Source organism: Pinus tabuliformis, chromosome X (assembly GCF_031772625.1).
Source record: "Pinus tabuliformis cultivar Carrire ecotype Pingquan chromosome X, CPIR1, whole genome shotgun sequence".
NCBI classification, from domain to species: domain Eukaryota; kingdom Viridiplantae; phylum Streptophyta; class Pinopsida; order Pinales; family Pinaceae; genus Pinus; species Pinus tabuliformis.
Window position 1 is genome coordinate 1,309,991,196 of NC_142308.1, and position 144,179 is coordinate 1,310,135,374.

Genomic DNA, 144,179 nt, shown 5'->3' on the forward strand with positions numbered 1-144,179 from the left:
CCCCCCCCCCCCCCCCCTCTGCTAGTAAATAATGTGATTACTCTCTTGGAACTGCAGAGGACTGGGGAATCCCTTAAAAGTTGAAGTAGTCAAGAACCTATTGAAATCATAATTTCCTGAGATCCTCATTCTCCAAGAGACTAAAATAGAAGGGGATTCCCTTCTAGACCTCGGCAAAGTAAAATGGAAAACAAAAGTTGGAAAAGCATCAAGTGCAAGGGGTACATGCAGTGGGTTTGCCACCCTTTGGGAGGAAGACAAATTTCAACTTGAGAGCTCCTTCCAAACGTAGCATTGGATTTACACTGAACTTCGACACCTTGCTAGTAAGATTACCTTTGCTCTCTTTAATATTTACGTCCCTGTCCTCTATACAAAAAAGAAATACTGCTGGCAAACCCTGTTTGATATCGTTGACGCTTACTCCCCAAGAATATAATTTTAGCAGTAGATTTCAATCTAATCTTTGACCCAAAGGAAAAAAGAGGAGGAATCAGCAGCAGAGACCACTTCCTGTCCTTCGTGGAAGACCTGATTCAACAATGGGATTTACTGGACTTTACGCAAAAAACAGGGCTTTACACATGGACAAACAACAGAGTTGGGGCGGAGCACATTTCAACCCGGTTGGATAGATTCTTACTTCAGAGCACCTTCCTCTCCGAAAATAAGACTTCCTCACTCATGTTCCAATAATGGTTAATGAGGAGGATAACTCAAGACTCCTGAAGGCCTTCACTGAAGACGAAATCAACAATGTAATATGGAATATGGAACCAGACAAAACTTCAGGACCCGATGGGTTCTCCATTCATTTCTATAGAATCTGTTGGGACATCGTCAAGGCTGATTTGTTTTGAATGATCAAAGGCTTTCTCTAAAAATCCAAAGTGGGAGGAAGCACAAACTCCACTTTCCTAGCGCTAATCCCAAAAGAAGTGAACTCAGTGGTATTTGATCGCTTCAAGCCAATCTCGCTATGTAATGTGTCCTACAAAATTCTCACCAAGTTACTTGCAAATAGAATAAAGGCGCTACTGGAAAAACTCATCTCTCCCAATCAAGGCGGGTTTGTTAAAGGTAGGCATATCTTGGACAACATGATTCTAGTGCAGGAAATCATTCATTCCAGCCACTAATGCCAAGAGAAAGGCATGAACATTAAGCTGGACATGGCGAATGCCTTTGATCGAGTAAGGCATTCTTTCCTCCTCCAAGTTCTTTCTGCTTTTGGTTTCAGTTCCGATTTTATAAAATTGATTAAAGCATGTATAGGAGAGCCTTGGATAACCCCTTTAGTAAATGGCGGGTTGGCTAACTACTTCAAAGCTTCGAGGGGCATTGGGCAAGGCTGCCCACTGTCCCCCTTCCTATACATTCTGATGGCAGATTACATAAGAAGAAAACTTATAGCAGAGAAGCTAAATGGGACATTTCCAGGCATCAGGGCGATAAAAGTAATAATACCAGTCAATCATGCCTTTTTCGCCGATGACTCTATCCTTATGGGAGGAGCCTCCATTAAAATTGTAAGGGCTTTCAATGAAGTTATCCAAAGTTTCTGCAGCTATGGTCAACAGGAGGAAAAGTGTTGTGTATGGCTGGGCGGTAGACCAACAAACTATTCTTAGGATTTCTCAAGCCCTGGGCTTCACAGGCTACGCCTCTTGGGACAAATTCAAGTACCTAGGCCTGCCTTTATCATTGGGAACCAGCAAGGCCCCTCATTGGATGGAAATTATCAGCAAAATCAAGGCAAAAATGACTGTGTGGGGTGGCCAGTGGCTTACCTCAGCTGGGAAGCTCATTCTTGTAAAATTTGTTCTCTCCTCCCTTCCAATCTATCAGGCTTCATTTCTTTTAGCTCCAAAAATGATCACCGAACAACTATCTAAGCTGATTCGAAATTTCCTGTGGCAAGGAGGAAAGGGGAATAAAAAAAAAATTCACCTAGTAAGTTGGGACATAGTGAAAAGGCCACTATCTAAAGGCAGACTTCAGGTAAGAGACCCCGGGTTGGCCAATCTGGCTTTGGGAGGAAAGATTCTCTGGAAAATCTTCTCAAATCAACGACATCCTGTAAGTCAAGTTCTAATTAAAAAGTATCTGCATGGGCTCTCAATAAATAATATGGATGAAGGAGCTTCCTGCAAAGGAACCACTCTATGGAAGCTATGAAGCCGAGGTTGGGAGTTCTTTAAATACCATCTCTACAAAATCCCTGGAAATGGAAAAAGAATTGGGTTGTGGGAAGACAAGATCATGGGCCTCCAACCCCTAAAATTTGCCCCTAAAATTGCAGATTTACGTGATTGGCTCATTCAGAATGGCATCCACAAGTTGGCTGATATATGATCTTGGGACTCCGGAGGGAATTGGAGTGAATGGGATTTCCATCACCTCCCTGACTGGTTGCTTCCTCAACTACACCTCTTCCTAGCTGAGATCTCAGGTTTGGCTCCTGTGCATCTCCATTCAAGGGACAAGTGGGGCTGGGGGAAGACCAGATCTTACTCAGCATTGTAGAGCTTTGCAGCTCTTCAAGAACACCAACCCTAGATCCACTCTACTTCGCTTTGGCAACATGTTTGGGACCCCTTTGGCCTCCCAAAGATTAACTTCTTCTGTTAGATTCTCATGCATAGAAGGGTCCTCATTGGAGATAATTTAGTGAAACGTGGAATTATCGGACCCCATAGATGCCCTCTCTACTGTTCGGATCAAGAAACGATTGAACATTTGTTCATTGACTGCCCCTTCACTCAAGAAGTATGGTTGCAAGCAATGTTCGGGCTCAATGCTCAAATTCTAGCGCAGCTCTTAGTAGTTAGTCTTTTCGTCTCTTAGAAAGAGCGCTCCCCTCACACATTGAAGAGAAATTCAACATGGGCCAAAATCTAGAGTGCAATTCCAAAATACATCTACTGGGAACTGTGGTTAGCTAGGAATGAAGCCATCTTCAATAACAGATTACAATCTCCCAATGTAGTGGCTGCCAAAGCCAAAGCACTGCTGTTGGAAACTTACGAAAATCAACCTCATAAGCTAGACAATGCGCTCCTCCCTGAAGAGATTAGTTGGCTAGGCGAGTCATTGAGGTGGGTAAGTAATAAAAATAACCCCTCTCAACCTTGCCCCAACCCAGAGTGGCGGCTTTGAATCTCCGAGTTGGAGTTTCAAAAGTGGTGGAAAAAATAGGGCAAAGTTACGATATTCTTTGATGGAGCCTCCAAAGGAAACCCGAGGATATCAGGAGCAAGGGGTGTAATCTACTCCTCAGACGGGCATAAAAAGAATAGCTTCAATTGGAGCCTAGGTCAAAGCACTAACAATCAGACAGAGATTCTAGGATTGCTCAAAGCATGCCAGCTTGCTCAGGGAAACAGAGGGAAAAACCTTCAAGTCTTCGGGGATTCAGAAATCCTGATAAAAATCCTAAACACAGGTGATCATCTCAATAGCTCAGCGCTCAACAAGACCCTCGAGAGATTGAGGAAACTGTTGTAGAATTTCACTACCAGCTCTTTCTACCACATCCTCCGAACTCTAAACAAGGAAGCCGACACAAGCGAAAACATGGGATGGCTCTTAGCCCAAGGTGCTATGTCAAAAAATGATGAAGCATCAGAATAACATCCTATTCCTTAACAGAGAAGACCGAGTAGTGCAAGATCAGGGCATCCCTTGTTACGCCCTCCATATGCAAATATTCAGTCTCCATGATTGTCCAAAATCCGGCATAGGTAACATACAATCGAGCTACACTTGAACGCAGATGATCACACTGCCTTGATACAATTCTGCTCCAGCATCACAGATAGAACCTCATATCGAGTCTGTCACAGTTAACGTGACCAATACTCAAGCACTCAATATTCAAGCAATGAGATTAAGAAGTGGCTCAACAAATTTTCCATACACAGAGGACTCAGATCAGACGTGCTGTAGGATTCATTTTTGGTACTGTTAGGCTCGCCTTATCCTATAATAGGAAATCAGAATAGGAATATAAGTTGTCTCCCATATTTTTTTATTCTTCTATGCATTGACCAAGGATCTTTATGTAATCACATCAGAAACAATTGTACAAGCTGGTTCTCTGCGAATGCCCAATGGATCAAGTCGGATTCTATTGATGTTGAACTGTCTGAAAGCATATCGTTGAAGCACAATGTAATAGTGGTTGTTTGGCTTAGGCCCAACCTTTCTTCTCCAAATAATAATCAACTATTCTTGTTTAAAAAATATATATTCCATGAATCTAAAAAGGAAGGAGCTAAGAGCCATCCCCGCCAAAAAAAAAGAAGTGGGGTTGAGATCCAACACTGGACATTCTAAAGGTTGCACCTACTACTTCTTGGGAACATGAGTAGATTCTTACAAATTACATGCATAGGATGATGCAAGAACAAAACATTTCTGATAATTGAGAGAAATCGACCCACCACTAGACCCATAGGAGGCGAGAGAATTCTTGGAACCATATTTTGGGATTTTCTTGCTTTGATATTTTCTACTTCTTATTAAAGGAGGGGAAGAAACATGAAGGAATTTTTAGCACATTTGAATATAAAGGATAAGAAGAGGGCGGGTTGATCTCCTCCTCATCCTCTGTTCCAACTTCTTTTTCCTTATTTTTTGTAAGATCGATTTTGTCAGTATCCTTCGACAAAGACTTTTCCTCAACAAATGGATTAATATTCTTTTGAGACACTTGATCTGGGATTGACTGATCAAATTGGGCCTCATCATCCATAACTTTTTCCTCTGGGGAATTCAAAACTTCATATCTATTACCAGAGGAAGGAAGCTAATGAGATTTGGGTTTGCTAACATGTGGTGTCTTAGTCAAATGTTTATTGTGCTTCCTTGTAATTAGTTTGAATGCTCCTTTCTTATCATTACTATGAGAAGATGGTGGAGGATTAGAATAAAGCTAAAAAGTTGGAGGCATAGGAATTTTTTTGTGAATTTCTCATGCTCATAACAAAAAATACATTTAAAAGGAACCTCTTCATAATCCATGGCCCAAAGATGGGACTAATCATCCAAGTTAAGTTGAATCTCCTTGTGAAGGCCTTTTGAAAAATCCATTTCAATGCAAATTACGACACAAGAGAAGTTATTCTCCTTGTCCATATAAATAGAAATAAATCGGCCCAATTTATCACCTATAGCCTTGAAAATACCTTCACTCTAGCAAAGAGCGGGAATATATGGCAATTTGATCTAGACTAGTGCAAAAGAAATTTCCATCATGGGATTGAAATGCATAGACTAGCGGGTGAGAAATATTCCTCTAGTCCCCATGAAATAAGGTCCAGATGTATAGATATGATCCCTATCCTCCTTGTTTTCAAAAAGAAAAGCATAATAATTGTTTCCACAATAGAAAATACCAACAGGATCATGATTTACCCAATTAAAAAAGGTCCATTCTAAAACATAATTATAGCTAGGCTAAAGGCCAATGAGATTACCAATCAACCCTCTTTACTTCAATGAAGTTACACTCTTCTTCACGAAGGAAGAAAACTCTAAATAAAGTGAGGGAATTGACTCTGCTTTTTTAAAAAATCTACTTGGGAGAACCATGAACAAGTAATGACCTCAACCACTCAAGAACTAGAGAAATGCCACTATATCTAGTCTAATAATAGGAAAAACCCTAGTGAGTTGTGAACACATGAAACAAGAAAAGAACATATGAACTAATAACAAACCAAGCCAATTGAAAACTAATACAAACCCTTATTCAACGATAAAAACTCCAGATCTATCATGAAGATTGAAAAAATATGCAGTTAGACACAAGTGAAACCCCTAGTCGCTCGCTCTCGCGATATCTACAACTCCATTCTCTTCATGAGTTATCATATAGACAATTGAGAAGGTGCATCAAAGTAATATAAATATTCATCTTAATACCAAATTTATCAAGCATTGGGTGAGAATAACAATTTCCGTGTTATTCAAAACAATGTTAATAATAATTACAAATCCCATCATGGTTTATCACGTCATATCATATTACATCAAAGAGTTAAAGAAGATTCCATCAAACAAGCCATGAAAATAGATTTCCAAGATCTATGAATTACTACATAATAAGGTGACATAGTGTTTAACATTACATTGAGTCATTATTTTACCCATTTTCCCTCAATTAAATTCCTTCATTGTTTGTTGTTGTGGTTGTGCTTAATTTAGTTGAGCATACTCTTTGTCCTAATTGAAGTGATTTTTTAATCAATTTCTCTATTCACAACTTGTTAATTTGCTAGAAATTGTACCTAGAGGTGCAAAGGAACATCGATAGGAGGAGTGGGGAAAATGTGGAAGGCAACAATCAAGCAAAATATATGGATAATGAAATACAAACGAAATTTGAGTTTCTATATATCTTCTAAAGAATCTAGCGAGAGGTCAAAGTTAAGAAGAATGTTACACTAACATGAATGTCCCGAAAAAATAGAAATCCTTGTAGGCACAAGGTACATATCTGATGCAGGAGCATCCAGCACCAAAGCAAGCGAACGTGGGCCACGGAAGCAGAACAGAGGAAAGTCTGTTTTAAAGCAGAAAAACAGATTTAAAGTGGATTTAAAGCAGTTGTTAACATCCATGCACGCTTTTTGGAGAGCTTTCATTGGAGGAAAATAAAGAGAAGATCTCATCGATCCTTCCTAATGCATCTTATATAAATATAATGTGATAGGGTGTGAGATATATCTGTGCTGTGAGGAAAATTGTGAGTGAAAAATGTAGCCGAGCGTGAGCTCGTTTCTAAGGCTGGAAGGCCTTAGTATGTAACTGTTTTGCATAATAAATAAAAGCATGCTTTAGTGTATGTTGCATACGTTTATATGTGTTTTATAATCGAGCAGATTTTGTGTTGCGAGATTGATCGGTCATCGATCACCACCAGGAAATGATGGCGATCTAACTAACGCGTATATGTGATTGTTTGTTGAAGTAACGTGTATATTGATTGTTTGTTGAAGGCGGGTTGTTGAAGACGGCATGCAGTGCGAAGGAAGATCAAGTGATCGGTCGAAATAAAGAAGGCATTCTATACAACGATGGATCCGAATGAGAAATGTTCAGCTCTTCATGGCGGGCAAGGGTGGCACGGGCCAGGCATGTGTTGCATGCAAGTTTCAGAGGAGAAAATGTTATGCGGAGTGCCCATTGGCTCCATACTTTCCATCGGATCAGTCGAAGCAATTCCTCAATGCTCACAAGCTGTTCGGCGTGAGCAACATTCTGAGGATCTTAAAACAAGTAGACGACAGCAAGAAGAGCGACGCAATGAAGTCCATCATCTACCAGGCCAATGTCAGAGAAAAGGACCCTGTGCATGGTATAATAATCATGCTGCAAACCCGGATCGAAAGACTGAGAGAAGAGCTGGAGCTTCTGAGAAGCAAATGCGTTGAAATCGAATCTGCGTTAAGAAGTGACCAGCGGAATAGTTAGTAAAAGGCGGTGGCATATATTTAAAATCCACATATTGTTGTGTATTGTATTATGGTTGAGCGTGGGGTTCTAAGGCAGCGACTAACCAGCCTGCCATAGGGCATTAAATGCCTGGGGAGATGCAGTCTGGATAGCTCGATAACACGCGAAGTCCCATTTCTTATTTAATGCCCAGTCTCCCCGCTCGCGTGTGATCGGGTTATCTAGCCTGCATCTCCCCGGGCATTTAATGCCCTATGGCAGGCTGGTTAGCCGCTGCCTGGTTTTAATACTTAGCACGTATGCATGGATGGCACGATATTTAAAGAGATCCACGTCATTAAGTTAAAGGGTTTTCAGTTTAAACCGCTTCCGAAAAAAACCAAGTGGGCCAGAAACCACAGGCCCAGGATCGAGATTTATATATGAAAGGGGATTTTGGCTTACCCCAAGATCTCATTTTCATCAATAACAAACGAGTTCAAATTCTTTGGGTTTTTTAAAATGGCAATGAGATGGCGCTCCTTCCTTCCACTCTCAGTACCTTGGAGTCATGAAGAGAAATAGATGTCATAAATTTGTACACTTGAAGAGCTAACAAAGGTTATATTGAATTCCAATGTTTCTGTAAGGTTCAATTGCTACAAGTTGAGAATTTGAATTCATTTCTTGTGTAATTTATCTCTTCATAGATAATCAATAACTTTTATTGAATTGTTATTTAGTTAAGTCTTCCTTACCACATTCTGTTGATTTTTTTTCTTGGCACAACTTTTTTTCATAGCATATCATTGAGAAAATGTTTTATGAGTTTGAAGGCCACAATTGTGTAATCTCAAGCCATTTTCCATCCACCTCCAAGGGAGCCTTTTAATAAAAGTTAAAGGGCTTTTACTTAGCTAAAATATCAAAGGATTTTAACTTATCTTTTATACACTTGTACGTTTAAAGAGACCACATCTCCTCAATATTATCCAATATTTTCTAGACCATTAGCATCCTAAATTAGGTGCAAATATAATTTAACATCTAAGGCCTACATTTTGTTCAACCTTGCCAGTCCTTAATATCCTTTCTAGACCTTGAAGGGAGACTGTTATAATCCGCTAGATTAATACATTACAAAATGGCTATATGAAACCATCAGTTGAAAGATATCTATAAAAATAAAAATATCTTATGTTATTCACCAATCCTCATAAAAAATTGATGCAGAAAAATATACATGCAAAGAAAGAAAAGCTTAATTCCTTGTTTTTCGGCCACTTCCACAAGAAGTTTCCTTTGAAACTGGCCATGCTTCCTGTTTCTTTATATCGAATTCAACATACACCAACAGAGATAAGAGTGCGAGAAATATTTTGGCATCAATCACGACATGCAATGAAAATGGAGTGCATTTAAACAAAAGGCTCAAGTAATATTAGACACAAAATGTGACACTAGTAGCGAGTAACAATAGAAATCAAAAGCCCATTCCACTTGTACATGCTCTTTGGTTCCTGTAGTAATATTATATATTTCCCAACATGCTTCTTAAACTATGGTTTGGAATCCAAGAGGACTTTCTGCTATCGATATTTGGGGCCATGTTATTCACATGTTCTATGTAGTTTTACCCAAATTTTAAGGATTCATAGGCCTGTAGATGGGTTTTATGTAAGCTCTATTAAAGAATTCAAACAATAGAGATTATGCTTGATACCTCATGTATAAGAGATAGGGCTAATACATTGAATTGGGGATGAGTTCGGGGTCCATTGTGCTTGAAATCAGTTTAGGGGAGGGAGCAGGAGAAGCAACAAATTTTGAAGTTGGGTGGTCCCTAAAACCTTGAATTTGACTATTCCTTTTGCAAAAACCAAAAAGAAAACCTTGCATGGAAAAAGAGAAAGAATTTAAGAGTTATATTGTGGGGAGGATCTAAAAACCCTAGACAAAATGGTAATAGTGAAGCATCCCCATGCCACATTAAAAGACGTGCAACCACCCTATAGCACCTGTAGCAAAAACCTAGTGTCACGATAATCTTCGTACTTGGGGAAAAAGTCTCATTATATGGTTGAAGAGAATTTGGAATGGGTTTGGAGCACAACTCTAAAATGAAGAGAATCTTTATTAGAACCTTAGTTAATCACTTGGGTGATAAAACTTTGCTCTCCAAATTCATTATATTAATGCAAGTTCATAGAAACTTTTATAATACATGAACATCACACATATTCGAGTAGCATTATCTATGATAACTTCTAAGAATATATTATTTTAGAAAAATAATCATATCATCTTTACAAGAAATGAATGGACAAGATACCATATTTAAATATAAAATACAAGGTTCCTATAACCCCAGATGTTGGCAAGAAAAGTTCCCTAAGGCAAGGATTGAAAGCCTCAACGGAGCAGGGTAAGATAACCAAAAAGAGCATTCAAACAAGCATGCCAAACATACGAATTATCAAACTTGGATTTGGAGACATACCCAGGGGTCCTACCTTTGAAGATGTTCCTGTAGGGTCCAAACCCTATGCTTCCTCGACGTTGTGCAAACCTACAAAGAAATCACAAAAGCATATACATAATAGATAATTCAATGTGCATACATAGTAATATGTTATATCATCATATCTAAACATATAAACTATCAGTCATAAGATGAAAACATATACCAGGAGCAAGACATGAGCTTCTTTATTGATTAGCAACAGTAAGTATTGATCTAGGCCAAAGGCACCAACGAAGCCTTCCTTTGGATCCGTACAACCTGAGACATGAAGACAACCTCTCTAATAGGTGCAAATAGATGCTAGATAAGGATGCTAAGCATCTATGCAAAGGCAACTAGGGCTTCCTAGAGATTGGGAGTGCAGGAGGCACAGGAAAAGCAGACTTGATCTGGGAGAAATCGAGTATATTGTCGATATCCTTCTTCTTGTATAAATTTGGCATAGCCAAGTGGTGTATGTATATCACCTCAAATTGGTTATTTCAGTTAGGCCTTGGGCTCTTGTAGGTGGGTTCTTAGTAAAACCCATAAACCTCGCCTGAAAAAATAGCATTTTATTTTATTTTTCATATTTTAAAAGGTATATGCGGGTATAGTGTTATGGGGCCCGTGTATGTATGCAATTTAGTATGGGAAGAGTCACGTATGGATTTTGAGATATTTTTTTTTTATTATAAAGTCAAGTCTGCATAGGAAAAGGGACTGCCCAGGGCCATAAAAGAGCATCATGTCTACAGGAGTATTGAATGATGCTATAAAATATGCCCCATAATGTATGAGGTCAGAAGGGGAACATGATGGCTGAAATATATTAAGTATAGAGAGAGGAGTCATCTGAAAACCCGGGAGGAGATCACCATATTCCAGCCCATCGAATACCTGTGGAAGGATTCAGAAAGAAAACTCATGTCTGAGGTGGGCATACCCATGCTTAGAAGTAATAAAGCATGTCCACTGATAAAGTATAAAGCAGATCTAGAATTTATACATAAGTGTACAAAAGGAGCTGAAGAATACATAGTGGATCATTAGATCATAGCCATGAAAGAACATAATGGAGCTATGTCTCAATATCACATATAGAAGAATGTCTGATCAATGATGTTGCATAATTGATCCTCATAAAAGTACCAAGTCATATAGGTGGAATAGTGGTACTGCATAAACTCAGGTGCCAACATATAAGATGTTGCTGTGAAAAATTGCAACATATAAAGGTGAGAGGTGTCACTGGTAGAAAACTAAAGGAGTTGTCAAGTGAACCAAGATGCTGACACAACCTGAGGTCTTCACTGACCACAAATGGTACATTTATACACTATGAGAATAGATGAGCTGAAGTCGACCATGTGAGAAATCGTTTGATTACCGGTCATTGATTTATACGTTAACAAACGTGGGACAACTCATCAATAATGATAATGGGTGTCAAGGTACCCCAGTACAATCTAACAAGTGTGAATAGATGTGTTGAAGTCGAACACTTGAAATAATATATCAATCAAGAGACATTGATGTATTCTCATTGTCGATAATGAAGGAGTCTACCACTGATGATTGCAAACCCTAAGGTACTGAAAAAAAGGACTATAGATCTTGTTCATGAGGAAATATATCCATGTATTTCTTAATAAGTCATCTATAAAGGATACATAGTACACAAACTTACCCAGTGATGGAACCGACATAGGTCCAAACACATCACTGTGCACAAGCTCTAATATCCCTTTCGCCCTCTTAGCATCAGGGGAGAAACTCACCCAATTCTGCTTCCCATATACACAACTTTCACAAAAATTGAAATCCAAAGAGAAATTAGACATGCCTTCTACCATACCATTACCATGAAGTATTTGAAAGCCCTTCTCTTCAATATGTCCAAGCCTTTGATGCCATAACATGGTCTTTTCTCTAGAGACCACTAGATTTTCTGCTCCACTTTCAGGAAGCATAGAAATGTTTCACCCATAAATAAAAAATACTACGCAGAAGCTTGTACAGTGTTCCAATCCGAACTCCCTGCATCAATACCAGTGCTCCCCAAACCATCTTGCAGGTATCTTTCTCAAACACTGTTTTTACACCTGCATCATCCATCTTGCTTACAAAAATCATATTTATGGCCAATGCAAGAATTTGCAGAACACTCAGAAGTGCTCTAATACTTCCACCTTGCAACTTCAACTTAAATTTTCCGCGTCCAATGATTCTAGCCTTCCTAGCATCCCCTAAGAAGACATCACCACCATCATATTTACCATACTCGCAGAACCACTCCCTATGGGGAGTGAAGTGAAATGATTCACCTAAGTCAATCAACCATGCCTCATGATCTACATGTGTACTTGAAGAAGAAGCCAAGTACACATCCCAACCTTCATCTGAGGTGGTTTTTGCCTCTATAGAATGAGCAGCATCGCATCCCTTTCTTTTCTTAGGAGCTTTAGATCTACAATCCTTTTTGAAGTGCCCTTCCTTTCCACATTTCTAGCACACCTTTACAAGTTTTCCTGGAGATTTAGATCTCCCACTTGAGGACTTATTTTTTTTTATTTTATTTTTTATTTTTTATTTTTTGTTCTGGGATCGTCCTCGTACAGACAAGGCATCTCCATTCTGGCTCTCCATATTTTTGTGTCTCATCTCCTTTGACAATAAGGATGAGCCTATTTCATCAAACTTCAAGGTAGTTGTATTGCTATCTATAGCAATAACCAAACTATCCCATGAATCTGGTAGATAACACATCAAACTGATGCACTTATCTTCATTTGAAATTTTTATATCAATAGATAACAACTGGCTTACAATAGTATTAAAGGCGTTCAGATGTTTTGTCACCGAATCTCCATCCTTCATCCTCAGGTTATACAACTTTTTTTGCAGGAACAAGTTGTTCACCAGAGACTTAGATTGGTACAAAGTCCCTAACTTGACCCACAAATCCTTCATCGCAACTTCCCCTGATACATTCAACAATACTGAATCTAAGACACACAACTGTATTGTGCTCTTTGCCTTCTGATCCAACTTCGCCCAATCTTCTGCTAGCATTGTCGTTGGTTTAGTACCCAGATCTATTGTTATCCACTAGCAGAGCCTCTGGCTTGAGATTCCACAACTCAAAGCTCTGACCATTAGATTTATCGATCTCTATCTTTCCATTGATTGCCATCTTCTTTCACAGCAAGAATCGATCCCGCAGATCTCCCACTGAACATGGTCTACCACAGGCCCGAGCAAAACCCCTCAGTAGCAAATGCATCCCCTTGAAGCCGAAACAACTTTGATACCAAATGTAGGTTTTAAACCTGTACAGAAATTACTTGCAGATGAATTCTAAAAACAAAAAATAAACAACGACGAGAATATAAAACAAATACAGAAAGATGGATCCCAAAACTGGACTACCATATTGACTTTCGTTATATTCCTTTCAATGTTACAATTAATATATATACATGTTGAAGCATTCATAAACCCCAGTCCATTAACCCTGGATTAGAACATAACCGTAGTTCCCTTGACAGGATCTATAAAATACCATGGGCAGAAAAAACATCATGCCCAAAACCATATGCAAAACCCTTGCACAAAACCATAGGTAGGTCCGCCCACTGAATATAGGGTCAATTTTTTTCTTTCTTTCTCGGGGCGCTTCCCCGAACCTCATACAAAGTGTCTGCCACCCCTGTTGTTCCCAACGCAACGAATAATGGGGTCTATCACGGCCCGTTCCTGGACTAGTCGTGGAAAGAATATAACACACATCCAACATGCATACTAACTTTGTTTGATGTGTATGACACCTCATTAGAAAGATCTCTTTGAGGACTATAAATTTCAACTACAAACCCTTGCCATAGGCGAAAAAAAAAAAAAAAAAAAAAAAAAAAAAAAAAAAAAAAAAAAAAAAAAAAAAAAAAAACCATCGTTTAGGGCCTCAAAGCGACTCCATAAGTTCAAAACCCGAAAACTACCAAAAATAATAAATTGTGCTACAATTAAGGATATTGAAAGAATCAGTGCTTGGGGTCCATGTGGAATAGGTGGGTGGCCACCAATATCCACCTAGATCATATTTGGTATATAATATTGGGTGTTTTCGGTTATGTGATACAACCTCACTGAAACTGTCGATACTTGACACCCGATAGGATGATAGTCAATATGATGAGAAACCTAAAAGCAATGGGCCATGGTGATGATGTGGTGGCGGAAATGATGGAGGCTAGGATGTTGGGGGAATAACATCTTTGATCTCGACATACACTCCTAATGTTAATAGACCCTAAAAAAACAACAACTGACACATAAAGGTTTCCTATCTAATGATGCTGACATGCCACCATATTGGGTATAAGGTTTTCTTAGCTCTATGATTAGACCTCATAGAAACTGCCTAAATCCATAGGTTGTGGGCCCTGGTGATGATGTGGTAGTGGAAACTAAGGAGGCCAGGGAGTCGAGGGAATGACCTATTGGGTATCCGGTATCGAGTGTATTCAACCTTGTGATCAAACCTCACTGAAACCATCCAAACTTGAAATCAATGTGCCATAGTGATGACATGGTAGTGGAAACCTATTTGGCCATGTGCATTTGCTCGCCCATGACTAAATCGGTAAATTGTTCACTTTTCAATCAACTTGTGATTTTGCGAGTTAATATATCAATTTACTTTGTGACTTGTTAGCCACATTCTTGTCATGCACTCCATCTTGCATCCACATTGCACAGGATTCTAAGCTAATTCAACTCACTTTCATCTCCTATTGCTGGACCTGTGTTCCTGTCACAAACAACAATACCAACAGTCAATCGTTCCATTCTCCTCCATATCACCATTACTTGTAAAAACTAGTTATTTTGCTCATGGATCCACCATTTGCAAACGTTTCTAAATGCAGAGGCTTAAATACAACATAAAATAGATTGCATTAGGTGCATAAAGAGGCGAACTATTGTGAGATTTTGAGCTACATTTTCCTATATTTTGTAGTTGCGTAAAAGAAGAAACTGTCCTCTTTTATCTTTGTAGATTTCTTTTCCTGTGCGTTTCACATCATGGAGTTGTATTCCACAGATTTGAAAGTTCAATATTGTGATTGCTTCGATCCTATTTTTGTTCTTTTAAATTTGATGAATTTTGGAGCATGAAATGTACAAAGTAGTAGATGCTAAAATCAAATAGTCCCTTTGCCAGAAATGACTAGATAACAACATGATGAACATTATTGTAACAATGTAATGAGTTTTTCTAAAGGAAATAAATAGGAAGTTGTCTCCCTTCAACCAACATCCTAATGCCCAACAACAAAGACAAAAGTGAGAGCAACTACGATAATAACATCACAACCACAATCTCATTCAATTCCAAGAAAGATAGGGGAGGCATATGGTTGATGAGATATCAATTTCTGAATAGAACATTTGCAAGTCCCCTTAGTTGCTAGGTATTTGAAATATCAAGATTAGTTTCCTAAATTTTGCTACATACAAAAATGACTATCTTGTTTTTTAAATCAATTGAGTAAATTTCAACTTAAAATTAAATTTGTTCATTGCCACAGAAAATCGGACCTTGTTATAAACCTTTGAAAGGCTTTAAGAACAACAATGTGATTAGGATATGTGGAATTCTCTCGAACATTTGCATCCTTTTCCATTATATTTTTTAGGCAAGGCGAAAGGAATTGTTACACAAGTTTGAATCCAAGACCTTCATCTCATAGTTTACTGTATTTTTGCCCCGTAAAAGTCATAGACTGTCCTATGCTCTAAGCGAATAGCTACTGGAATCAACTCAATGAAGCCAAAGACTACTATATTCCATAAGCAAATAGCTACTAAATCCAACTTCCAAGTAGATTTGTGATATGGTGTACTATACAACTACTTACATACAAAAATTTATCGCTGAATTACTAAATCACTGATACATGAACGAAAAGATAACAAATCTTATAATGAACTGAAGTGCAAGCTTATCAACCACATAATTCTTTGGACTTTCCACATTCACAAATTTTGATTTGCAAAATTATGTATCAAGCGACCAAGTGAACATAATGTAAAATAACAATGATGAAAAACCAATGGTTGTAGCAGGGCTACACAACCATGAATCATGGTGGACAATACTATAAAAAAAATGATGACAACATTCAATCCAATATTCACAACAACATTAAAGTGAAAGATTTTACATTCAAAGAACTAGCCCATACGTTAAAGGTTATTATACAACACACACAATAGAATTAAATGCCATGTTACATTTCTAAATCAAATGTCTTCGTGTAGTTGTCGTTTGGCAATACTACCACAATCAAGAATGGAGGCATTTGCTAGCTCATATTATTAGTCCAAAAATATTTGTAAGAAATCTTGATTGCATAATAAATATGACTAAAAAGTTTTATTATATTTGTAAGAAGTCTTAATTGCATACTTATAGCCTATCACATTTAAAAAAAAAAATATTTTTTATTTATTTTAAATTTAATAAAAATATTATTTTAATTCTCCTTAGGTTTAATATTGTAAATCAACATTTTTTTAAAAACAAAGGAAATAGTAATATGCTATCGACAACTAATTCATCTCTATAATTTTAGAGTTTTTAATAAAAACTAATAATGGAAAATAGTAATTTCACTACTAATCACATAACTAAATTAAATGGAATAGAGTAATTTCACTTCTAATCAAATAACCAAATTAAAGCATAAATAACACGATTGTTTTTTTAAACATAGAAATAAAAACAAATTTAAATGAAAGAAAACAATAATATGTTATTTAACATTCCTGACGATGAACCACACTGGTTGGTTCAAAACGCGTTGACAAATGATATTTCATGTGATTTTCGCCGAAAAATCTCTCGTAAACTTGATATAGATCACAGAAGCCTCAATTCTATAAGTAACTCATTGTTATAATCCCAACCCGAAGGGATAGTTCACTTGGTCGAGTTTATGTTGTTAAGTACCTTGTCTATCGGGAGGTCACGATGTCAAATCTCCTCGACCCCTTTCGGGTTAGGTCTATCTCCTCGACACCCTTGAGGTTAGGCCAGCCTTGCTAGTTTGACCGACAAGTAAATCGCTTCTAGTTTGACCGACAACGACAAGTAAATCGCTTCGATGGATCTACTTGGATTTTCCAGTAGATGTAAAAACCATGTGAGCCACTAAAAAACTCATTGTTATAATCCCAAAACCTTCAACAAAAATTTAATAATACAAAATGATGATTACACCAACAATCACAACCAAATTAAAAAAATTATAACACATAAAAATGATGATTACACTAACCATCACAATCAAATTGAAAAATTTATAAAACATAAAAATTAAACTGTCTAGACTATTGTATAGATAAAAACGAGGCTATTCATCAATTTTTTTTAATAAATAAAAAAATAAAATAAAATTGAGAAAATATTAAATAGAGCAAGGTGGATATGTGGTTGAAATTGGGGAATTTCAAAGTTAAAACTCACGCTCCAATTTTCATATGCATGAGCGTGGCATTGAAATTGGGAAAATATTAAAATTTGCCCACTTTCACCAATATCGGGTAAATTGGGATTACCAGAGTGTTGAGCTTCGACACAGGGAAACAACTTTCGGATGTTGTGTCAAAGCCTTCGACAGTTGCGTTGGGCAAACTTTGTTAATGCACTGACTATTTGAACGGAACATATTGTGTCAATTCCCTGAAAAAATTGAGACACAATTGTAATTGTAAGCAAAAGAATTTAAAAGCCTCTCGGCCCCTTGATGAATAACGTCACCATTAAAGTTGGAGCCCGAGAGTTCAATCTCTTGTTTCTAAGGTTGATCTTGCAGTAATGCAACTGATTTCTGGGAGGTCGGTAGCTTCTTCTTCTCTCCATGACCGGGAAAAAGAAGGAACTGTAGGTCATTTCCAAGTACTTCCCCAGTCGAGAGTGTACAGGATTCGTGACCGTAGCTTTTGAATCTTGATCGGGTTCAGCAGTGCTTGCATACTCCGCAGCCAATGAGAAGACACAACCTCCGCATGTGACGTCCGCAAGAAACCACTACATTACATGCATCTCTCCGAAAGACTTTGACGAATGAGAACTTTCAAATCTTCGTTGGGTACTTCGTGTGAGGAGGATTGGTGGGAAGTGGAGACAAATTTGCACTGCGTTGCCTCCATATCAGCGCGCTTAGAGAGGGGGTTTCGCATTTAGGAAGCCGTTGAATCAGATTTTCTAGACATCATTTGCATTTTTCATCTGCACCCACTTCAAGGGCTGCAATGGCTTTTTCCACATTTAGGCCACAGACCTCTTTTAATCCCCAGGGCATCGGTTCGACTTCCGCTCCGTCCTTTCTGCAACCCCAACCCCAACAGCAGCAACAGCAACATCAGCAGAACATGATGATGATGGGCTCGGCAGGCCAGAATCAGCAGCAGCAGCAGCAACAGCAGGAGCAAATTCACCTCTTCACGACAGAGAAAACTCCGGTTACTTACCAGACGAAGTGGGCTGACATCCATCCAGATTCACAGAAACTCCTCTTGCAAATCGAGTAAGTTTTCCAGGCATTTCTTCCATGGAAGATATAGTTGGCCTTGTTGAGTTTTCAAGCTGTCAAAGTCACTGGCACAGATGTAACTTCATGTTATTAGGCGCCCCTTCTCTCACTGTGGTTTGATAAGTCCGCGTTGTTTTCATTATTCAGGGTTGGATAGGACATTGAATAACTATAGCGTATGCAAGTGAATACTGATCAGTCATTCATTGCGCACTCTTTTGCTGGGGACCTGTTTCTGACTTAAAGTGTAACCCTTGTATGCAGGGAGAGAATTTTGGAGTACAGGAATGAAAGCGAGAGGCTTGATCAATGTGTTCGACTTTACGATACTTCAGCCCTAAATGAAGGTTTTGAGCTTGATGCTGCTCGTATATTGCAGGTTTTTTGTCCTGTCCTGAGTATCTGTCCATCTCTTTGCTTAAAATTTTAGGTTGTGCAAGGGAAGCATTTTTGTGCCTCTGAGTTATTGCAACCGGCCTTCACTTGCTGTTGATTTTTTAGTATTTTTATGCTTAGAACTTTCTTTGCGTCCATGCACTAGTGTTTTTGAATTTGGAACTCTAGTTTGTGATTTCTATTGCAATTTGAGAACGCCAGCTCATAATGTTGGTCACTGGCGTGGGGTGAAAACTATGTGCTTTTGTGAAAACCCAAGTTTCACCGGTCCATATTTGTGTTTTTCTGATTCCGGGGCTGATATCTGGTGGCCATTCGCGTGGTTTTTTAATGGTTTCTGTTACTTGCACGTAATGATTCTAATACTTGACTGAATGTTTATTGTGTGTGCAAGTGGCCTTATGAGGTGTGAATGGTACAACAGTTTATCCTATCCAGTTTTTAGTTGCCCTCCTTCGGCAAATTGACAAATCGTACTTCTAGAAACAAATCTCTTGAGATCTCATCTTAATTTTAGCGAAAAGACCTTCTCACTTACCAAGCAACGTCTTGTCTCTTCCAAAATGTCCTCTCAAGTCACTTGAATGCGACTCTTGGATTAACTTCTTCCTCATAAATCAGCTTGAATGTACAACTAATTGGCGACTGCTTTTAAACAAAAACCCATCAACTAACAAATAGTCATCATGCAAGCCATTATCTGTGTAGTATGGATTAACAAGAGATTCGAAATTTTTGCCAAAAAAAGCATCGGCTGCATGTTTTTTCTTCATCAGTTCGAATCCAACAACCTCGGTCCACATTGTCACAAGGAGATGGTGCCTTATACGCAGAGCATATGATAGCATGCTCGATTTCATATTCCTTTTGTGTACTACAAAACTGTAACTCTCTACAAAAGCAATCCACATGGCATGTTTATGGGGTAATCTAGCTTGGGAATTGATGAATTTCAAAGCTTGATGGTTTGTCAGTAAGATAAACAAGATAAACTCCTTGTCAAAAGATAATGTTGCTGATGTTTTAGAGCCTTGACAATATCATACAATTCTTAGCCATATGTGTGGTACTTGCTTTTAGCCTCATTTAATTTCTCATTGAAACATGCAATTGGTTTGCCTTCTTCTCAGCTCAATAGTCCACCAGTGGCTACAACTAAAGCATCATACTCAATGGTCAAATGCTTCCCAAAAGTCTAGGAGCATGAGGATAGGTGCTTTGGTCACCTTTCCATGAGTAATTCAAAGCTCCACTCAATTGCCTTAGTCCGAGTGTATGTTCTACCTTTTGTACAATTTGTTAGGGGGCAATAGATGCCACTAAAGTTTCTTTTGATTTTGTTTGTAAAAATTCACTAGCTTGTGAAAACTCCTCACTTCCATTAAAATTTGAGGAGTCAACCACTTGAGTATGGCCGTTTTATTGTTCCCATACTTAGTTCATTGGTTGAAATCACAGTTCCAAGGAACACAAGTTTGTTGTTAAGAAATTCACTCTTCTTAACACTAATTTACAACCTCGTAGCTCTAATGTTAATTTTAGGTAACAATGGTATGTTCTATGCTTAAGAACAATTCACTTCAATTTCTATATTAGTCCAATATTAATATCCAGTTTAGCAATCACATCAGCATGATAGTAAAATGCAGATACAACATAACCATAAACAGTAGAAGACAAGTCAAGACAAGAGGACACCTGATGTGGTACCAGCCAGGGACAAACCCCAATGTGGGGAAACCTTTGATCAATTCTTCTTATATTCTTCAATAATTCAACAAAGAGAGAGATAGTACAAATTACAAATCTGATAATTTATAACAGCAGCAGATAAGCCCTGACCAGAAAAGTCAACACTGGTCAAACAAGGCAGAATTCTTCCTCTAAGCAACTCGGTCAAACCCAGTCAACTTCGGCCTCCAATAGCAAGCTCAATCAGCCCAAAACATTGCTCATAATTCTGTTTGCATTTCGCTGTTGGTTGTTGTTCTGGTTAGGGCACTTGCTGCAGCCCTAAACTCCCTTGACAGTCTCCAAACAGTCCCTTAGAGAGTTGCGGCACACCCTTGAGGAGCTCCTCCCTTGCTACGATGCTGCCTTAGGGCATATGCCAGCCCTTGACTGCCCTACGCAACCCTTGCTGTGGTGCTATGGCTTGCGGCCTAGCACACAGCAACCCCTGTAGCAAACGGTCCCCAAAACAATGCCCAAACACCATCAAATCAGCAGCATTTTAGCCTTCAAGAACTTGGCCTAGCTGTCTGCACCTTCAAGCACCCAACCGCATACACATCAAGCCCTACGCTGATCTGTCCTTAGCCTAAAACGAATCTGAGAGTTACGCTGTACCTACAGGACACTCCACGCTGTTTATGGCAGATCTCTTCAACACATAACTTCTCCTTATAGATGGGGCTTCCCTGCCTTGCAAACACACCTAAAACAATCCTTAACTCATGCCCTAGAACAACCTCATTCTGTTAATTTTTGGTATGTTCTATGCTTATGAGCAATTTCAATTTCTTTATTAGCCCAATATCAATATCCAGTTTAGCAACCACATCAACATGATAGTAAAATGCAGATAGAACATAAACATAAACAGTAGAAGACAAGCCAAGACAAGGGACACAATATGTGGCACCAGCGAAAGACAAACCCCAATGTGGGGAAATCCTTTATCAATTCTTTTTATATTCTTCAATAGTTCAACAAAGAGAGATAGTACAAATTTACAAATATGATATTTTATGACAGCAACAGTAAAGCCTTAACCAGAAAAGTCAACACTAGTCAAACAGGGCAGAATTCTTCCTCTAAGCAGCTCGGTCAAACCCAGTCAACATCGGCCTCCAGCAACAAACCCCAACAGTCCAAAAACAGTGCGAAAAACTCAGTCAAAGTCTGGTCAACTGAAGTCAAACTGCAGCCAGCAACTAGGGTAGTCAACGCTGGTCTAACCAGAGCTCAGATCACCTTGGTCTCCGTGCCCAGATCTGCGGCCTGTCAAGGAGATGTCACACCCAAAAAACAGTCAAAGAGAGGTCAACGTTGGTCAACGCAGTCAAACAGCCAAACATAAAGTGTCCTTCCTTCGCATGTTTGAGAGATTGCTGCCCAGATTAGCGTACCCAATCAAGTGAGGAGAGAGATGTTATGAGATGAGATGATGAAATAATGCCTTGAGGTCTACTCCTTTTATATGCAACGTTGATGATGAACTGGGGGGTGAAAATGTCTGTTTTGATTGCTGGTCGACCTTGACAATTGTCAATAATACAAATAAATTCATATTTTCATTTTTACATGTTGGAATTGGATGATCTTTAGATCAATCACACACCTCTCAGAGAGAGGAATCCAAGAAAAATATCAGCTGTCATAAATAAGGTGACCCATATGGAGTTTGGCCCTAGTTGCCAATTTTAACACATTCACCACGCTGTCACCTACAACAAACAAAAACTCTCACGCTGTCCTTCCAAGCTCCTTCATGCTGTCTTTAGGCTCCTTCTTTGCTGCGGCTAGGGCTTGAGATCCTCCTTTCCACCAAGTCCTTCTCTAGAGGAGACATACCCAATCACAAGAGGAGAGAGAGAGAGATCATCATAAAATGACTTGAGGTCTCCTCCTTTTATATGCAACATTGAGGATGAGCTGGGGGTTTGAATGCCTGTTTTGATTGTTGGCCGACCTTGACAATTTGTCCATAATATAAATAGATTCATATCTTCCTTTTTACATGTCGGAATTGAATGATCTTTAGATCAATCCTACACCTCTCTGAGAGAGGAATCCAAGAAAAATATCAATTGTCATAAATAAGATGACCCATGTGGAGTTTGGCCCTAGTTGCCAATTTTAACAGAGCTCCATCTACTAATCCATCAACCAGTCGCTACTATCTATGCCATCAATGCACTGATATGCTCTGCTGAACTATGAAGAAGAAGAAGTGATCGAGAATGTATCATATCATTCTCTACTGACCCGAAGTCAGTCCTAGAAAGAGAGTGTCTCATACCACTCTTAGTGACCCGAAGTTAGTTCCAATCAAAAGAGAGTGTGTGATACCACTCTTACTAACCCGAAGTCAGTTCCAATTGATCCTAGATCAATATCATCCTAGCATAGGGAGTACGGTAGTACACGATGCATCCATCGATAGTACTATGGTCCCTATCCTCATTTCCCTACTCATTGGTCAGATGAGAGTTACTTCCCATGAGTCCCAAACTGCATGGGTAGGATGTCTTAGTAGGAGAAGGATGAACCACTCATCCTGCCTACATGTCGCCATAAGGAATCACATGGGAAGGCTGAACCACTCACCCTGTACACAACAAACCACTAGGGGAACGCTGAACCACTCACCCTGTACATGCTCATCGCTCCAAGAAGTACCCCAAGCCTTCCAGAGCTCAATGTTCATATCATACAGGACCCTCATAAGAGGGTCTCTCCACGACTCCTAATCGTTCTCGAAAATTCAAGAATTTGACCTTTCCTAGGGGCTTTGTCAAAATGTCGGCGACTTGCTCATCAGTTCCAATGTGATGGAGCCTTATTGCTCCTCGTTGTACCATACCCTGGATAAAGTGGTACCTGATATCTATGTGCTTGGAGCGATCATGAAATATAGGATTCTCTGATAATCGGATCCCACTTTGGTTGTCACAGAGGATCACGGTGGTATCCAGCACATGTCCAAACAGCGCACTGAAGAGCTTCCTCAAACATACAGCTTCATAGGAGGCCATACTTGCAACTATGTATTCGGTCTCAGCGGTGCTCAAGGCAACCGACTTTTGCTTCCTGCTCATCCAGGATATCGAAGCAAAAACCCAAAGAGAAACAACACCCAGAAGTGCTCTTGCGATCCACCACACTGCGGACCCAATCAGCATCAGAATAACCATGCAACCTCACATCTTCGACAGTGTATCTCAGTCCATGAGTGATAGTGCCCCGAAGATATCTCAGAAGATTCTTGGCACCAATCCAATGTATGTGATGAGGCTCAAACATATATTGGCTCAACATGTTAACTGCAAAACATATGTTCGGACGGGAGTTCACCAAGAACATCAACACTCCTATGAGTTGATGATACTCAGAAGCATTTCCCAATTCAGGTCCGGCAACACTACCATATAACTTCTTGAAGTTAAGTTCCATCGGGGTAGTCATAGGCTTGCAGTCTACCATCCCAAATCTTTCCAATCTCTTCACAACATATTTTCCTTGAGAGGAAAATTTCTCCCGGCTTTTGCCAGACCTCCAACCATAGGAAATAGTGCATCAGTCCCAGGTCCTTCATCTCAAATTTAGAAGCCAACTCCCTCTTACATTTGTGAATGAGCGGGTCTGCACCTGTTAGAAAGATGTTGTCCACATAAAGTACCAGTATGAGAGGTTTATCATCTTCAACCTTAAAGTAAAGGTTCAGATCGACTTCGTTTCTAGTGAATCTCAGCTTTATCAGATAGCTACCAATGCTCTCATACCCTTGGGTTGTTCCACATAGACTTCCTCTTTGATCAAACCATGCAAGAAAGCGGTCTTGACATCCATTTGATGTAGGTTCCATCCTTGCGAGGCAGCAAGGGCTATGATTGAGCGGATGGTGGTGTATTGGGAAATAGGTGAAAATATCTCATTGTAATCTACACCTTCCTTTTGAGAGAAACCTCCAGCAACAAAGGGAGCCTTCAAATTTTCTGCACTTCCATCAGCTCCATGCTTGATTTTGTAGAGCCACTTACAGGTGACAACCGATTTGTCCTGGGGTCTAGGGACCACATCCCATACATCATTCTTCGTAATAGACTCGTATTCCTCATTCATTGCATCCTTCCATACTTGTTGCTTCATGGCTTCTTCAAATGATGAAGGTTCATTTTGAATGATAGTGCTCATGGCGATCAAGTATCCTTGATACCTGTTTGGCTTCTTGCTCTCACGGAAAGTCCCCCTTGGTGCAATATGTCTCTCGGCATCTTCGAGAGTCTCCCTAAGCCATGAGGGTCTCCTCTTGGAGGAGGAGGGCTCTTGGGGAGGAGGATCAATAGGATCCATAGGTTCATCAACATCAGGCATCGTCTCTTCCTCTTTTTCACCCTGTCTTCCTGTGTCAACTTCTTTCTCCTTCCTTAGGATAGGAAGGTTGTTGATCTTGCTGAGGGCCATATCTTCGTCAAAGGTGACATCATGACTTATCTCAACTTCCCTTTGACCAGCCACATAGATTCTACAACCCTTAGAATTTTCGCTATAGCACACAAAGATTCCTTTTTTCCTAGATGCACCCAATTTGCTTCTTTTCTCTTTCGGCACATGAAAATATACGGGGCTTCCAAAAATTCTAAAATGAGAGACATCGGGTTTCTTACTAGTGAACATTTCTTCGGGAGTCTTGGAGTCCAATGCTTGATGAGGGCATCGGTTTTGAACATACATGACGGTATTCGCAGCTTCGGCCCATAGAAACTTCAGAAGCCCTTGATCATGAAGCATGGCACGAACAACTTCTACAATAGTATGATTCTTCCTTTCAGCCACACCATTTTGCTCGGGAGTGTATGGTGTTGTGGTCTCCCTCTTAATGCCAACTTCTCTGCAATAATCATGGAATTCATTTGATTCGTACTCAGTCCCATTATCAGTCCTCAATATCTTGATTCTCTTCTTGGATTGGTTTTCGATCATGGCTTTGAAGTGACGGAACCAGGTGAACACTTCATCCTTCTTTTTCAAGAAGTAGATCCAAGTCTTGCGAGAATAATCATCTGTAAAGGTGAGATAATATAAGTATCCTCCCAAAGAGTTTACGGGCATCATACTAGATACGTCGGAGTGGATTAACTGCAATATATCTGTGGTCTTGCTATTACTTGAGGGGAATGGTCCCCTTGTAAGTTTTTCTTCAGCACATCCTGGACATACACTTTCATGCTCTACTTTGAACTCGGGCATACCTGTCACCATCTGTCTCACATTGGGTAGAGCCTTATAATGAAGATGGGCAAATGTCTGGTGCCATAGTTCGGATTGTAGAGATGTGTCGCAAGACATGGCTCCCAGTGGACTTCCTCCAACTTGATACAAAGTATCAACCTGGAACCCAAGAGTAAAAGCATCTTTAAAATTCCTTTTCCAAACACGTACCTTTCCATCGATGAATGCCACCTTGTATCCTTTGTCTTCCATTGCCGAAATGGACAACAAGTTCTTCTTAAGATTAGGTACATATAGAACTTCTTGTAAATGAATCGTGTTACCTTGATTCAATTGAAGGGTAACATTTCGTACTCCCTTCACAAGATAGGTGGCATTGTCTCCAAGAATAATCTTCAAGTTTGTCTCTTTCTCTATCAGATTAGAGAGAGCTTGCTTGGTTTTGGTGAAGTGCCTTGAGGCACCACTATCAATTAGCCAATTCCCCAAAGTGTCCGGAGGAGAGGTAGTGGAGAGGGCCGATTCTTCATACCTGGAGTTCCTTGCTTTCTTGGAGGGTTGACCATTTCCGTGATGTACCGCATTTTTTTTTCCTTTGCCATTGAACTTACCATTCCTTTGATTATTGTTGTTGAAGTTGCCCCTGGAGTGATTGTGATCATCATCATGTGATGTGTCCCTTCTATTTGGACACTCCCTTGCATAGTGGCCAAACTTATTGCAAACAAGGTACCTGCCCTTCCTTCCACCCTTAGATCTAGGCTTTCCATTGAAATGACCTTTAGACCCTGCATTATTTCTCCTTTTGGTATGAGTGGAGAAAGCAATGGGGTTGCTTTTATTAGAAGGCATTTCTTGCTCCACCATTCTTGTTTCTTCTTGAATGCATCTCGACATCAATTCTTCAAACCCTGGAATTCGATCATTATTGAGAATAGTGGTTCTAAATATATACCACTCGGGTGGGAGACCTGCAAGGGTTGTGATGGTGAGTTCCCTGTCAGGAATGACCTCTTCAATTGACTGAAGATTATTCTTGATCTCAGTGATCCTTAAGAAGTAGGATTGAATATCTTCGTCCTTGCCTTCTTAATATCCTTCAACTTATTTTTGAGAAATAAAATTTGATTTGCATCCCTAACCTTGAACATGCTTACCAACTTGTCGTAGATCTCCTTGGAGGTGTAGTCCACCAGACGCTTGTCAATGGAATCTCTGATAATCTTTTTCGCTTTGACTTCAACTTTATTGTTTCTTCTTGAATGTATCTCGATATCAATTCTTCAAACCCTGGAATTCGATCATTATTGAGAATAGTGGTTCTAAATATATACCACTTGGGTGGGAGACCTGCAAGGGTAGTGATGGTGAGTTCCCTGTCAAGAATGACCTCTTCAATTGACAGAAGATTATTCTTGATCTCAGTGATCCTTAAGAAGTAGGATTGAATATCCTCGTCCTTGCCCTTCTTAATATCCTCCAACTTATTTTTGAGAAATAAAATTTGACTTGCATCACTAACCTTGAACATGTTGACCAACATGTTGTAGATCTCCTTGGATGTGTTCAAATCAGAGATGTAGGCCACCAGACGCTTGTCAATGGAATCGCTGATAATCTTCTTCGCTTCGACTTCAGTTTTATTGTACTTGGTCTTCGTAGCAGTCAGTGCATTTGAAGGAGGCTCAGGGATTTTACCTTCACATAATCCAACACTTCTTGTTCTTTTAAGGTAATCGAGAGACATCTTCCATCCATGATAGTCAGACTTTTCATGGAGCTTGTCTTCAGAATTTTCATTGAGCCTTTTGTCCTTGTCCAATTGTCTTCAGTGATTGCTCTTTAGCTCTTGCTTGGGCTTTGTCTTCTCCTCAGCTCCGATACCATGTTAATTTTTGGTATGTTCTATGCTTAAGAACAATTTACTTCAATTTCTTTATTAGCTCAATATCAATATCCATTTTAGCAATCACATTAGCATGAGTAAAATGCAGATAGAACATAAACATAAACAGTAGAAGACTAACGAAGACAAGAGGACACAAGATGTGGCACCAGCCAGGGACAAACCCCAATGTGGGTGTTAGTGTCAGTCTTTGTAGGCTTCCACCAGTGATCAAACATGCTCTTACAAAGTGGTCTTGCGGTGTCATAGTCAAATTTTTGTCATTTCAGTGAGTCTTCGAGTAAAAATTTGGTCACTGGGTATTAGGTCTAGGATTTGTTTTCACTCCTTCCAAAGTCTTCTGAGTATTGGTTCGTGTCATTATTCGGTTGAGTGTACCATTACTCAAAGAGTTGTCATCATTTTTTCAGGTTCCAATGGGTCATTTTACACCTTGTTTTTGCTTCGGTGGTGCTTAGGTAAGGCTCATTTCCCTCTCCTAGGGTTTTGAAGGTAATTTTTCTTGAATGGTCAAATCATCAACAAAATTTGTATCCTGATGCTCATACACCTTTCCCTACCCTTAATATACCTTCTTAAACGCTTCCCATCACTGATATCCTCATTCACCATTTTCCCACAAACCCTAGCCTACTGCTACAATTTGACACTTTTCTAGGTTAGGCCTGTGTTTTTCCCTTTTGGACCCCTTCCCCTCACTCGATCCTTGAAATTCCACTTTCCCCTGTTTCCTAACATCCCTCCCTACTTCCCAAAATTTTCTCAAGAAATTAGAAGCCCCTCATCCTCTTCATTTCTACAAATCCCCTGTTCCACACATCGGGATAGGTTTTATTCAAATGATGTTTCTGAGCAAGAAAAGATGAATTTGACAAAAGTGAGAGAGGTTTTTGTCCATAATAGACCCAAGAAGAAAAACCTCCTTCAGTTTTACATAGGTCTCATGGTTTGGGAGAAATGTCCAAACAATAATTTGCCACAGGAGAGTTGTTGCACTTCTGGAGTGACCTTGGGAAAATAACTTTTTTCTCCTAGATGGAATGACCAAATGACTTTCTTGATGAGTCAAATGATAACTAGACACAGAGAGCTTTCCAATGAGCTATCATGAGCTCAATTTGGAGTTGAGGAAGACCTCCTAAAGTTGACTGAAACAACACTCTGCATTTTGGTAGCCTCATTCTTCACATTTTGACCAGTCTTGGGAGATTGAGCTTTTGACAGGGCAAATGAGCTCCAAATTGAAAAATTCAAGATGTTCTAGAAAGTAGACTTGACAAGCTTTCCAACGAGCTATCCCACGCCCAATTTGGACACCAGGAAGGCCTCCAAAAGTGGCGTGCAAAAAGCGCTACGCGTTCAGGAGGTGGCGTTGCTCGTTGAGGCCAGCGCTGCGCGTCTGTGCACCGGCGCTGTGCATTGAGGAGAAGGGTCTTAAAGCCCTCAAAACTTCAAGAAACCTCCAAATTTCTCTCTCTTACCCTCATTGCAAGTAAGTTGACCTCCTTTGCCTCATTTTTGGTTTGCATATCAACATCATAAGCATCATTCTCAATACTAAAAATCAAACCCTAGTTTCACTCCATATCATCCTAAAAACCCTAAACCCCTCTGTTTGTCCCCATCACCTATCATTAAAACTTAAAACTTTTCTCTACATCACTACATATCCCCTCATTCATATCCTCTCATCTTAAAACCCCTCTCCCTCACTTCACATCTTACCCTTCATTTTCTAGTCTACCCTGACACATCCTAAGGTCATCTCCCATTCCTTCACTCCTAAAACACTCCTGCTCATTCCCCTTATCCCTTTTCTAGGAGTGTACAACCTTAGACCTTGCAAACATGGACAGGAGGAAGACCTTGATGATGAGGAGGAAAGAGACTTTGATCTGGCAGAGTATGATGAGCTTGAGCAGCATGACACTCAAACCATTGATTTAGAGGCTCAGGATGAAGAAACAATCAAAGACATCATCATTCGGGAAAAGGAGGCCCAAGTACAGGCTCTGATGGACAATTTGGAGAGGGCCAAGTATGTCATCACATACTTAGAGCAAGAAAACAAATAGTTGAGTGACAAACAAGTCCTCATGGAGCTAGAAATGCTCAAGGTGAAATGACAAAGTGGCAAAGAGACACAAGTCACTTTGACCCCTATTGAGCAGGAAATTGAAAATGATAGAGAGACTTGGCTTGAGAAAGTCAACTTGCACCTTGGGAAGCTGCTACGTAAGGTCAACAGAGACAATCAGATGATCAGATACATGGCCTATCATTACAAGACCCGAAACAAAATTTGCAACATGAGGGTCAAGAAAATGAAATCTAGGCTAAGGCGGGCCCTAAAAGGGCAAAAAAGAGGAGGATATGCTTAGGTTGCTCGCTGAAGCTTCTTTGGCTCATCAAGATGCTTGATGGTGGTTTTGCTCACCAATTTTGGACAGGTTTGGAGAAATTTTTGTCATTTGCAAATTTGGAAATTGCACACAGAAAAATGGCCTAGACGTTTTCCTAGGGGCACCCAATGGACAAATGGCTTGCGTTTTTGGATTCAGGGTAGTGAGGACATGCACCCTAGCAAGTTTCAAAATTTTTGGAGCAGAACTGGGCCACCAAAAGGTCAAAAAACACCCTAAAAATGACCTTTCTGCCACTTTTTGGACACACAGAAGCAGTCTTGGGAGAATCAAGTTTTGAGGGGTCAAATGAGCTCCAAATGCAGAAATTCCAGGTGTTCTGGAAAGTAGACTTGAAGACCTTTCCAATGAGCTATCATGGGCTCAATTTGGATGTCAGGAAGGCCTTCAAAAGGGACCTGAAAGTGGCGCTGCGCGTAGAGCAAATTTTGCTCAGGATGCCTATTTTTCTAGTTTTTGACTATGATCATGGATTCTCTCTCATGGTGGATGATTTACTATTGTAAATGATGTCATGGCTTGTAAATATGATGGTTAAAAATTTGTAGAGGGTAGATTCATTGCTTTAGGAGTTAGTTTGAAGTCAAATGAATCAGTTTTTCACTTTTAGAGGCAAGTTGTTGATGATGTTTATATTTCTGTTCCTTGTTTAGTATCAGTTAGATCAGCTCCTCATCTTAGGGATTCGACCCCTGAAGATGGGAGGAGGTTGAATGCTTGTCTATATCTTCTTCTTCTTTCTCTTTGTGAGAGGTTGGACTCAGCTGGATGCTCAGACCTTGATTGTACACCTTTTGTAAGCAGTTTGGCAGGAGATTAATAAGAATTGCAACTATTTTTATGGGATCCCTGTGGTATGGAGTTTTAGTACAGTTTCTTCTTCTGTGATTATATGTTAATATGTTTTATGTATGCCATTAATCATTTCATTGCTTCTAGTTGAATGTTTTCAAGTTTGATAGGCAAAATTCATTGCATCAGTGCTCTGCCTTGGGAAACCATTCACCATTTCATGTTTTCTGCAGTCCAGGAAGGATCCATGGTTTTCACATGCTCTTCTTAGCTTCTCACCAGTCTTAAACATCTCATCTCATCAAGCCCTAGAGTGCTAAAGCCTATGCCTACCTTGCCCCATTGAACACCCTGCAATTCTGACCTAATTCCCTTGACCTAAACTGTCCAACTCCTCTTGATCTAGCAAAAACCCCTTCAAATCCAATAAAAACTTCGTGCTACTATACCTAGCCTAATATCCTTTACTCGATCTAGTCATCTTGGCTGAAATCCTTATGGAGAGAGCCCTCTCCCGGCCTAGTAGGGCTAGCTACTTGGCTAAGCGTGGTTTGTGGTTACCCTGGCATTGCCTTCCTTCAGCCTGAGGTTCAATCCAGGTGATAACAGCGGGGAACCCTTGATCAATTCTTCTTATATTCTTCAATAGTTCAGCAAAGAGAGATAGTACAAATTTACAAATTTGATAATTTATGACAGCAGCAATAAATCCCTAACCAAAAAAGTCAACGCTGGTCAAACAGGGCAAAATTCTTCCTCTAAGCAGCTCGGTCAAACCCAATCAACTTCGGCCTACAACAACAAACCCAAACAGTCCAAAAACAATTCGAAAAACTCAGTGAAAGTCTGCTCAAATGAAGTCAAATTGCAGCCAACAACTGGGGCAATAAATGCTGGTCAAACCAGAGGTCAGATCACCTTGATTTCCGTGCCCAGATCTGCAGCTTGTCAAGGAGAAGATGTCACACCCAAAAAATAGTCAAAGGGAGGTCAACGCAGCAAAAAAAACAGCCTTCTGAAATTCGGTCAAGGTAGGTCAATGCAGTCAAACAACCAAATAGAAAGTGTCGTTCCTTCGCATGTGTGAGAGATTGCTGCCCATATTAGTTTTCCCAATCAAGTGAGGAGAGAGAGATGTGATGAGATGAGATGATGAAGTAATGCCTTGAGGTCTCCTCCTTTTATATGCAACGTTGAGGATGACTGGGGGGTAAAAATACCTGTTTTGATTGTTGATCAACCTTGACAATTTGTCAATAATACAAATAGATTCATATCTTCATTTTTACATGTCAAAATCGGATGATCTTTAGATTAATCCTACACCTCTTGGAGAGAGGAATCCAGGAAAAATATCAACTGTCATAAATAAGGTGACCCATATGGACTTTGGCCCTAGTTGCCAATTTTAACACATTCACCACGCTATCACCTACAACAAACAGAAACTCTCACGCTGTCCTTCCAGGCTCCTTCACGCTGTCTTTAGGCTCTTTCTTTGTTGCGGCTAGGGCTTGAGATCCTCCTTTCCACCAAGTCCTTCTCAAGTGGAGAGAGAGAGAGAGATCATGAGATGAGATTATCACCTACAACAAACAGAAACTCTCACGCTGTCCTTCCAGGCTCCTTCACGCTGTCTTTAGGCTCTTTCTTTATTGTGGCTAGGGCTTGAGATCCTCCTTTCCACCAAGTCCTTCTCAAGTGGAGAGAGAGAGATCATGAGATGAGATCATCATAAAATGACTTGAGGTCTCCTTTTATATGCAACGTTGAGGATGAGCTGGGGGTTTGAATGTCTATTTTGCTTGCTGGTTGACCTTGACAATTTGTCCATAATATAAATAAATTCATATCTTCATTTTTACATGTCGGAATTGAATGATCTTTAGATCAATCCTACACCTCTCGGAGAGAGGAATCCAAGAAAAATATCTGCGGTCATAAATAAGATGACCCACTTGGAGTTTGGCCCTAGTTGCCAATTTTAACACTCCCTCTCAACTAGGGAGAACTCCATTTGGTAATCCATCTGCTAGTAGGTACTATCTCTGCCATCAATGCACTGCTTTGTTGAACTATGAAGAAGAAGAAGTGATCGGGAATGTATCATACCATTCTCTACTGACTTGAAGTTAGTCCTAGACAAAAGAGAGTGTCTCATACCACTCTTACTGACCCGAAGTCAGTTCCAAACAAAAGAGAGTGTGTCATACCACTCTTACTGACTTGTAGTCAGTTCTAATCAAAAGAGAGTGTGTCATACCACTCTTACTGACCCGAAGTCAGTTCCACTCAAAAGATAGTGTGTCATACCACTCTTACTAACCCGAAGCTAGTTCCACTCAAAAGAGAGTGTGTCATACCACTTTTACTGACCCGAAGTCAGTCCCAATTGATCCCAGATCAATATTGGTCATCCTAGCATAGGGAGTACGGTAGTACAAGATGCGTCCATCGGTAGTACTATGGTCCCCATCCTCATTTCCCTACTCATTGGCCAGAGGAGAGGTACTTCTCATGAGTCCCAGACTGCATGGGTAGGATGTCTCAGCAGGAGAAGGATGAACCACTCATCCTGCCTACATGTCACCACGAGGTATCACAGGGGAAGGCTGAACCACTCACCCTGTACACAACAAACCACTAAGGGAAGGCTGAACCACTCACCCTATGGTTGCTCATCGCTCCAAGAAGTACCCCAAGCCCCTCAGAGCTGTTCAATGTCTATATCATACAGGACCCTCAGAAGAGGGTCTCTCCACGACTCCAAGTTGTTCTCGGAAGTTTAAGAACTTGACCATCCCCAGGGGCTTTGTCAGAATATCGATGACCTGCTCATCAGTCCCAATGTGATGGAGCCTTATCGCTCCTCGTTGTACCATATCCCGGATAAAGTGGTACCTAATATCTATGTGCTTGGAGCATTCATGACATACGAGATTCTCTAATAATCGGATCCCACTCTGGTTGTCATAGAGGATCATGGTGGTATCCAACACATGTCCAAACAGCTCACTGAAGAGCTTCTTCAACCAAACAAATTCACAGGAGGCCATACTCGCAGCTATGTATTCAGCCTTAGCGGTGCTCAAGGCAACCGATTTCTCCTTCCTGCTTATTCAAGATATTGAAGCAGAACCCAAAGCAAAACAACACTCAGAAGTGCTCTTGCGATCCACCACACTGCCGACCCAATCAGCATCAGAATAACCATGTAGCCTCACATCTCTGGCAGTGTATCTCAGTCCATGAGTGATTGTGCCCCGAAGATATCTTAGAAGATTCTTGGCACCAATCCAATGTATATGATGAGGCTCAACCATATATTGGCTCAACGTATGTACTGCAAAACATATGTTCGGACGGGAGTTTACCAAGAACATCAACGCTCTTATGAGTTGACGATACTCAGAAGCATTTCCCAATTCAGGTCCGACAACACTACCGCATAACTTCTTGAAGTTAAGTTCCATCGAGGTAGTCACAAGCTTGCAGTCCACCATCCCAAATCTTTCCAATATCTTCACAACATACTTTTCTTGAGATAGGAAAATTTCTCCTGGCTTTTGCCAGACCTCCAACCCTAGGAAGTAGTGCATCAGTCCTAGGTCCTTCATTTTAAATTCAAAAGCCAACTCCCTCTTACATTTGTGAATGAGAGGGTCTGCACCTGTCAGAAAGAGGTCATCCACATAAAGTACTAGTATGAGAGGTTTATCATTTTCAACCTTAAAGTAAAGGTTCGGATCGACTTCACTTCTAGTGAATCTTAGCTTCATCAGATAGTTATCAATCCTCTCATACCAAGCCCGGGGTGCTTGCTTCAAGCCATAGAGAGCTTTCTTCAACCTGCATACATGAGATTCCCTGTCATGAACCTCAAACCCCTCGGGTTATTCCACATAGACTTCCTCTTTGATCGAGCCATGCAAGAAAGTGGTCTTGATATCCATCTGATGTAGGTTCCATCCTTGCAAGGCAACAAGGGCTATGATCGAGCGGATGGTGGTGTATCGGGCAACAGGTGCAAATATCTCATTGTAATCTACACCTTCCTTTTGAGAGAGGCCTCGAGCAAGAAAGCGAGCCTTGAACTTTTTTGCACTTCTTTTCTTCTCAGATTGGTTTTCGATCATGGCTTTGAAGGGACGGAACCAGGTGAACACTTCATCCTTCTTTTTCAAGAAGTAGATCCAAGTCTTGTGGGAATAGTCATCCGTAAAGGTTAGATAATATAAGTATCCTCCCAAAGATTTTAAGGGCATTATACCAGATATGTTAGAGTGGATCAACTGCAATATATTTGTGGTCTTGCTATTACTTGAGGGGAATGGCCCCCTTGTAAGTTTTCCTTCGGCACATCCCGAACATACACCTTCATGCTCTACTTTGAACTCGGGCATACCTGTCACCATTTGTCTCACATCGGGAAGAGCCTTATAATGAAGATGGGCAAACCACTGGTGCCAAAGTTTAGATTGTAGAGATTTGTCACAAGACATGGCTCCTAATGGACTTCCTCCAACTTGATACAAAGTGTCAACCCTAAACTTAAGAGTAAAAGCATCTATAATTTTTTTTTTCCAAACACGTACCTTTCCATCGATGAATGCCACCTTGTATCCTTTGTCTTCCATTGTCGATATGGACATCAATTTCTTCTTAATATCAGGTACATATAGAACTTCTTGTAAATGAATCGTGTTACCTTGATTCAATTGAAGGGGAACATTCCCTACTCCCTTCACGGGATAGGTGGCATCGTCCCCAAGATTAATCTCCAAGTTTGTCTCTTTCTCTATCAGATTAGAGAGAGCTTCCTTGTATCCGGTGAAGTGCTTTGAGGCACCACTATCAATTAGCCAATTCCCCAAAGTGTCCGGTGGAGAGGTAGCAGAGAGGGCTGATATAAGATAATATCCCTTTTACTTATTGTTAACAACATTTGATTCTTCATACCTGGAGTTCCTTGCTTTCTTGGAGGGTTGACCATTTCCTTGATGTTCTGCATTCCTTTTTCCTTTGCCATTGAATCTGCCATTCCTTTGATTGTTGTTGTCGAAGTTTCCTCTGGAATGATTGTGATCATCATCATGTGATGTGTCCCTTCTATGTGGACACTCCCTTGCATAGTGGCCAAACTTATTGCAAACAAAGTACCTGACCTTCCTTCCACCCTTAGATCCAGGCTTTCCATTGAAATGACCTTTAGACCCTGCATTATTTCTCCTTTTGGCATGAGCGGAGAAAGCAGTGGGGTTGCTTCTTTTAGAAGGCATTTCTTGCTCCACCATTCTTGTATCTTCTTGAATGCATCTCGACATCAATTCTTCAAACCTTGGAATTCGATCGTTATTGAGAATAGTGATTCTAAATATATACCACTCGAGTGGGAGTCCTCCAAGGGTAGTGATAGTATGTTCCTTGTCAGGAATGACCTCTCTAATCGAAAGTAGATCATTCTTGATCTCAGTGATCCTTAAGAAGTAGGATTGAATATTCTCGTCCTTGCCCTTCTTAATATCCTTCAACTTATTTTTAAGAAATAAAATTTGATTTGCATCTCTAACCTTGAACATGCTGACCAACCTGTCGTACATCTCCTTGGATGTGTTCAAATCAGAGATGTAGGCCACCAGAAGCTTGTCAATGGAATCGCCGATAATCTTCTTCGCTTTGACTTCAGTTTTATTGTACTTGGTCTTCGTAGCAGCCGGTGCATTTGAAGGAAGCTCATGGATTTTACCCTTCACATAATCCAACACTTCTTGTTCTTCCAAGGTCAGATCAAGAAACATCTTCCATCCATGTTAGTCAGACTTTTCACGGAGCTTGTCTTCAGCTAGGAAGTGGGATGCAGAACCATTGTGCCTTTTGTCTTTGTCCAATTGTGTTCGGTGATTTCTCGTTCACTCTTGCTTGGGCTTTGTCTTCACCTCAGCTCTGATACCATGTTAATCTTAGGTAACAATGGTATGTTCTATGCTTAAGAGCAATTTAATTCAATTTCTATATTAGCCCAATATCAATATCCAGTTTAGCAATCACATCAGCATGATAGTAAAATGCAGATAGAACATAAACCTAAGTTGCACGAAACGGGGAAATGCGGAAGCGAAACGAAACGGGGAAGCGAAACGAAACGCGACCTCCCCAAATTTTGGAAACGGGGAAACGCGAATATATATAATAATATATATATATATATATTAAAAATATTTAAAAATTATTATTATATATATGTGCAATCATAAAGCATGAATGATACATTTACTTACATAAACATTTAAACATTAAGATTAAATTTACATCACATTTACTACCTGGAAACCCTAAAAAAAATTAAAAACAAATTAAAAAAAAAAAATAAATTAAAAAAAAGTGTTTTTTTGGGGGAACGTGGCACAGACAGCCTGGAAACGCGTTTCCGGCCGTACGGCCAAGTTTCCGTTTCGGGAAACGTGGCCGTACGGCCGGAAACGCGTTTCCAGGCCGTACGGTACGCGGAAACGCGTTTCCGTTTCGTTTCCGTACGGAAACGGACCCTGTACCTGCGTTTCCTGCAACTTAGACATAAACATAAACAGTAGAAGACAAGCCAAGACAAGAGGACACAAGATGTGGCACCAGCTAGGGACAAACCCCAATGTTGGGAAACCCTTGATCAATTCTTCTTATATTCTTCAATAGTTCAGTAGAAAGATAGTACAAATTACAAATCTGATAATCTATGGCAGCAGCAGATAAGCCTTGACCAGAAAAGTCAACGCTGGTCAAACAGGGCAGAATTCTTCCTCTAAGCAGCTTGGTCAAACCTAGTCAACTTCGGCCTCCAACAGCAAGCTCAATCAGCCCAAAACACTGCTCATAATTCTGTTTGCATTTCGCTGTTGGTTGCTGTTCTTGTTAGGGCACTTGCTGCAGCCCTAAACTCCCTTGACAGTCTTCAAACAGTCCCTTAGAGAGCTGCGGCACACCCTTGAGGAGCTCCTCTCTTTCTACGATGCTGCCTTAGGGCATATTCCAGGCCTTGACTGCCCTATGCAGCCCTTGCTGTGGTGCTATGGCCTGCGGCCTAGCACACAACAACCCCTGTAGCAAACGGTCCCCAAAACAGTGCCCAAACACCATGAAATCAGCAGCATTTTAGCCTTCAAGAACTCGGCCTAGCTGTCTGCACCTTCAAGCACCCAACTGCATACACATGAAGCCCTACGCTGATCTGTCCTTAGCCTAAAAGGGATCTGAGAGTTACGCTGTACCTACAGCACACTCCACACTGTTTAGGGCAGACCTCTTCAATGCATAACTTCTCCTTATAGCTGCGGCTTCCCTGCCTTGCAAACACACCTAAAACAGTCCTTAACTCATGCCCTAGAACAGCCTCATTCACCATGCTGTCACCTACAGCAAACAGAAACTCCCACGCTGTCCTTCCAGGCTCCTTCACACTGTCTTTAGGCTCCTTCTTTGTTGTGGCTAGGGCTTGAGATCCTCCTTTCCACCAAGTTCTTCTCTAGAGGAGACATACCCAATCACAAGAGGAGAGAGAGAGATCATGAGATGAGATCATCATAAAATGACTTGAGGTCTCGTCTTTTTATATGCAATGTTGAGGATGAGCTGGGGGTTTGAATGCCTGTTTTGCTTGCTGGCTGACCTAGACAATTTGTCCATAATATAAATAAATTCATATTTTCATTTTTACATGTCAGAATCAGATGATCTTTAAATCAATCCTACACTTCTTGGAGAGAGGAATCCAAGAAAATTATAAGCGGTCACAAATAAGATGACCCATGTGGAGTTTGGCCCTAGTTGTCAATTTTAACACCTAAGCATAACAACTTACCATATACAATTTCAAATATGGATGTTGATTGGAATGGATTTGAAAAAAATTGTACTGGAAAAATCCAACTTGAGAAAAAGTAGGGAAATATACATCTTACTAATATGAAAATCACAGATATTAATAATGATAGATGGTGTTCCATTCCTGAAATATCATATGTATGTTTCTCAAAAACTAAATCTGTTACATATATATATTTCCATCGGAAAAAAATGTACTTTTTATTTCATTTGCAAAAATGATTCCAAATTACATTTTGTATATACACACCCTTTGCGTATTCCATATTGTTCTAGATGTGTCTTTGGTGTGCTTTGATAGCTGCACATTTCCCAGCATTTGCTCAATAACAGCCATATACATAGATTTGTAAATATTACATGAAAAAATTGCTGAAAAAAATAGTTGTTTTCACCTTGTAGTGTTACACTGTTTAGTAGACTAGTATCTTAGAAATCAAACTATTAAAAGAAAACTGTTCAGCTGAAAATTAATGATCTTCTTCTTGGACATTTTGATCTATATATGGTCTGATAAAAAATATAAGTGCTGCCTTCCTTCTGTTCCTCTATTCGCCATAAGCCTTGAGCCATTTCCAAACCAGCTTTTGACAGTCGATTGTCTAGCTGGTTCCTCTCCCTGTATATGTGAGAACATGAGAACCGTTAAAAGAGTCTTTTGTGTTTTGTTTAACTAGCTAATTACTAACATCAAGTCCCCAAAAACTTGTAGATGGTCACAACCTTTGTCTTTTGAATAAAGTAACACATTCTTGCAAATCAAAAGTTCTGCCTGGTTTTTTAATTCTGGGCCAAAGCCCAATTGTGCTTGGGAAAAATGTAAATCAGACAGATAGAGAACAAAGCCTCCCCCACTCCTCTGTCCGTTGTCTTTGGAAGCCCCATCAAAGAAGGCCCATGGTCTTGAGTGATCAGGATTTTCGTTTACAATTATTCTAGGTGGGGCTGCCCCTTTGTCCTGAGGGAAGTGTGCTAAAATCGCTAGTGATTCAGCTGCCACCCGCCCTGGAGCAGATTGTTTGTCTTGGTATATGGCTATGTTTCGAGCTAGCCAAATCCCCCAGACTATGAGCAGTGAAAGATATTTGAACAAACAAGTGGTCAGGTTGGAGTGCCATGCTCTCCAAGCTTCCTCCAGGTCTGCTTCACCCAATTGCAATTTAGGCCTATGGTCCATATACACACTTCCCAGGCTTGTTTTAAGAAAGGGCATTGGATAAACACGTGTCCTGCTGATTCGACGTTTTCCTTACATAATGCGGACCATCTTGGACCGGGCATAAACCACTTTTGGAGCACGTCCTAGGTGGGTACCTTCTTCTCCATTAAGCACCACATGAAGATTTTTGTCTTTGTTGGGCATTTTGACTTCCATGCCGCCCTCCACCACCACTTCAACTCATCGAGTGCTCTGTTAGCATTCATGAAAACATAGCCATGCTTTGGAGTATAATTTCCGAATGGAGATATGCTACATATTAGTTCATCCTCACGGTTTGTCAATTTGACAAGCCCAACTGTCAGCGCATTTATATAAGCGTTCCATATTTTGTTGATTTGGGGTAGCATCGGATGTGCTCTAGCCATGAAAATTGGTGGAGAGGCTAAAGCACATGAGGTCTCCAAGACCTAGAAATGGTTTGGGTAGATTCTAACCAGTTTGGAAGATATTAAAATAATTAATATTTTTAATGGAGTTCCTAAGTCTAAACTAAAGAAATAAAATATTAATGGGTATTAATATAAAACTGGGTTAGAAGGGTCCAAAAGTCACGAATCAAGCCAAATTTAATCTTAGCCGTTGATTAGAGATTTAATCTCGGCCGTCGATTGACCAACGAGAAAAGTATAAGAGGAGAGGCTTGAGGGACAGTGGGAGGACACATTAAGAGAGATCAAGAACTCGATTTTCTGGGGCAGGGTTTGCTGAGGAAATTGAGTGAGTGATCTGAGTTGCAGCTGAGGGGTAGTGAATACATAGCAGAGAGGCAGAGTTAGTACCAAGAGGATCAGCGCAGAGTCGGGAGAGGTTGATGCAAAGCCAGCCAGTGGCCACGCAGAGGCAATCAGTGGCCACGCAGAGGCAGCCAGGAGCTGCGCAGAGCCAGAGAGGGCCAGCATGTGAGATGCAGAGGGTTCAAGAGTTGATGCAGAGGCTCCAGAAGTTGACGTAGAGCCCAGAGACGCTGACGCAGGGCCAGAGAGGCTGACACAGGGCCTAGAGGCAGCGTTGGGAGAATTTTGTGAGACAGATTGGGAGCTGGAGAGCCGGATAGGGTGACACAATCCCTATCAGAGTGACATAGAGCAGCAGAAGCTGCATTGTTGCTGTGGGATCATTCATCCGATGATTTAGTTGAAATATCTGTCTTTGACTGAGAGGTACTACTGCTGAGGGCATTCTCTGTTGGGTGAGCCATTTCTGGCGCCTAGGTTGTATTATGAAACTGCATAATAATAAAACCTTCTGAATCGCTGCACATATTTTCTTGCATTGGGTTTTTCCGGGGACATTAGTCCAAAAACAACGGTGTCACTTGTGTGCTTGTTTACTTCCAGTTGATGATCTGTTTGTGTTGATACTGTACTTGTATTTATTTTCAGTATTTACATGGTAAATAACTTGTTAAGTAATTAAACAAGTAGGAAGAAATAAATCAGATAGTACAGGAAGAATTTCTAACGGGTAAAGCTTAAATTTCAACATGGTATCAGATGGTGGTTGCAGATCACAGGATAACTGAAGGCATCAACCGAGCAGAGTAGTAGCAGCAGAAATAGCGGTCCCGAGTGACAAAAGCTATTCCTAGCAGAAAGCAGCAAGGAAGGGTGACGCAGAGGGCCTGTGTCATCAATTCGAGCTAGGGGGAGGATTAGCGCAGAGGCAGAGAGGAGCAGACTTGACCTACGCAGTGCCCGGTCATCTTTCTCAGTGAGGAAGGATTGACGCTGTGGCCAGGAGGTGCCGATGCCGGGATTGCTCAGAGCCTAGAGGCTCAGACCTTCGGTTGCTGGGGCATAGGAGGCTGTGGGAAAATTGCGGAGCGAATTTGGTGGGGTACTGTGGTCAACATAGTACCTAACAGGGCAAGACCAAGTTTGAGGGAGTTGCTGCCGAGGCGGATTTCTAGCCAAGGAATCCGGGTCAGTGGTGCAGTTGCACAGGCGATCGGAGTGGGGCAACTGGACATTGGCAGAGGGATTTCCAGAGGGGAAATCGAGACTCAGAGGGAGCCAAACCGAGAACTTCCAGACAGGAAGTTGAGAGACTCAACAGGAGTCGATCAAAGGACTTCCAGAAGGGAAGTAGAGAGACTTGGAGGAGTCGAAAGAAGAGCAGCGAGATGTCAGTGAATGCGCTGAGAGATCAGGATAAACTGGACGAAGCTTCCAACTTCGTAGTCTAGAAGGCCAGGGTCTTGTCCATTCTAAACAAATATTGCATCAAGGACTTCGCCTTGAAAATCATAGCGATCCTAGTTGACCTAGCTGAAAATGAGAAGTATGAGGATGCAATGGCTAAGGCAAAGTGCATCATCCTTGATGGGTCAAGGATCACGTGGTACCGCATTTTGCCGAGAAGAATACAACAAATGAGATGTGGGAGGCCGTGAAGAAGTTGTATCAGCATACTTTTGTGCAGAGGAAGATGTTACTTGAAAATCAACTGCGGTCATACCAGATGCAGAAGGGAGAGAAGATAGATATCTTCCTCGGGCGATTGATAGAGATTTGGGATCAACTGACTTCTATAGGGGCCACACCGGATGATGAGATGTTGGTGAGGACTGCACTGAATGCAGTCTCAAAGGATTGAGAGGTATTTGTCCAGAGCATACTGGGCAGGACGAGCCTTCCGGATTGGGAGGAACTGTGGGCGACTCTTCGTCAAGAAGAGATCAGACGACAAACCAAGGCAGGGAGTAGCTGTAAAGCGGTTAGAATCAAGGAGGAGGAAGAAGAGGATGTGGCTCTAGCATCTGCAGTAAAGCAGAAGAAAAGGAAAAAGAAGTACCTCTCCAAGGTTAAGTGCTTCCATTGTGGGGAGACGGGTCATTTTGTGAATCAATGTTCTAGGAAGAAGAGCAAGGGAGAGGCGTCTGAGACCAAGGCAGCACCGATAAGGGCAAAGAAAGAAGTCGATACTGATGACGATTGTGCCATGAGTGCTCATGTGCCACTTGAGAAAAATTGGGGAGACATCGAGTTGTAGTCAGACGGACTACATGCGATGAGGGGCAGGATCCTTGAGGTACCCAACCTCTTGGATTATACCTTGCTACAGGAGCCTCGAAGAGGAGTAGCAGGACTGGCATATGTCGATAAAGACGGATGTGGATGGAGTGACAGAGGGTGCTAGAGTGCAGGAGGCCCGGGACAATGTGAGGCAACAGTGCAAGATGCATGGAGTTGTTGCAGCAGCGCAGAGGTTAGTAGAGGGAGCACTTCTCAGCGACAGAGGGAGCTTCAACATCGAGAGTGTTTCTAGCTTGACAGAGATGTCAGAGTTGGGAGGATCAGTTACTTACTTCTCAGTAACTGAGTTGCAGTGTAGCAGTTAGCAGTGGCAGTGCTATGGGTAGCACGATGCAACATGATGAGAGGGAGCTGTCGTACAAATGCAGCAGTGGCAGGGCCATGGGCAGCAGTACAGGATGCATCAGTGCAGAGGATGTTGGGCGGGGAGGCCTAGCATCAACACAGGGACCGATGCTGGATGATCAGGGTGATACTTAGTGAGGAGTATTACTAGAGCACAATCCTCGCTAAGAGGGAGTGTTGATTTGGGGTAGCATCGGATGTGCTCTAGCCATGAAATTTGGTGGAGAGGCTAAAGCACACGAGATCTCCAAGACCCAGAAATGGTCTGGGCACATTATAACCGATTTGGGAGATATTAAAATATTTAATATTTTTAATGCAGTTCCTAAGTCTAAACTTAGGAAAAATAAAATATTAATGGGTATTAATATAAAACTGGGTTAGAAGGGTCCAAAAGTCATGGATCAAGCCAAATCTAATTTTAGCTGTTGATTAGAGATTTAATCTCGGCCGTTGATGGATTAACGAGAAAAATATGAGAGGAGGCTTGAGGGTCAGTTGGAGGACACACCAAGAGAGATCAAGAACTCGATTTTTTGGGACAAGATTTGCAGAGGAAATTGAGTGAGTGATCTGAGTTGCAGCTGAGGGGCAGTGAATACATAGCAGAGAGGCAGATTTAGTACAGGGAGGATTAGCGCAGAGCCGGGAGAGGTTGACGCAGAGTCAACTAGAGGCTATGCAGAGGCAGCCAGGAGCTGTGCAGAGCCAGAGAGGGCCAGCGTGTGAGACACAGAGGGTTCAAGAGCTGACGCAGAGGCTCCACAAGTTGACACAGAGCCCAGAGAGGCTGACGCAGGGCCAGAGAGGCTGACGCAGGGCCTAGAGGCAGCACTGGGAGAATTTCGTGAGACAGACTGGGAGCTGGAGAGCCGGATAGGGTAACGCAGTCCCTATCAGAGTGACGCAGAGCAACAAAAGCTACACTGTTGCTGTGGGATTGTTCATCCGGTGATTTAGTCATAATATCTGTCTCCGACTGAGAGGTACTACTGCCGGGGGCATTCTCTGTTGGGTGAGCCATTTCTAGCACCCAGGTTGTATTCTAAAACTGCATAATAATAAAAACCTCTGAATAGCTGCACTGGTTTTCCTGCATTGGATTTTTTCGTGGACATTAGTCCAAAAACAACGGTGTCACTTGTGTGCTTGTTTATTTTCAGACTTCAGTTGATGATCTGTATGTGTTGATACTATAATTTATTTTTAGTATTTACATGGTAAATAACTTGTTAAGTAATTGAACAAGAAGAAATAAATCAGATAGTACATGAAGAATTTCTAACGGGTAAAACTTAGAAATTCTAACATATTTCGTGATATTTCATCTCCAACCCTAGTTAAAATGTTGTTCTCCATCCTTGTTGCCAAATGGAAGAGGCTCCTAGATTGGCGATATGAGCTAGTTTGGAGATTCCTCTATCTCGAAGAGAATTTATGAGAGGAAGTGGGAGGATAGTCCTTCTTCACTATGCGGCCATAGATCCATTCCGATTCTAACTTTATCGCTGCTCCCAACTCTCCAAGCCAACCCGTTGTTGACGAGGTCAAAAGGATCAATATCGTTTTCTAGATCACAAAGATGTTTGTCTGTGGTTTGTCCATCCTTCTCACCTAGTCCTCTAAAGAACTTGGTGCAATATATTTTTGAGTAACCATTGTAGTCCATAGACTTTGCGTTGTGAGTAATCACCATCCGCTCTTTGCAGCGAAGGCCTTTGAGAACATAAAGATGTTTTTTAAGCCCCAGCCTCCCAAGAGTTTTGGCGCTGCTAGCTTGTCCCATTTGACCCATGGGAGAACTCTGTGATCCTACTTTCCTGACCAAAAAAAATTTAGACAAAATTTTCAAATTTTATCCAATATGCATTTGGGGATCTAGGCTCGAGACATCCAATATATTGGAATGGCTTCTAAGACTGATTTTATTTGAACTAATCTTTCTACCTTGGAAAACCAGCGAAAGCTCCAACTTTTAACTCTTTTCTCGATTTTGGTGATGAGCCAGAATCAGTTCTCCTTGTTATGGAAATTTGGCTTCAATTGGAAACCAAAGAACTTTAGCCCTTCTTCTAATTGTTTTATTGTAAAGGGAAAAAACTGGATGACTTGATAGGTCTCCTCTTCTTCCAGATTATGAAGGGTGATCCTAGATTTTCTGCTGTTTATTACCATTCCCGTGGCTTTTTCTAAGAGGGATAGGGTATTTGATAATTTTCCGAGGTCTCTTGTGGATGCATTACAAAAATTGAGAATATTGTCTACAAACAATAAATGAGTAAGAGCCAATGTCCGAGCAATGAGAGAGTTCCTTGAAATTCCCCTCGTCTTTTAGCGGTTGCCACCAGTCGGCTCAATCCTTTAGCTACCAGATAAATAGTAGTGGTGATAGAAAGCATCCTTGGCGCAATCCTCTTTGGGCATGGAAAAAGGGGGAGGCCTAACCATTAATAAGGACAACAAATTAGATTGTTTGAAGACAACTCATCACCCATGAGATGAAATCTTGGCAGAATCCCACATGGGTTAGAAGCAATGTTCCACCAAGTTTCTAGGACGAGGAGGCAAGTGAGCGGGGATACGCAAGAGCGGCCTATGCAAAAGTTCCCCACCAATTTTTAGGAAACGTGAGGGGACGTTGGGGTCTTAAAAAGTTATAAAGTTAAAATATAAATCAATGAACCATATAACTGAAACAAATTTAAAACGAAAAGCATGAGCATTGGTATCATTATCATATAAATTATAATCATACATCATACATGTAAGTTTGTAACTGTACAATGTAACTACTAGTCTACTAACTTACTAACAATGCACAATGAAAATAAATTATAAAATTATAAATGTTTAAAGTTTTAAACTTTAAACTTTAAACCTTATTGATGTTCCGCTTCCAACTATGAACATTGAATATTGAATAATATAAAAGTCAAGTCTAATACATCAGCGACAACGTTCCGTTCAAAGAAGGAGCAGATAGAAGGCTGCTTGGCGATGGCAACAATGTTCCGTTTAGTGAAGGAGCAAAGAAATGTGAAATGCACATAACGTAAACCCTTCCCGGTCAGTCAACAAATATTAAAAATTACGATTTTTTGTTTCATAAAAAAATTGTGAAATTTTTCTAGGGAAAGGACCCCTCAAGACCCCTTAAGACCCCTTTCGCCTAGGAAACGATCCCAGTTGGAGGAAACGACCCCAAAAACGGAGGAAACGACCCAAAAAATGGAGGAAATGACCCCTTTCAAGTTTCCTCGCATACCCTGTTTTTTGGGAGCGTGGGGAAACTTCCTCCTTTCTTCCCCAAGTCCCCAGAGCGCGAGGGAGCTAGGAACTCGACCCCTAGGTGGGGGGATGCGACCTTGTGGAACACTGGTTAGGAGTAGTCTGATATAAATCCAACTTGTCTGATCATAGGATTTAGAAAGATGAATTTTGAATACGACCCCTTTTTGGTCCTAGATTTTTATGTTATGAAGACCTTCCTGAGGTACCCTTATCGCTTTGTGAATTTGTCTCCCTTCCAAGAAACCAAATTTCTCTTTTGAGATTGATTTTGAGAGGATGCGTTTGAGCTCGAGAGCTATCACTTTTGCTATTACCTTGTAAATAACGTTGCAAAGTGAGATGGGGCAAAAATCCTCAAAGGATGTTGGGGAGTTTGTTTTTTGGATGAGGGCTATAAAGGTCGAGTTGAAAGCTGGGAGAATTTTCCTTTCCCTCCTGGACAGTGGATCGAGTCCAATAGTATCATATAGTCCCAGGAGAAATTCAACAACCCAGCCGTCTGGGCTTGGACTTTTGTCCTTTTGGAAGTTGTGCAATATTGATTTTAACTCTTCTTCTGAGACCTCCTCCATTATGGCCTTGTTTCCCTCAACATCAACAAAACTTGGGAAGAGTTGTGCTGTTCTGATTACTTCTGCTATAGTGGCCCATTCTGGATCTTGAAAGAGGTTATGAAAATGGCTCTTTCCTAAAGCAACTAGTCCTTCAAAGTTTGATATCTCCCTTCCTTTTGGATCATGTAGGCTCCAAATAGTGTTGCATAAATTTTGTCCCTTTTCGTATGCTTGAAATTTTTTGATGTTTTCATCACCACATTCCAACCAAATTTCCTTGCTTTTCAGGCCACAGTTCGCCTCCTTTTTCGCTAAAATCCCTCTTTTCATTGATTCCAACTTGAAAAGGGTCTCTGGATTCATTAGAATGAAAACCACCTTCCCCTTCTTGATAAGTGAAAGCCTGGAGCCAATTTTCAATCTCCACCAGTTGTTGTTCTGAAGCCAACTTTCTTTTCTTTGCCCAAACTTTTGTCTTCTGTTTGATAAGTTTTAGATTGGCTTCAAATTGTGCTGTTGTTGAAGATCCCTCTTGTGGATTTAATGCTTTCTAGTTTGAGGAAAAACTAAGGCTAGGAAATTCTCTTCTCTTAGCTAGGAGGAGTTCATCTTAAAAGGACTGGCTGGCTTTTGTGACCCTCCCTTGAATTCCAAAAAGATTGGGGAATGGTCAGAGTCTCCACCATTCCCTACCCATTGCTTGATTAGATTGAAACTATCCCTTAGGGCTTTTGGAATTAGAAAGCAGTCTATTTTCTTTGCTACCCTATTTGCCCCAGTGTGATAGTTCCTTTAAGTGGGGGCAAGTTTAACCAAAACTATGCCCACCAGCTTGTGCCTCTTTAATTTATTTTGAAAATAATCTGCTAGTGGATCCTGTCTTGCCCTTGGGCCCCAGGATTTTGAGGCACCCAGAGAAAAATTCAAATCTCCTCAGATTATTAGGGAGGCTGAATTTAATAGGATTTGTTGAAAAAATTGTCCCATAATTCCTTTCTTTTGAGAGAGGGCTCATACAAGTTCAAAACTATGAGTGGGGTTCCTAATTCTTTCGAAAAAAGTTTGATGCCTAATCTTGATTTCATGCTCCAAGAATTCGTGGGGTGTATTGTCTTGATTTTCCATTGAATAGTTAGATCCCTTGATCTTCCTCTTATGTTTAAACCTAGAAAACTCTAGCCACCGAGGAGGGATTCTAAGTAGCTAACAATCAATTCCCCTTCCCTAGAGTTTCTCGAAGAAAGATTATGTCAGGATTGCTTTGTTCTATAATATCTTCAAGGCACGTTTTGAAGGGACATGCTAAATCCCGGTAGTTGAAAGTGAGCACTTTCATTTGGGAGCCCCTCCTAGGGCTGACATTGCTCTAAGCACCTCTTGGATTGATTGGTGTTTACCGGTTGCGAGGTCTTCCTTAGCCTTTTCTTTTGCTTTTGTTAGATGGGATTTCCTTCCCCTACTCTTTCCTTCCATGAAGGTGCTGGGTAGTTTCTCCAACCCCTTACTCTTCCTTCACTACAAGGTAGAATCCAACGAGAGCGAAGGTTGTACACTATATCTCCCTCTGCTGGGTTTTTTGTATTGAAATTTGGGGCAGCTATGGGACAAATTTCCCATGAGAAACCTTACTACCCCAAAGAAAACCCATCTTGCCTCGAGGAAGAATTTGAATTGGTTGAACGACAATATTGTTATTTGATGTGTTGGGGCACTCTTCTTATTATTAATGTGGCACAAAATGTGGGCAAGCAATCATTAAGAAAAATATATTGAGCAAATTCGAACTTGTGGTTTTCCTTCCAAATATTTTAAGTCGGCTCCAATAAAGGTCATATCCTTTCAGTTAAAGGAGAATTTATATAAAGGTGGCTTAATGTGGATTATCCCAAGTTGCTCGCACCATACTTCTGTGATTCATATATACTATGGCATTGCTACATTTTGTGGCTTGTATATCTTCTCTGTGATTCGTTCTATGGTTTGCAAATCTTCCCTATAGATCACACATTGAAGACTTGCTCATGAACTGGGGCTCACATTTCTCATACTCTGAGGCTCACATTTGTTTGGCTCGTTTATCTCCAAGGATCACATTTGTTCGTGTCTTACATTCTACAATGGCTCTCATCTATATGTGTCATCATCACTATACTCCATGGCATCATTGCCTCTATGTGGCATCACAATATAATAATCTGTGTGGCACACAAGAGTGGCATTGCAATATAGTAATCTCTGTGGCATTGCAATACAATAATCTCTGTGGCATCATACAATGATCTCAATGGCACATTATAGTGGTTCGTATGTAGCACGTTATAACAGTGGCTCATATGTGGCTTCTATCTCATATCTTATTGCAATGGTCTCACACCTCTTTGCTTTGTGGCTCAGTTATTACAGGAGTCTCGCATACTCATGTTCTATGTGGTTTGCTTTGTCTCGCAATGTATCTACATTGACTCACACTCTTTGTCTTGCAATGTATCTACAGTGGCATCATCTCTACATTGAATGATATGCTTTGTGGTGGCATTTTTCTCTATAGTGGCATCGTTATCTTTACAGTGACTCACTATACATTATATATGCTGGCAAGTGATACTTATGATAGTAGGGCATTAATAATACTATATGGTAGAGTACCCTTTAGTGATGAGACCTTGATGTGTATGTGTATGGCAGTGATCCTTAATATGGCAATAACCTTGTATGACAATAACCCTTGATATGACATTTTTATACAGTGTTCTTGATGACAATGATGTTTATGGCAGTAACCCTATATCAGTGACATAGATCTATATGATAGTGATCTTGACAATAACCTTGATGCAATGACCTTAGCATGATAGTACTCTTTGGTGTATGACAGTGTGTTTATAATTGTAATGGCAACTATGTATGGCAATATTATGACAATGATGTATGATATGAAAGTGATGGCAAAATCTCTATGACAACATCAGTGAAGTATGTAAGTGACAATGATGTATATCATGCTTTTATGATATGGTTTGCTGTTGGATTGGCCCTAGTTGGCTTAATGTAATTGATGGTGATGTCTCATGATATTTGTTCTTTGTATCTCAGCTGAACATTTGATGAATATCTAATAGAAGAAGAATTTGGTTGGGATTCCCCCCTTCTGGGGTTTTGCCCCGGTCTTTGACCTAAATCCCGGTGTCTCTAGTGTGTGTCCTCTTCTTCTCTTGTTCCTTACTATTCCGCTGCATTGTTGATCCTATTGTTCTATCTACATAATTGTTAATGATGAAATGATGTCATGGGGTGAATGTAATGTTGAAAAGTTCAAAAATGTAATTATCTACAACAAAGAACAATCTAGCCCTAAAAATTAACATGATATCAGAGGTGGGCAGAAGAAAAGTCATTGATATCACCCCCGTGAAGACGCCTATAATGAAGTTCATGATCAAAATAGAGTGAAAGGAATGAAGATGGCAGGGACCTAAAAGAATGACAGGGTTTGAAGGAAACCGTACTGAGACCTTTTGCTTTTGCAATAGAAATTAGGGTTTGGGAGAAACTCTAGGAGTGGCCTTAGATTAGATATGGTAAAGGCCCGAGTTCTACAATATTGGAACCCTAGTGTGCTTATGATCAAGTGAAAATATATTGTTATTCGAGTACCTGTGACAGATCAAGTGTAACCCTAGATGGGCTAGTCTCCAAATAAGGAGATGGTATAATGTAGATCTAATGATCCTCTTGAACATTGATAGCAGGGTTTTGAAGGATCTAGAATGAGAATACATGTGATGCTCTTCTTCTAAAGATGACATTGACATGGACAGTAGTGACTCATGGATAGCTTCCTACAATCTTCATTAAAGGAAAGTACTTTCAAGACTGTTTTTTTTGCTCTTGTTTAGATTTATCATTTTAGTCTATTGTTTATTCTTCCTACATGAATATTTAAATGATTCTTTTGCTAACTTCTTGAATGAGGATATGACCAAGGAAAACAGATCCCAAGGATCATCTGGATACATAATAGTGCAGGAAGAGTGAACTCCAAGAGCGAGCTGGTGCAGGAAGAGTAAACTCCAAGAGGTAGTTGGTGTAGGAAGAGTAAACTCTAAGAGAGTTGGTGCAGGATAATGAAGAAGTCACTCTCCTATCTAGAAAAAGGACGACGGTCCTGCCTCATCATTAAATACACCTTCATTATCTTTATTTAAAATTGCTATTATTGTTCTTGTTCTTGTTTTGGGGTCAACATGTACATCAGATGGATGGAAGGACCTAGTCCTCAATATTGAGATTGAGGAGGATGTCGAGCCATGCCATGGTTAGAGTAGCAATGGACAAGGGCCCGAACCTCGAAGAAAGGATTTGCAGTCTCCCAGGTTAATAAATATGATTGAAGAGGCTCCCTATTTAGAGGGAGCAAATTGTCATGTAACAATAAGAGATGCTGAGAGAAACATGTCCTTCATGCAAGGACCATTATAAGATGACAAAGATGTAGCAGTGCCAGATGCTTATGCGATATTACAATGATAAGGAATGTGCTCTTAGTAGGAGAGGACTATGATGAGATCCTAGCTCCCGTGAACTATTATTAAATGTATGTGAAGTTGGCTCCCTCCATGATGTACTTAAGGAAGAAGCATACATGATGTATTTAAGGAAGACGCATACTTGGAGTTACCTTAGTGCTTTGAGGCACATAAGATGAGATTCATGACTACAGTTTGCCGAAAGTCTCATATGGACTTTTGCAAGTCCCATGGGCTTGGCATGCTTGGATTAATGATCATTTAATGCGAACTCCAACCTCCCCTCAAGGTTGAAGTTATGTCTTTGACATTTGATTTTATATGCTAACAATTTATTTCTGACAGAATCAAATCATATTAGTTTTCAGTGCCAGAGGGAGCTCACCCCTGAGCTCAGATGATCAACATCTTGAGATTGGTGATGAGGACTTCCTTGTCAAGGAAAGTATGCTATTAGAGACTTGGTATGATGGATTACACTAAAGTAGTTGAGAGAGAATCCTCTTTAGATTCAAATTTGATGGATCCTATGATGAGCTAGCAGTCAAATGGATACTTGCTTTGCATTATGTACTCTGAGCCAGATAGAGCCTGTACATGTATATTAGATTGTTGCCAAACATGTGATGAGACAATTATCAATCATGGACTGAGATACGCTGCTGGACTTTATGAATACACCTGATGCTGATGAACTGGAAATGTTGTTGACATGAAGAGCACATTTGGGTGGTTGCTTTAGCTTGGGGTTTGCCATAATTTCCTGGATGAGCCGGAAACAAAACTCTGTTGCTTTGAGTACAACAGAAGCAGAGTACATTGCTGCTAGCATGGCTAGTTGCGAGGCAGTGTGGTTGAGAAAGCTCTTTGGATAATTGCTTGAGTATGTGTTGGACACGACTGTGATATATTGCGACAAGAAGAATTGGATCTAACTTTCAGAAAATCTTATGTCCCTTGACAGGTCAAAGCACATTGAGATTAGATATCACTATTTTTGGTTAATGGTGTACAGAGGGAGCAATAAGGCTCTAACACAGAGAGAGCAATGAGGCTCCAATAATGATTTGTTGTGGAATTGAAGCAGTGAAGCTCCAATAGATGAGCAAGTTGCTACCATTTTTGGTCTTCAGAGAGAAGCTTGGAGTTGTGGAGAAGGTATCCTTTCTGGGAAGGGATCTTGATTGATCATGAACACTAAGCTATGCTCTTCCCCCTCTATTTGAGCTTGTAGGGAGGGAATGGAGTTGGAGAGCTCCTGGGGTTGAGGGAACTCTGGAAAATAGGATAGCTGTGATCCTTACCTCTTATGGTAAGTAGTGTTCTGCTTATTGTCACTGTAGGGTGTATGTGATCTTTGTCACTTATGTCAAGTTGGGTATCCTCCCCTACCATCAAGTCTGGGACTTGACAAAGTATACCCAAGTATGCATTGTACCCACAAGCTAGGCTTGTTGGGATTGCCACTCATCTAGCCAATGAGGAGACTTAGGTTTGGAGGATCTTTACCCATAGCAGATGTGTATGGTAAATTGATCTCCCTAAGTCTGGGATGCATGGTCTTCAAACCACTTGATCACTAAGGGTCAAGTTGGGTGACATAGGATTTGGAGGATCTTTGTGACTTGTGGCAAATTGATCTCCCCTCTTGTTGAAGATATAGGGTTTGGAGGATCTTTACCCCAGTGGTAAATTGATCTCCCCTGTTATCTGGATGGATTTTTTCGATTAACTGGTTGGACATAGGGTTTGGAGGATCTTTGTCATTTATGGCAAATCGATCTTCCCTTGTTGTCATTGGCTATAAGGTTGGTGGATCTTTACTCAGAGGTAAATTGATCTTCCCTATGATGATTCTTCTTCTTTAGATCGTGACATTATTGTTCAGCTGAGGTGAAGGTCATGGAACTTGACTTGGAGACCAGTAGGGTTTCGAGCATCTTTACCCTTGTGGTAATCGATTTCTCCTACCATTAGTCATGGATGCTTTTTCTTCTATGATATGAGATGAGATGCGATGAGATGAGATTAGATGAGACTTCCAAGATGTAGATGGAAATTCCTCTCTAGATGAGAGGGAGTGTTGAAATTTGGGGTAGCTATGGAATGGATTTCCCATGAGAAACCTTATTGCCCCAAAGAGAACCCATCTTGCACCTAGGAGGAATCTCAATTAGTTAAGGGACAATATTGTCATTAATGTGTTTGGGGAACTCTTCTTATTATTAATGTGGCACAAAAGTTGGGCAAGCAATTATTAAGAAAAATATATTATGACCAAATTCGAACTTGTGGTTTTCCCTCCAAATATTTTAAGTCGGCTCCAATAAAGGTCATGCTCTTTCGGTCAAAGGAGAATCTATATAAAAGTGGCTTAATGTTCATTATCCCAAGTTGCTCGTGCCATACTTTTGTGATTTGTATATACTATGGCATTGCTACATTCTGTGGCTTGTATTTGTTATATTTGTGGCTCTTATTTATTATATGTGTGGCTCGTATATATTCTCTGTGATTCGTTCTATGGTCCGTAGATCTTCCCTATAGATCACACATTGAAGACTCGCTCATGATCTGTGGCTCTCATTTCTCATACTCTGAGACTCACATTTGTTTGGCTCGTTTACCTTTGAGGATCACATTTGTTTGTGTGTCGCATTCTATAGTGGCTCTCATCTACATGTGTCATCATCGCTGTACTCTGTGTCACCATCACCTTACTCTATATAGCATCACAATACAATAATCTTTGTGGCACAAGATTGGCATCATAGAGTGATCTCTATGGCACATTATAGTGGTTTGTATGTGGCACCTTATAACAGTGGCTCATATTTGGCTCTCATATCTCATAACTTATTACAGTGGTCTCACACCTCTTTGCTCTGTGGCTCAATTATTATAGGGCTCTCACATACTCATGTTCTATGTGGTTCGCTTTGTCTCACAATGTATCTACAATGATGATCCCCAAAAAGATCTTTAATTGAAATGTGATTCATTTACTGTTAGAAAGTGTTAATACATGATTTAAAAAACACCATTAAATACATAAGCATGAAGAACTGTTAAGAAATTTTGCAGCATATTAGAACAACAAACCATGAAAAGAAAAGTGATGCAAGAGATTATCAATGGAGTTCGACTATTTCAAAGCCTACATCTCCGGGCCCAATCTTCAACAGGGAGGCCTTTATATTAGAAATTCAAAGCCAAAAAAATACATCAAAGTTACATCAACAAGATCCCTGGCTGGTCCAATTGTGTTCTGCTTGACCTCAGAAATCCGACGCAACTGACGGCTCAGAAAAAGATCTCTTACTGCTCCCGGAATAAACCTGCAAAGTTTTGCCTCCAAAGTTGCTCTAAAACTCTTCTTTGCTGCACAAAATGTCACAACTCTCATATATCTTTTCCATGGCATAACATTACCATATATATAATGTTTTGGTAACCTATTATGTCCCTCCATAACCATATTACATTAATAATCCTTATCGCTCCAAAACAATGCAACATTAATAACCCTTATCGCTCCATATTAATCTCACCCTATCCTTATTCCATATGCGTATAATCCTTATCACTCCTCTGCATGCAATATATAACATATACATTGGGTTTTAACGTTTCGGTGGCGAATTAACCATATGGCAACCATATACTTTAAACATTATAACAAACATTCGAATATACATGAACCTTGTTATTGCGTGGATAACAAATAAGGTTGGAGGATTAATGTTGTACGGGTCGTAGATAAATATGGAGGAATTTATTTATGGTATGGCGGATAGAATGGAGGTGAAGGTATAGAATAATGGAGCGGAGGTCATGGCATAAACGTGGCACATTTTGCAATCACAAATCCGACGGTTTCGGATTTTGTTAACCATACACTATGTTTAATGCATAGTTTTACATCCTTTTGTAGCGTTAACATACATGGTTTGGTAATATATTTCGTTGTCATGGTTTGAACTTAGGTTTATAACCCATTTCTTATTTGCGCCATTATGTTTAATATATGGTGTGACTTAAATAATTTTATGCTAAGATATGAATTTCATATTATAACATATATTTTAATATATGGTTTTTACACCACAATATATATATGTTCATAAACCATACCTTTGTGCATAAGATTTGATACCTTTAATGTCACCATATATACCCAAATCTCACCATGCAACCAACTGGAGATATTACCACTGTAACGAAGCTGGAGATCTGCCACTGAGCTGAACTTGTACTTTTGCCATGTGTCGAGCAGTAAAACATTGTTTCGTCACAAACTTCCACAAGCAATTCCTCATTCATTCGGAGGTCAAATGCACTCGTTCAAGTTGTGTTGGAGTCGTTTCTGCGAGCTCTACGCAATGACGCTGCTTCCACTTGAATCCAGTAACTTTGAATTTTAGGCTTTTTCTAAATCCTTGATCATGCATTGATCAATTTCGGATCATTTCCTCCCCTCTTAGACCTTTTGGACCACCAAAAGGCTTAAGTTCCATAAAACAAATGTGGGTTCCATTTTCCCACTTGGCCGATACCTGTCCACTCTGTTTTGAACCTGTACACTTTACTCATCCATGCAATTGTCAGCAAAACACACAAACTGCAGAATATATCAAGTCCTTTTTCACCCACATCTACATTCATATTTGCAGCTAATATCCAGGCACCACTAAACAGTGATAAACCCATTAACAACATTGAAAGTATTGACATAGCTGAAACCATACCCTGCTTCCCTTCCATAGCTGAAACAAAACTCATCACACTGCAACTCTTGTGATGTACAATTTTGGATTCCTTAAGCAGAGCTATCTATTTGTAATTAAATTTAATGATCTCTTTCTTAGTTTTTTTAGATTGTATAACGACATCTTTACTGGCATAAGTTGCTTGTTTTAACTGTTCAACTATAAAAAGAGATTTATCTACTTTTGTGTGATGAGAATGTACAACATATTCAATTTCTTTTTTGAAGAAGTGATATTGATTCTGTGTCCTGTAAAAGATTCCTTTTCTATCATATAAATACGGGCTACCCAAGACCATCCCACATGTATCTAGTTTTACCACATCACACATCACCTTATCCTTAAATTAAGAAGTTATTGCAAACGGTAACATGCATTGCTCAGTTGCTCGTAATTTATGATTTCTTTTCATCCAAATTAAAGTATAGGGTTTACGATACTTTATGGTTTTCAATCCCAATTGCTGAACCACTTTTTCTGAAATTAGATTAGCTTGAGATCCACTATCGATCAATGTGTTGATCTTTGTATGTTTCATAACAACCCTTATATGGAATAACTTGCCTCTGGAACTGTTAGAATCATTACATTCATCGGATTTACCAGTCACAATCAATGATGCGATCTACGTCTCATCGCCTGAATCTGACCCTAGGTTCGACGGTTTTGCTGTTGTTGTAACCTTTTGCTTCCTTTTTCTGATCCACTTCGGTTTCATTTCGGGATGCAATTGCCAACAGTGATCCTCGTCATGGCCCTCTTTCTTGCAATGCTTACAAGAGATATTTTCAACCTCCTTCTTGCCGAAGTTTACTTTCTTCACTTTCCCTTTTCCCTTGCTCTCCATTTTGGCTGTCAATTCTGATGAACCCAACTCCCAACTTACCTGCTTGAATGTAAATTGCTTGTATTGCCACTTCATCCAAGTTAGTAGGACTAAACATAAATACAACATTGCAAACATACTTAGGTAATCCTCCTATGTATTTCATTAGAGTTTATTGAGTATATAAAGGAATATCTAACATCAACGCCTTCTTACGAAACTCATCTGTATATTCCTGCACTGATTGACCTTTCTTAACATTTAGTCCTTGCTATTCTATTAAAGCTTTTCTGTTATATCCCAATGGATAAAATTTCTTTCTAAGGGCAGCAATAAAATCAAATTATGATGGAAAAATCTTACCGATATGCTCAGTACCTTTCTGTAACTTACTAAAAAAAACTGCCACCAGATCAATGCTGTGCCCGTTAAACGAAGCGGTGCTAGTCTGATTTTGACTTCATCTTTAGTGATCTGTTGCACGCTACAATATACCTCCATTTGCCTGAGTCAGTTGTCAAGCTTCTCGACATCAACTTCTCCATTGTACATGGGTAACTCGAACTTAACATCGAGTTTCAACAGCGGTTTCGAAGTTTTAGATGGATTCAAGAGAGAAGTGATAGGGTCTTTTTGATCACTTTCATCTTCTTTTCCAGATTGTGATGGCTGCCCTTCTTCGTCTTTAGACTTTGCTGTCTTAAACTCTCGATACATTTCTTCGACCATGGCTCACAAGGTCATGAAAGCATCTATGAAGCCTGCATCAGATCCAAACGGATGATCACCACGTCCTCCTTCAGTCATCTCCTCTCCTCGAGTTGTCCTTCTTCTCGAGCCAACATCTGGATCTCTTGCAACAAGTTCTCCTTCACCAAGCTTTGATTTGCTCCTGGTGATCATGCACACTCCAAATCACAGTTAACAACAACCTGCTCTGATACCAAATGATCCCCAAAAAGATCTTTAATTGAAATGTGATTTATTTAGTGTTAGAAAGTGTTAATGCATGATTTAAAAAAACAACATTAAATACATAAGCATGAAGAACTGTTAAGAAATTTTGCAGCATATTAGATAGCAAACCATGAGAATAAAAGTGATGCAAGAGATTATTAACGGAGTTCGACTATCTCAAAGCCTACATCTCCGGGCCCAGTCTTCAACGGGGAGGCCTTTATATTAGAAATTCAAAGCCAAAAAAATACATCAAAGTTACATCAACAAGATCCCTGGCTGGTCCAGTTGTGTTCTGCTCGACCTTAGAAATCCGATGCAACTGACGGCTCAGAAAAAGACCTCTTACAGACCCCGGAATAAACCTGCAAAATTTTGCCTCCAAAGCTGCTCTAAAACTCTTCTCTGCTGCACAAAATGTCACAACTATCATATATCTTTTCCATGGCATAACATATCATATATATAATGTTTTGGTAACCTATTATATCCCTCCATAACCATATTACCTTAATAATCCTTATCGCTCCAAAACAATATAACATTAATAATCTTTATCGCTCCATATTAATCTCACCCTATCCTTATTCCAACAAACCCAAACCATAACCATATGCGTATAATCCTTATCACTCCACCTCATACAATATATAACATATACATTGGGTTTTAATATTTCAGTGGCGAATTAACCATATGGCAACCTTCATATCCACTCCTCCCAACCATATACTTTAAACATTATAACGAACATTCGAATATACATGATCCTTGTTATCGCGTGGATAACAAATAAGGTTGGAGGATTAATGTTGTACTGGTTGTACATAAATATGGAGGAGTTTATTTATGGTATGTCGGATAGAATGGAGGTGGAGGTATAGAATAATGGAGCGGAGGTCATGGCATAAACGTGGCACATTTTGCAATCACAAATCCGATGGTTTTGGATTTTGTTAACCATACACTATGTTTAATGCATAGTTTTACATCCTTTTGTAGCATTAACATATATGGTTTGGTAACATATTTCGTTGTCATGGTTTGAATTTAGGTTTATAACCCATTTCTTGTTTGCGCCATTATGTTTATTATATAGTTTAATATATGGTGTGACTTAAATAATTTTATGCTAAGGTATGAATTTAATATTATAACATATATTTTAATATATGGTTTTTACACCACAATATATATATATGTTCATAAACCATACATTTGTGCATAAGACTTGGTACCTTTAATGTCACCATATATACCCAAATCTCACCATGCAACCAACTGGAGATATTAACACTGTAACAAAGCTGGAGATCTTCCACTGAGCTGAACCTGTACTTTTGCCATGTGTCGAGCAGTAAAACACTGTTTCGTCACAAACTTCCACAAGCAATTCCTCATTCATTTGGAGGTCAAATATACCGATTCAAGTTGCGTTGGAGTCATTTCTGCGAGCTCTACGCAATGACATTGCTTCCACTTGAATACAAATGATGATGCTTCCCTTTGAATTCAGTAACTTTGAATTTTAGGCTTTTTCTAAATCTTTAATTGAAATGTGATTCATTCACTGTTTAAAAAGTGTTAATTTATGATTTAAAAACACCATTAAAGACATAAACTGCAAAGCATGGAAAATTGAATAATAATGTTGCAGCAAAATAATAGAACAACAAACCATGAGAAGAAAAGTGACGCAAAGCCTACATCTCCAGGCCCAGTCTTCAACAGGGAGGCCTTTATATTATAAATTCAAAGCAAAAAAAATACATCAAAGTTACATCAACAAGATCCCTGGATGGCCCAGTTGTGTTCTGCTCGACCTCATAAATCCGACGCAACTGACGGCTCAGAAAAGGACCCCTTACAGCTCCCGGAATAAACTTGCAAAGTTCTGCCTCCAAATCTCCAAAGCTGCACTAAAACTCTTCTTTGCTGCACAAAATGTCACAACTCTCATATCCTTTCCATGGCATAACATTACCATATATAATATTTTGGTAACCAAAAATATCCCTGTATAACCACTTTACATTTATCACTCCAAAATAATCTCACATTAATCCTCCACCATATCCATTTCTAACAAAACCAAACTAAATATTAAAATGGCATTTGATATTTGGTGTATAGTTTGTTTTTGAAATCATATTTCTCGTAGCTTTTGAATACATTATCCAACCCTTATCACTCCATATCAATGTAACCATATCCTTATTCAAACAAACCCATACCATATCTCAACCATATGCATATAATCCTTCAGATCCGCTCCTCCCAACTAAAATTTATTACAACCATATATACGTGGGTGGAGGTATGGCTAAATAAGGATAAGGTTGGTTATAACGAAGGCAGAATGTATAATTAATATGGCGGATGTATAAAGCGGAGGTATAGAGTAATGGAGTGAAGATCATGGCATAAACGTGGCATGTAACGTTACAACTGTTACTCTGGCGGTTTTGCAACCGTGAAGCCGTAGTCACATGAACCGACCTCCCATAACTTCGACGGTGTTGTCGAGACCGAATGGCTCCAACGTTTAACAATTCCGTGGTGGTGTTGTCATGTGCACATGTTTTAATACTTTAATATTAAAGTCCACCATGTGTTTCACTATTTTATAATGTATCCACCATATGATATACATTCAACCTTTTGTGACATATGTTTGTAATTTTTCCATTCCGCTATTTAGTTTTTACATAGGTTTGTAAAATGCGCCATTTAATATATGTTGTATATAATAAATCAAATGCGCCATATGGATTTTTAATATATGGTTTTTGTTTTAAAAATGACATTTTAATATATCATCACCATGTATAATTACCTTTTAATCCATTCAACCCATTATTTCACCTTGTAACCAAACTGAAGATATTACCACTATAACGAAGCTGGAGATCTACCACTGAGTTGAACCTGTACTTTTGCCATGTGTCGAGCAGTAAAACACTGGTTCATCACAAACTTGAACAAGTAGTTTCTCATTCATCCGGAGTCTAAATGCACCCGTTCAAGTTGCGTTGGAGTCGTTTCTGCGAGCTCTACGCAATGACGCTGCTTCCACTTGAATCCAATAACTTTGAATTTTAGGCTTTTTCTAGATCCTTGATCATGCATTGATCAATTTCGGATCAAGTGACTTGCATTCTTTGTCTTACAATGTATCTACAATAGCATCATCTCTGCTGTGAATGTTATGCTTTGTGGTGGCATTTCTCTCTATAGTGGCATCATTATCTTTATAGTGACTCGCTATACATTATATATGCTGGCAAGTGATGCTTATGACAATAGGGCATTAATAATACTATATGGAAAAGTACCCTTCAGTGATAATGATACCTTGATGTGTATGTGTATGGTAGTGATCCTTAATATGGCAATAACCTTGTATGACAATAACCCTTGATATGACATTGATTACAGTATTCTTGATGACAGTGATGTTAACATCAGTAACCCTATATCAATGACATAGATCTATATGATAGGGATCTTGACAGTAACCTTGATGCAATGACCTTAGCATGATAGTACCCTTTGGTGTATGACAGTGTGTTCATAACTGTAATGGAAACTATGTATGTCAGTTTTATGACAGTGATGTATGATATGAAAGTGATGGCAAAATCTCTATGACATCATCAGTGAAGTATGTCAGTGACAGTGATGTATATCGTGCTTTTATGATATGGTTTGCTGCTGGATTGGCCCTAGGTGGCTTAATGTAATTGATGGTGATGTCTGATGATATTTGTTCTTTGTATCTCAACTGAGCATTTAATGAATATACAATAGAAGAAGAATTTGGTTGGGTTTTCTCGCTTGTGGGGTTTTGCCTTGGTCTCTGACCTAAATCCTGATGTCTCTAGTGTCTATGCTTTTCTTCTATTGTTCCTTACTGTTTCGCTGCATCGCTTATCTTATTGTTCTCTCTACATAATTGTTAATCATGAAATCATGCTATAGGGTGAATGTAATGTTGAAAAGTTGAAAAATGCAATTATCTACCACAAAGAACAATCTAGACCTAAAAATTAACATTTTGACAGGGATTGTGTGGTCGTGGTCGCAAGAGAAAAGTAACCACTTTGCACTTGAGTGCATGAACAAAAGGCTTTTGTGGGAGGGCATGGTAGCAAGGAAGGGAGGGGAGAATGTTGGGAAATTTTTCTTCCCGGAATAGGCTTATGGCTTTGTGGATCTAAACTTGAGAGTGTTTTATTATAAATAGTAGAAACAAAGGAAAAAGTAGTGGGAAGAGAAATTGAAAGTATACCTTCCTTTGTTCTTTCTGCTGAAGTCATGACTGTGTCTGCTACCACATCCTTCTCGTGCAGCCTTAAGGGAGCTTTTTGTGAAATACTGTCAAGTTCTTTCGATGTGCGAGTGCTTGAATCTTCCTTTTCTTGAACTGGATCTTCTGAGTTGGGACTTGTTGCTTTAGGGTCTTTTCCTTTGGGTGGAGTTGTATGCACCGTATTATTCATTGGAAGCTCACAATATTTGATCAGGTGCCTATATTTGTGACTTATTTTGTATCTGAAAGGAACCCCCCCATAGTCCAGAGTCTGAATTCTTTCCTCTCCTACTCCAGTATCAATGTATTTTGCCAGACCATTGCTTAGATCAATATTTACCAAGATGCGGGCGAGTGACATATCTTTGGTTTGCAAATATGAGGAGTTGTGATCCAAGTATGTGCCCAAAGAATTCCCCAAGTCTTTGAAGACTGAAACATCCCAATAGTTTGGGGGAAGTTTGGGGAGTCTCTCATTTTGGGACTACATCCAATCTTTCCCTCTTGACATCAAAATAAGGCATCCAGAAATTGAAAAGGATTGCGGCGGAATCAATCTTCCATACCTTCTGTGAAACCCATTTTGATTTTGAAGTTTCGTTGAGTTTTAAGTGAATACACCCCCTTGCGAGCATAGCTATTTGCAGATTGGACTTAATTACAAGTGCGATATAACTGCCCACCCATGCCTTTAGGGTATTTAGCTTGAATTTCCTTCCTCTAGTTCACCCCACCAATGATTTTTCCGCTAATTCTTCTGCATTCTTCAACATTACATATGCTCCCAAAACTAACGATAGTTTTGACATATTTGCCTTTTGAATGCAACGACTCTTTTTCCATTTTGCACCTTTCTTTTTATCTGCCTTTTTGACTCAAAATTTCTTTAGATGCAAGGAGGGGTTCCTTCCCTAAACCCCTAGCGCCACTATCCTCTAAATTCTGACCCTCTTCTTTGTTGATTTTCTTGAGAGAAATCGATCTTCTGAACTGATAATTACTTTCTAGTGATTTCTTTCACCAAAGTTTACTTATGTCACATACATCATTAAGCAATTATACATAGAAAATATCAACAATAATGCAATAATGATAGCAGGATCATAAAGAAACAACCAAGCACAGAAAAGGACACAAATTTTCACATGAGAAACCCAAACTCAGGAGAAAACCCAATAGTCTTTTTTAGGAGAAATCCTTCAGTTCGATTAATTTACAATCTATTATTCGTAAGACAAATTAGGTCTAACAAACCACAAAATTCCACAGGTCAAACCTTGGTCAACAATTTGGTCAAATTACCCATAATAGAGCTCGCTCAACTACTCAGAAATGCGGTTAAATTGATCTCAAGAAACATGGTCAACGACCTTTGAAATTCAGTCAAATTGACCTCATGAAATTCAGCCTCTAGAATTTGGTCAAATTGACCTCAGGAAACTCAGTGAACAACCTCTTAAATTTGGTCAAACTAACCTTAGGAAACTCGATCAACAACCTTTGAAATTCGGTCAAACGAACCTCAGGAAACTTGGTCAACATAATAAGTCAACGTTGGTCAATAAACTCTCAAATGAGCTCGGTCAAACAAACCTCAGGAAACGCGATCAACAACCTTTGAAATTCGGTCAAACTGACCTTAGGAAACTCGGTCAACATAATAGGTCAATGCTGGTCAACGAACTCTCAAATGAGCTTGGTCAAACTTTGGTCTTCCTCTCCTTCTCCTTCGCATGTGTGAACAAAAACCAGATGTGTATTTGATGATTTGAATTGATGCCAATGGAGGAGGTCGAGTGTCTTTATATAGTGGTCTGGATGTGCCCAAGGGGCATGACTCCTTGTGTTGCGCTGACTTTAATAATTTAAATGAATTTTTAATTTCCCTCCTATTTTTTTTTCATGCGCCGATTTGAATACCAACTACAACTACCAAAAATCAACACTCCCTCTTATCTAGGGAGGTATTCACCTTGACTTCCTTAGATGTCCTCTTTGCTAAACGATTTTCCTATCCCAAGAAAAGATTGAATGAGCTAGCTATGTTAATGTATCCATCCACTTCATGTTCTAATCTAGAACCATGTGGAAAGCATCCTGCATCAGCATCATGCAAAGGATCTAGTCATCTACTAGTCAAATCCCCTTTGCAAATGGATCTAGTCACCCACTAGCCAAAACCCTTTGGTGATATGGTCAGAACCTTCTGACCGGGGTCAAGAAGACTAGTCATAGAGGTTCTAGAGCTATATGGCATTGATGTGCCACATCATTGATTCTGAGTGTTCTAGTTATGGCTTATGAGGAGGCAACATGCCGACAAGTTTGGAAGGATGCCATGATGGAGGAGTATTAGTCCAACATGAAGAATGATGTGTGGGAGATGGTGTTGAGACCTATGGGGAAGTCAATAGTGACTTCCAAGTGGATCTATAAGATAAAGCATGCTGCAAATGGAGACATCAAGGAGTACAAAGCGAGGTTTGTGGCGATAAGGTTCTCTTAGAAAGAGGGAGTGGACTATGAGGAGATGTTTGCTCCAGTCCCTATGTACACTTCTATCAGGGCTATTGTTTCTCTTGCTTTTGTTATGGGTTGAGATTGCATTAGATGGATGTAAAAACTACGTTCCTCAAGCTGTAATTGAGGAGGAAGTGTACATACAACAACCTCAGGGCTTTGTGGTACATGGGAAGGAGTCCCATGTTCGTAGGTTGAAGAAGGCTTTGTACAGACTCAAGCAATCACCCAGGGCATGGTATTCCAGGATTGATGGATACTTGATGAGTTTGGGCTCACCAATAGTGATGCAAATCTTGACCTTTACTTCATGGTTGTTGATGGTGATCCTTTGATCTTTGGTGTTGTATGTTGATGATCTGTTCCTTATTGGGGCAGAGAGGCTCATTGTCGAGTGCAAGAGAGAGTTGGCCTCAGTGTTCGACATGAAGGATCTTGGCTCGATGCATTATTTCTTGGGATTGGAGGTGTGGCAGAGACATGGTGAGATATTTGTCGGACATGGGAAGTACACTGTTCAAATTGTGAGGAGATTCAACACGATGGACTGCGAGTCCATGACTACACCTATGACGACAAATCTGAATAAGGTGAGTGAGTCTGCTTCAGATTTTGATTTGGTGGATCGCACTATGAACATGCAATTGATTGGATACTTGATGTACCTGATTAACACTAGGCCAAATATTTGCTTTGTAGTGAACAACCTGAGCCAGTTTATGGTTGAGTTGAGGCATGTACATTATGTTGCAACAAAGCATGTTTCAAGGTACCTATGTGGTATGGTTGGATATGGTTTGAGATATGCCTTAGGTGGTGAAGTGAGGCTGCAGGGATATACTGGTTCGGATTGGGCCGAGAGCGCAAAGGACGGAGAGAGCACCTAGGGGTGTTGCTTCAACTTGCGATTAGCTATGATATCATGGTTTAACAAGTAGACTTCTGTTGTACTTAGTGCAACAAAAAGAGAGTATATCGTAGTCAATGCCGCAAGTCAAAAACAATGTGGCTTTTGAAAGCTCCTTGCAGGTCTATTTGGTCAGGAGCTAGAGACGACCTTGAAACATTGTGATCATCAAAGTTGTGTTAAGCTTTCGAAGAATCTAGTATTTCATGATAGTTCGAAGCATATTGAGATCAAATATCACTTCATTCGAGACATGGTGCAAAAGGGAGCAATGAAGCTCCAACGCATATCCTCAAACAAGCAGATTAGGGACATTCTCAACAAGCCTCTATTTAGATCAATGTTTGTATACTTCAATGACACGCTTCCTGTTATACAGAATGTCTTCTTGTTATACAGAATGTCTCTCTCAGGGAGTGTTGATGTTTCTGTAGCTTGTAGAATAGGGCAAACATTCTCCCACATGGTTATTTGACTAGGGGAGAATGATACATTCACCCATGGAGCCATGCTGATTTCGCTAGGGGTGAATGGCCTAGGGCAACTACAATATAGGGTGTTAGTTTTAGGATGGTATGGTGTTGAAGTTTCTAAGTCTACCAGTTAGAAATCCTCTATGCACTTTACTGATTTATTCCTACCTACTTGTTCCGTTACTTAACAAGTTATTTACAATGTAAATACTGGAAATAAACACTAGTGCATGCTCAACATATTATAGATCATCAACTGAAGGAAACAAAAACAAGCACACAAAATGACACCGTTATTTTTGGACCAATGTCCCTAGAGAAACCCAATGCGAGAAAATCGGCCTCTCCGAAGCACTGCGTAGCTCCTAACTGCCTCAGCGTGGCCCTGCGTGAGCCCTGACTGCTACTGCGTGACCCTCTCTGCCTCCTGCGCTGATCTCTTGACACTATCTCTGCCTCTCTGTCTCTCTGTACTCACTGCCCCTCAGCTGCAACTTCAATCACTGATTCTATCTCTCTTAGCAAACACTGCTCTAGAGAATAAAATGACTGATTATTTGGTGTACTCTCCAAGTGACCCTCAAGCCTCCTCTTATACTTTTCTTGTTGACATATCAACGACGGAGATTAAGTCCCTAATCGACGACTAAGATTAGATCTGGCTTGATCCATGTCTTTTGGACCATTTTAACACAATTTTATATTAATCCACATTAATATTTTAATTTCCCTAAGTTTAGACTTAGGGACTCCATTAAAAATATTAATTATTTTAATATCTCCTAAACTGTTTAGAATCTGCCCACTTTCTGGCTATTGGAGATCTCATGTGCCCCAACCTCTCCACTAAATTTCATGGCTAGAGCACATCGATGCTACCACAAATCAACACTCCCTCTTACCGAGGACTGTGCTCTAGCAATACTCCTCATTGAGTATTACTCTGATCATCCGACATTGGTCCTTGTGCTGATGCTAGGCCTGCTGCCCACCATCCTCTACACTGTTGCATCCTGTACTGCTACCCATGGCCCTGCCACTGCCATTGCTGCATCCGTACTGCAACTTCCTCTGCATCCGTGCTGCTACTGGTCCTTTCTCCCAACACTGCATCCGCACTGCAACTCCTCTCATCACACTGCCCACTGCTGCACTGCAACTCAGTTACTGAGAAGTAAGTAACTGATCTCCCAACTCTGACCTCTCTGTTGGGCTAGAGACACCTGCTGATGTTGAAGCTCCCTCTGCTGTTGACAAGTGCTCCCTCTCTGACCTCTGCACTGCTGCAACTCCCTGCATCTCGCACCGTTGCATACCTCTCTGTGCCATCCTGCACTGGTGCAACACTCCTGTGCCTCTTGCACTGCTTCAGCCTCCTAGCCTCGCGCTGTCTTGGGAATCTTGCAGTGTAGCTCTCTCTGCTGCTTCATCCGCATCCGTCTCTACCCACATCTACCAGTCCTGCTACTCCTCTTCGAGGCTCTTGTAGCAAAGTCTAATCCAAGAGGCTGGGTACCTCAAGGATCCTTCCCCTCATCCCCTGTAGTCCGCTTGACTACAGCTCGATGTCTCCCCACTTCTGCTCAAGTGGTGCGTGTGCACTCATGGCACAGTCATCATCTGTCTCAACTTCTTTCTCTGCCCTTGCTGGCGCTGCCTTAGTCTCGGAAGATTCTCCCTTACTCTTCTTCCTTGGACATTGGGTCGCATAATGACCCAACGCTCTACAGTGGATGCACTTGATCTTGGAGAGATCCTTCTTCTTCCGCTTTTCTTGCTTTCCTTCAGATGCTAGGGAAACATCTTCCTCCTCCTCCTTTTTAACTATGATCCCCTTACTGCTGCTTCCCGCCTTTGTCTGCTGTCTGATCTCTTCTTGGCGAAGAGCCGCCCACATCTCATCCCAAGGTGGAAGTGTCCCTCTGTCCAATATGTTAGCGCTTGAAATTTCACCTCAGGCTGAGAAAGGCAAACTCCAAGGCAACATCAAACCACTTAGCCTCGTAGCTAGCCCTACGGGGCAGGAGAGGGCTCTCTCCGGTATATCTCAGCAAAGATCTTCAAAGGGCGGAGATAACCAATAAAGAACACTGATTTTAGGCTAGTAAACTGATAAAAGGTTTGATTTGAGATTTTTGGGATTTTGGTGGAAAATCGGGGAAAGGCAATTTTGGGTGCGAGGATTGGACACAGTTTTTGCAGGGGGTTCTTTGGGGCAAGGTAGGACACTGTATTGATGCCTTTGAAAGAGTCAGATGGGCAAGATTGACTAGTGAGGAGCTAAGGAGAGCAAGTAAACACCTTGAGTTCTCCTTAAACAGATGAAAACATTGATATTAAGCAAACTTAAAAGCAGAGCATGGCAATCATGAATTCTACTTTAACACTTCATTTGCCTAATTTGCAGAAGGAAAAGTAAGAAGATGAATCACATAACAAACTTACAAGTACAAAGAGAAACACACCATCAATACATGTAATCACAGGAATCCCAAAAAGGACTGCAAAACCCTGGTCTTTCTTCCTTTGCCAAAATTGCAGAGATACAATGAGTAATACAATAGAAGCTTCTCCCTCAAGAGTCCAACCATGAAAATGACCAAGAAAGTACATAATATAGGCAATCTAACATCTTTCCTTGCCTCTAGGGGTCGAGCTCACTATCCTAGGAGCTGTTTCAACCAATTCTAAACTGAGCACTGAAAACTAGGCAGTCAAAACAACTTGCCTCTATAAGCTAGAAAACCAATTCATTCATTAAATTTTTGCCTATCTCATGAATGAATCTACTAGAAGAGATAAATGAGTGTCAAAATATCATAAAATTACATCATTTACAACAAGGAGGATCAAAATCCACTCCAAAAAGTCAAATCCAGTCAAAACTGCGTTTTGCTGAGCTGTAGGTGCATTTCTGTGAAAATTGCCCAATGCGTAGTGCCCTGATTTTGAACGCGTAGCGCGCCTTTGGAGCAACTTTTGAGGCACTTCCAGGTGTCCAAATGAGGCAAAAGTGGGCTTGTTGGAAAGGTCTGGATGTCTACTTTCCAGCCCAAGTGGAATTTCTGAATTTGGTGTCCATTTGCCCCTCCAAAATTGCAATCTCCCAAGACTGCTTCCTGTGTGTCAAAAAAGTGGCAGAAAGTCATTTTTTTGCTTGTTTTTTGACCTTCTGGAGGCTCAAAACTTGATGAAATCTCTTGGTAATTGCTGAGCAGGTGTATTTTTGCATGACAAATCCAAAAATGCTGAGTTTTCCTGAAATGGAGTTGTCCATTTAAAGGGTCGCGCGCGGCGCGCTACGCGTTGGTAAAGAAAACCTGTTTTTAGCCCAAAAATTCACAAGTGACCAAAAATGCTCAAATTTTTTTGAAATTTGTGCTGGAGTTGAGTCATTTAGCACCATGCTCCTTCAAGGAAGCCTCAGCCAAGATGTGGAGGGGATCGGGCCCTTTTCTTCGTTTTAGTGCCTTGGCCAACTGTCTTTTGAGCACCTTCATTCTCGCCTTGCATATGTGCATTCGGGCCCAATAGTGGTTCTTCATGTTCCGGAGCAGGTCCTTATCTTTGTTGGCCTTGGCCAGCAGCCTCTCCAAATGAGCATTGACCTGGAGGAGCATAGCCTCTCGCTCAACGGGTACCAAATCACCGGGTCTCTTGCGCGCCAAGTTGCGGTCTTCATGGATCCTCCGCAACTCATCAAGAGTGTGCTCATCTTCCAATTGCTTGTTGCGCTGCTCTAAGTAGGTGATTGTCCAATTTGCCATTTCCAACCTTTGTTGCAACGAGTCATTTTCAGCCCTCAGTTGCTGGATGATCTCCTTTGGCTCTAAGCTAGGAGAACTGATATCGAGGTCAACAACATCTATGCCTGGATCACCTGATGGCCCCACATCAATTTTGGGCTGCTTGCCTCTCTCTTGTACCTATGCTGCTGTCGAAAACGAGGCCCCTTCCACCTGGTGTGGAGATAACACTCGCGGTGCTGATGAAGAAGGCGAGACCCCTTCCACCTGATGTGGAGAAAATACTCACCGAGCTGATGCAAATAAGGCCTTGTGGCCTTTCTGATATGTGACCAATGGAGGGGAGCTGACATGTCTGGCCTCGGGGATATCATGCTGTTGTGAAGGTCCTCCCTCCTCATGAACAACTTCAGGAGGTGGTGGTGCTGTGAAAAAATCTCGAGAGATAAAATCCTCCCATGGGATACCCTGCTGAGCCAATTGATGCATGACCACAAGCTTGATCAAACCATAATGAAAGATGCTCCGGTGTTGCTGTGCTGGGCTCTTTCTCTGCACCAAGGGCACCATCCTCTCAATATTCCGGCACATGAAAAATGGTATGTTCATCATCCGTACCCGTGTGAAATGCATCAACAAGCGGATATGGTACGAATACAAACGTGAAAATCTGCCCTCACAGGTGAAATAGCGAATGATGAGCCTCATCAAGGGAGCATACTCATCCCTCAAAAATCTGAAAGGAAATACACCAGCCATGTACCTAATGTACACAGGTTTAATGTAGGGCTCATACTGAAATCTGTCCAATAGTTTGCGCTTGTTCCACTCTTCTCCAACATTGGGTATCCCTGTTGCTTGAGCAACAATCTCAGGTGACAATATAAAATCCACCCCTGCAAGATTTACATGCCCGTCATGCAGATGCAAAACAAACAAGCGGACCAATTCCCTATGGTGCTGAATTTGAGAAATCCTCTCGCAAAATTCATAACATGACTGATGGCGGAAACATGTGACTGCAAGTGGACAAGCCTGCAAATAGGTCAAAGAGGTGGGCTCCTCTCTCACATGGTGACCACCCTTACCACCCCTGTGAGGCCTCCTTTGTACCTCAACCTCTGGTGTTGACTCACGGTCATCACTTTGCTCATAGTCGGTTTCGGTTTCTGACATGGTTTCAAGAGCAAAGTGGCTGAAATGTACTGCTGCTTCTGCTCAAATGACCTGCTGTTTTTACTGTTGAAATGCTGCTTCAAGGGGACAAATAACACAAGGGAGATGTTAGGGAAGGGAGACTTTTAAGGGGAATTAGGGAAAATATATGAAAAAGGGAATTAAGGGAAGGAATCATGACATATACAACATGATACAATTATAATTTGCCAGGGTTTTATGGGAAGTAGGGTTTAGGGTTATGTTATTGAATTTTAGGGATAGGGGTAGGGTTTTGGGCCTTTGATATTTTTGGTAGGGAGATTAGGTAAAAATGATAAGGGAGGTGGCTGGGATGTGGGGAAAAAATGGGAGTGAAAGAGATGACCTTGAGAGCAGCAAAACAAAACCCTAGCTTTACTTGCACTTTGACATTTTTAAGAAAATACACATGAACTTCTCATTTCAAATTGATGGCATTAAAACACATTTCCCATGCTCATTTTTCTTTATCAAGCAAAATCATAGTTTTAAAAACCGTTCCGGTCCAACCGGTTACCGGCCTAACCGGCCGGTTGGGAGGCTCACCGGTCAGAACCGGTGAAAAAACCCGGTTAGAAGCCCCATTTGCCCGGAAAATTGACCTAACCGGTAAAAACCGGCCGGTTTATTGCTAACCGGCCGGTTCCGTCCTAAACCGGCCGGTTTATGGACAGGCCGCCGGTCAAGCAAAAAAGCGCACGGTTTTTTGGAACTGAGGGCGGTTTAGGGGTTTTGGGGGTGAGGGAAAGGGATTTTCCCTCCAAAAACACCCTCACACTTGCTATAAGACACCCCTCTCACTCTCATTTGTCTCACACAACTGATTTGGAGTGTTTGTGAGTGTTTGTGAGTTTGTTTGTGAGCTTGGAGAGTGTGGAGTTTTTGCTGAAGTAGTCATCTTGGAGTTGGAGTTGGAGCTATTTTGGAGATAGTGTGTAGCTGTCAGTGGAGTTGCCATCATCAAGAGGAGGCTAAGGGAGCTACTTTGCATTTCCAGGTAAGGATTTGCACTTGATAATTCCTCATTTGGGTCTGCTGTCCATGAATTATTTTTTTTGTGCTATAAACTTCTCACTTCAATGATCTATCATCTATGCTAAGCCTATGAACTCTCTAGCTCTATGCTATCAAATTTTGTAGCTTGCATGTGCATTTTTTTTCCTACATTTATCATTGGTTTTCCATGTTCCTTAGCTGCAATTTTTTTTTTAAATGGCAGATTTATTTGCAAATTGTTATTATTTCAAGCAAACATGGCTCCAAAAGGAAAGGACAGTGCATGGGCTCATTGTGATGTAGTTGAGGGAAAAATGATATGCAAATTATGCCATAAATCTATTGGAGGTGGGGGTATTCTTAGGTTGAAACAACACTTGGCTGGGGTAAGAGGCCAAGTAAAGCCATGTGATGCACCAAATGCACTGTTAGGTCCTATTAGGGCAGAATACATTGCCAAGCTTGAAAAATTTTATGAGGATAAGGCTAGGGAGAAGGCCATCCAAGATGAAATTGCAAGGAAGAGGGAATTATTAGAAGCCATGAAAGAGAGTGGGTATGATGATTATGAGATTCAAGACTCCACTTCTATCCCTTCCACCAATGACCCCTTTCACTATGTTCATCCTTCTGTTGGAGTTGGCCAACCATCAAAAGGACCAAAGAGACCAAACATCCAAAGTTATTTCTCATCTTCTGCCACCATTGCTTCTTCTAAATCTAATCCCACTTCCTCCCAGCCAAGTTCTCAACCCACTTTGGATCAGCATTGGAAAAAACAATGCAAAGAAACTTCTCACCAATACATTGCTAGATGGTGGTATGATTCAGATATCCCATTTAATGCTGCTCGCTCACCTTATTACCAAGCTATGTGGGACTCTGTTATAGCTGCAGGAAAGGGCTTCAAAGGCCCTAGTATGCATGACTTGAGGGGAGCTCTTTTGCAAAAAGAGATATCTTCCATTGATGAGTATTTGACTGAGTTTAGAGAGTCATGGGTCAAAACAGGTTGTTCCATTATGTCAGATGGATGGACCGATGGAAAGAACCGCACTATCATTAATTTCCTTGTTTCTTGCCCTCAAGGAACCATGTTTTTGAAATCAGTTGATGCATCTGATAGGGTAAAGGATGCAAGCCTTCTATTTGAGCTTTTGGATAACATTATTCAGGAAGTTGGGGAGCAGCATGTTGTGCAGGTCATCACTGATAATGCCTCAAACTATGTTCTTGCTGGAAAGATGCTTGAGGCCAAATATAATACCATATTTTGGACTCCATGTGCTGCACATTGCATAGACCTCATGCTTGAGGATATAGGCAAGGTGGAGTGGGTAAAAAACACTGTAGAGCATGCCAAGTGCATTACAAAATACATTTACAACCACTCATGGGTATTGAGCCTAATGAGGAAACACACTGGAGGCAAAGAGCTTGTTAGGCCTGCAATTACGAGATTTGCAACTCACTTCCTCACGTTGCAATGTCTCAATGGTCAACATAGAAACTTGCAGAAAATGTTTTCCTCTGATGAATGGTCTGAATCTCGGTGGGCTCGTAGACCAGATGGAAAAGACACCAAAAAGAAAGTGTTAGACACTTATTTTTGGAAAAGGTCTGTAGAGCTTGTGAAAATTACCGAGCCCCTTGTTAAGGTGCTAAGGTTGGTGGATGGGGAAAGATTGGCCATGGGCTACATTTATGAAGCTATGGATCAGGCAAAGGAGCAGATACGGGCAGCTTACAATGACAGGTTAGCTAAATATGGCCGTATATGGGAGATCATTGATAACAGATGGAACAATCAACTCCATCGTCCTATACATGCAGCCGGGTATTTTTTGAACCCAAGGTATCACTATAAAAATCGGTTAGGAGATCAGCATGATGGGGAGGTCAGAGCTGGATTGATTGATTGCTTGGAGCGCATGGTCCCTAACCATGTAGACCAGTTGGATATACATAGACAGCTTACTATTTTCAATCAAGCAAGTGGTACTTTTGGCAAAAACTTGGCAAAGATGGCAAGAGATGTGGACCAACCAGGTAAGCAATTCCAATTTCCATTTTGTTTTTCATTTCAAGTTAAAATTGTTTACGTTCTTTACAATTCAAATTATAAACTAAGTTACTAATTATTGTCTTTTTCTTTGCAGCACATTGGTGGGAGTCATTTGGTGGCCAGTGTCCTCAATTGCAAAGGTTTGCAATTAGAGTCCTCAGTCAAACTTGCAGTGCTTCAGGTTGTGAGCGCAATTGGTCTGTTTTTGAGCGCATACACACGAAGAAGAGAAACCGTTTGGAACAAAAACGGTTAAATGATCTTGTTTTTGTGCAATACAACCTTCGACTGAGGAGGAACCAAATGATGAGCAAATCACCTGATCTAGATCCCATTGTGTTGGACGATATTGATCCAACATCAGAATGGGTGGAGGAGACTGAAGATCCTGTGTTTGAGGCTGATTTTGATATCGACATGGCTTTAGCGGAGGATGAGGCAGATTATGTGGCGGCATCAGAACCAGGATCAGTAGCGGCATCAAGGAAAGGCAAGGAACCAATGGAAGGCACTAGTCGTGCAGGTCGACAAACTCGTGCTTCCACTAGGTCCACTTCTATTGTCATTGGTGGCATTGATACTGATGTTGCAGATGAGGCAGAGGCATCCTCAGACTCTGAACCAGATGATGTCTATGTAGCTCCTGATGATGATCCTGTGTCTAGTAGTGGTGATGATCTTGATGATTGATCATGTGTACACTGTAGACTTGTAGTAGGCCAATGGCCTCATAGCTTGCAGCATTGTTTTTGGACTTTATAGGCCATTTAGAGCCTCATTTCTTATGTATTTTGCTATTTTGTCGATGATATGTATTGCACTCGGTGCCATTTTGATATATTCACCTTTGCATGGTATATAAATGAGCAAACTTTGCATATTTTGTCTCTATTGGCTTGGAATCATGGTTTTACATCTTAAAAATAGTTTTGTTTCATTAAAAATTAATTATTTAATGTATTTTTTAAAAACCGGTTCGTTTAGACCAAACCAGTCCCGGTTAGACCGGTTCCGGTCGGTAAACCGGTTAGCTAGGTGGACCGGTTCGGTCACCGGTTCCGGTTTTAAAAACACTGAGCAAAATACTTTGATGATCAGAGGCCTACCTGCAACCTTGAAGAAATTTGGGGTCGTTTGAAGCTTGTAGGCAAATTTTTTGTGTGTTATACCCCAACGCGTAGCGCGCGGGTCCTGACGCGTAGCGTGCGCCCAACGCGTAGCGCCCGTGTCTTTTTCCCACTGTGCTGACTGCCCCGACGCGTAGCGCCTGCCCAACGCGTAGCATGCAGGTCCTGATGCGTAGCGCGCGGGCTCTCACAGCAATTTCGCCCAGTTTTTTCACTAAGTCGCCTTTCACACTTGCTCTTGGAGTCTTGGAGGCAAATAATGATAAAATGAAGGGAGGGGGGCTTTTATAAACTTGATTTGAATTAATTTCCCCTCAAACCCACTTTCTAATGTTTATAACATGACACTTTTCAAAATTTAAATGCTGCTGACTTATGGTTTCCTTTTTGTCCTGAAATTGGTTGAAATGATGCTTTTTCTTGAAAATTTTTGCAGAGGTAGCTTTTGAGGAGTCTTGGCAAAGGGGACCAGGGCCACATGCTGACTTCCGAAGAGTTTGAATTTTTACCAATTTTACAAAAAATGAGAAAATGACCTTGTCTTCAAAAACAGGGTTTTTGAACTCAAGGTAAAAATTAGCTGTACAATATGAAATCTTCTGAAGTGGTGCTTTGCTGGACATCCCTCTGGCCTGCTGGGCACTTATTGACCTTAAAAAGACATGACCTTAAAAGACAAAATTGGACTAAACCCTAGACCTAGTACTTTGACTTCAAGACAAGACCAATGACCCTGTAAAGAATTTATTGACTGAAACAAACTTAATCCAGCAGTGCCAAGAGGGGAATAAAAGACACAAGCTCCTCCATTAGGGTTATGGCATGCCTAATGGAATGCAATAAGATGACACTGATGAGACACCTACTAATGAAATGCAAAGAGTTTTGATCGCTGATGGAGGGCTTCTAGACCGACTCTAACACAATATACTCTAGAAAAATACTCCCAGTCTTCTGAGACTGCATTCAGGGCCGTCCTCACCATCAATTCCTGATCCAGCGTGGCTTCCATGGAAGTCAATTGATCTCAGATCTCATTCAGTCCTCCGAGGAAGGTGTCATTCGGTTCTCCCTTCTTCATCTGATATGACCTCATATGATTTTCTAGTAACATCCTTCTCTACACAAAAGTATGCTGGTACAATTTCTTTAGGGCCTCCCACATCTCATTTGCCGTTTCCTTCTCGGCAATGTGTGGTACTACATGGTCCTTGACTCCGTCAAGGATGATGCTCTTGGCCCTTGCCATTGCCTCCTCGTACTTTTCGTTCTCAGCTGGGTCGACTGGGATAGCTATCGTCCTCAAGGCAAAGTGCTTGACACAATTTCTGTCAAATACGGATAAGATTCTGGCCTTCCAGACTGCGAAGTTTGAGGCTCGATCCAGTCTATCTTGGTCTCTTACTCCGTGTAGTGCCATGCTGCTCTTCTACTTCCCTCTTGGAAGTTCTCGATGTGACTCCCTCTGAGTCTCGATTTCCCTCCTGGAAATCCTTCTGCCGATGTCAAGATGCCCCCTACTCTGATCGTCTGTGCAACCGCACTACTGATCCGGATTTCTCGGCTAGAAACCTTCGGTAGCAACTCCCTCCTCGTTTGGCTTGCCGTGTCAGGTACTGTTCTGACTACAGTACCCCAACAACTCCACTCTGCAACTTTTTCACAACCTCCTAAACCCCAACAACTTGAAGGTGAGAGCTCCTAGGCTCTGCACAATCTCGACACTAGCAACTTGGCCTCCTCAGCCAACTGCGTCACAGCCCTCTGGCCCTCTGTGTGGCTCTGCGTGAGCCTCCCTTTGCCTCCCTTGGCCTCTGCGCTGCCTCTTCCTGGCTCACCCTTGATGACGCAAGCACTGTGTCACCCTTCCCTTGTTGCTGCTCTGCTAGGAACAACTTCTGTCACTTGGGACAACTGTTTTCTGTTGCTATTGCTCTGTTCGGCTGATGTCCTCAGTTCTCTTGTGATCTGCAACCACCCTCCGATACCATGTTGAAGTTTCTAAGTCTACCAGTTAGAAACCCTCCATGCACTTTACTGATTTATTCCTACCTACTTGTTCCGTTACTTAACAAGTTATTTACAATGTAAATACTGGAAATAAACACTAGTGCATGCTCAACATATTACAGATCATTAACTGAAGGAAACAAAAACAAGCACACAAAATGACACCGTTATTTTTGGACCAATGTCCCTGGAAAAACCCAATGTGGGAAAACCGGTACAGCTATCTGAGGGTTTTTTTATTAAGCAATTTCAGAGTATAATCTGGGTGCCAAATCCAGCGTACCCAACAGGGAATGCCCTTGGTAGTAGTACTTCTCAGTTTGAGACAAATGTCTCGGTTGAAACCCCGGATAAACCCTCCGGCAGCTCCTCAGCTCCAATCTGCCCCAGAAACCCCAATGTCAGCGTTTTTGGACTGCTGCAGCCTCTCTCTGCCTAGCGTTGGCCCTGCGTCACCCTGAATGGGTTTGCGTCAACCTAAGGAGGCCCCGTGTCAGCTTTCTGGCCCTCCGCGTTAGCGACGTTGGCCTCTCTGAAGCACTGTGCAGCTCTTGGCTGCCTCTGCGTGAGCCCTGGTTGCTACTGCGTCACCCTCTTTGGCTCTTGCGCTGATCACCCAACACTATCTCTGCCTCTTTGTCTCTCTATACTCACTGCTCCTCAGCTGCAACTTCGATCACTGATTCTATCTCCCTTAGCAAACCCCGCTCTAGAGAATAGAATCACTGATCATCTGGTGTACTCTCCAAGTGACCCTCAAGCCTCCTCTTATACTTTTCTCGTTGACATATCAACGGCCGAGATTAAGTACCTGATTGACGGATACGATTAGATCTGGCTTGATCCATGTCTTTTGGACCATTCTAACACAGTTTTATATTAATCTACATTAATATTTCAATTTCCCTAAGTTTAGACTTAGGGATTCCATTAAAAATATTAATTATTTTAATATCTCCTAAACTGTTTAGAATCTGCCCAAACCCTTTCTGGGTATTGGAGATCTTATGTGCCCCAACCTCTCCACCAAATTTCATGGCTAGAGCACATCCGATGCTACCACAAATCAACATATGGTAGCATCGGACATGTGTTCTAGTCTGAGATGGTGCTGAGAGGCTAAGGAACACAGGATCTCCAATATCGAGAATTGGTTTCACGAGATATGACTTCGAAACACCTTAATTAAATTAATTAGCCAATAATTAAATTATTTCCTAAGTTTAACTTATGAAAGTTAGTTAATTAAAGTTAATTTTTTAAGAATGTTCGAGATTTCTCTAGAGACTTCTATTGATGAAGTATAATTGATCTTAGCCGTCGATGAGGATTTAATATTGGCCGTTGAAGTCTCAATGAGAAATTATAAGAGCAACTTGAAGTGATGGAGAGAGACACATTGAGCATCAGTTTTTCTTAGCAGATCGAGCTACCTAGTTCCCAGAAAGTGAGGGTGTAGTTTGAGCCTGAGGGAGCATCAAAATATTCATGAGGATGATTTCGGGATTTTCCCAGTGTTTCTCTAGTGCCGGATTGGCAGGAGAAAGGAGGCTGAATTATTCTGTAGAGAGGGCCACAAAAGCCAATGCGAGAAACCAAAAACCCTATGAGAGTTGCCAGAAAGGGTTTGTTTCAGTGGCTGGAGGCTGGGAGATCATCCAAAAGGTAGAGTGAATAATTTCCAGGGGTAGAGGGAGGTTGTACAACTCAATTGGAACCAATTTGTAGGCAGTGCAAATTATCCAGGCCAAGCAATGCGAATTCCAGGCATAATGAGTTTGCCAGTGTGGGGTTTGAGCAAGGCCAGTGGAGGCTGAATTGATTGCAAAAGGGAGAAATCTTCTCCATTTTATTTTTGCTAGATATTTTCTGGAGGATTGCCAGTTGGGCATCCAAATTATTGTACTCTTAGAATTTGCTGCATAATAATAAAATAATCCCTCATTTGCTGCATCGATTTTTTCTTTTAGGGTTTTCCAGGGGACTTTTAGTCCAAAAATATTGGTGTCATTTTTATTGTGTGTGCATCTATTTCTCAGTTCCTTATTTACTTTTGAAACGTATTTATTTTGTGAAGAATTGCAGCGTGATTTATTCGTTAATTGTCGTAAACAATTAAATTGCTAATTAGTTAGGAGATTAAATTCTATTTGCTGCAATTTCAAGGAAATTTCACGTGGTATTAGAGCATTGTTGATAAGATTGAGGCTTAGAGGCGAAATATCGACAAATTGTGCAATTTTAGAGGGAGATTTGAAGCACAGGGTTCAGATCTGCATAGGCCAGGCCAGGAGTGCAAATTGATAAGCAAAAATCAATTTCGAGAGGCAAAGTGTAGGAAAAGTTCGATTTGCTCAAAGCAAAGTTTGTAGGCAATGTGGTTGCTGGAAAGAAGTTTCAGAGAGCAAATTAGTTGATTCACAGAGTAGATCTGGGCATAGTAGATTTGCAGCAAGGGTTGCAGTTGCAGATCTGTGCTGGGTAGGAAGAGAAAAGCACATAGAGACTAAATTTCCAATGTTCCACCGAGTTTCCGGGACGGAGAAACGCGGGAGCGGGGATACACACAAGGGGGACGTATATAGGCAACCCCAAATATTAGGGATTTTTCGGCGAAATGGGGGGACGTCATAGTCTTGAAAATTATAAAATTATAAATGATTAAAAATGTAATATGTAAAAATAAAAAAATAAAATCCCAAAAATATGTCAATAACTAAATAGAAAATCTTAATAATTATGAAATGTACATCTAAAGACTAAATATGATCATCATTACATTAGATTATTATCATTTATGCATTTGACATTTCTGCATTGTAAATCTAAAAGTAATTTACTAAATTGAATCATCATTTGACATTATGAAATGTTCCTTCTAAATTCATCATTGGCATGATGCAAGGCACATCTAAATTAAATTAATAAATTCATCATTTGACAATTGAAATTATGCAATTCACATCAAATTTTCAAAAACGATAAAAAGTAAATTCATCATATGACAATGACATTAGCATTATGTTGAAGTGTAAAATAGCCATAAAATACTAAACTAAAAGTAAACATAGAAAGCATTGAGCAATGAAATATTAGTAAATTTCTCAAAAACTAAATAATACTAATAAATACTAAGTCTTTAAGTTTTTTATTTTTGTTATTGTTTTTATTTTATATTTTAGGTTTTAAATTTAATATAATTTAATTTATTTATTTATATAAAAAATTAAGTTTTAACAAGTTTGAAGTTTTAATATAGTTTCATTTTTTTCATATATTTAAATTTGTATTTTTTTTTTTTAAATTTTTAATGTTCTATAAAAATTGTTAGACAAAAAAATGGGGGGATGCATATGCGCCTCCCCTTGCGTCCCCCCAGTGTACCCCTTGCATCCCCCCATCCCCCTTGCAAAGGAGTTGCGCTTCGCTGCCAAAAAAATGTCCCCCTGGAGTTTCCCCAAAAAGGGGACGTGGGGGAAACATTTCCTCAGGAGTTGCCCCCGTCCCTGGAGCGTGGGGGAGCGCTGGGGCGGGGGACACGTCCCCGTGGAACATTGGAAATTTCTAGAAACTTCTCAGAGGGTTTCCAATTTCTAGGAGGAGATCTGAGATTTCCAGTAGTAAAAGGCAGAAGTAGGCAATTAATTTGCCAATGCGAGTTTGCCAGAATAGCCAGTTTGAGTGGCAGTTCGTGTGCTAGTTCTCAGAGAAGGACATTTGGAACACAGAGTGAGTAGTCTCAGTAAGCAGCTGAAGGTAATACATTAGTCGGAGAAGGATTTCCGGAGGCAGATTTGCTTATTCTCAAGGGAGTGCAAGTAGCAGGAAGAAGGTGAAGCAGGGAAGAGAAGGAGATTTCCAGATCCAGTCTCCAGTTTATTTGAGTTTTGCGAGATGAATTTAGTAGGACTCAGGGATCAAGACAAACTTGACGGAGCCTCTAATTTTGGCGTCTGGAAGGCTAGAATGCAGTTTTTATTGGATGAGCATGGTCTGAAGGAGTTAATGACAAACGTCATGGGAGAGCCAACAAGTGCACAATAGTTCGCAAACTTTAAGAAAGAGATGGCCAAGATAGAGGATGGTCTTAGATGGGGTCTGAGATCATATCGTTCCACACATTGCAGACAAGAATATGACAAAGGACATGTGGGATGCTGTTGTAAAGTTATATGAGAATTCATCGGAGAAATGCAAAATGATTCTCAAGGAGAAGCTGAGGACAACAAAGATGTAGAGCGTGAATTCCTATCTCACTAGAATTCAAAATTTCCGTCATGAGCTAGCAGTTGTAGGAGAGAAACCTGAAGACCAAGAACTTATGCAAATAGCTCTAAATGGGTTTACCAAGGAATGGCAGTCCTTTGTTCACGAGATCATTAGATGAGACCAACTACCAGATTGGGGACGCCTGTGGAGTGATTTCATGCAAGAGGAGCTAAGGCTCAGATTAGTCGAAGGCACTTGAGCAACAACAATAGAGGATCGAAAGCTGAGGAGGAAGAAGGGAATGTAGCCCTTGCGAGTAAAGGGAAAGCGAAGAAGGGTCCCAAGCAGGAACAAAAATCAATGGGAGGCAGGAAGAAGAAAAAGGACCTGTCGAAGGTCAAAGGCTTCAGATGTGGTAAATTTGTTCATTGCATCAACCAATGTCCAAAGTGGAAGAATGACAAGAAGGGGCAGTAACAGACATCAACTTCGGTAGAGATAGATGAGTTGACCTCTAGGTGGGGGAGTTTGCATTGATAACAGCTATATCTCCAGAGGGACTAGGAGTGTGATGCTTCAAAGTTGTAGGATCGGAGGAGACACAACATCGGACATGTGTTTCCTCATGGATCATTAGCTTTGCTACAGGGGCCCACAATATTCAATAGAAGGAGGATCAACGTTCATCATGCGAAGTCAGATCTTGAGGGACAATGCAGAAATAGTTGTAGTCAAATACTTGAAAGGCGCAAAGACAGTTGGGTGCAGTTAGTTTCTCTGTACACAATGCAGAGCTAGTTGCACTCAGAGACTCAAGGGACAATTGTAGAGCCAATTGTAGGGACGCAGTAGGTTTGTAGAGGTCGAGTTTTCAATTGCACTTGCAGGAAATTTGTATGGTTGATGGAGGCAGTGCAAATTGCCCAGTTGTAGGCTGCAGGGGTAGTTCCAGCTTGAATGAGACAATAAGGAAGTTTCCAGACTCACTATTTTAGTGGTTGCAGCAACAGTGCAATATTAGCAACAACAATGTGAGGTAGATCAGAGTATGTGCAGTGTTGATGGACAAAGTTTTCCAGAGAGGCTTCTTAACAATGATTTCCATTGATAGGGAGTCAGATCAGTGAGAGATGTGAAGAAAGGTGTAATAGATGTCATACATCAACAATGTGGTCAATCCAACTACAAGTTCCAGAGTAGAGATGGTGGGTAGAGAACACCTTCCTCTCTAAGAGGGAGTGTTAGTTTTTGGATGGTATAGTAGCTTTAGACAGTTGTTCTAGTCTCAGATGGTGCTGAGAGGCTAAGGAACACAAAATCTCCAATACACAGAATTGGTTTCGTGAGATATGACTTCGAAACACCTTGATTAAATTAATTACCCAATAATTAAACTATTTCCTAATTTTAACTTAGGAAAGTTGGTTAATTAAAGTCAATTAATTAAGGATGTTCGAGATTGCTCTAGAGACTTCTATTGATGAAGTTAGTTGATCTTAGCCGTTAATGAGGATTTAATCTTGGCCGTTGAAGTCTCAACGAGAGATTATAAAAGTAGCTCGAAGGGATCGAAATAGAAAGATCGAGCATCAATTTTTCTTGGTAGATTGAGCTACCCAGTTCGTAGAAAGTGAGGGCGCAATTCGAGTCAGAGGGAGAACATTAGACAGAGAGAGCAACAAAAAATTCAAGAGGAGGATTCCGAGGAATTTTCTAGTGTTTCTCTAGTGCCAGATTGCCAGGAGAAAGGGGGCAAAATTATTTGTAGAGAGGGCAACAAATCCCAGTGCGATTTGCCGAAAAGGGTTTGTTTCAGTTGTCGGAGGCCGGGAGATCATTTGGAAGGCAGAGTGAATATTTTCCAGGGGTAGAGGGAGGTTAGATGACTCACTTGGAGCGAGTTTGTAGGTAGTGTGCATTATCTAGGCCAAGTAGTGTGAATTCCAGGTAGAACGAGTTTGGCAGTGTGGGGTTCGAGCAGGCCAGTGGAAGCTGGATTGATTGTAGAAGGGAGAAATCTTCTCCATTTTATTTTTGCCAGATATTTGTTGGAGGATTGCTAGTTGGGCATCTAGATTATTGTACTCTCAGAATTTGCTGCATAATAATAAAATAAACCCTCATATGCTGCACGTGTTTCCCCTCGGGGTTTTTCCGGGGACTTTTGGTCCAAAAGTCTTGGTGTCATTTTTATTGTGTGCGTTTATTTCTCAGTTCCTTATTTACTATCATAACATATTTATTTTGTGAAGAATTGTAGTGTGTTTTATTCATTAATTGCTGTAAACAATTAAACTGCCAATGAGTTAGGATAATAAATTCTAGTTGTTGCAATTTCAAGGAAATTTCACCTAGGGAAAACATTCTCCCATAGGGTCATGCTGATTTGACTAGTGGGGGAATGATTAATTCACCCAAAGTAGCCATGCTGGTTTCACTAGTGGGGGAATGATACATTCGCCCAAAGTAGCCACACTGATTTGCCTAGGGGTGAATGGCCCAGAGGCAGACATTCTTCCATTGGGGCCTGTTACCCACCACTTGTGGGTAGTATATCTAGGAGATTTTCTTTTCTCCTAGATGGTCCTCAATTGGCAGCCAACAATGCCTTGCAACCACCAAATAGCTTGATGTGCCATTATCTCTGCTACTTGAGCCATTCATGTGGTCCCTCGCCCACTTGTTATGATTGTATGTTTGAAGGTGGGCCTCCCGACCTCGAAGGTAGGAATTTTCATTAGTATAGTTGAGTCATTTTCCTTACTTGTCATGGGCACTTTGGGCATGGATCAGTGGGGGGATTCGGTGGAAAGAGTGGGTTGGGTCTGTACTCTTGTCTCCAATGCCTGATTCTGTGGTTAGCCTTGTATCCTAGTCCTGTGGGATCTCCTTTACTGGCCCCTAGCTTCAGGTTTGGCACTATTTGGGAAATCCTGACTTTGGTTGCGTGGTCCCGCTCCTCAACACCAAATACATCCCCCCCTTCCACTCATTTTAGCCCCATTCATCTCTTTTCCCATCCGGGTCCACATGTGTCCATTGGGTCAACTTGGGTTAGTCTCCCCCTCGTTGGGCCTGGAATGATGCCTCGAAGGTTGATGCAACTAAAAGAAAAGAAAAAGCATAATTTGGTCACTCTCAATAGGAAATGTACCACAAAATGCAAAAGATGACTGGGACATACAAATTTAGCACGTGGGCAAAATCAAAACATGAGATCTACCCCTTATCCATGGCCATCACACTAGTTCCTATGGGTCCTAGATGACTCCCCTCCATCATTAAGGAACCCATGGTTGTCCCAATCTCTGGTGGGTGATGAACTACCCCACCTTAACGGGGTATCCACTGCTATATATTACACATCATTCTCTCATCCCCTGGAGCCTCGAGCAATTATGAAGAGAAATTAGTCAAAGGCAAAATGCATATGAAGAAGGGTGGAAAAACAAAGGTCAAGGTAACTCATATACCATGATTTTCTCCCTCTTACACTCATATACCCAGGTGTGGGTTTCCCTTATTATAGCTTCCATTGTACCATGACATGTGGTTCGGATGTTTCCCCTGATGCCCATTCCATTCCATTACTATATCATTTGGCACCTACCACTTGGAGGATGTACCATGGACATGTCACCCTCTTTAGAGGCTGAAACCACCTAATAGGGTCCTTGATTAACCCCCTTATTGAGTTTGGAGACATTTGTACATGCCAAAGGCCAGTATGGAAGGGCATGTCACCATGCAGTGCCCCATTGGTTCCATGACTTGTAAGCTTTTTTACTTGATTATTCTAATGATATGTTGTATTGGAGGGGAAGGGGACACATTGGATCTTATGCAGGATTGCAGGCGGATCTCCGTTTGGGGCTTGGTCTCCCTATACGGGGTCGTAGCCCTCTAGTGGGCCCACATTAGCACTTGTAGGGTGAGCGTTGAAAGCCATGGGCCTCCACCATAGCAAAGAGTACTTCATGGATCCCCAACACCACTTATTGATTGCTCGTGTTCCACCTTTTGGATGAGGATGATGCACTTGGTTCACCGTGCCTAGCCGGCTCCACACTTGCACCATACACTTGGCAGATGATCCGGGGTCCAGATGAGGGTTATGTCATCATCCTAGCCCTTACAGATGGTCTAAAGGCATTTCGATCCATTTGGAGACCCATGAGGTGTTCTTGTGCCCCATACCCACTTGGGGGCACCACAGGGATTTGCTTGGAAAACAAGGGGCCAACCCCTTGTCCACTATGTTTGAGGTCCATTCTTACATCATGGCACACTCAGGACTTCATTAGGCCTCCTCAAAGGCCCAACGACTCACTTTATTGATCATTCTACCCTCTTGAGAGGCTTATTCTTATGTTATTGAGCTATCTTGGTGGGCTTGTCACCAAGGGATGTTATTATTGCACATTATTTTATTATTTGGGGCTCAATTAGGCCAAATTAGGCAAATTGAACTCATTAGAGATTGTATAAATAGATGAGAGGTGATTCATTCTCTCATCATCACTTGGATTGGATTAGTATCTCTTGAGAGATTTTCACACTTTTTGCTGGGTAAAGCTTTTGGAGCTTTCTTGATGCACTATGATGTTTGGATTTTCGCTATTGTCTTTGGAGCTTGTCTCTCATGTAAGTCGAATTTTGATGCTATTCTTGTTATTTTACTAGTTTACTGCATGTTATGATTATCATTATTCTTGTATGGGTTAAAGTAAATGCGAAATTCTTCTGGGAACCTTGAATAAGTGATTTAATGCATGCGTTGTACTTGAAGAGAGTGGGCGAATGTTCCTAGAGGCACCTCTTAGGTTGAAAGACCTTGAAACTTCATCTCTTTGGCAAATTTGAAGTATAAATCCCTATTGACCTAGTTGCTTCCTTTGGGGAAGGTAGCAAAGATCAATTAGGGCTCCTTAGCACACGAAAATTCTCAATCTATGTGTATCTTGACTCCATGAGCCCAAGCAATAAGACACTAATCCTCGTATCCCTTTGGTGGTCAAATTTGCCTCTCTTTGCTTCACTTTTCTCAATTCTAGGCCTAACCCCAAAAGGTCTCCCAGGGCATCGCACGAAATATTTTGTAGCCATGCAAACACCTTGAAAATTGGTCCACAACTACCTTGGGGTCTTCTAAAGGGGTCCTCCAAGTTTGAGCACAATCTAACAATGGAATCCCGAGATATCGCAAGCCCTAGCTCAAGGATCATTTCTATCCATGGGTTGATTTTGGGTTAGTGTCCTCACTTGGATCATTGCATTCAAATTTCAAAAGAAAATTAATTCTTTGATCCTATTCTCTTCCCTAATTAGGTCAGGCCCCTCTTTGGTTGATCAACTCCATACCCTTGATCTACTTTGGGTCCAACCGGGTTCTCTGTGGTCCCGCAACTTTATAACTCAAATTCCACAAGGACTACATAGAATCCATTTCTCTGTAAGGATCCTTAAGTATAGGAAGCCCCTTGTCAAGGCATATCCTCCGACCCTAGGCCAAGGTATCCTTATAACCCTTCTTAGAGAGCCCATCACCTTGCTTCTCAAGTAAGCAAGCTATTTAATCAAGTCTCTCTTGTGAATAGACTTTTGGAATCACTCCTTATCTCATTATTGATTTATTCATCATTGTGATTCCCTCTTGTACCAGGTTTCTTCCCATCAATGAAAATTCGTAAAAAGCAGGGAGCCTTAGTTGAGGTGACATTGGGCTATTGCTCCATTGTTGCCCCTTGACCTAGTAGTTTCTCTATAGGATCCCCTCCTAGGACCCCTGTTAGTTTGAGTGGTAACAGGGCCATGCTGATTTCATCTGTTGACCACTACGTGTCAACGACCCATAGCAGTACACCCCATTTTTTCGCAAAATGGATAGTGCCTGATCGATGTGTCCGTGCCGTCCAACTATCATCATCAACCTAATCATCATGTTATAATGTAAACTCATTCTGCATGTATATGATGTAAATAATTTCAGCAGATTCGTGTCATGTATGTAATTGCCTAGGTAAACTTACTTTTTCTGGTGACGATCTACATTTTGGGAGGTTTTCTATCTCACTGATCCATTCTCGAATGGTCGGCAGAGTTTTCCTTTAGTCTTACCCCAAAGCCGGAGTGGATTTTGTCATTAGGATCTTAGGCGAGTCCTAGTGTTATTGATCGAGCTTATGTAAAAGTGATTTGGGAATAATCCTAACTATTTGGTTAGGTTATTTTATTACAGATTGTTTGGTCTGCTAGATTATATTTGTGTCGTAGAAATGGGTAGTCTGTGAGGGTCTATTACAGATGCGTTTTCCCCTTTATGATGTAAAAAATATGAAAATTATGATGTAAAGTGTCTTGAAGGTTGGAAAAAATAATTTATCCCCTCATAAGTTAATTAATTAAATTTTCTGGCCAAAAATTAATTAAAATCCCAAGCCAGAAATTTAATTAATTCTAGGTCCTAGGTAAATCTAAATTCTCCTCCTTAAGAATCAAAATTTAAAAGGTCTCGGGACTAAGGTAAATTAATTATTTTGCTAAATTTTAAGTCTTTGGTCTCTGGGGGTTAAGTCAAAGTCAAATTTTTGGGGAAATTAATTCAAATTTATTTTTATTTTATTTATCTATTTATTTTTAATTTTTTTAATTTTTGAGTTAATTAAAATGCATTTAATTGAAAAATTCGAATTTCCTCAAAAATTTAATATTTCGACGGATGAGATTAAAAGAAATTTTAACAATGTTGCATTAATCGTTATCGGGATAATATCAACGCGAGGAAAAAATCGGAAAAAATCATAATTATCGGGAAATAATCGCGAAAAAATCGTTTGGTACAAAAATATTCATTTTTTTTTTTCCATTTTTTTAATATCTAAACCATCTACAACATAAAATAAATACATTAACACATAAATATGATAAAAGAACTAATATATAAGATGTTTAATATCATTTCTAGTGCTAAAATCACACATAACATTGAATCATGTCCTGAATAGTAAGTCCTGACTCCTGAGTCCCAACTCAACCTCAAAATATCAACAAAAAATATAATAATATATCTCATCATGTCATAATGTCATATACAATAAAATGAAGAAAATAACTAAAGTCTAATCCTATTGATTTCCTCTGCCCCTCTTGCAAGAAAATGCCACAACTTTCCCTTTCCCTCTAGATGTAGATGCTGGTGCTGGTGGAGTTGGCAGTGGAGTTTGCTATGCATTAGAAGCTGAAAAACTAGAAGTAGGAGCTATAGGAGGTAGACCACGTCCTCTACTGGTGGCAGGGGTAGCCCGGGCAGGTGGTGTCACATGGAAACATTACAATCTCCCAATCATGAAATCCTGAAAAACTGATAAGTCTGCTGGATTTTGAATGAAATCTAAAATTCTACTTTCTCCATATGAAATCCAATGAGGCCGGAACCACTCTCAAACATCCTGAGTCATTTCATGGTAATGTTAAAAATTTAAGTAAAAGGATGAAAATGAAGATCAAGGAGAATGCCACTTTTACTTTAAGAATTTAACATTACCATGAATAGCATATCAATACTAGGGCCTAGACTTGATCATTAAGCTGCCCCACTCAAAAATTATTTTGTTTCTTTCAAAAAAAATTGCATTTCGAACATTTAGCATCCCTTATAAAACCTCGCTGCCCCGATTGCCAGCGATAAAAACGAAAAAATCGCGATTTTTTTCCAAAAAATCGGGTATAAAAAAGCTGGCGATAATTTCAGATATTACTCACAATAATATCGATAGCGGGAAATTATCGCGATAAAACGATAATATCGCGATATTATCACGATTTTAACAACACTGAATTTTAATCTTCATCAACAATCGAGATTGCTTTGACGAGGATCACTCGAACTAGCCGTTGGAGAATTTGTATTTAAATAAGAGGTCATTTGTCAGTCGATCCATCTGATCTTTGAGTTGTGTGCTAAGCGTAAAGCTCTCGTGTAATCTTTTTTGAATAATAAAGAAAGACTTTGGGGTTAATTTTCGCCAATGTTACTCTTCATGGAAATACTGTAAGATGTGTTGTTTTTCATGCATAATTTTTTTTTAGCTATTGATAATAGCTTTTGAAGAGTGATTTGAGTACAGGTATCTTGCTTAGTCGCCGGGGTTTAAGTGATAATTTAAATTTTGAATGTAATAGCAGGTATCTCTATTTATCTGAATTTTATTATTATTTTCTCGCTCTATTTTGATGGCTGAATTGAGTTTTGCAGGAAAGTCTTGATTTTTAGATCCTCGGGTGTTAGGGGAAGTTTTTAGTTGGACCAACCAACTCCTGATCTGTGTTTTTAGAAGAGCCCAGTTTAATTTAATCCCGTGCTTATCATAAGATTTTTATTGGTGATGCATGAAGGGTTTTGAGCTAAGCACCTCTTTTAAAATTTATTTATTTTTTATGTGCAAAGTTGATGAGTCTCGTTGTTGAGAGTCTTAGATTATCAGATATGGGAGCAGAGTTGGACTCACACTTAGATCTGATAGATCTACCATTCCTGTGCATAGATTTCTATTTTTTTTTTTGTTTTTCTGGCTTGGGTTTCCGGGGTTTTATTTATTTTTTGTATATCTGGGTTCTAGGTGTTTTTTGTTTCAGGTACAGGTTGCAGATTTGAAGGTGAAGTTTGATTTAAAGCCAGATCTAGGCCCTGGAGGGTAAGATCTGGACTTGAAACCAATTTTTGCAGTCCAAGGGTTTGATTTTTTTTAATATTTATTTATTTATTTTGTTTTGTTTTGGAAAAAATCTTATAAGGGTTTAGCCCAAAGGGATAGCTCAAATGGTCGAGTTCCCGTTGCTAAAGCACTTTCCCAGTTTGGGAGGTCACGGGGTCAAATCTCCTCGACGCTCTTGGGGTTAGGCCTGTTAAGATTGGTCGACGGGCAGATCCCTTCGGGTGGATCTGCCCCGATATTTTCCCGTGGATGTAGCGGCCACTCAGTGACCGTGAACCACAGCTTAAAAAAAAATCTTATAAGGGTTTCATTGATAAATTTGAAGCATAAAAATACATTGCTATGAAATTCGTTTTTCAGGGTTTATCTTGAGTTTTGGGCTACAGTTTCTTCGTTGCGTGGAGTTTTCCAACAAAAAATTTTCGGATTTGTTTGTTGCCTGGGGAGTATTCCACTCTCTTGCTGTGTTTTTCTCTTCTCTGGGAGATTTCAAATTTTTTATTTATTTGCCATACGCTGTTGTAGCCTCCCTCTTTGCAGCTCCTTCAACCTGCAATAAATTTTGCATTTTCTCCCTTGTCGTTTCTCTCTTGCTACTTGCTGCTCGAGCTCCATCTACCAATCCGCAGCCTTTCCAAACCCTCCTCACCGTCAGTGCATCCTCAAACGGCGCTATCGCTACATTCATTCATACTCAAGTCCCTTTCCTGCTGATCGCTCCTCTTCCAAACCCTGTCCCCTTTCCCTTCTGTGTGCTCCCTCACTGCCCGATATCTGCCTCACTTTCGCATCCCTTCTTCCCTCCGCGCGTTCTTCTCCCTGCTTAAACCCTGCAACCTTCCTTGGTCTCCTCTCACTGCAAGTCCAGATCCGTACATTCCTGTTCCTCTCCTTCTCACCGTCGCCGTCAGCCTTTTCTCTCCTGCCGTCTTGCACTGCACAACTAAACGAGAGTCGACTTGCCTTTGCTTTATTTTATTTTGGCTTTATTTAGGTTAGGTTTCTTTTAGATAGTTCGATTTTTTTTATGAGCTTTCATTTTTGTTTTGATTTTCTTTATTTAAAAGAAATCTAAAACAAGGAAAAAGATTTTAATTCTTTCTTTATTTTTGACTTTGACCTTTTTTGTATTTTCAAATTTCATTTTAATTTGTTTTGATTTGGATTTGTATTATTTATTTATTTTTATTTTTATTAAAAATAAAAAATAAAAATCCAAATCCCTAAAAAATAAAAAATAAGATTTAGATGACTAGAAATTAAATCAAAATTTCCCACATTAAAAGATTTTTTTTGGTCTCTGGCCCATTAAAAAAATTTAGAAATTATTAAATTATTTTGATTTGTTTTACTTTGGTCACATCAATTTTTTTTTTGATTAATCATTTACCGCATTAGTCTTGCTTCATAAAACTTAGCACATCGAAGAATTTTTCCTAAGGACTAATTAAATTATTAATCTATAGTTCCTTCTTGGTGTTCTTTTTGTGTGTTAAGGGTAAAATCTAAAGAAAACTTTTGTGGTATTAACATTTTTCATTTCTCTATAGTTAAACACGCTTAAATTTTTTGTATCTAAAGATTGACTATAGGAAAGTGATAAATTTTCCTAGATTTGGGTCACTAAGCATAAATCATTTTAATTCTAGGATTGTGAATTGATTAGCATTTAAATTTCATGGTTTTTTAAGTATTTGGATCTCTAGAAATTTAATTGCTAGAATATTTTGCATCTATTGAAATTGATCGTCATTGCTTGAATTATTTGATGTTCGTTACATGTTAGACATTTTGCGAATATTTTCAAGTAATTGTTAAAGTACTCTGTTGTGGAATTGTAATAAATTGCGTATCTTTGTTTCCTAAGCTGAATATTTTTTGAGCATTTGTTGACATTGATATTAAATTGCAAAGAAGTTTTTGTTCTCTTTGAGCTATAATTGTATCAAAAAGATTTGAAATAATCTTGTGGTTTAATTGTAATATTTTCAGGAGCTTATTTTTAAGTGTTCATCCAATAAAGCAAACATTTCATTTTGGTAATTGAGGACTTTTGTGACACAAGTGTTTCTAATCCGCAAGTCTAACTTCATCTCATCATCTAGTGCATTTGCATACAAGCTAGTTTTGCATAAATAAAATTTAATTCCAAGCATAAGCTTGGTCGATAGAGAGATGGGTATCCATCCATCTTTGCTTGAGAAGCCTACTTTTAATAGTACTTAAAACGGTGACCTTGCAGTCATCAGAGCCACAACTCTCTGCAGCGCTGGAGGCACCAAGTATGTTAGAGGTATCGTTAATCACACCCTAGTGTGCTTCACCTTATCTTCTCTCTGCCAATTACTACGAAATCAGGCTCAACACAAAAAGGATCGAAGGATTCAAATTCAAATAGGCATTTAACTAAAATTAACTAAGATTCTTGCATCTCACATTAGCTTTAGGATTTGCATTTCATATAAGGTAGTCATTCATCTAAGCAGCAATTGCTAATCAATTACTTCGTCTTAATTTCCCTAGCAAGATCGTTGACTCCATAAGGCACTGGTATCAATTATTTAAAATTTAATCAAATCCTATAAGTCTTGCTAAATCTTAATCAAGTACTTGGTCGCTTCACTGTGTCTCTCGAACTGGTTGGTTCCCAACTGATTCTCCTTCATTTCATTTTTCCATAGGGTCTACCCCCCTTAGCGTGTTGTAGGGAGACAATTTAAACGAAGAGATTGGGGATTAGGGTGACAACCCCTGATCTGAGCCGTTGTCGTGGTGCCTAGACATTCTGTGCGACAACACCATCCATAGGCTCATGCTGATTTGACTAGGGAAGAATGATACATTCACCCATTGGAGCCACGCTGATTTAGCTAGGGGTGAATGGCTTGCGATACTCACATTGCCTGCTCCATGATGGAGTGATCTATATCAATAGATGTGCATGTGAGGAGACACTACATCAACATAGCAAGCTCATGAACTTTTCTAGTGGAGGAGAAATTTCAGCTAAGGAGAAATCTATTTTTAGCTAAGGAGAATACCTCCCTCACTAAGAGGGAGTGTTGATTTTTGTGTAGCATCAGAAGGTATTCCCGCATGACTAAAGGTTCTTCAAGTCGGCCCTAGATGCATTATGTAAATTTTTATTTTACTAAGACAAGTCAGCCCAAGAAAAAGTCAAGTTGGCCAGCAAATGATGGGACATGTCCCTTGGGTTGTCACACCTCCTTTGACGTGTATAAATAAAATGATGTGACGTCTCATTTGATCACCAAGCAAGAACATGTCTTTCTATCTCTCTTAGATTGCACCTGTGAGTAAAAGGATGAGTTGACCAGGTGTTTGACTAGCTGCACTTGTGAGGAAGAAGGCCAAGTTGACTTAACCTTTGACTGAGTTGATTTGACCGAGAGTTGACAGTAGGAAGGCCACACATGTGAGGGTTTGACCAGTCGCTGTTTGACCACAAATTGCTGACTGCAGGGCTGCACATGTAGGCTGTTGACTGCAAATTTCTAGACAAATTGCTGATTTGTAAAACTTGCTGAACAATAATTTCTTATAAGAAAAGTTGCTGGGTTTTCTCCTAAGGTTGGGTTCCCTTGGTAAAATTATTGACTCTATTGTGCATCATTGTCTTTCTATGATCTTTACTGTTTCTGCTGCATTTACTGTTGAGATTTTCTAAGTATAATTATTCAATATTACCAGTCGCATAAAATACTGTGTGAAAAATCATTAGGAAGTAATTATCTGGTAGAAAATTGTATTCCACTGTACTTGTCATAGAATTTCAAAAAAATAGCCCTCATTACTTTCTCTTTAAGGATAATATTTTTAAAGGGGGTGGCAATGTGATGAAACATAATGAGTTAGGGAAATATAGGGACGTGCCCTATTTTGAGGGACACACCTCTACATGTAAAATAGGCACCCACCTAGTATTTATACAGGGGGCTTCATTGTAATTCATCATCTATTTTCCAATACTAATTAATAATAAATATATTTACATTTATAAATTGCTTCCCTGCTTGTTTTAACAGTCACTAGCAACATTTTATTCCTCTCCAAAAAAAAATCTACTGAATGAGGCAAAGTGCCTTCCTTTTATAGAGTAAGGAGGCCTCTAATCCACCAACTACAATTCCATGTGCTCCCGAAAACCATGGCAGAATGAAAGTGGTTTTTGGTCCAAAAAAAGATAAAAATATTTCACCGTTTTCTAGAAGATCAATTTTAAATAATAAAGCAGTCAAAGTGCATTCAAAACTTCTAGAACTCTAATAATTGAAGCTAGCTGTGTTCATTTGACGAAGTAATCAATTTTACATCAAATCTTCTTTCCTCTTTTTTTTCTCCTTTTTTTTAGCATGTGCACATGGGTGAGGAAATTTCTCCATGTGCTAGCAAGACTTTGTATATTAGAGATAATGCTCCAAGTAATGCTGATGTAGGGCATTGAAGATGACAAAGCACCATGTAGTTACTCACGTTGGTTGATATGATTGCCAATGCCTAGTTCCACACCTTAAACAACATGTCCAACTTCAATTAATGGTTAGACATCAACATAGATAAGATGAACTGATCACAAATAACTAACCAATGTTACCAATTATCTCAAACAACTACCCAAGGGGACGACCGTACCTTCGTTAGACATGTCTTTGAGCTCAAATACAAAGCATTTGCCGAGTCATCTAAGTTAATATAGGTGGATGATTTGTTATTATTATTATTTATGAAAGAGAATATAAGGATAACATATGGATTAACTTCCAAAATCATAGATAGACTGAGTGTGTAGTTCTAGTTCAACTAGCCGATTAAACTATGGCTCGGAGTCTTCCTTATTTGCGAAGCCTTGTGAGAGGGAGTTTTTACAACTTCAACCTACACACACTTCTTGTTCCTTTAATTTTTTTTTTTTCAAATTTAGCTTTTTACCAAGTCCACTTTCTTTAGATAAGCGTTTTGCTCTCAGGACTTTTGAAGGGGGGGGCCATGATGAAGTAGTTTATTTTCTTAAATATATCTTGTTCTTCACCTCTTTAGCCTATTATTTGGCTTGACTTGACTTTTGGACGATCTTTGGCAAGTTAACCATAGGTTAGGGGAATGGATGGGATGGAAAGTGAAAAGTGTTTAATGGAAAGTGTTAAGTATGGAAAGGACATGTCCATGGTACCCAACTTGATTTCCCAGTAGACCTTACTGGTCTAGCTTAATGGCACACTTATCCAAAAGTAATTATGTCCTAGTGGTTAGAAAGTGTAACAAGGTAACATCTTTACTAAGTTAAAAGCAACAAAACATCCATCTAACACTGACATCTACACAACAAGATGGAGCCTTGGCATCATTTTCAGATGAGGAATTTAAGCAATGAAACCATACCAATCACTAATCGAAGCAGCGTGAAATATCATCTAACATCTCTGAGATCAAGGGCATGGGAAGTGATACAACATTGCGAATGACTGATGAGCACAAGAATGTAATTGATGAATGGAGAATAGCAGTTTCAGACTGATAAGAAAATCTCATCCAAGCAACAAGAAGTCACACCAAGTGTCTCTATAGGGTTGCCTGAAGGGCAACATTGGCTAGGAGGGAGTGTTGAGTTCTGTAACTGCGGAAGGTCTTCTAGCCTGGTGTCTTAGCTAGGAAGATCTCGTTTTGCCTCTTTAGGAGCTTCCATCCGACATGCAAGGTATGAATGAAGGTTACAAGAGACATGCATGAGGGTTGCTTGAAACATGCAAGCTATTTATAACTTCCTTTATATGTTTAGGAAAAGAAGGCCTAAGAAAGAAAGTTAATTTAAATAACTCGACGATTTAATCTCAACTGTTGATGGAGGCCTAAATGAAGTTATAAATTGAGCCTAAGGGAAGAAGCTAAGACACAATTATTATTGAGCTCTTGGACGAGTGATTTTCCGAGTGAGAAGGCTTGACTTGACCAAGGAGATTTAGAAGGACATTGAGGAGATTTCGAGAGGAAATCTAGAGGTCGAATTGGAGGATGAAGGAGGTTGAGCAGCAAGGAATCAAGCCACAGCCCACACGTGCAAGTGAAGAAGAGCACAGACAATCCACACGTGCGATAGGACAGTCGTGGCTCACACGTGTGACGTCAAGGAGGGCTGTACAGGCCAAGATCTTGACCAGGCAGGCTGAATTTCTCACTAGGAGCCGAGTTACAGGTTTTCTTATCAGCTATAATTTCAGATATATTTCTCTATGAGTCTGACCCATATTTTCTGAGTTAATACAATTTTCAGAAGGATTTTGTGGCTGAATTTTTCTGCTGTACCTGTTATTGATTTCTCACTTTTTTCCTCTGCAAATTTACCTATTAATTATCAACATAGTTTTTAACAATTCTGAAATTTATTTGGTAAAATATTTGAGTTTTGTTAAATTGCTGAGTGAAATCAAATCAGGGCCTGTAAGACTTCAAATTAACATTATAGGGGACTGTTACTCTTCAGAACAAACTTTAAATTTCAAACCCTTGAAAAGCAACTTTAAAAAATCCAATCAAGTACCTATTTATTAACATCAACAAGGCATTCAAAGCAAACTTGGTACATTTGCCCCTTCAATACCTCACAAATGTTCTTCAAAGCGTATGACAACAAAATAATGTTACTAGTTATCATTTCCCTCAAATAAATTGATACTTGGCACCAATTCATGAACGAAAAATCTTGGAGTTTCCTACATCATCCATAACTGAGTAGCCATTAAGTGCTGAAAATCAAAACAGAAATCTGAGGCTCTTTTCATGGTGAGAAACTTCTGAACAGACAAAGATGTTAAATGCCTTCTGAATCTTTTGAAAAGTATTCCTCCACCTAGTCTTTCAGTATATTACTGCCTCTCAATATCCCAAAAAGCTAAACAAGGAGCATCCTTGAGCTGAAAAAGCCTCGCTGCCATGGTTTCTGAACTTGATCTTGCTATCAGGCAAACGCAGACCAAATATTGGTGTTATGCCCTTTCTTAGCTACACCAAGCTGTGAAAATTAACATGATCACTTTAAAGTTTTAGGAGCATACTTGATGATTCAAAGGATTTAAACTTCCACTAATATGCAGAGACTGCACATCCAGGTGTTTAACAGTTAAAAGCCTTGAAGTTCTGATGCTCAATGTTTCTGTGGACATGTCTGTAAATTATCATTTATTATTTTAACCACTCTGTTGAAGTTTTTCTGTTTGGCTTCAGGCTTTAAAGTACATGACCAGTACGCAGTTAAATTCCTTAATCTAAAGTACCTTCCAAAACATTTCATCTAGTATCCCTCCAGCTTCTTGCCTTCAATAAAGAACACACCAGTGCTACTCAGTTGTAACGTGGTCTGTAACTGCAAATTTTATCGTAGGATTCTCTACTGCTTTTAGGATTGCTCATATTATGTGCCCACAATCATTATTTGTTATATTTATTTTGACACTTTTGTACGTTTATCTTTCACTAAATGCTGTTTGTATGTTAACAGGAAATTGGAGTAAACAGCACTGCTATAGACAGAGAGAAGGTGCTACTTCAGGAACTTATGAATACTGCAAAGAGTATGCTGAGGAATGCTGAAGTTGCAGTTCGCTCTTTTATGATACTGCGACCTAGGTTCATTCGTCCTGCAGTATCATCTGGTGCTCCTACATCAACACCACCATCTTCAGGGGTCAACAATCTACCAAATTCAGCAGCCTCTCAGTTGCCTACGTCATCTATGATGGATTTCTATAGTGGTCTACCAACCAAACCCTCTCCTTTTTTACAGCAGACAGTGGCAAGATTTGAGAGGCAGCTTGGGGAGTGTCGACAATGGATTGAGGAATTGGAGCGGTTGCTTCTCTCCGAGAGTGATGAAAACGGGGGCTCTAATTCAGATTTGAGATTATTGCAGTCTTTACCCTCAGTAATATCTAATGTCCATGATTTCTTCATATATGTCGCTGCTCAGGTAATTTCATAATTTGGATCCTGAAACCCGTTCTTGCTTGTGTGTTGAATCTTGCAGTGGACCATTATGTGTATCATTGTCATACGAATTTATTCCATTTAAATAAGGTGTTAGTTAGATGATGTTTTTTTATTTGCTCATAGTTGAGTTTTATTGTAACTTGGGACATGTTTGTACTAAGTACCCTTGGTTAAGAGGAATCTATTACTGTCAAAGTCACTTAAGGGTTGCACCTAGGCTTCCCCAGGATCTGATATAAATTTGAGCTATGGGAATGAAAACAGCCTGATGCAGGTCACCTTTATAACAACATGGGAGTGAAATTGAAGCTGTGACCGCTAGCTGATCATTTGAACAATTTATTTTTTGACCATAGGTGCTGTAATGTGCCTCCTGCAACTTCTCATACAGTAATGGTCTAATATTGATTTAAGAGTGGCAGCATATCTTCGGACTCCATGAATTGATGTACAGCTAGCTGAAAAAAACAAGACCTCTTCGAACCATAAATGAAAACGTGCAACTGTAGTTCAGCATAGAGCAAAATTTGAATATGAATGAGATCCTCTGCCTCCAAATGTCTCGCACCAATGTATATGGATGTCCGATAGCATAAAGATGTAATTTGGCATGGTTCAGGAAGCTTCTTTGGAGGAATTCATACCATTTAGCAAAATCATCTTCTGACATGGACTTCAGAGTACACTGAACTGCTGCAGAAGATTCACTGGCATTGACTGTTGTCCTCACTGCATTGATTGCTACAAAGTTACCATTATGAAGTCCAGTGTTTTCCCCTGTTTTTCTTTGTTTTAGATTATTTTCCTTTGAACTGTGAACAATGTCAAGTTCTAATGGTGCCTTTGTATGTTTATAAGTAAAAAAAATGCTGAATTTGTGTCTAAATTTTTTTCCCAGTAAGTATTTCAGTGATTTGGTCAGTGACAACTTTAAAACGTCCTTCACAGATAAATGGTCTGTAACAACAATATCCTTAAACCAGTTTTTTGATTCATATTTTTATGTACATCCAAGGAGCACAGTCTTGTATAAGAACCACAGGTGGAATGGAAACTTCAAGACAAAATCTATTGAATTGATGATCCTCACTTTGAAGTGTCTCCAATATGGCAGCTGCAGACTCAAACAGATTATTGATTTTATCCTTGCACGTTTTCAATTCTTGATTTTGATTGACACATAACTGTTAGCCTCACTCTCATAATAAAACAATTATAAATCCAAATATCATAATTAAATAAATCAAATCTTAAGAATTAGGAGTTAGTTTCTCAAACTAGGGAGTTTAGTTAGGATGAGATTCTCTCCAACTAGTTCTCCTAGATTAGTGTTTGTTGAGAAAATATTTCAACCATAGTGTCCAAGATAGACGTACTATCTTGAGGCCAACTTCTTTATGTATTTATTTGTACTATTATCATTTTTTGTATATTGGAATAATGAGAATGTGAGGAATGCTGTAACGCTGAGGCCTTTTCTGCCATGTCTGGTTTCTATATGTCTGAGTGTTTATTTTATTGAGTTTATTTTATGTGTGTTAGTTTCTTTCATGTGGTATCAGAGCCTGTGTAAAGAGTGTTCAGCAGACCCTGTGCGCGGATTGAGCCTGTGTTGATCCAGACTGGTTTTGCATGTTGGCCAGCCAATTACAGTTACCTCACTCTGAAAACAACTTTCCATGGACATTTGCCATCCTGGCCTGTGATTTGTCACTTTTCCGGCTTGACTAACATTACAGTCATATGGATAAGAAATGCGAGATGTGGCTGGATATCCGTGAGCTTGTAAATTTTAGTTAAGATTCTGGATGCTGGATTCTATGGTCTAAACCTGCTTAAGTTGAGCTTTGGACGCAAAGTAGAGAAGATTGAAATAAGGAAAAATGGTGGGGGGGTTTCCGTGGGTTTTAATTCATTGACTAAATTCAAATTTATGCATATTAATTAGTGAGTTTAAGACCCGGGTCGAGGCTTAGTCATTTGCTTTGTGCTTTGCTTCGCCTGGTCCCCTGCAAATTTGGAGAGGGGGCCACGAAGTACTGCCTCAACGGTCACAAAAGCCCTGCCTTCCTGCTTTCTTGATCTGTGCTTTTGGCGCTTTTGATTGCAAATGTCGTGAAGAAGAAGCTGAGGCCATAAACAAAGAGGAGTACTTGTAGGTTTCTTTTGAAAAGGTTGAAGTCTGGATGTGTCTGAGACCTGTGTTTTGTGCTTCGGAGCCCATACATTTGACGTTTTCTGGGTTTGAGTGTGAAATTCGACACAGGTGAATTGGCTATGTTCGTGTTGCGCTGAATCATTTCGGCAGGTCCGCTTCGTAAGGACGACGACATTCGACATGCATTCATTGCTGCAATATGATATCTCACCAGATAAATAAACGAATAGGTTTTCAATGGGATATGAAATGTGCAAGGGATTCTGCCTCTGCGCCTTTTGAGATGGATCTAGGGCACATCCTTTCCAGCTCTGTGTACTGCTGTCTAGAGAGACGTGCTTGTCAAAGTGTGCCAAACAGAGGAATGCGTCCCCAGATGTACGACTAATACTTAATACTCATTTCATGCCTGTGAATTGAACTGAAACACGATCAATATCGTGGAAAGGAAACTTGCAATATTTGCATTGGTTAGAGCATTTCATTATATTTAACATTTGATGTATTCGGCGGTGTCTCCAATTTGAGTTGGAGTAAGATTCGAACCGGAAACCGAGAGGCAATGACAATACCTTTGTGAGCGAGTTTTAATTTTGCTCCATGGAACTTTTACAAATATGCCCAATGTTGTATTCATCACACAGCGAGACAATATTCGTCATAAAAGTGTTTGCGGATACATAGATCCAAAGACAGAAAAATACTACCTCAAGGGGTTTTGATGTATCTAGCCGTTGGTCCTTGGTGCTTCCTGCATAATAAAGAAATCAAATACGACAAGTATCTCACAGTGGCGAATACGAAAGATCTAGATCCGCCAGCAAAAGGCTGGCGGTGTGAACCGTAAAGGTGTGAAGGTGATTTTTTTTAGTGGAGAGGTAGTATATCTTTTTGAAATAATTTGTTTTTGTTGGAGTGATAAGTTGAATGTTGAGAGTCTAATGGAGAGATATAGGGGTTTTAGCCCTGGCTGAGTGCCTACATCTGGTGTCCTTGATTTTCATGTTTTGGTTTTGGTAATTGCTTAATGAATTAAGATAAATGAGGAACATAAGAAAGTTAATAAGAACACAAAGATATCACAAGTAATTATCAACATAAGAAAATCTTTCCGTGTTTCCGATTTTCTAACATGGTATTAGAGCTTAGCTGAAGAAAGAAGAGAAAGGAAGCCTGAAGATCTATTAAAGGAGATTGAAGGAAGGTCATTAAAGGGATCATATAAGGGGATAAGTCTACTATCTACAAGAACTATGTCTAACTCAATGAAGGGAGAAAACAAATTAGAAGGAGCCTCCAACCACAGGGCATGGAAAAAGAGGATAGATTGCATCCTCGAGAAGAACAAAGTTTCGGATCTAGTTCTTGGAAAAATCAAGAAGCCTACAAATGAAGCAGATAAAGCAAAGTTCAGAGAAACTGAAATCTTCGCCATGAATCTAATAGTGGATGGAGTAAAGGACAACCTCATTCCATACATTTCCAACATAGACTGCGCTCAAGAAGTGTATGAGGCCCTATCCAAATTATTCACAATTAAAAACATTGGTCAAATTGCAAGTCTCAAGAATGAATTAAGAACTATTAAGATGACGAAGGATGATACTGTGGCATCCTTCTTTATAAAGATATCTAGAATTAGAGATGAACTTCAAGCAATAGATGAAATTGTACCAGAAAAGAGCTCGTAATTATTGCCCTTCTAGGTCTACCGAAATCTTGGAGTGCTTTTGCATCAGGAATCAACAGTTGGAAGGATACTCCAACATTCAAACAAATGTGGAATGCATGCAGTCAAGAAGAAGCCAAAATATCATTAGTAAGCAACAAGGAGGATGAAGAGGAGAACATCTCAAATGCCTATTCCGCTCATCACAAGAAGAAGGGAACCTTCAAGAAGTACAAAGGACCAAAGAAGAAAGTAGACCTATCAAAGATTGAATGCTACAATTGTCATAAGATGGGTCATAATAAAAATCAATGCCCCGACAATCCAAGGAATGGAAAGAGAGAAAGAGAACATGCGAATATTGCTGATGAAGCTCCACCAAAGAAGAACAAGACGGAGGAATCCGAAGTCAAAGACCTATTTGCTAGAGATTCTTAGGGATACTATCCCTTGCCTATCCTTCTACTTTAAGTTTTGAATTGTTTTACTTTATGTTTTGACTTCTAGAGTTTGTAGGACTAACATGTCTTGTTAGAACATTTTTGAATTATTTTGATGAAGTTGTAGGTTTCCCTCAAGATTGGATTAAGAGGGAGCCTCCATCATTTTACCAAAAGATAAGTATCTTGTTCCTTGTTTCCTCTTTTATGTTTGGCTTCCTTCTCATATCAAGATTTGTTTGTGTTATATGCTAATAACCTTTCCCTTTATATTTTCCTTGGTTCAGAAAGCTTGCTGAACGCTCAAAGGTTATGGAGGAAACTTCAAAGGAGAGACTTGAAGTGTGAAATATCTGTTGCAAAGGAAGTCCTTAAAAGTCAATGTCCTATGATGTTTGTTAAGGAACAAATCAAGGTATGTCATAAACTAGAAGTTTTGTTATAAAGTTATCTTCATGTAAAAAGTATGGTTTTTCTTTTAAATTTGCTTTACATTATTGACATCGTTATGTCTAGGGTTTTGAATCATAAAGATTCTTGTTAGGGTGATTAATCATTAGATTGAATCTACCTTCATTAAATTATTATTCTTGTGAAACCCTAAAAAGGTTCACTATAAAACCCTATCCTAAGGGTATGTCAATATCTATTAAACCCTAGTCTAGTTAGGGTTGTTGATGAAGTCTAGAAATCTTATTCTTTTGATGTTTAGGGTTTGGTATTGTTATGATAGAAACCCTAGTCCTCTAGGGTTTGTTTTTAATGTCTATGTTATGAAACCCTAGATCTTTAGGGTTTATAAGTAAGACCCTTGTATTAGTTAAAGTAAGATCCTAAGAATGAAACCCTAGGTGTACATTCATATGTGTGACCGAACCCTCGCCTGGAAGAAAAATTGTTGTATTTCTAACTTTGATGTACTGATGTTTGTGTTTTGGGTTTACCTAGTTTATTGATGTGAATTCTAGGGTTTGTAACAAAGCCCTTGTAGAAATTGATATTCTAGGATATGATCTAGGGTTTGCAACAAACACTAGTAGAATCTAACATGTAAATTTTGAAAAATTGTTGAAACCTTAGATGCATGGTAGAATTGTTATTTGATTGAATTGCTGATATCTAAGGCTTTGTGTCTCAAAGATGGAATCTAGGTAGAGTCTGTTTTTTTCTTGATAAATATTGAGGCGCTAGATAGAATGAGACTAATATCTTGATTAAGTTGTTAATGGAGTCTAGGGTTTGTGACAAAACCCTAACAGGAAGTTGAGTATGTATATTTTGTTGATTATGAACCTAAATAGGTTTAGGTATCTGATGTCTGAATGTTAAAATGCTTCTATTTTATTAACATAATTTTGATATAGTTAACTTCATGTTTCGATTTGTATTTGGTTGTACTTGCTATCAAAGTTTTGCAGGTACATAATCTTCAAGATGATGAAGATGTTTGATAAAGGAAGTTATATGAAGGTATATCTCCCCAGTTGAGAGGGGGGCACATTATGACAACGAGTACTTTGAATTAAGCAAAAGAACTACAAATGAATGTTCGTGAAAAAGACTTGAGAAGTACTGAGGATATATTTGGTGTTGTTGAAGAAATGAAAGAAGAAGAAGAAAGCTTCCGACAAAATTGTATATGGATAACTCGATGATACAAGCAACATCTGGATGAATGAGGACCCCAAATGTTTGAGTTTACTTTTATATGTATTTGAAAGTTTATCACTGATTGGGGTTGTGTTTGTACAGGAAAAATCTCTCCATAAAAAGGATGAACACTTTGGAAGCATGCGTGGACAAATGGATATATCTAGTTTAATAGGGAGAGTTGAAGCATTTAATGGTGGCTGCTTGGGAGGGCATCTGGCCGACCTGTGTGTTGATGTCTAGATCCCGAAGAGGGAGTGTGTTGTTAGTCATGGAGCTCCGACCTTGGAGACACACCTAGATCCCTGGGTTGATGGTTAGCTAGTAATCCTGATCACACCTAGGGTGGTTGAAAGCTTGAGTCCATCTTAGTCCCACCCGGATAGATTACCCTGGTCAGGAATCTAGTCCGTAGCAATAGGTGTGCTGAACTCTTCGTAGTTCATTTTGAGATCTTCCATGTACCTCTACAGATATAGGTAATTATGAATACCTCCCTAGTTAAGAGTGAGTGTTGAAGAGTGTAACTAGTGTCAGTGTTCATAATTGTACGTGAGTCATAATGAAATGTATTTATCAAAAGAAAGAAAAATAAATTTTATTATTGAAGAAATTGACTTATTAAAGCATGGGTTTCATGCTTGGGTCAATTGTTTTTAGGTCAAGGCCTCCATTGAAGGCTTCTAGAGTTTATGTCAAGTGTCCTTGGCCATGTCATAATGTAAAGAACCCTTCTTGGGATTTATTTGTCAAGAAAGAAAATTAAAATATAAAATGAGTCATTTAGGCCTCTTCCACCAAGTCAGCCTCACCAGGGGAATTCAACCTCACCAACTCACTATATATTAGAGCAACTCGACTCATTTGGAAGAACATCTCTCACAAGTTCGAATTGCAGTAGCTGGAAGCAGTAAAAAGTGCGAAATTCAAAGAGGAGGAAGGAAGGCTAGCGAAGGAGGAGGTTGTTATTTTGCTAAGAAAGTCTAAATTCTCTCTCTCTCATATCATACATGTGAAGGAACTGAAGCTGCTGGAGGGCCGAAATTGCAGTCTTGAAGCTGGGCCGAAATTCTGATACTGTAGGTCAAAAATCTGTCTTTGCTGCAGTATTGATGCAATATTGAAGCAATATTGATGCAGTGTTGTTGCAGTTGATCTTTGAAAGTTGGAAGAACAGTTTGAGGGCTGACTTGGTGGAGAAGGAAGGTCTGTTGGTCTAGGGTCTTGGTCTATCTAATTTGAATTATTGAAGGAAGAGTTCTTGACTGGGTTTTCCCCTATATAGGGGTTTTAGCCCTGGCTGAGTGCCTACATCTGGTGTCCTTGATCTTCGTGTTTTAGTTTTGGTAATTGCTTGATGAACTAAGATAAAGGAGGAACATAAGAAATTTAATAAGAACACAAAGATATCACAAGTAATTAGCAAGGTAAGAAAAGCTTTCTAAGTTTCTACCTTTCCAATTTTCTAACAGGGGCAAATATCTTCTAGCTTGAAAACAAATGGAGGCAATCAATCCAGAGCAGGTTTCATCCAGTGTTGCAAAACTGATTGCTCTATTCTGTAATAACATCTGACAATTCACTTTCTTGCAAACCAGATGCCAAGAGTCAATTGTCAGTCTAACTTGAGTATTCTTTCAAACATTATCTAATGACTTATCTATGGAATGCAACACTACTACAGAACCCATTAATATTACTGCAAAATCTTCCTTTACCTGTAAAATTATGAATAGTAAAGTCATAATTTTCCTCATTCTGTGATGAAGTTTCCAGTGAATTTACAACCACCAGAAAATGCTAGGTAGAAAATTGACTGCTCTATTTACTATTTAGAACATTGAAACTAGAATATCAATTCAATGGGAGTAGGATGGGAACTAATAGAAAATAATGTCAGTTCTGATATTCACTTTGAAAGTTTTAATGCCATTGGTTTGTAGTGCAATTAATATAGTTGACAAGTTTTTTGTACCTTAGGTGGGATACTTTTGTAGCACTAAAAGAATGCAGTCATGTTCTGTTCAATTGCAATTGTTTCTGTATTCAATTATTGAAATGTTACTACATAAAATCCTCAATGGTTGCAATCTCAAAAAAATATGTTTTCAAAACTGTGTTGTCAAATTATAGATTTTGTAAAAGTTATATAGGTTGAACACCAATTCTCAGAATCAATAAGTATCTTCATTTCCTTTTTTAGGTGCATTAGGGTTGTCTTGATTATAGTCTAATTTTCTAAATTATTTTGATAACTTGCTGTATTACTGGAATTCAGATTACATTTAGCTGTTGACAAGTGGTCTAGACTGTAGAGGCTCAGCATGACTATTGAGAGGTTTGAATGTTGACCAAGTGGGTTAAATCGATTTGATTAATACTTGGAGATTTAACCTCACAAATCAAACATCCCTAAAACATTTCTTTATAAAATCAATTGATACTCTTGTATTTTATCTGTTTTTTTATGTGGATACATTATCATTCTATATTTAAGCTACATTTTCCAATGTTTGACCTTCTTGTGAGGTGCTTTTGAAGGAACTTTTGATTATAATACTCTTGATTTTTCTATATCTGACAAGTTTATAAGAAATACAGGTTGAGACATTTCATCAAAGGATAGGATCGATGCGTGCTGCATATCTTGCTGATCAACGCCGCAGGGGGGATGAGAACGACCCTTTTCTTGAAGCTGACAGGCGGGAATTAGCAAAGAGAGAAGCTGCAGCCAAAAGAGTTCATCCGGCATTGCATGCATCTACATTTTCACAAAATTCTACTCAGGTTGCTGGCTTATTTACCAGTTCAGCAGCACCTGCCTCTTCTTTGTCAGGCATGTCCCATTCTACACAGTCAACTCCTGGGACTTTTACTGCTGCTTCATCTGGGTCAGGGTTTTCCATGTTTAGTGCTCCAGCATCATCTTCAAGTTCTTCATCTTTTCTCTTTTCCACACCAGCAACCTCTGCACCTAGTTCTATTTTTGGGTCTTCTGGGGCCTTGCAAACACCCTCTATGTTTGGGACTTCGCAGACAACGCCATCAATGTTTGGGGCAAATACATCTTCTTCTCTTTTTCCTTCAGCCACAGCAGCTGCGAGTTCCTCATCATTGTTTTCATCTTCAGCTTTTGGCACAGGTATGTGCTCCTAGCTTTTGCACAGATTCTTTTGTGCTAATACTAACAATAAAATGTTCAGTTTATTTTTTTTCAATTGATGTCGTACAAGCAAACCTTGTTTATAGGAAAATGTGTATTTAGGTTTTCAATTATACATTTGTACATCATGCCTACTAAAGTTTATTCCAGATATTAAAACATGGGTTTCATATGAATTAGTTTCAAATACTTACCTGAAACCTCAAATTTAACCTGACAATAGGAAGTAACAGAAGGCCACAATTTTTTACTTTTGGCTGGTGCTCTTTTTATGCCAAGCAGTAGACAACAATCAGACGTTGAACACTATTTAAATTTTAGTGACTTTCAAGGGATTTTATATTTCATAAAATAAAGATTTTTTCTGGGCAAGTATCAAATCACTGCAGTTTATCATCAAATTTTTTGTTAGAGAATGTTGCAGCAACACTAAATACGCTACCAAAAAAACTCTACTTTCATTTCAGACAGTCATTATGTTTGGGTTGATGAATACTAGACATTCTAATAGGAGGATACTAGGTCTTTTTGGAATTGATGTTAAATTTCTGGGTTTTCTTGGTATGTACTGTGTTTTTTGATTGTGTATGTTGAATTTTTTAGCAATTCCCTCTACTTGGGCTTACAATAATAGCAGTGTCATATGCTTATTGTGATTGTACCATAGTGTGCTTCTCCACGTGCATTTGAGGTGTTTGTTCTGAAAATCTAGACCTATTTAGTTGTCTGTTGTCTCTCCTAGACACCTTTCTAGCTTATTATTATTATTATTATTTTAATCCTTTTTTAAAAATAAAATCAAAGCTATTTCATCTGCTTTTCTGGTAAATAAATGGCCTGCGTGGACCTGTTGAGTCTCAAGTCATGGAAAGAACATGAGCACCTGATAATTGCAGAGCTTATACTTGAGCTTTGAGCCTTGCCAGCTCAAAATCTTTGCGAATGACTTGAGTGCCACTGCAATCAGTAATAAGTAACTAAATTATACTTTGAGCCTTACTATTCACTGTTTTCTGGAACTGGCATAGGTATGAAATCTTCTTAATCATCCTTAAATTCTAAGAAAGCAAAAACAGTGGGAATGTTTCTGGGCATACTCTGCAGACAGTGCTGTTTAAGAAACCTGTATGCCTTGAATTATGCACTAGTTTATATATAATTCATGGTTATCTGTTCACTGTTCATTGTGCATGTATGGGTGACTGCTATATGCATCGAAATTCCAGTACTTGTAGATATTATAAGGAGCATGCATATTCCATGATGGGAACTCAGTAATGCTACAAACAAATTTACCTTCCACCTTTTTATTCCTTTACAAGTGATTGATTTGGTCACTGGAAGGATGATCATACACATTGTAAAGATTCGGTGTGCTGTTGATTCTACTATTAGTTTTGGGACAAGTTGAAAATCTCAGGCAATAGTGTTGTCACACGTGCATGCAGGGTCCACTTCTTCGAGTGGTCTGTTTGGTGCATCTACAGTAACATCAACAAGTTTGTTTGGAGCATCATCTTCGCCATCTACTGGCTTGTTTGGTGGTGGTCAAACTTCAGGAGGGCTTTTCAATGCCAATTTATCTTTTGGTGAAGATGCCTTATCATTATAACATGCCTGACTGCTTGCTATGTCTGACTTTTATATTCAGTTTGGCTGAGTGTCTGTTGGATTCTTGAATATCATGCCTTTTCATGGAAAGCCATAATTAGTATTTCAGTTAACTCTTTGTTGTGCTATAGGAAGTTTCTTTTCCACGGCTTTGGTTATATTTGATGGTTTTTCTTAGCTGGAAATCCCTGATGATTTCTTGTTATGCAGGTGCTGGAACTACTTCAGGTTCAAGTTTTGGAGCTGCTACTGTAAGAATAATTGCCTTTTTTCTTGTTTTTATAGTTCTGTCCATGTGTTACTTGATGTGAGTTTATATTTAGACAAACTTTAGTTTATTTGGTACATCTGTTCTTGAACAGTCCAGATTAAAAAAAGATGTTGAACAGAACCAAAGTTGATACATGTAGGGTTCACATACTCTTGCCAGCTTTTGATGTACATTCACAAATTGGTCACTTATTCAATTTTCTTTCCGCCTCAGCATCCCAAAAGAAGACCTGGGAGAGGCCGTGGACGCTAGGGTCGTGACCTTTGGAGAAAATCTCACCATATGTAATCACTTTTTGGACCCATGACACTTTTCAGAAGATATCCTTGTGAATACTATACCCCGAAAATGAACTAACATCTGACAATTTTACCCTAAAGTGGTGGCAGAACAAATTGCAGATAGGTGATATTCCTAGCTGGAAAATTTTCTAATATAATGTAAAACCCAGTGAAAGTCAAACTTTATGTACAGTGTTTTGATAAACGTTATTTAGGCATCAAACAGCCATACTTTGTGTATATTGAATGTGATTGGAGAGTCTGAAATGAACAAGAATGACCACTATTCCATGCCCTCGTAAAAATTGGTCTAAAAGGAGAATGTTTAACTTCTATTCACAAAATTTGGCAATGATTCTTACTGGTGATAGGAAACATCCTCTTCTTGAATGTCATACTCAAAAAGATATACCAGTTGTATGTAGTCTGTCTGTTTCAATTTGGCATTTCATTTTTAATTATGTAAATGACTGTTGGTTTCTGGTTGCAGAAAACTTCGAAGCCCAAACCTCGTACAACACGACGTTAAATGCTGGATAGTTTAGATTTGAGTAAATTCTTTCAAGGATGAGGTAGAGGACAAAAGTTGAACTAAATTAAATGGCGCATATATGAACAAAGAAGCTTGATTGATATTCAATTCCATTATAGGCAGTATGTAAGAGGAATTAAACATTCCATGACTTTCCATGGATGGTGAAGTTTCTGTAGCAGCGAATAGAGCCTGGCATTGAAATGGAGAGATTGTGCATCTATATTGAAGATGTCTTGGAGAACTTTTTGATAATTTCATTGGGTCAAGCTTCAGTTTTACACAGGAATAGGTTCTTGCAAGAAGCCATCAATCTTTGTGTCTGTTTCTGGACAGTTGATGCACGCTTCTCAGCTATAGCCAAGGTAGAAGCTAGCTTATTCCGGACATTTCAACTAATTGCCGGTGATCTTAGGCCTGGAAGTTAAGAAAGCTCTGCAACCTCTGATCAGTGCCTGCTGCATCTGGACATCTGCATTTATCGAGAAAGGACAGTCAAAGATAATTTTGTAGGCAAAGGATTGCCAAATCATGTAAGAGATGAATGAACTTCTGCAAATTCCATAAGTTATTATGGAGATGAGTTGACCCTATTAAATTCACCTAAATAATCGGCATCTGCAATCCAAACTTCTACCCATATTAATATTGTTTTTTTTAACGTCTTATTTGAAATTTGGCCTTTCATAGGGAATGGCAAATTATACAAATGTTTTAGTTAAGGCAAGCATATTTTCCAACCCTGAATTAATGATTATTAGAGGTTGCTTGATGAGGGTTCTGTGGCTTGAATGCATGAGATTAGCTGAAACAAAACACAATTTTTAAATCAGTCGATGAGTTACAAATTGAATAAATATGCTGTTGGATAAAGTGTTTCTAAACTTTCCCATGCCAGTCATGGACACTGGTAAACCTACATCTTCTATTGTAGTCTGAAAGCAACATTTCGGTTGTTTATACTATTATAGTGGATTCCTAGTACTGGACTTGTTGATTGGTTTTAGTGCAATCATGATTTACTCATTACGCTATAATGAAAAACTAATGATAGTGGGTACCTTGCCAAAGTTGTTGGTTGGGTCTATTGGTTTAGGTTCCAAATTCATGTGTAGCAGGGTTTGAATTATAGCAGTGTAAATGCTATATTAGAAATAATCATGAAGTAGGGCATGCGTTTCGACCAATGCTTCAAATGGTTTGATCATTGTTTTCCAGGTTCCTGTAACTGGTTAGTGCTCTAAGTAAAGATTAATGATATTGGTAAGCAAAATCTGGGGTGAATTACATTATATGCTCTAGGGATTTTCATATTTAGCCTAAGTTACCAGGATTCGGATACGGATTCGGATACGGATCCGCTAGTTTTTTGAAAAGCCAGGATCCGGATACGGCAAGTACAAACAATATAAAATATTTTATAATTTTTAAAAATTAAATTTATATAAAAATAAAATAAAAACATATATTAATTTTTAAATATATAATTTTTATATAGAGTACCTATAAAAATAAATATTAGATATATTAGATAAATAGTATCAGAATTAATATATTATTTATAAATATTAATTAAATTTGTATAAAATAAAAAATTATAATTTCTGTTTAAAATTTTAAATATAAAACTTCTATATAATATTTTTACAATAATTATTAATTTAATATATTAAAATTAATGTATCATAATATTGAAACATTAATTACTAGTTATTATATTTAAATTAAATAAACTTACTTAATGAAACTTTTAAAATAAACCTATAATTTAATAGTTATTATATTTAAATTAAATGAAGTTACTTTATAGAACTTACTTCATCAAACTTCTAAAATAAACATATAATTTAATTAGAATATCCCAACATCCATATCTTATAATCTTGAAATAAAGTTTATACAATGGTTAACCGCAAGTTTATAATCTTGAAATTAATGAACTCCCTTGTTAATTATTCCCACGACTGATTTTTCCAATATAGCGTTATTCATCAGCTGACATTTTCTTTCTGGAATTCTGCGCTGAGATATAATTTGAAAATATGTGCTGACGTCAAACCATATTACACACAGATTAATGAACTCTGGCACGACTGATTTTTTCAATATTGGGTTATTCATCCACTGATATTTTCTTTCTAGATTCTGCGCTGAGATATAATTTGGAAATATGTGCTGACGTCAAACCATATTATAGACAGACAAATGTTGGGCGGGGCGGATCTTTGTGGATCCGGATCCGGATCCGTCTCTGATCCGGGGATATTAATTTTGAATCTAAAGATGGTCTGAACCACCGCTGATTTATATAAATTTTAATTTATCTTTTTTCAAAATTTTCAATTTTTTTCTTGTGTGTGTACCCTTGACATGCTGTTGGCCCCTATTTCAAAAATGCCCAGACAAGTGCAACTTAGATATACAGAATTCAAACCAAATAGCATTGCAGAGGTAGAGGAAACTACTCGTAACCATGTAGACAACTTCATAAACTTGGATCAGCTGTAGAAAGGATTGTACACATATTGTTTGGGAGCATGTCGACCTTGCCTTCTGACTGCAGTCTTGCCTAATTTAGATGTCTATTATCCTTGCTACCCTTAGGCCAAGAACCTTTGAGTTAAGAGCCAAGAGGCTGGCTGCCTACTGAAATACTCTTAGGGATTTTTGGCATGAAATTCCTTATTTATGACCCTGACTCCCCAACCAACTAGTCAGTGATGGACTTGCTATGTTGCAGATGCAACAAAAGAGATGCTTTGTCAATGGCACGACATCTTTAAGTCTTCTACCATCATCTTCTTTTCTTTCTCGACCAGTTATTTAACAAGATAATGAATTCTCATATTGAAAACCTTTACCTGACTCTGGTCCCTCTGGTCTACTACCTCTGTTTTTGTACATCCTCCAAGGTAGAGGTGGAAGAGCTACTACTACTACTACTCGAACCCAAATGTTCCAGGCATGATGGCAAAAGCTAGAAAACCATCGTTGCACCATTGTCTCCTGAACCATACTTCAATTGTGAGAATTCTCAAACTTTGAGTTTATAGAATGGATTTATAATTCTAATACTTTAGTCTTGAATTTATAGAATGGATTTGAGGGATAATTTGCATACCTCTGCTAGCCAATTCATGGGTTAATGAAGATCTTTTCCTACATATCTCCCTTAGCAATTCATGGGTTAATGAAGATCTTTTCCTACATATCTCCCTTGCACCTGTATATTTTGCTTTAGTCGTTAATGAAGATCTTTGCCTACATATCTCCATTGCACCTGCTTATTTTGCTTTAGTCTCTCTTATTTTTGATATTTCCAAATGATTTGTGTTTAACCTTAGTGTCTTCATAATTTTCTATGTTCCTTTCTATTTTAGGCCACATTCCCAAATAAAACATTAATTGTTGCTTTCCACTTATTGTCCTCTGAAATGCTATTAGGGAGTCTCCTGTATTTTATAATTTTCTATGTTCCTTTCTATTTTAGGCCTCATTCCCAAATAAAACATTAATTGTTGCTTTCCACTTATTGTCCTCTGAGTTATTAGGGAGTCTTCTGTATTACTGGACTAACCAACTCAACAACTTGGTTTTCCCATCTTCTGACATGTTAAAACTCATCTTCGAAGAGTTTTATGGCCTTTTCGATGCATTAGGGACCCTTTGGATGCCAAGTAGTGTTTTTTTTTTTTTTTTGAATTTTTTGGGAGTATTTTCATTCACTTCAATATGGAATATGTACATGCTTAATATACCACTTAGATTAGTTTATGATGATATAGTTTTATACACAAATAAATTCCTGCTTTAATACCTTCAAGCTGTATGATTATTGGTTATCTGACTAGTATTTTAAGATCGTGTTAATATTTCCTCATCTATAACCACACTATGGTCCCCACCATACATGGGGGTCAATACACGGGCTTCATTTTGCGGCCCCATCATTGGCTTTTGCCACCATAATTTCCTTTTGTGTCTCCATCAAAAGTTATTTTCATCCATCCTTGTTTTGGTGGTTGTTAATCTTGATAGGAGGAGTTGATCTTTCTTATGGCTTGTCCTTGAATGGAAGCCCACGGGGTAGTTAGATACTTTAGTTAGATTGTATGATTTTAAAATTTGCAATATGTTATTTGAAAATATTGTTTGGGGTTCTCTATTTTTTTTTGGATATGATTGTTTTTAAATGGATAGTCTTCTTTCATCCCACGTTTTGTTGGGGTATGATTTGTTAGAAGGGCTTTGGCTTTGGACCAAGTTCGTTGTTGGATAAGCACACAACTAGGATGTCATAGTTTTCGCAAAATTGCAAGGTTAGGTAATGTTTTGATTCTTCCACAACTTCTTATCCATTACATCCAAGGTGTTTTTGATAACCTCTTTTCCACTTGGATTTGTGAGAAACAAATCTTGTTGGCGTTGCTTACTGTTACTGCGCAAAGTAGCAGGGTTGACAAGGTTCAACTAAGACTGCTATATGGTAAGCACTATTATGATTCATGAATGCACTCAGTATATTCCTCTTGGTTTAGGCCAACTCTCACAAAATGTAACGAGCAGTATCTCTACACACAACTCAACCAAAGAAAAAAATAAGACCAATGCCTAGATGAAGTGTATGGAAGATGCAGGAGTTAATAAAAAAAATTGATGTTTGATCTGATTAATGATGTAATAACAAACCAATATTGCAGATCAACAAAAGAAAATACTCAATATGCCAAAAAAATAAGCTTGAAAATACCACAAATTGAGTATGAGAGTTTTTTACCACAATAGAAGACATATTAGAGTTGTTATACCTGCTCTATATGGTTGTAAGAAGATAATATACTTGTTGTTTAGACATGTAACTTTCATATCTCTGAAGTGTACCAGGCCAACAAACAGAAATCCACTTCAGAGGCTTGAAAATGGCTTTTAGTGGACTTGAAACTCAAAAGACTTAATTGGAGATGTTAGTACTATAAAGGACTTTTCCAATGAGCACAAAGACACTAAATTTGGGCAACTAGTTCGAAAGATATTCAACCTGTAACTCAACTGCCTAGAAAATAGCCCACAATTGTGAGAGCTGAAAATGGACTTGACAAGTAATGATAATCAATTGTTTTGGACAGTCAATATGTGATTTAAAAGTAGATAACGATAAATGAAAAAACTTTTGCAGTCAATATGCGATTTAAAAGTAGATAATGATAAATGAAAAACCTCTTTAGAATTAATAAGATGGATACAAAAGATTTAATCTTGAATTCGACGTATCCCAAGGCAAGGGTTTGCCTTCAATCACTTCTAATTGCTGCAAAATTTTTCCATGGCCTGTAATTAACTTCTAAACACTGGAAATACAATTAGTCTAAGGCAAATCAAGGGTGGCCGTACAATCTTAGGGATTTTCAATTTGCAATTTTTTGTTGGGTGGTTTTACGAATGTTATAATCAATAAAATGCAATATAAACTACAATGTAGTGGATTTTTTCATTATTTAAACATTTTTGGGAATCTTTTGTAAAAAATGAATTTGATTTTTTGAAATATATATATTTTTCTTGTTTTTTGTTTTTTTGTTTTTTATATATTTAATACTAACTACAAAATTTACAAAAATACATTTGAGATATTATAAGAAATTGATTGCACATTGTTGATCCTTCTTTCACAAGAGTGAAGCATAAGGAATCATGTCCTCTCTTGATTTGGTATCTCAATGTTTGAGGTTTTGGAATGCTAAGTAGAACATTAAGGATACAACCCTAACATCAAACAAGGCAAGTAATAGAACCAAAATCCTACTAAAAGGGTTTTTTAAAAAGCAAATCCTCTAGCCAAACAACTAAAAATTATAGAGGATAAGGTCATTTACCTCTAGAGGGGAGAATGAATCATGTACCAAAAAATAACAGCAATAGCTTGTATGAATTAAAATTTAAGAGAAAGTGTGAAATAAACCCAAAACCTCTTCTTTAAGTCTTATTGGATCGATCTTGTAATGACTTTGTGCTGCTCCAAAAATTGTTTTTGAAAAATATTTGATCAACCAAACAAAAGAAAAGAATTCACATGTAAACCCTTTTGTCTCAAGAAAAAAATCATATTGTATTAGATAGCTCAACAAGTTCAAGATGATTTTCCAAGGAGGAGAAGATCTATATTTATAAATGAGTCTCTTCAAAATATCCTCATTGGTCTCACACATAATAAGTAATTTGCCATTCACAAAATTCTTGGAGGCTAAGTTAACAAATTCAATTTTCAAATTTTACATTGAGTAAACCCCCAAAGAGGCAACATGTACAACAAAAAGCCCAAGGAGGGCCATTTTGACACCTAATGACCATATGTTCCACTTGTTTCTTCAGTTTTGGCTCCCTTGACAATTTGGCTCTCCTTTGGTGGTGCAACGACTTCATTTAACCTTCAAAAGAATGGGGGTAGGGCTGGTCGCTAGGCTTTGTTACCACACAATCTAGTAGGCCCTAAGGAGCGAAAGCCTATAGGACGAGAAACTAGACTAAGTGTTAACAATGGAACAAGGACCCACTGTCACCTGACATTGATGTCCCTTGCTCTTTACAAGTTTTCACTAATGGGAGGAATCCCAGTAGAATGAAAATCACCTTTTGATGGATATTCTAAGCTTTATGGTGCTAGGTGATGAGGTAGGACCTCTTAGGGGAAGCTCTATGTGATGATATGGCACTTCAAAAGGTACTTCACACCCTCTAAGAGACTTAGAAAGATTCTGCACAAGATCTACCGTTTTGTGAACTATTGTGGACATAGGTACTCCTAAGACCAAGGCAAGGAGGAGAAAGGGATTCTTATGATTTACTCCATTGAGTACTAAGTTCGTACAACCCTCAAAGAAGTCCCCAAGTCAAGGAGATGCAAACTAGGGTTTTCCTTCTAGAGCACACCTAGGGAAAGAGATTTTATGGATGAAAACCAATGGGATGCTTGCCAAACCTTGAGGTCTTGTAGATAAAACCCTAGCCTTGAAGCCTATGCTCCTGGAATCCACCAATCCTCTCTCTAAATAATTTCTCTCTATGCCCTAGCCTAACTTTTTAAGAAGAGGAGACCAAGATTTTAGAAGAAGAAATTATGGAGGAGAAATAGGTTTGATCACCAAAATCTTGGACCAACGCCTTGTCCTTTGGGCATATGGAGTCTTAGATGCTTTAGATTAGCCAAATTTGACTTTAAGGAGGTAAAGCATTGATGTCCTAGGTACCAACCCTCAACATTTATAGACTTAAGAATTATGGAGTTTCATGGAGAAAAAACAAAAGTTTATCGACTAGGAACATTCATCATTTGCCATACAATGAATAACATATGCAATTGTCAACCAAATAGCCTTCAAAATGATCTTCAATAAATTAGGGCACAATAACATTAATTTAGTTGCAACAATTCCATACATTAGACATATTTCAAGAGCAAAACTTCAATATAAAGCACTTACAAGATGACAATATGATATATCCATCCACAATCCAAGAGATAACTCCAAAGAAGATCAATATTTTAGCTCCAAATATCGAAATGCATCCAAGAACATCCAATAGCCAACAAAAGAAAAAGTGCGAATTTTCCAAGAAGGTTGAAATTCCAACTGTGATGATGGTCCAATACAAATGAAGTTGAGTTCTATTTATATGAGACCTGGTAGATTGAATTATTAACCTAAGAGCCTCAAAACATTATAAAATTAAGCAAGATACATGCCTTGGTCACAAGTCGACCAAGTAGGTTTTACGAATTACGAAATAACCATCCAAATGCTAGCCGAATTGATGATGTCGTGCTAATGGAGGGCCATTTGAGGTCCACATTGAGTCCTCTTGGTGCCAAAGTGTATAAAAGGAATCCATAAATCATGAAATAGGGGATGGCCCCTAATTCTCCATGCAAGTCATCGTGTGGGGCCCCAAAGTGAGTTTAGGGCACAAAAAGTAGTCTCATGGATCTCTCGATGATAAAATAGCTTGTGATGCTCCAATACATGAGGGCTCTGACGATGGTTCTTACCCTCCCATGTCCCAAATAGTGAGACAAACCTCCTTTGAGACTCAGATCAACTGCCAAACCATGTGATCATTACTAAGTTGACTGTGGCACGTTGGTCCAAGTGCATCATCTCGTGAATAAAATGAGGCAATGAGCAGACTGTTGAAGGTGCTAAGGGTTCCCATGGTGTGAAATGATTCTCTAGGCTCTCAACGCTTCACCCGATGTGTCAATATGATCCTATGGTGGACTTGAGCCCCAATTAAGTTGCCCAACCCTTGTTGAAACCACCTGCCAATTACATATAATGTCCAGTGCTGCATCCTCACCATCATGGACAATAATTCATTAATGCATCTAATTGAACCAAGCTTGTTTATCAAGAGCACATTGAGACTTCATAGTGGGTTTCCCTTCCAAATTTGGGGCTTTGATCTCATAATAGTGTTACCTCCCTAGGTAGGAGTGGTTGATAAATAGCCCTAATAGGTGTTCCCAACCGATAAGGGGAAAGACAGTTCCCTGGTACATCCTTCATTTGATAGGTGTCATGTGAATGATGATGAATTGATGGGGACACGAGGGTATCAATGCCAAATGCCATGGGTTCAAGGGTGGCAATGATGAGGGGTGTCCACATATTGGGTTTATAGATGTAGGAGGGAGAAATTGTGGATACATGAGTTATCTTGGCCTTTGCTTTTCCACCCCACTTTACTTTCCCTTTTCCTTTTCTTGATTGATTTTTTTTTTTTTTTTGTATTACTGCTTGGGGCTTCAGGAGGTTAAAGCATATTGTGTATGATGTGAAGCAGTTATTATCCCCTTAAGGTGGGGCAGTTCATCACCCACCAGGGGTTGGGACGTGCATGGGTTCCTTAACGATGTGGGGCCACTCATGGGACCCTAGAACCAGGATGATGGCCATGATGAAATGGGTAGAGCTCATGTTTGGATTTTTCCCACATGCTATATTAAATGTCCCAACCATCTTTTGCATTTATAATATTCTTTTCTTTTGTTTCTTCCTTGTGGCCATGATAAACTTTTAACATTCTTTTCGCTGCATCAACCTTTGAAACATTTTTAGGCCCGACCCAAATATGTGGACAAGGTTAGGGGGTGTGCCAATGCCTTGTGGACCCTAAGAAGGAAATGCTGAAATAGGGTTTATAATGTGTGGAGGGGAGTGGAAAACGTGGAACGAGAAAAAAAAACCACACAACCAAAATCAGGGTTTCCCAAGTTATACCATTCCCGAAACCATAGGTAAATAAGGGAGGCCCTGAGACTAGGATTGAGGATTAACCCCCCCATTTAAGGCGAGAGAACAAAACCACAGTCAAAGCCCTTCATTCTTCCAAGTCACACAATAATCCATGCCCAAGATGCCCAAGGAAAAACAATCACAAGCACCTAATTGCACAATGAAAAGCATACATTTTGGGTTGGATTAATCACCTTCTAACATATTCTCTCAACAAATGGGTGAGGGGACATATACTAATGTAGGGAGCGGAGATCAATGGCACATTGTATCAACTACACTAGTGGCTGTTAGGGGTTGCCGACTACTAGCTGAAGAGAGATCTAAGATAAGAAATTCTCCTATGGGGCCACCCACTTTTGGTGGGTGACAGGCTTGAGAGGATGACTTCCTTGGGATGATCTCTTTTGCATGCATTTGGATTAATCTTGCTTGAAATGCAACTTTTGCTTTGGACCTCACACTCGACTTGTGGAAGACTTCAAACTTGAAATATATGGCTTCCTTGATCCTTTGACACAAAAAATTAGGGTCATGCTCCTTAATTGCAAAAAACTAGCTAATGTAGTGTCAAAATGCTTGAAAATATGCTTGAAATTGACTTTAGAATGCTTGAAGGATTTCCTTCATCAACATGTTTCCTTCAACTTTCCTTGAGATGTGGTTTTCCTTACCCCAAGAGAACTTGACATGCATTAACTTTCCTTTAATCATCTAATGATTTCCTTCTTTGAGTGATAATGGTTATTCTTAACCTTTGTTTTGACATGTTGTCGCTGCGACAAAGGCCCTCCAAATTTTTTTTCCGTACACTTGAATTTTGGAGCCTACTATGGATCTTGCGATCGGTCGTTTCGTAGTCACTTCTTGGTCAACTGATGCTTTTTGAGCTCTCTTCTTGGATAAGAAGTGTCAAAGTCACTTGTTCACACATGCTTAGTTCGCAAAAAGTTCATGAGCACATTATTTTAGGCAAGCTTGAACAAGCATAACACGATCCATCGAGATTGTTCCTATGCAATGTTCAACCCATGTCGGTAGTCAGTGCGCACTAACATTGACAATCCTTCACTTTTTTTTACGATCGTACCTATATTTTGGTGAGTTTTTCCAACTGTCACTTTTGCGCACTTTTACCTTTGCAAGTGTCATTTTCATGTTTTCCGTTTTCGCTTTCGATTGCTTTCTCTTTAATTAGTGTTGTTTTCATGTTATCTTTGCCCTGACATGTGTTGTTTTCACCGTCGTTCACATATTGCAAGTGTTGTCTTTTGGCGTGGGAATTGCCTCTTATTGTGTAAAGTGGAGTTTTGGTTTGTTTCAAGGGGAAATATTTGTGATAATGAGTTTTTCTTATCATGTAGACATGTTCCACACTCATTTCCAAAGTTTCACGCACTATCGCACAAGTGCCGCCATTATCATCGCAAAGTGTATCTTTAGTGTTTCACTTGTCGTAAGCTGTCGCAAAGGTTTTTGCACTAAGGGAATTATGTGTTCGTGTGTTCCAGATGATCTGTGTTGTGCCTTCAAGTGTCTAAGTGTGCAATCACAATAAATTCCTATCACAATTCACATCAGTTTCATTGATCCCACACTTAGCTAAATTGTGGAAAATTCCTAGTAACTTAGCCTCATCCGGCCTTCCTTAACAGTAGATTGCACATTCCTACCCCTCAAGTTGCAACCTTGCCTCTTGACTCTGTGCAATGCGCAGTTCCTGCCTCCTAGGACTGTGCACTGTGCAGTTTCAGTCCTAAATCCCGAGCCTTGGCCTCCAAAATTAAGTAATTCATCCCTCCAGCTTGTCCCCAACTGCAAAATCTATGAACTCAAGCTCGAACCTTGAGCTCTTGAACTCTGCAACTGCGCAATTACCAGGTTTGCTTTGCCTCCCATAACTACACAGTTGGTCGAAACAATGCAAAACTCCTCATCTTGGCTCACTAGCTCCCAAAACTATGCAATTTCTCTTTCCTGCCCAACTAGAATTGCATATTGCGTAGTCTCAAGGCTTAGGCCTCAACCTTGAGCTCCTGAACTATGCAATTGCGCAATCAACTAGTCTCCTCTGTCTTCCAGAACTGCGCAATTGGCCGAATCAGTGCCCAACCCCTCAGCCTGCCTCATCGAGCTCCCAAACTGCGCAATCTTCTTCCTCAGTCCAACCTAAACTGTGCATTGTGCAGTCTCAAGGATCAAGCTTGACCCTTGACTTCCTGAGTTGTGCAACTACGCAGTCATTGTGCCTCTCCCTTGGCCTACCACCTGTTTTCGGCTTAGTTAGTGGATCATCATGCAACATCTTAGATTAGGGGTTTATTAGACTGATGTCGTCTTGTCTTGAGTGGATTGCAGATGCAAGGAATCTATCATGCTATGGAAAGATGATGCAGAAGAGATGGAGAAGGAGGACATGCTAGAAGATCCCTAAGGAGCCGAGGATATAATATGATAATCAGACAAGAAGATGAAGGAACATTGGATTACAATGAAAGACTAAAGATCAAGACGACATGAAGAATCCATATGATTCAGAACCCTTTGGAGGGTAGATATGAAGAAAAAAACATATCTCTCATGAAAGTGAATAATTGGACACATCTCGTATTGAAGACATATACCAAGGAGCAACAACAATGGCTTGACATTGCCATGTCATCAAGCAATTTATGTCAACAATGTCATGTCATGAGTTGTCATATGCCACATAAATATTGTGGACCATATAAATTCTTACTCAAAATGTATTGTAAAGTGGAAGTCCAAAGGACACATATAGAATATGAAGAGTCATATAATGTCGAAAAGTCATGAGGGTAGTCAAAGAGTCACACGAAAGGTGAAGCATCACCTCTTGGTTATATATACACCCTCATTGTATGAGAAAATACTTTTCACCTTGGCTCCTTCAGCAAGGCATTAGAGAGACAAGCTAGTTTTTTTGAGGTGCAAGGAGTGGCTCCAACGCTCCACTATTGGGGCTAGTGGTGTTCGCTGTATACATGTGTCTTGTGACTTTTACTTAATACTTGAAGCCTGATGGCCGACATGTTTTCATGCATGGATTGTGAATATTTGTAAGACTGTTATGTGAATATTTATGATTCATGCTTGCACCTGTACTAAAGTCTTTGAACTATTTCAGTGATTTTAGTTCTTATCTAATTGAGAATGTGTTGTAATGGTTGTTATAACTATCACATCCTTGTGGACTATTCTGTTGGATGTTAGATAGATCTTTCTTATTTATAATGGTTGACAATGACCGTCACATCTTTATGGAATGTTCCGCTAGATGTTAGATGAATATCTTCTGTGTGTGTCTATACTAAGGTGGTTCTATTACCTCTCTCCTAGAGGCTCACTTTCCTTTCCATTTGCGATAGAATAATCTTGACACATATACAACCAAACACTCACCAAACATTCTCACTTCCTGATCCAAGATTACTTGTGCATAAATCTCTTTTGCTAACTTTGCAGCCAAGGAAAAACGATAATAATATATGGAAGCTGGGTCGATATCCCAGATGAGGCTCCTATTCCAAACGATGTGAGATCTTATTGGGACTTCACATCGGGGAGACCCCCTTGGTTGACAAATTTCCAGCACTGTCAACAAAATGGCACTAGAAGGAGGGCTAGACGACTGGTTGTGCCCGTTGAGTCTACTTTGAATCTCCTATCCAAAATGGCTCTTCCCCAAATCATAATCCCGAGATATTTTTCTAAAGGGCTTAAGCTTACCATCCCTGCAGAAGTTTTCCATAACATGTCCCAATTTAATTTTGATGGCAAGGGTGAATTGACTCTTCGTAAACATCTGTTTCAAGTTGTTCGTTTTTTCCTTTCTAATGGAATACATTGAAAGGATGTTATGGCTAGATTTCTCACCCTCATATTTGAAGGTCGTGTTAAGATATGGTATCATACATTACCTGTTGCTTCTATCCATTCATTCGACCAACTTGCGAAGGATCTTCATAAAACATTTGACAAGTATGATTACCAGGGTGTTCTTAAAATAATTAATCAATTAAGAATGAAGCCTAATGAATCAATTGAGGATTTCTCTGATCGTTTCCTTCACCTTTTCTATGAATTTCTTGAAGAAATATGGATTTGTATTTCTTTAAACAAAAGTTCAAGTGTCTGATTCATATCTCTTTGCATGGTGAATTTGAACTTCCTGATGTTTCTACTTCCCCAACTCTTGTAAATAACGAGACACCTCTAATTTTAGAGGAGGAATTTACGATTCCTTTTGTTCCTTGTACTCTTCCCTTTTCAGTTCCAATGTGGGTGCCTTCTTGTGATAATAAGAAAGTTGGGACATCTGCTAATCAAATTCCTAATCCATCTCCTCATTCTTCTTCTGCTTGTCATAACTCAGATTCAATGGAGGGAAACCCAAAATGGCTCATGAAGCCCATGGTGAAGACTAACTCCTCCATTCCACAAGATGATGTTACTATTCATAACTCTAGTCTCGAATCTGATCTGGATTTATGTTATCCTCTATCATCTACGTGCCATGACTCTTTGTACCATGATCCGCCTGATGAATCTGCTCCACCAACTAGTTTTTCACACTCTCTTGATTTGAAAGTTGCTAGTTCAAATCGCAATCATACACAAGGTAGTCACATTACGCAGGTAGAGGATCAGGAAGGTGAAGATGCTTTCAATCTTTCTTCTCTTTTTCAAAATCCTCCATGTCAAAATAATGCGCTTCCATTCTTGGATGATTCTCAATATGATAATCTCGATAGTGAATCAAATTCAATCAATTCATAGCCTTGGGAAACAATAATTCTGATGGTGATAATTCTATTAATGTAAGTGATGACGAATGCCCAAGTGCATCAGGTGACCTTTCAGGGTCTTTTGAAGATTTTAATTTAGATCTAGAGTCTGATTCAATCAAAGAAGATGCTCTTATCGAAGTTTTCTCTTCATCTCACCATCCCTTGTTCTCTACCATTTTAAATGCATCTACTTGCGATGAAGATACTCCATGCTCTTCAAGTTTTTCATCCAATGAATTAACTTTTCAATCGACACAAGGTGGTGAGATTATCCATGATGAAAATGAAAACAATCAAATCATTGAGTACTCTTTCCATCCCTCATCATATCTTCTTTGGCATGAAGACAAATATTCAAATAAGCTTGCTCATGAAATTTCTCCATACGTCGTACATTTTCAGATTTGCGATCATAAGTATCTTTCAGCTTGAGTAATCTGGTTTTGAAGTTGAGAAATCTGGTCAAATCAGTGACAAAGATGGTTGCCATTTGGTGAGTAGCGGTCTTAATGAAACTATTGGTAGCAACTATCCTCACACCATGCACGATCTATTTCAATCTTCAAAATGCAATTTTACAATCTTTAAAATTTCCAGGACTTGTTAGGAAGTCGAGGCACTTCAACTTCCATTGACGGTTATGTCAGGGCCTCGCGACTCTGGTGAGCCCCCCGAACTAAGCCAGATATGGTTTCTGTCGCACAATCCTTCTCTCTGCATGGTTTCACTCGATGCAAATTTATTTTTGAAATATGTTTGGTATTCCAGATGTAATCTTTCAAATTTTCAAGATTTTACTTCTGATCAGATTCAAGAATCTTCTTCGGTTGATTCATCTTCATGCAAATATCTTGCATCAAACTCGGGTTTGGAATGTGTATCTCTCATAAAGTCATGGAATTGTGAAGTTGATCATTTAGAAGACTGTCTTTGGCCAAAGGAATCCTGCCTATCGGATTCATCTCTTAACAATCAGCTCCTAGTTTTTCTTGCGAATGTTATATTGCAAATATTTCCCTTCATCCCACCTAAAATCCTCTTGAGTGATAATGAAGTCACGAGTTAGTGCACGAATCAAATTATTCTTTGTTCACTACGTCTTGACTGGTCTCATGTGTTTGTTGTGCTGTCATCCCTTTTAAATTATTTCGATGATTACGATGCTTGTACAATTTATCACCAGTTATAGGAAAATGGTTTGTCACATTCGGCTTGCGAGGAAGTTGGTTCTAATTTTCAGAGCATTCGTGGAGTTGTTAATTGATTTACCATCATTAACTACTAACTGGGAATTTGACGCTTTAATCAGTCCATCTGATCATAATATTAACTGTCATTTGTTTTATCATTTTTCCACCAATATATTTGATGAAAGTTGTTTCACATTGATTAATATTTCTGGTTTATCTCTCCATTCACATACTTGTCAAGCATCTGAGGCACTTTCGCCTTCACTGATGGTTATGTAAGGGTCCTCACTATCTTGACAAGCCTTCTGAATACGATCAAATCTATTTTCCCTCACAAGATTCTTATCATGACCCCACACTTTTAATTGAACATTCATTATTTCAAAATTTCTAGGATTTTCAAGAGGATTGTTTCGAATTTCATGATCCAATTTCTGAATGGTTGGAGCAATCTTACTTGGCAAGCTCTGTTGCAAATAACAAGATCCAACCTTTTCTCATGCTTGCTAAGCAGGTTGACACAAAAGAATGTTCATTCGCAATAAGTCTTCGAGGTTTGTTTGATTATGGTTTCTATCAAAAAGGTAAGAATGAGAACTGGTTAGAAGTAGTGGGTGTGACATTTTTTTCCCCACAGGCAATACCTTCTTTATGTTGTGCAAGTTATTAAAGCTTTAATATTTTTTGTTGAACATTACTTTATATTTGTTTTAAATTATCGTATATTTGTGGATGCAGGTCGGGAACAACTACGATGGTTTCATTGGAAATTTCATTATACGTGACCCCGACTTTCTAGTTGTTAGGTTAGGATTAGGATTAAATGCATTCTAGTTTCCCCCTCTCTTGCACTCATTCTGCACTTGTTCTATTTAGTCTTTCTTGTCTTTTCTTACTTTTGCCTTTCATCATGTTTTGCTTTAACCACTTTTTGTCTTGTCTTCTAGTTTTGTTTCCTTGTTGTGTGTTTTCTTTCCTTTCGTTTTGTGAGACCTTGCATGAAGATTCCATGTTGACTCAAAAGGGTATGTGACAAAATAGAAAAGGCCTTTGTGACACTGCAACATTTGGCTAACTCTCTGTCCTTCTTCCTTGTCTTGGTTACATCTTTTTTTTGATGATGTTCTAACGGAAAATACAATCTTTGTGTTAAAAAAACCTTGTGTGGAACCATGACCTCCATGTCTATTATGGAAACCTCATGCATACGGTCAGGTTTTTATGCTTTAGTGTTTTCAGGCTTATCCATTCAAGTAGAGAAGGACAAGGGGAAAATATAAGCGAGAAAACCAATATTAGAGGTCTTATATATGCTTCTTTGAAGGGACAACCTCTCATGCTCTCAATAAATCGGGATCCCTCTTCCACCCATGAAATAAATAAGTGCCGATGCACAATCATGTATAAAGTAATAAATAAAGGCGAAAGAAGAGAAATGCTTCATGTGTAGAGAGATGAAGCAAACAACTCCTTTGGGGTACTGTCCATGTCTACTGGTAGCGGAGCAATGTTTGTGTCCCTAAAGTGAAAGAATATACTCTGAAAATCTAAAGCTCACGAACTTCATTACCCTATCTTGATTTGAAACGTTGTAGGATCACTGATCTTATGTTTGTGTGTAACCGAGTAAAGGAATTAAGGGGACTATGTTTATGCACAGGGTAAGTGGGGAATCCATGGTAATCTCAATGATGAATCAATACTTCCTGAAGAACTAGACCCTGCACAAAAGAATTGACCAAGGCAGAGAAGTTGGAGTTCTACCAGTGTGTCGCCAAGTGTTTTCACTGCGACAAACACCCTCCAAAATTTTGCGTACATTCGAATTTTGGAGCCTATTGTGGATCTTGCGATTGGTCGATCCGTATTCACTTCTTGGTCAACTGATGGTTTTTGATCTCCCTTCTTGATTAGAAGTGTCAAAGTCACTTGCTCACACATGATCAGTCCACAACAAGTTCATGAGCACATTATTTTACACAAGCTTGAACAAGCATAACATAATCCATCAAGACTGTGCCTGTGCAATGTTCAACCCATGTTGGCAGTCAGTGCACATTGACATTGACAATACTTCACTTTGTTTATGATCGTACCTCTATTTTTGTGAGTTTCTCCAACTATCGCTTTTGCACACTTTCACCATCACAAGTGTCATTCTCATGTTTTCGGCTGTCGCTTTCACTTTCTTTCCATTTAATTAGTGTCATTTTCATGTTATCTTCACCCTGTCATGTGTTGTCTTCACCGTCGTTCGCATATTGTAAGTGTCGTATTTTGGCGTGGGAATTTTTTCTTATCGTGTAAAGTGGAGTTTTGGTTTGTTTAAATGGGAAATATTTGTTATTATGAGTTGTTCTTATCATGTATACATGTTCCGCACTCATTTCCAAATTTGCATGCACTGTCACACAAGTGTCATCATCATTGTCATCATAAAGTGTATCTTTAGTGTCCCACTTGCCGTAAGTTGTCACAAAGGCTGCCGCACTAAGGGAAGTATGTGTTCATGTGTTTTGGATGATCTATTTTGTGTCTTAAAGTGTCCAAGTGTGTGATCATAGTCAAGTCCCATCACTGTTCACATCAGTTTCATTGATCCCACACTTAGCCAAATTTCGGAAAATTCTTAGTGACTTAGCCTCATCAGGCCTTCCTGAAATGTACAATGTGAAATCCTAGCCATAAAGCTACAACCTTGCCTCTTTACTATACACAATGCACAGTTCATTTCTCTTAGGATTGTGCACTGTGAAGTTTCAGTGCTCAAGCCCAAGCCTTGGCCTCTGAAATTGCGCAATTTAGCCCTCTTGCCTGGCCCCAACTTCCTACTGCGCGATATATGAACTCAAGCTCGAACCCTGAGCTCTTGAACCATGAAAATGCACAATTACTAGGCCTTCTTTGGCTCCTAGAAATGTGCATTTGGCCGAAATAGTGGAAAACCCATCAGATTGGCTCACTAACTCCGAAACTGTGCAATTTCTTTTTCCTGCCTAGCTAGAAATGTGCATTGTGCATTCTCAAGGCTCAAATCTCAACCCCGATCTCCTAAAATTCACAATTGTGAAATCACCCTGTCTCCTATGTCTTCCATAACTGCGCAGTTGGATGAATCAATGCCCAACCCCTCAACCTGCCTCACCGAGATCCCAAACTACATAATCTTCTTTCTGAGTCCAACCTAAACTGCGCATTGTGCAGTCTCAAGGCTCAAGCTCGACCCTTGACTACCTGAGCTGTGAAACTGCGCAGTCACTGAGCCTCTCCCTTGACCTACTGCTCGGTTCTGGCTTAGTCAGTGGATCATCATGCAACATCTTAGACTAGGGGTTTAGCATACTAATGTCATCTTGTCATGAGTGGATTACAGATGCAAGAAATATATCATGCTATGGAAAGATGATGCAAAAGGAGATGGATAAGGAGGACATGCTAGAAGACACCTAAGGAATCGAGGAGATAATATGATCATCAAATAATAAGACAAAGGAACACCGGATTACAACAGAAGACCAAAGATCAGGACCACATGAAGAACCAATCTGATTCACAACCCTTTGGAGGGTAGATATGAAGAACAAAGCATATCTCTCATGAAGGTGAAGCATTGGCCACATCTCTTAGTGAATACATATACCAAGGAGAAACAGCAATGGATTAACATTTCATGTCATCAAGCAGTGTATGTCAGCAATGTCATGTCATGTCATGTCATGTCATGAGTTGTCATATGCCACATCATTATTGTGGACCATGCAAATTCTTAATCAAAATGTATTTTAAAGTGGAAGTACAAAGGACACATATAGAATATGAAGAGTCATGTAAAGTTGAAAAGTCATGGGAAGTCAAATAATCATGAGGGTAGTCAAAGAGTCACACGGAAGGTGAAGCATCACCTCTTGGTTATATATACACCCTCATTGTACGATAAGTGACTTTTCACCTTGGCTCCTTCGGCAAGGTATTGGAGAGACAAGCTAGTTCTTTTGGGGAGAAAGGAGTGGCTCCAACGCTCTACTACTGGAGCTAGTGGTGTTCATTGTATACATGTGTCTTGTGAATTTTACTTAATACTCGAAGCTTGATGACTGACACATTTTCATGCATGAATTGTGAATATTTGTAAGACTGTTTTGTGAATATTTATGATTCATGTTTTCTTTCACCTGTACTAAAGTAGTTAAACTATTTTGGTTATTTTAGTGCTTATCTAATTGAGAATGTGCTGTAATGGTTGCTATAACTGTCACATCCTTGTGGACTATTCCGCTGGATGTTAGACAAATCTTTCTTGTTTATAATGGTTCTAATGACCATCGCATATTTGTGGACTATTCCGCTAGATGTTAGACGAGTGTCTTCTATGTGTGTGTGTCTATTAGGGTGGTATTATTATCTCTCTCCTAAAGGCTCACTTTCCCTTCCCTCCGCAGTAGAAGAATCTTGACACATATACAACCAAACACTCACCAGGCATACTCACTTGCTGATCCGAGATTACCTGTGCATAACTCTCTTGTGTTGAAATTTGCAGCCAAGACAAACCTATAAGAAATATGGAAGCCATGCTGATGTCTTGGATGGGGCTCCTATTCCAAACAGTGTGAGGTCTAATTGGGACTTCACATCGGGGAGACCCCCTTGGTTGACGAATTTTCTGCACCATCAACATGAAATTATTTGGATTTCTTTGGCCATGGGAGGTTGAATTAATCACTTTATGTCTCAATGTTTAGCTTGGAGGGACCTTTCTTGCCTTCTTTGAAGAATTCAACTTGCTTATCTTCCTTGGAATGCTAGTGGCCAACTTAACTATGGTGATCCTAACCCTTTCTTGGAGTAATTTATACTTTCTATTTGATATTTAGCTCTTGGGGGCTCTGGCTTGCAAAATTAAGCTTCAACGTTCCATCACTTTCCCTCATACTCTTTCTTTACTCCATCCAATAGCACTAATGACGATGATTTCATGCCCATATATGGAATAAATGCTTGTTTGATCTCACTTTGGCTTAAGCATTGAACTGATTTGGCTTATACAAATCACTTGCTTTCCATATATTTGTTGTCCACTTCAACACTTCACCTCATATCTTATTGCTTGAAATGCCATATGGAAAGCCCCTTTTCCCCCAAAATGGGTCCACTGTTGTAACTAGAGTCCCTCATCAGGTGCTCAAAATTATGCTCAAAAATCAAAGTTGTCAGAATGGTGTGGAACCTGAACGAACACATAGTGCTCATCATCCTGAATCCAACACAACTCGTTTATCACAAAACAAACACCGTATGCTCCTAGACACATGATCTGTTCGTTTTCCCAAACAGGGAAATTTGGTGCAGGAGCTGACAGGGCATTCGTATAGCCCAATCAGAAAAAAGAATATTCCTTGGAATATCCTCAGAATATTCCTTGCAGGTGGTGATTCAAAAGGTGACAAGTGTCACTCCATGACTGGTGTTCAATGACAATTTTTTATTGGTGGGTTGATGGCCAAGCACAGGCTGCCACTGGCCGAACCCAAGGCCGCCACATGGCAGCTCGGGAGGCCACCAAAAATTGGTTTAAAAATCGAACCAGAGGCCACAAGAATCGAAACTGACACCTCTCAACACACAATGCCAAGTCTTACAATACCACCTACTGCTAGTTTGTGTTAACATGTAACACGACCAAGTTTGGGGGGAGACCACCAGCGTAACTGCCGGCGACCCTCCCATGTGAACACACAAAACCACCACTGTAGCAGCTGTTGTGACCGCCAGGGTCACTGCCCCCTGACCGCCGGAATAAACCGCCTATGTGAACACTTTTGCATAACTGTTAAATACCGTGACCGCTGGAGGGAGGGGGGCCAACGCCAGGGGCTAGCCCCTGGGTGCATGCCCCCCATATAAATCGATTTTTGGTTTTAAGGCCTTAGCGACAAAATTAATGATCCTACAAATCCGCTCGAAATTTGGGAAATTTGTTGCTTCGTAAGCGGGAAATTGGGCGAATTTGTAGGATGATGCCGGATTTGGTGCAAATTGTGGAGCGAATAGTGGAGAAACTAGGAGAGGTCATAACTTCTTCAGTTTTCAACCAAATTGGATAAACAAAGAGGCTAGATAGCCATTTTTCGACATTCTGGAATCATTGAAGTAGGTTTCAGAAGCATTTGAGCAATGTAAAAACATCTTTTTAAAATGTTGAGAATAATAGAGAGGTACAAGCCATTGGAAGTTGGACCAAGGAGACGTAGCCCAGGAAGAGTGAAGTCCTTAATCATGTTCCTGTTGTGATGTGTTTTTGGTGATGTTATGTGCATGTTCATGTTACTATTCAGTCTCTTATTTATGTTAAAATTTCTCATAAAATTAACATAAAATGTCATCTTTTCACTTGCAAAATTCATGAATCCTTAAGCACAATGAAAGCATTTTGTTTCTAATCTAAGGAGGATCTTAGCACAAAAATCTAATATTATAAATCATATCATTTTGGTATCAGAGCACTAGGTTTTATTTGTGAAAGAAGGATCTAACTATTTGTAAGTTTATGTCATGCTTACAAGGTTAAAACTCAAAATAGGAGAAGGGAAGCTGGTTGAAAGCCCTAAAGTTGGGTCAAGGGAAAGGAGAGAAATTTCCACAATCTCCAACACCAGTTCAACCTCAAGTTGTAGTTGAGACTCCAGAGATTATGTCTCATGAAGGTGAACCTAAAAACATGACAGAAGATGAGAAGACCTTCATAAAGGCTTTCTTTGATATGAAAAAGATGGTGAAGGTCCTCTATGAAGAGAGGAATACCAGGTTGCAAGGGGAAAGTTCCAAACCTTCCAAAGGAGAAGGCTCTTCAGGAGGAGGTAATGGAAAATGAGGTAATGGAAATGGAGATAAACCTCCACCCTCTCCACCATCTTCTTCATCTTCTTCTTCACAAGAATCTTCACTCTCTTCCACTAACACGACCCTTACTCATACTCATCATCATAGTACTTCAAAAGGAACTGGTAAATCACATTTTTAAAAACTTGATGTTAAATTTGAGGTTCCCATGTATAATAGTGAAGTGAATGCGAAGAAGATTGATAATTGGATTCGTCAGTTGGAGGTCTATTGTAGGATTCAAAACCTTCAAGAGGATGACATAAATATTCATTTAACTTCCTTGAGAATGGAGGGTGCAACACTAGTATGGTGGGAATCAAAGACCCAAGAGGAGATAAAAAAAATGGTAAGATCTCAATTTCTTGGAATGATTTCATTGCTGCAATCAAAAGAAAATTCTACCCTCTAGCTTATATGCAGAAATCCATCATGAATTGGCAGAACTTTAGACAACTTAAAGGTAAAAATGTGCAAGATTACACCCAAGAATTCAAAAAAAGGTCTTTAATGTTAGGTGTAGATTTGCAATCACATGACACGTTGCTGAAGTACATAGGGGGTTGACACAGTTACCTTAGGCATATTATATTAATGTTTAATCCTAATAATATAGATGATGTGTGTGTGCAAGCCACTCATCTTGAGGCAAGAGGGAAAAACACTCAAGAAGAAGGTATTAAAAATCCATTTAAGAGTAAAAAGAAAGAAAAGGGTTTCAAGGGAAAGAAAAATGCATCCATTAAAAAGGAAGGAGAGAAAAAAAAATGTAAACATTGTTCCAGAGAGGGTCACGATGAAGTTCCTTGTTGGAAGCTTCATCCCGAAATGAAGCCAAAGAAATTCAACAACAAAGGAAAAGAAAAGACAACTGTTGTCATTCAAGAGGATTTGGGATCCGATTCGGGTCATGAAACTAAAATTACAGCCATGGGTATACAAGGGAAATAATCCATTGCTAGTACTAGTATATCAAATTGTCATACTGGTACTCCAAATGAAGAAACACGGATTGAATTATTTCATGTGAGAGTTGTTAGCGCTTGAAATTTCACCTCAGGCTGAGAAAGACAAACTCCAAGGCAACATCAAACCACTTAGCCTCGTAGCTAGCCCTACGGGGTAGGAGAGGGCTCTCTTCGGTATATCTCGGCAAAGATCTTCAAAGGGCGGAGATAACCAATAAAGAACACTGATTTTAGGCTAGTAAACTGATAAAAGGTTTGATTTGAGATTTTTAGGATTTTGGTGGAAAATCGGGGAAAGGCAATTTTGGGTGCGGGGATTGGACACAGTTTTTGCAGGGGGTTCTTTGGGGCAAGGTAGGAGACTGTATTGATGCCTTTGAATTAAGTGAATGGATATGAATGACCGGTGAGGAGCTAAAGAGAGCAAGAAACCTTCAAGAGTTCTCTTTAGACAGATGAAAACATAAATATTAAGCAAACTTAAAAGCAGAGCATGACAATCATGAATTCTACTTTAACACTTCATTTGCCTAATTTGCAGAAGAAAAAGTAAGAAGATGATTCACATAAAAAACTTACAAGTACAAAGAGAAACACACCATCAATACATGTAACCACAGGAATCCCAAAAAGGACTGCAAAACCCTGGTCTTTCTTCCTTTGCCAAAATTGCAGAGATACAGTGAGTAATACAATAGAGCTTTCTCCCTCAAGAGTCCAACCATGAAAATGACCAAGAAAGTACATAATATAGGCAATCTAACATCTTTCCTTGCCTCTAGGGGTCGAGCTCACTATCCTAGGATTTGTTTCAACCAATTCTAAACTGAGCACTGAAAACTAGGCAGTCAAAACAACTTGCCTCTATAAGCTAGGAAACCAATTCATTCATTAAATTTTTGCCTATCTCATGAATGAATCTTATAGAAGAGATAAATAAGTGTCAAAATATCATAAAATTACATTGTTTACAACAAGGAAGATCAAAATTTACTCCAAAAAGTCAAATCCAGTCAAAACTGCGTTTTGTTGAGCTGTAGGTGAATTTCTGTGAAAACTGCCCAACACGTCGCGCCCTGATCCTGAACGCGTCGCGCGCCTTTGGAGCTGCTTTTGAGGAACTTCCAGGTGTCTAAATGAGGCAAAAGTGGGCTTTTTGGAAAGGTCTGGATGTCTAATTTCCAACCCAAGTGGAATTTCTGAATTTGGTGGCCATTTGCCCCTCCAAAATTGCAATCTTCCAAGACTGCTTCCTGTGTGTCAAAAAGGTGGCAGAAAGTCATTTTTTGCTTGTTTTTTGACCTTCTGGAGGCTCAAAATTTGATGAAATCTCTTGGTAATTGCTGAGCAGGTGTATCTTTGCATGAAAAATACAAAAATGCTGAGTTTTCCTGAAAAGGAGTTGCCCATCGAAAGGGTCGCGTGCGGCGCGCGACGTGTTGGTGGAGAAAACCTGTTTTTGGCACAAAAAATTCACAATTGACAAAATTTTCTCCAAATTTCTTGAAATTTGGGCTGGGAGTCCCCAATCAAGTACCATGCTCAGTCAAAGAGGGTTTGGCCAAAATTTGGAGTGGATCGGGCCTTTTCCGTCGTTTTAGTGCCTTGGCCAACCTCCTTGGATCTAGCGAGTGTATTTTTGACATTTCTCTAAAACCATGACACCTGTGCAAAAAGTGAAGGAGGTTTTTCTTCTTTGACATGTTGTGGACAAAAACCTCTCTTAGTTTTCCAAAATTCATCTTTGATTTCTCTGAAACATCTTTTGAGTGAAACTTATCTCGATGTGTGAAACAAGGAATTTTGTCGAAATGAAGCGAAATGAAGGGGATAAGGGGCTTTTAAATTCTTGGGGAAATTTTTGGAAGTAGGGAGGGATGTTAGGAAGCAGGGGAAAGTGGAATCCCAAAGATTGAGTGAGGGGAAGGGGTCCAAAAGGGAAAAACACAGGCCCAACCTAGAAAATTGCCAGGTTGTAGCACGAAACTAGGGTTTGCGCGAAAATGAGGAATTTGGGGGATCTTAGTGATGGGAAGCATTTGATAAGGTGCTTTAAGGATAGGGGAAGGTGTATGAACATCAGGATATAAGTTTTGCTGATGATTTGACCGTCCAAGAGAAATTACCTCCAAAACCCTAGGAGAGGGAAATGGGCCTTACCAAGGCACAACTGAAACATGGATAAGCTGTAAAATGGCCCTATGGAACTTGACATGATGATGAAAACCATCTAAATGATGATAGACTCAGCAGAATGATGACATGGATTGGCATTTGGGCAATTTTGAAAAGAGTGAAAGCAAACCGTAGACCTAATGCCTAGTGACCAAATTTTGCTTGAAGACTCACTGAAATGACAAAATTTGACCTTGACACTCTGAGACCACTTTGTAAGAGCATATTTGATCACTGGAGGAAGGCTGGAAAGACTGAAACTAACATTGGCTCCAATGGGGATGGTAGCTCCTTGGAGGTGCCAAGAACCGCAGATCTCTGTAAAAGCTATACAGTGCCTTTATCCATTGGGCGATGGAGTCAAAAACTCAAGCTGGAATGCATGACTGAAAACTAATGACTTGACAACACAAATTGACTCTCACTCAACTAAAAACTGAATCAATACTTAAACACAACCGACAAACTAGAAATGATGCTCAAAGGGGAGCTTATTCATCAAAACCTACTCTAACAGTTTCATTCATCACCTGATCAAGTGAAATGAAACAACCAATGCAACCAAGTAAGTATCCCGTTTGTTGTTCGAAGTCTCCGCAAGTGCTCACTTATGAACAACAAGAGAGAACTACTGAACGACAACTCCCATGATAACTTAGAAACAGATCCGTTGAATGATATGAATTCTCTATCCGCCTCCAAAAACACTGCATAAGGATCTTGAAGTTCATGCACACTGGAACTTAGCTCATCCAATGGATTACTTCTCTTCTCCTCATACCATGAATGCAAACTTTGATCTGAGCCTTGTGACGAGACCTCTGTTGAAAATGAGAAAGAAACCGGCTGCCAGATCAAATTCATATCAGCACATGTTTCAAGCTCACATGTAGTCAATGGAGAAAGACTTTGACTGCAAACCTCATCCAAAACATCAGCTATTGGATCATGAAAAACTTGAAAAGACTGCTGTAATGTATCCATTGAAAATGTATGACATCCTTCTAGCTGTTCATCTTTTTCTTGAGAGATTTTACGAAGATTCTGCCTTACAAACTGAAATGCTTCGAAACAAAAGGGTATAGAATCTTCCTGCATCATCAAATCATGTATTTCATCTTCCACAGCTTCATCTGTAATCTGCCCTTCAATTTCATTTGGTGGTTGCAAATCTGATGCTACAGGCTGCTCAAGAATTTTGTTATCTGTCTCATCCTCAACATTAACACTGAGAGATTGCTGATTTGTGATAGGCTGTTCATTTGAAGATTTACTATGCAATCTACCCTTCAAAAACTGAAATTATTCAAAACAGAATGGTACGAAGTCACCTTGAATCATTAAATCATGTGTGTCCACTTCCAAGTCTTCAACTGCAACTTGACAATCAATGGCTTTTGGGGGTTGCAAATCTGAATATGAGAAGTCTTGAACAAAATTTTCATTGCTCTCAAAATGCTTCAAATCAAGACTTGTTGACATTTGATTTCTGATTGCATGGTAGTTATCTCTGATGAACTGAAACGAATCAAAACAAAAAGGCAAAGATCCTTCACTTACTTCAAGATTTGCTGCACTTTCTTCACCAATGTCATAGCTGATATGTGAGGGCTGAACATTGTATTCAAGCTGCTGAAAATGAACTTCCTCCTCGCACAAACTAGCTGCTGATTCGTCTGCAAGATTAGCTTCTTTTTGGAGAACATAATCATCATCATACTGATCAAACTGAGGTAAGTCATCGGTATAAAACACATCATCAAGCATACATGTCATATCAAAAGTTCTTTCTTCTTCACAATGATCTATAAAACAATCATTATGACAACTAGGATCAAAAACAAAATGTTTTGGGTCAACAACTTGTTCTTCTTCAATCAACGAACCTTGAACATCATAATCATTCCTTGTGTTGATCTTGTCCATCATCTTTTCCACGACACTTACCAAAATCTCAAGCTTCACCTCTAGAGAAGTCGATTTTTCCGGATCTATGTTTTTCATCTCTTCTTCCTTCAACCTTGCCCTTCGGATCAGCAGATGAGCCTCTACATTTACTGCACTGTTTTGCATCTCGTGAAGTGTTGCAATATTCCTTTCTCTCAGCTAAAACTCCATCTCCAGATCAAAGGCACCCGGATAGTGCAAGAGAGCCGATCTAGGAGTAGGCCTTATATCAACTGGCATTGAATAATAAACTTGGTTAAAGCTGGCTGAAAACTGTTGTACTGTCTCCCCTGACAATCTTTTCAGCTGGTTATACTCTTCGACAAGCAAGAAAAGGTTCTGCCCGATCATCCACCTGTCGAGAAAAACTTTGACAAACTGCTGGAAATCTGAAATGCTTGCATCAGGCAGGGCTTTGAACCAACTCTTCACTTTGGCTTGCAAAGAAAGAGCAAAAAGCCTTATACTAACATCTTCGCTATCAACTTCAAAAAGGTCTAGAAAATTCTCAACATTCTGCACATGCTGCTCAGCGTTGACATTCTTACTTTCACCATCAAACCTCGGCAAGTATAGATCATAGTTTTTGGGGAAAGCATGGAGAACAGAAGGTAAAACAAGAGGTTTATACCGATCTGGAATTTTACAAGGTGTAGGGGTATGTACAACAAGTATAGAATCAGTCTTGGTCTTTTGAGGTTCATCAATCTGAAGATGGTCATCACAAAATTCGGAAAAAAGGTCTTGATCAAGCTCAAAGGTATGCAAATCTTTGGTATTCACGATCTTCAAAGGGAAAGAATCAACTGCAGGCCGTGGATCTCTCTCAAACATAGTACACTTTGCAAAGCATTCTTGACATTCTTAGGAAAAGAGAAGAAATAATTTATGACAAAGAACAAAATGTCTTGGATGAAATTCCAACTTGAATACCTGATATGTCCATATTGTCCTTTCATGTTTTTGCTGGTCGGGATCATCCTCCAGTGGAGTCTTTGGATCTGATCTCAAAAATGATTTAGAGTCGCCAAGTGAATAATTTCAGCCTGTGAAAACTCTCAACTTATCATCAAAAGTTCAGAGTTTACAAATGTACTGGGGTAAAATGCAATCGAAGTGCTGTATTCACAAGCTCACGGAGATTGACTGAAGCAACGTTTATCTACTTCCGCTTATGCAAAGAAAAAGCGTTTCGAAGGCTACCTGACATAACTTCAGGCTCCGTCTAAGACTTATGAGACAAACACATCAACCCACAAACAAGTTTGTTCTCCCCAGTATGGTCGCCAATATGTTAGCGCTTGAAATTTCACCTCAGGCTGAGAAAGGCAAACTCCAAGGCAACATCAAACCACTTAGCCTCGTAGCTAGCCCTACGGGGCAGGAGAGGGCTCTCTCCGGTATATCTCGGCAAAGATCTTCAAAGGGCGGAGATAACCAATAAAGAACACTGATTTTAGGCTAGTAAACTGATAAAAGGTTTGATTTGAGATTTTTAGGATTTTGGTGGAAAATCGGGGAAAGGGAATTTTGGGTGCGGGGATTGGACACAGTTTTTGCAGGGGGTTCTTTGGGGCAAGGTAGGAGACTGTATTGATGCCTTTGAATTAAGTGAATGGATAGGAATGACCGGTGAGGAGCTAAAGAGAGCAAGAAACCTTCAAGAGTTCTCTTTAGACAGATGAAAACATAAATATTAAGCAAACTTAAAAGCAGAGCATGACAATCATGAATTCTACTTTAACACTTCATTTGCCTAATTTGCAGAAGGAAAAGTAAGAAGATGATTCACATAAAAAACTTACAAGTACAAAGAGAAACACACCATCAATACATGTAACCACAGGAATCCCAAAAAGGACTGCAAAACCCTGGTCTTTCTTCCTTTGCCAAAATTGCAGAGATACAATGAGTAATACAATAGAGCTTTCTCCCTCAAGAGTCCAACCATGAAAATGACCAAGAAAGTACATAATATAGGCAATCTAACATCTTTCCTTGCCTCTAGGGGTCGAGCTCACTATCCTAGGATCTGTTTCAACCAATTCTAAACTGAGCACTGAAAACTAGGCAGTCAAAACAACTTGCCTCTATAAGCTAGGAAACCAATTCATTCATTAAATTTTTGCCTATCTCATGAATGAATCTTCTAGAAGAGATAAATAAGTGTCAAAATATCATAAAATTACATCGTTTACAACAAGGAAGATCAAAATCTACCCCAAAAAGTCAAATCCAGTCAAAACTGCGTTTTGCTGAGCTGTAGGTGAATTTCTGTGAAAACTGCCCAACACGTCGCGCCCTGATCCTGAATGCGTCGCGCGCCTTTGGATCTGCTTTTGAGGAACTTCCAGGTGTCCAAATGAGGCAACTGTGGGCTTGTTGGAAAGGTCTAGATGTCTACTTTCCAACCCAAGTGGAATTTCTGAATTTGGTGGCCATTTGCCCCTCCAAAATTGCAATCTCCCAAGACTGCTTCCTGTGTGTCAAAAAGGTGGCAGAAAGTCATTTTTTGCTTGTTTTTTGACCTTCTGGAGGCTCAAAATTTGATGAAATCTCTTGGTAATTGCTGAGCAGGTGTATCTTTACATGAAAAATCCAAAAATGCTGAGTTTTCCTGAAAAGGAGTTGCCCATCGAAAGGGTCGCGCGCGGCGCGCGACGTGTTGGTGGAGAAAACCTGTTTTTGGCACAAAAAATTCACAATTGACAAAATTTTTCCAAATTTCTTGAAATTTGGGCTGGGAGTCCCCAATCAAGTACCATGCTCAGTCAAAGAGGCTTTGGCCAAAATTTGGAGTGGATCGGGCCTTTTCCGTCGTTTTAGTGCCTTGGCCAACCTCCTTGGATCTGGCGAGTGTATTTTTGACATTTCTCTAAAACCATGACACCTGTGCAAAAAGTGAAGGAGGTTTTTCTTCTTTGGCATGTTGTGGACAAAAATCTCTCTCCGTTTTCCAAAATTCATCTTTGATTTCTCTGAAACATCTTTTGAGTGAAACTTATCCCGATGTGTGAAACAAGGAATTTTGTCGAAATGAAGCGAAATGAAGGGGATAAGGGGCTTCTAAATTCTTGAGGAAATTTTTGGAAGTAGGGAGGGATGTTAGGAAGCAGGGAAATTGGAATCCCAGAGATTGAGTGAGGGGAAGGGGTCCAAAAGGGCAAAACACAGGCCCAACCTAGAAAATTGCCAGGTTGTAGCACGAAACTAGGGTTTGCGCGAAAATGAGGAATTTGGGGGATCTCAGTGATGGGAAGCATTTGATAAGGTACTTTAAGGATAGGGGAAGGTGTATGAACATCAGGATATAAGTTTTGCTGATGATTTGACCGCCCAAGAGAAATTACCTCCAAAACCCTAGGAGAGGGAAATGGGCCTTACCAAGGCACAATTGAAACATGGATAAGCTGTAAAATGGCCCTATGAAACTTGAAATGATGATGACAACCATCTAAATGATGATAGACTCAGCAGAATGATGACATGGATTTGCATTTGGGCAATTTTGAAAAGAGTGAAAGCAAACCCTAGACTTAATGCCTAGTGACCAAATTTTGCTTGAAGACTCACTGAAATGACAAAATTTGACCTTGACACTCTGAGACCACTTTGTAAGAGCATATTTGATCACTGGAGGAAGGCTGGAAAGACTGACACTAACAAGAGTAATCTCAAAACATACAAAATCGACACACTTTTTGATAGTGGGTCTCAAGCCAACTTGATATCTGGTGACTTAGTCAAACAACTTAATCTTGAAACCATTTTACATCCCAAGCCATATCCATTGGGTTGGATATGCAAGGATACAAACTTACAGGTTACAAGAAAATGTATTATTCGGCTTGCATTCACAACAAACTTCATTGACAAAGTTGAATTAGATGTTGTGCCGCTTGATATATCAAGAATTGTTTTGGATAGTCCTTACCTTTATGATAGAAAAGAAATCTTCTATCATCATGAAAACAAGTACCACTTGTTCAAGGATGGTGTGGATTATATTGTGAAAGCTCATCGCAATAAGCTAAATCTTTCATTAGTTAATGTAGGGAACATGAAAAGACTAGTGAATTCAAGCAAGAATTTAGTGATTCTTAGGATCAAACCCAATGTTGATATTGATTATGAAGCATTTGATGGTTGTAATTAAAAATTGAAAACTGATTTGGTTGATGTAGTTAACCATGATGATGAGGTGTTTCAGAAAGAAAAAGGATTTCCTTCCAAGTGGAGAATCCAACATGAAATACCATTGCAACAAAAGTGTCTTCTTCCTAACATTGACATGCACAAGATGTTAAGAAGGGAAAGTGCAGAAATAAAAAAAGAAATCCAAGAATTGTTGAACAAAGGGATCATTCGACCTTCTCCTTTACCATGTGGTGCACCTCTTGTTTTGATGCCCATGAAGAATGGTAAGCATTTCATTGAATGGTATTCAAGAAGTGGTTTTCATCAAAGTAGATTTGTTGAAGGAGACATATGGAATACAAAATTCAAAACCAAGTAAGGTTTGTTTGAATGACTTGTTATTGATTTTAGTCTTTTCCATGCTCCTACGACTTTCATGCATATGAAGAAAGATGTGTTGAAGCCATTTCTAGACATGATAGTCTACTTGGATGCCATTTTCATTTTCAGAAAGTTTCATTATGAACATGTCATGTATGAGAAAGAAATACTTGATGTATTATGTCAATAACATTTGTTATTGAAGATGTCAAAGTATATGTTGGATAAAACTTCTTTGATGTACTTGGGCCATGATATTGGAGAAGGTGAGCTGAAGTTAGACCTCTCCAAGATTGATGCCATTATGGATTGGTCAATGCTCAAAATAGTCATTTGGATAAGATGTTTTTTGGGAGCAGCCCAATGTTGGAGGAAAGATTTTGTTAAATTTTCTTCTATTGTAGCTCATTTGCATTCTTTGGTAGTTATGCCAAAGGTCTTCCAATGGGGAGGAAAACAACAAGAGGCATTTGATGCTTTAAGACAAAAGATAAATTCAACCTTTATACTCTCTTCTAAACTTGAAAAATTCATTTGAGTTTCAGGTTGATGTATGTGACTATGCCATGGGCGCAATCTTTATGCAATATGGTAAGCCCATTTCATTTCATTCATAAATTTTCCGTGGCACAATGTTTAAGTTGCAGCGACAAAGGCACTTTCATTGGATGGGTTTTCTTATACTATTCCACTTGGTCAAAATGTATAAGAAAGGTATAAGCGCCAAGTTTGTTGATGTACTTTCTAGGCCTATAGTTTGTATAATTACTTTCCTCAATCATCATTTTGTTTTACATGAAAGTTGTGTTAAAAAAAAGACATACTTTCAAGATGTATATTCAAGCTTGAGTCAAAGTAATCAAGTAGAGGAATTTGTTTACCATTTGCATCATAGTGTGTTGTATCATATTGGTAAGAAGGATGTTGCTACTAACAGTAACATGGACAAAGCCAATGAGTTCATTGAACAACTCCAAATGGTACATCAAACAGTGCAAGATCAGCTTGAAAAGGGAAAAGGCAAGTACAAAGCAAGGCACAACAAGCATCGTGTAGATCACAAGTTCCAAGTTAGTGATAAATGGATCGAGATTGGAAAGGTGAGGGAACTGTACCCTCACCTACTGGACAACTGAAAGTGATCTTTTTGGGTCCAAAAGGCTTCCAGTGGGGAGGAGTGATTAGGTGCTCAAAATTATGCTCAAAAATAAAAGTTGTCATAAAGGTGTGGAACCTGAACGACCATGTAGTTCTCGTCATCCTGAATCCGATGCAACTTACTTCATGCGAAATAGACATCGTATGCTCCCAGAAACATGATCTGTTTGTTTTCCCAAATATGCAAATTTGGTGAGGAGTTGATAGGGATGCTGATTGGGTATCCGGATAACCCAGTCAACAAAAATAATATTCCTTGGAATATTCCATGGAATATCCTCAAAATATTCCTTGCAGGTGGTGAATCAGAAGGTGACAAGTGTCACTCCATGATTGGTGTACAATGGTAGTGTTTTATTAGTGGGTTGATGGTTAACCACAAACTGCCATATGGTTGAACTGGAGGCCGCCATGTGGCAGTCCAAGAGGCCACCAAAAATTGGTTCAACAACTGAACCAGAGGCCACAAAAATCGAAACCGACACCTCTCAACACAAAATTCCAAGCCTTACCATACCTCCTACCGTTAGTTCCTAACTACAATGGGGCGCGAGTTTGTGTTAACATGTAACACTGTCGAGGTTGGGGGGAGACCACCGACGGCCCTCCCATGTGAACACACAAAACTGTCACCGTAGTAGCTGTTATGACCGCCAGTGTCACCACCACCTAATCTCTGGACCAAGGTCCAAACCACCTATGTGAACACTTTTGCATAACCGTTAAAGGTTACTGTGACCACCGGAGGGAGGGGGACAGTGCCAGGGGCTA

The 144,179-nt window shown here is 39.5% G+C and overlaps 3 protein-coding genes across 6 annotated transcripts; all 3 read left to right on the forward strand.

Annotated features, from left to right (window-relative positions):
* The first annotated feature begins 7,092 nt into the window (after positions 1–7,092).
* LOC149144905 (LOB domain-containing protein 27-like) lies at positions 7,093–7,479 on the forward strand. The gene has a single exon (XM_089452306.1). The coding sequence runs from the start codon at positions 7,093–7,095 to the stop codon at positions 7,477–7,479; it is 387 nt and encodes a 128-aa protein (XP_089308432.1).
* A 10,023-nt stretch (positions 7,480–17,502) lies between these two features.
* Positions 17,503–110,861, forward strand: LOC149144906 (hydroxyproline-rich glycoprotein family protein). 4 transcript variants are annotated; one of them, XM_089449976.1, is made up of 8 exons: positions 17,503–18,540; positions 18,811–18,925; positions 98,210–98,677; positions 107,216–107,756; positions 109,226–109,366; positions 109,599–109,639; positions 109,873–109,943; positions 110,431–110,861. In XM_089449976.1, exons 1-7 carry the CDS (start codon positions 18,266–18,268, stop codon positions 109,909–109,911), a joined length of 1,620 nt encoding a protein of 539 aa, XP_089306102.1. In that variant the 5' UTR covers positions 17,503–18,265; the 3' UTR covers positions 109,912–109,943; positions 110,431–110,861. The 4 variants fall into 4 exon arrangements, with proteins under 4 accessions (XP_089306102.1, XP_089306101.1, XP_089306104.1 ...); XM_089449975.1 differs by lacking the exon at positions 109,873–109,943 and having other exon boundaries at positions 17,504–18,540; XM_089449978.1 differs by lacking the exon at positions 109,226–109,366 and having other exon boundaries at positions 17,504–18,540.
* Positions 72,283–75,704, forward strand: LOC149144907 (uncharacterized). Its single transcript, XM_089447619.1, has 2 exons — positions 72,283–74,620; positions 74,731–75,704. The coding sequence occupies exons 1-2, from the start codon at positions 72,697–72,699 to the stop codon at positions 75,324–75,326; spliced, it is 2,520 nt and encodes an 839-aa protein (XP_089303745.1). The 5' UTR covers positions 72,283–72,696; the 3' UTR covers positions 75,327–75,704.
* Positions 110,862–144,179: the final 33,318 nt, after the last annotated feature.

Bases quoted from the DNA above. Each gene is read 5' to 3' on its own strand.
- LOC149144907 (XM_089447619.1), top strand. From the start codon at position 72,697: ATGCTATCAAATTTTGTAGCTTGCATGTGCATTTTTTTTCCTACATTT. The intron at 74,621-74,730 runs GTAAGCAATTCC...TTTTCTTTGCAG, and splicing joins AAGAGATGTGGACCAACCAG to CACATTGGTGGGAGTCATTT.
- LOC149144906 (XM_089449976.1), top strand. From the start codon at position 18,266: ATGGCTTTTTCCACATTTAGGCCACAGACCTCTTTTAATCCCCAGGGC. The intron at 18,541-18,810 runs GTAAGTTTTCCA...CCTTGTATGCAG, and splicing joins AAACTCCTCTTGCAAATCGA to GGAGAGAATTTTGGAGTACA. The intron at 109,367-109,598 runs GTGAAGATGCCT...CTTGTTATGCAG, and splicing joins CAATGCCAATTTATCTTTTG to GTGCTGGAACTACTTCAGGT.
- LOC149144905 (XM_089452306.1), top strand. From the start codon at position 7,093: ATGAGAAATGTTCAGCTCTTCATGGCGGGCAAGGGTGGCACGGGCCAG.